The sequence below is a fragment of the Schistocerca nitens genome, chromosome 6, assembly GCF_023898315.1.
Source record: "Schistocerca nitens isolate TAMUIC-IGC-003100 chromosome 6, iqSchNite1.1, whole genome shotgun sequence".
In the NCBI taxonomy this organism is placed as follows: domain Eukaryota; kingdom Metazoa; phylum Arthropoda; class Insecta; order Orthoptera; family Acrididae; genus Schistocerca; species Schistocerca nitens.
Window position 1 is genome coordinate 342,233,269 of NC_064619.1, and position 144,179 is coordinate 342,377,447.

The following is a 144,179-nucleotide window of genomic DNA, read 5'->3' on the forward strand; positions in this document are numbered from 1 at the left end:
GCTGCCGACATTTAATGTGGAGATATTAGATGGCATTACTAACTGTTTGCTAATGTGAAGTTTGTTTCTTGTTCTTCGGAAGAAGACTGGGTTAAATCCGTAGAAACCATGGTTAAGGTTGAAAACCAACATTCATTGCAAGTGATTGGCTATCTTATTCACCTTCCGTGCTTCTAAACTTATTAATAGTTTACCTTGTGCATGTTCTAAGGGAATGCTATTCTGTTTCCAATCCTCCATTATGTATGTTGCTTGAGTTCTGACTCTCTCAGTTTTTATGTTCTGGTGCCACATCTAATTTCTTTTACATAATGAAGAAACTCCTATTTTGAGTAAGTGGGTGCATTCACTAAAACACACTGCAGCGTTTCAGGTAAATGGCTTGTAAGACTTTTAATCACTGTTAGAACACCTAATGGTTGATCTAAATGGGATAGCTTTTTCAGCTGACTTTCCGGAAATCCGTCATGGTTATTACTGTTTTCTCTACACCGAGATGCTTTCAAGAACTCATTTTGAATTCTTGCTTGTTTAACCTCAGACCTGAAGTTTCCGAGAAAACACTTTGCAAGTTCAGCATAAGTAATTTCCTTAAACCTACTTTGATTCCCCCATGTAACAGCTTCCCCATGTAGAAGTCTTACAGAACCAGATTTTCTGATCATCTGAAACAACAGGTGCAAAGTTATGTCTGCAGTGCTGAATAAAATCTGCTGGATGGTGTTTTCACTCTTCTGGGAAACACTTCATAGGTGAGAACTTTATAAAGATAATTGCGTACAACCATCAGGTATTTGAAGTAAATCATCTTCAGCCTTCAACTTACTTGACTTATTATAAGCATCATCACTGGAGGACTAGAAATAAAAAATAAAAAAATGGCATACACAGTTTAATAAAAATGTAAGTATTGTATGTATGAAAAGAGAATCACGCACAGTACTTACAAAGCTGCACAGTGAAAAATAAAAACATTAACATCAGTTAGGGCCTGATAATACAGGGTGATTCAAAAAGAATACCACAACTTTAGGAATTTACAACTCTGCAACGACAAAAGGCAGAGCTAAGCACTATCTGTCGGCGAATTAAGGGAGCTATAAAGTTTCATTTAGTTGTACATTTGTTCGCTTGAGGCGCTGTTGACTAGGCGTCAGCGTCAGTTGATGCTAAGATGGCGACCGCTCAACAGCAAGCTTTTTGTGTTATTGAGTACGGCAGAAGTGAATCGACGACAGTTGTTCAGCGTGCATTTCGAACGAAGTATGGTGTTAAACCTCCTGATAGGTGGTGTATTAAACGTTGGTATAAACAGTTTACAGAGAATGGGTGTTTGTGCAAAGGGAAAAGTTCTGGACGGCCGAGAATGAGTGATGAAAATGTAGCACGCATCCAGCAAGCATTTGTTCGCAGCCCAGGAAAATCGACTCGCAGAGCTAGCAGAGAGCTGCAAATTCCACAATCAACTGTATGGAGAGTCCTACGAAAAAGGTTAGTTATGAAACCTTATCGTCTGAAATTGGTTCAAGCACTGTCTGCAGCTGATAAGATTAAAAGAATCGATTTCTGTGATTTTATCCTTGCTCAAATGGAAACAGATGAATCTTTCGTTTCAAAGATTGTGTTTGGTGATGAAGCAACTTTCCACACTAACGGGAAAGTCAACCGTCACAATGTCTGTATATGGGGCACTGAGAATCCGCGGGAAACAACTCAGTATGAACGTGACTCGCCTAAGGTGAACGTTTTCTGTGACATTTCAGCCAATAAAGTTTTTGGTCCCTTTTTCTTCGAAGGTGCTACTGTAACTGGACTACAGTATCTGGAGATGTTAGAGAATTGGCTGTTCCCTCATCTCGAACAAGAAGCACAACAATTCATATTTCAGCAGGACGGAGCGCCACCACATTGGCACTTATCTGTCCGTAACTACCTGAACGTCAACTACCCGAGGTGATGGATCGGCCGCCAGGCAGCCCGTGACAGAGCACTTCATCACTGGCCTCCAAGAAGCCCTGATCTTACCCCCTGCGATTTTTTCTTATGGGGGTATGTTAAGGATATGGTGTTTCGGCCACCTCTCCCAGCCACCATTGATGATTTGAAACGAGAAATAACAGCAGCTATCCAAACTGTTACGCCTGATATGCTACAGAGAGTGTGGAACGAGTTGGAGTATCGGGTTGATAGTGCTCGTGTGTCTGGAGGGGCCATATTGAACATCTCTGAACTTGTTTTTGAGTGAAAAAAAAACCTTTTTAAATACTCTTTGTAATGATGTATAACAGAAGGTTATATTATGTTTCTTTCATTAAATACACATTTTTAAAGTTGTGGTATTCTGTTTGAATCACCCTGTACGTTACAAATAAATAAATGTCGGGATGAAGTGCATACAAACGGTGAAACTGACTTCAGTGCGGTTCATAGAGGTAGTGTCATGAACAGATGACAACAAACAAATATATCTTATCACTATAACACCAATGATTGTTTAACAAAAGAATGTCAAAAGCAAAGGAAATCTATCATCACAGACCAATGACCCTATTATCAGGTCAAAGGTTGGCAGTAGTTATAGATAACAACAAGAATGGCGCTCAGATCATCGATGTATATTGGTGTCCAATCAGTCCTTAGCTTAATCATAATGATATCCAGTGACAAGTCCTTATTAACAAAATATGCAGTGATAATCTATAGCCGGCATTGAAAAATGTTGCACTTCTGTATGTTTGTGGTAATTTCATGAAGCCTATGTTAGTTACAGTAATTACCAATGATTGTACATACTATTTATACCTCTTACCACGCAAGTTGGTTTTAAGCTATGTATCTAATGTTTTAATATATGACTGTAGCTTAAGGTCTAGGTTAGGTTCTTCTTTCATAACCATTATTAATGTATACCTTTCTGTACCTAGGGTACATGTTCTTATATGCTATGCACACGCCTTAGACGTTTTAAGTGTCCACTCCTTAGGTTAGTGTAATATAGGTTTTGTCTGATCGTTGTGTATTTCTTAGGACTTCACAACTGCTCACTTCTGATTACGGTTACAGAAGCACTTTTATGTTACTGGCAGTGCATAATGCGTATAAAGCTGTTGTATTACTAGAGTAAAAACAAGAATGTAGTCTAATGGTTCCTTAATCAGGACCACTGTTTCACTTTATTGTGTAACGATGCTCTGCATAAAAAATTTCGACGGAAGTTATCACTTACTTATGACGTTTATTTCCTTTTTACTTACAGAATATTACTGTATATTTTGTTAAAAGGGACAAGTTATTGGATACCACTATGATTAGACTAAGGATTGTTTGGACACCAATACACAACGATGTTTTGCACACCATTTTTGTTGTTATCTACAACTGCAACTAACATTTGACTGGATAATAGGGTCGCTGGATGGATGTTCCTTTGCTTCTGATATTCTTTCCGTGTACCATCTCTGCTGTTAGATTGATAATTTATAGCTGTTTGTTATCTTCTGTTCACGACATTACCTGTACGAATTGCACCGAACTCAGTTCTACAGTTTGTATGTACTTCATCATGACATTTATTTATATGGAACGTATGATCAGCCCTATTTATTGTTAACGTCGTTTTGATTTTTCACTGCGCAGCTTTGTAAGTGCTGTAGACGATTTTCTCTTCATAAATATAGTATTTTATTTTTGTTTGGCGCTGTTTACTACATACATTTTTGGTTTTACATTAGTTCTAGTGATGCTGCTTGCAATTAGTGAAACCGGTTGAAAAATAAAGTTACACATGTACAGCTGAAGGTGGAAGATGCTTTACTTCAAACTTTACAGGTATATTTGCCCACAAATTATTATTACTATAACTATTTAAGTAATTTGAACCTGCACTTTTCTGCAGAATATTAAATTTTTTCTGAACGTCTTCAAGGTCTTCAGTGTGCAAGGTATTGCTATGAGTTAGAGCTTTGTTTAGGTTGTCTATTCTGCGAGGCACCACACCTGTGTCTCTGCACTGTTACTGAGCGATACTACTTGTGTTTGAAACACCTGATTAATATCCGCAATTTAGGTTTTTATTTCTCTTTCCATTCACGTTTTTTAACTTTTTCCCATTCTCGTCTATTTCTTTAGAAAACTATTAGCTCGCAGTATCTATTTCGATTCTCAACCCTTCTTCTAAGCCATTCATTCTTTGTGACAAGTCATTCACGTTGGTTGTTGTACTATTCACTTTCCCTCCTAAACGGTTTTTTAATGACTCAGTCATCTTGCCCACACTCTTCTGCATTCAAACCATACTTGAGTTTACTTTTAATTCACTTTCTTTCATTTGACCCACTGAATATATTAAAAGTCTAACTATATCGAAAATCTTCCCTTCATCTACTTGAGGCTCAGCTTTGAAATCTGACCCATTGCCTTGGTCTTCTTCCTGTTCATTGGCTTCGTGTTCTCTCTTCACATCTGTATCCAGCATCGTTGCACAAAGATATAAATGCCCAAGGAAAAATGAAATACCGAAAACACTTCACTGGTTAAAGTAAAAACAGAAACACTGCTCTTACCCTGTGAGCTGGTTGTACCACACAGGCATTCACTTGTGGTGAATTACTGCTGCTGCTGCCGTTTTTGACATTTAATCCAAACTCTTCCTGATCACATAACAGGACCACAAAACAGTTTTATTGCTGTTTTTTCGCACAACACAAGAAAGTCCTGGCTGAGCACCCTGTTGTGACTTACCTGTCACCAGATGTCTAAAATCAATTAAAATCTGAGCCCCATAAATTAAACGATACCAGAAATCCATTTAATCGATCCCATCGATTGCAACGATGAATTATGTTGACTGCGGTCCATTTCAGGATATTGGTCACTGGATGGACTTGTGCTGAAGGTGCAATGTTCCACGTGTTAATAAATAAGTAGAAACGTTAATTCAGAGTACGTGTTTTACTAATAAACTCACTTCACAGGAACCGCAATTCCCAAAATCCACAATAACAAACTTTAGTTGTGTTGTTTCACTGTTTCCAACCTAATTTTGACAGACAATCACAAAAAGTTCAGGAATTTTAGGTTACACGGACTACTCCAGTGTATTCTCATCCTGAATTGCCGCTGGAGTCTCTCAAAAATATATTTGTAGCCCCGCCTCTTTCCACCAGCGTAGGAGTTTGAGTTCGCAAAAACAAATGTGTTGTTCATAGTATTTGTAAGCTGCCTGGTGGCAATCAAAATTTTAATTTATAATTCTTTCAACACAAATGAGATTGTCACCCGCATATTGCATCAGTCGGAATGTACGAGTGTTATTCGGAAAGTAAGGAACGATCGGTCGTGAAATAGAAATCAAGTGAAAATCCAATGACGTTTAGCACAGGTGTGTTGGGCAGTGTCTCTGGTATGCCCGTCGATCGCGTTACGTCGTTCGTTTTAGTTCTGAGCACACACGGAGCACATAAAGATACCTAGAACAATAGTGTCTCCCGCCAATACGAGGGCCTAGTGAGAAATTTTGCCTGCAGTTATGCAGCCAACAGTACATAACTGTAGTGCGTTTTCTTCTTCAAGACAATTCTCAGCCGCATTCTGCAGGGGCAATGAAGACGCTCCTGCATCGTTTTCAATTGGAAATGTGTGATTATCCACAATACAGATCGTAAATGCCTCCCCCTGAGTTTCATCTCTGCTCACATGAACCGCTGGCTAGGAAGACAACATTTTGGCACAGACAACGAGCTGTAGGCCAGCGTAGAGAATTGGCAGAAATCTCTGGCGGCTGCCTTCTGTAACGAGGGTATTGGAAAGTTAGGACAATGCTACGACAAACGTCTAAGTCGGATCGGCGACTATGGACATAAGTAGCTGGAAGTTGCAGCTAACTGTTACAAATAAAACAGTTTTGATTTTCACAGTGGTTTCCATTTCGCGACATATCGTTCATTACTTTCCGAGTAGTCCTTATATAAAAATGTGACGCCAAAAATACTTGAGTCATCTATTCCTTCCACAAATCGTTCTGCCATCTTAACGAACGAAATAAAATAATTGTAGTTTTTACGAAATTTAATACCACTGTAAAATTTTGTGTAAACTGTGTCATCTTAAAGCATTTGATGTTCTGATTCCAAAACGTCTTAGATTTTACGTGATAGTCATATTTCCAAAGTTATGTGTGATTATTATTGAGATTAATTATTTTGTTAATTTTAATCCAGTTGTAGGTGTAAAACATTATTTTTTATCCCCCAACATTATTTGGTTGACCTATATGTTTGAAAATACCAAGTAGTTGGATTCTGATATTGCAAAGGAGATTTCTTTTTCCGTGCGCGATGCAGTTTTGTAATTATTTAAAAGAGTAGATACCCCAGGAAACATATTATCGTATCGTGATATTTAGTTGTCACAGATCCTCAATTTATGGTAGACGAATATGGGGTAATGGATGTATCTGGTTACAATGTCCGAAATATGGATTTCTTTCAGGGATCTGAGAATGCAGTTTCAAAAGTTTGTTTGGTATCTATGGAATCAGCAAGGAGTCAGCAGGGTTGTGTTGGTGTTAGAAGCATATCTTGCGTGTAACAAAATTGCAGTTTACGTAATATAAAGTTACGTTAGGTTTAAAGGGCCTGTTGGAATGTTTTGTGGCCGACTTTGCCGCAATAATCGATAATCGATTACCTAAATTATATCTGAACGTAGAAAGAAAAGCTCCAATGAGACACATTTAATAAATAATGTAAATAAATTTTTGTATATATTTTTTTATTTCCGTGCTGATTTTTCTGACATTATCTTTTCACAATCTTTCACTCGAGGTCGCTTAGGCATATTTTATTTTAGTTTATCTGCACGAAAGGTATTGGGAGAGGTTATTGCAGCATTACCTAAAACTTTGTCAGCTGCTCGGGCATCCAATTTCAGCGGCTGGCCTCTACGTCTTGCAGAGGAACGTGGCGGGTCTTGATTGCACTCGGGCAGCTGGCGGCGGCAATCGCGACTGAGGCCACCTGCGCTCACACCCTCTGCTTATCGGAGCGGTTCCGTTACCCTGGCGACCTGGCTCGCCATTCTCTTCCGGCACGTCTGCGAGGATGTCGACACTCCGGACCCAGTACCTAGGTAGAGCTACTCCAGTTCTGTAAGTCATAGTAACGGGATTGTACTGACTTCTCCGATGAAACACAATGTAATTTCGATACTTTTTGATTTTCATAACGGAAGTTTTATTCGTTCTCACGATCCAATTTTTACACTCGGTGCAGTATAAAAGGATTCCGCACCTGAGTCGGTAAAAACGCAACCCTTATAGGATCACTTTGTTGTCCTCTGTCTGTCTGTCCGATGTTAAAAACGCTATTCATGAGGAACGGTAGACGTAACATTCATAAATTTATGCCACATATTAAGGTTGGTCGTCCCTTGGTGGTGTAAAAAATTGGAGCTTATAATTCAAAGCATCAAAAGATACGGTCATTTGTGCCACATTCGTCCACGACACTCAGAGGGCCATAGACACGGGTTCCCAAGTAGGTGCCGGAGATGATAGATAAACTCCAGTGGAAGACTCTGCAAGAGAGACGCTCAGTAACTCGGTATGGGCTTTTGTTGAAGTTTCGAGAACATACCTTCTCCGAGGAGTCAAGCAGTATATTGCTCCCTCCTACGTATATCTCGCGAAGAGACCATGAGGATGAAATTAGAGAGATTAGAGCCCACACAGAGGCATACAGACAATCTTTCTTTCCACGAACAATACGAGACTGGAATAGAAGGGAGAATCGATAGAGGTACTCAAAGTACCCTCCGCCACACACGGTCAGGTGGCTTGCGGGGTATGGATGTAGATGTAGATATTTTGATACTCGCAAACTCATTCATAAATACCTATAGGGATCATGAAATTTGGCAAGAATCAAGCTTTCACAGGACAAGTAAAGGAAAAAATCTAAAAGTTGTTGATTTGTAATTATATCATACGAAATTTTTCTGTCATTTTTTTATCTGACTGTCTGGCTGTCCGTCTGTTAAAACCCCTTTTTCTCAGGACCGGGTGTAGATATTAATTTGATATTTATGTCGCATGCTAAAGATCTTAAGTCCCTTGGCGCTGTAATAATTATAAGCTTGTAAGTTAATGCAATCGAACGATACGGCAATTTATGTCACATATGTTGATACTCGCAAAGTCACTCATTAAGAAGGAGTATCTTCTGCAGCCAACATCGCTTGTTATTTTATTTTATTTCAGAATGACCTGTTTCGACAATATCTTGCTAGCAACACCGGATCTCTGGAAAACCCTCAGTAACAAGCATGAGTGGAAAGTGTTCTCACTGCAGTGGTGGGACGTATGCATGTTAATAAGAATTTTCAGCAGATCCGGTGTTGACAGCAAGAGTCTGTCGAAACCTGTTAGTGTGAAATAAAATAAAATACCAAGGGATCATGGCTGCAGAAGACTTTCCTATTCATCAACAAGAGATTGCTCCCTACAAACTGCGCAGTCACTCATTAAAATCTGAGGAGTACTTCCAGTTCACCTACAATTATGAAATTTAGAAAGAAACAAGATTTCACACTACAAGTAAAGGAAAAAACCAGAAAATTTTTAATTTGTGATTACGTCACACAAAGAGAATATTTCTTTTGTCATTTGTTATCCGATTTTAAACTTAAAGCATTTTCGAAGTCTTGGAATTTCCTGAACTGTTATCTTGCTAGGCATAACAGGCAGGACAACTTCAAGATTCGCGATTCCCAGGATGATGAACTGTCCTAATCGCGCCTGGCCAATTTTTATTTTATTTCCATGCTGATTTTTTTAACTTTATCTCTTTACAATCCTTCTTTCTATAGCTCAATAACGTGCCCCAATAATGGGAAACTTTTAAAATTCCATCTAACGCGCTATCTTCGTCCAACTGGTGAATGGTTCGGATAATGGGGGCAGAAAACCCAGCATTCCATACTTTGTGGAATGAGGTGTATAGCGACAGAAAAATTCAATCTTCGCAGTGAAACGTATTAGGATAATATTCTGGAACGTTAAAAATGCTCTGCCGACAGAGCTTACGTGCATATTCCATATACTACGTTTAGATAACAATGGATGCAAATTAGACATTTTTATTGATCCATATGCGAAACCTTTCAGTATTATCGTTATGTTGGCGTACTGTAATCTAAAGAACGTCTCAAAATATATTTAAAAAATTTTGTCACTCTTTTAAAATTATTCCACCTACGGTAAATTAACGGACATTATAGGATGCTACAATTCGCTAAAGTTCTTCGCTTCGTTATCTTGATCAGTTTATGAAATGTTAGGTATATCTATGTTACTCGTGACGCCCTGTTTACAAGAGAGATAGAGATAATAAACTTTATAGGTGGCACTGCAGCATCTTATCCAGGGTGCTTTTGTAACACACCAAAAATGGAGTTGTTCCTTTGACATAGCTCTTTTATGGCTGTATTCTTTGTCCAATGTACTTCTTTCAATGAATAGATTCTGTTCATTGCTACACAGAAATATCTACAGACCACGGACCAGTGGCTGTTATAACATTGCATGTAATAAATTAAATTTATGACTGTAGTAAATAAAGTACAAACTGTGTAATCACAAAAAATGAAAGTAAAATAAAATCTATATTTTATTGTTTGTGACAACTAATGTATACTATTTGTCTTAGTATCATGTATACTGCCACCCAGGAGACATAATCAGATGTCAATGTAGATTCGTACACGTACACAACACTGGCGGGTAAGTTACTGATTAAGGCTACAGTTACATGTGACAGGTAGAACGGCCACCAAAGCATTACTGTTCTTCATGTTTAGTGTTGTTACCAGGCCTGTTAGGGTACATATGAGGCGTGAACAGCGCCATATGTTGAATGATCACTGTGAAGGACACGCGAGCTGCCACGTACTCGTGTGAGACACTGTTACCACAGTTTGAAAGGGTCTTATTGTTGGTCTCCTTTAGGTTGGGTTGTTGAATCGTACAATATCTATATTAGTGTGGCATTCGGATATGACAGTGGCCTATTGTTGTGTTTCATGCGATTGGGACCGTGGGAGCAGGAATACTTGTCAAGATTCCGATGGATCCGGCGAGCCTACGGAGAGGTCTCATTCGTACAGTGAGATATGTAGCGCGCCTGTTGGGGCAGGTAAACAACGTTGAACACGTTTATTTAATATTTATAAACGCAAGTCTTCTTCATGGAGTTTTTAGTTAGACAAAAACGAATGGTTCTTTGAGCCCTAGCAAGGACGAAAAATAACGAGTAAAAGTTTGCGGGCCAAAATGAGTCCAGATTCACTTGAAATGTTCAGGGGTTAATAACACAGTCACTTGCGGTCTCGGCAAATGGAGGTCCTATGCACTTAGTTGGCAAAAGGCCAAAGTCTGAAGAAGGACGGTCACTGCTCTAGTCTGCGTAAGGATTGTAAGTTAAGTACAGCAGGGCGACTGTCCGTCATTAGTTCCTTAGAGAGAGCTCTGACTGATGGACCACTACTGTGATTGGCACCTGGCTCAGAGAACTCGAAGGAACAATGGTTCGATGGCTAAGGCCGAACTGCCGTTTAAGGCTTGTGCGCCAGGTAAATAATGTTCTACATCTGCATCTACATACATACTCCGCAATACACCATACGATGCGTGGCGGAGGGTATCTCGTACCACAACTAGCATCTTCTCTCCCTGTTCCACTCCCAAACAGAACGAGGGAAAAATTACTGCCTATATGCCTCTGTACGAGCCCTAATCTCTCTTATCTTATCTTTCTGGTCTTTCCGCGAAATGTAATTTGGCGGCAGTAAAATTGTACTGCAGTCAGCCTCAAATGCTGGTTCTCTAAATTTCCTCAGTAGCGATTCACGAAAAGGACGCCTCCTTTCCTCTAGAGACTCCCACCCGAGTTCCTGAAGCATTTCCGTAACACTCGCTTGATGATCAAATCTACCAGTAACAAATCTAGCAGCCCGCCTCTGATTGCTTCTATGTCCTCCCTCAATCCGACCTGATACGGATCCCAAACGCTCGAGCAGTACTCAAGAATAGGTCGTATTAGTGTTTTATAAGCGGTCTCCTTTACAGATGAACCACATGTTCCCAAAATTCTACCAATGAACCGAAGACGACTATCCGCCTTCCCCACAACTGCCATTACATGCTTGTCCCATTTCATAATGCTCTGCAATGTTACGCCCAAATATTTAATCGACGTGACTGTGTCAAGCGCTACACTACTAATGGAGTGTTCAGACATTAGGGGATTCTTTTTCCTATTATCTGCATTAATTTACATTTACCTATATTTAGAGTTAGCTGCCATTCTTTACACCAGTCACAAATCCTGTCCAAGTCATCTTATATCCTCCTACAGTCACTCAACAACGACACCTTCCCGTACACCACAGCATCATCAACAAACAGACGCACATTGCTATCCACCCTATCCAAACGATCATGTATGTAGATAGAAAACAACAGCGGACCTACCACACTTCCCTGGGGCACTCCAGATGATACCGTCACGTCCGATGAACACTCACCGTCGAGGATAACGTACTGGGTTCTATTACTTAAGAAGTCTTCGAGCCACTCACATACTTGGGAACCAATCCCATATGCTCGTACCTTCGTTAGGAGTCTGCAGTGGGGCACCGAGTCAAACGCTTCCCGGAAGTCAAGGAATATGGCATCCGTCTGATACCCTTCATCCATGGTTCGCAAGATATCACGTGAAAAAAGGGCGAGTTGCGTTTCGCAGGAGCGATGCTTTCTAAAGCCGTGCTGATGCATGGACAGTAACTTCTCTGTCTCAAGGAAATTCATTATATTCGAACTGAGAATATGTTCGATAATCCTGCAACAAACCGATGTTAAGGATATTGGTCTGTAATTTTGAGGATCCGTCCTTCTACCCTTCTTATATACAGGCGTCACCTGCGCTTTTTTCCAGTCGCTCGGGACTTTACGTTGGGCAAGAGATTCGCGATAAATGCATGCTAAGTAAGGAGCCAATGCAGTAGAGTACTCTCTATAAAACCGAATTGGAATCCCATCAGGACCTGAAGATTTATTTATTTTCAACCCATTCAGCTGCTTCACAACCCCAGGGATGTCTATCACTATGTCCTCCACACGGGAATCTGTACGAGATTCAAACGGCGGTATGTTTGTACGATCCTCCTGCGTGAAAGATTTCTCAGATCCTAAATTTAAAATTTCAGCTTTCGTTTTCCTGTCTTCCGTTGCCAGACCAGACTGATCAGTGAGTGACTGGATGGAAGCCTTCGACCCGCTTACCGATTTTACGTAAGACCAGAATTTCCTTGGGTTTTCAGCAAGATCTTTTGTTAAGGTACGACGGTGGTAGTGGTTGAATGCTTCGCGCATCGCTCTTTCTGCAGCAGCTCGATTCTCTATTAACTTTTGCCTGTCCTCTTTCTCCCGATCTTTCTTGTACCGCGAGTGCAATTGCCTTTGCTTCCTGAGCATTCTCCGAATTGCGCTGTTAAACCGCGGTGGGTCTTTTCCGTCCGTAACTCACTTTTTCGGCACATACTTGTCCAATGCGTGATTTACAATGTGTTTAAAATTTGCCCATAATTCTTCCACGTCCATCGTACCGGAAGTAAATGAAGTCGATTCGTTTACTAAGTGGGATGCTAACAATTGCTTATCTGCTCTTTCTAGTAAGAATACTCTCCTAGCCTCCTTGGCCGACTTTTTAATTTTCGTAACCATTGTCGTAATGACAACATCATGATCACTAATCCCTGTCCCAACACTGACACCGTCGATGAGGTCTGGTCTGTTCGTGGCTACCAGATCTAAAATATTTCATTACGCGTTGGCTGTCGATTTAGCTGCTCAAGACAGTTTTCGGATAATGTGTTCAAAAGTAATTCACACGACGACTTGTCGGTACCACCTATAATGAATCCATAGACATCCCAGTCTATACTAGGTAGGTTGAAGTCGCCTCCGACTAATAAAGCATGATCCGGCTACTTCTGCGATACAGAATGTAGACTCCCTCTGATGATTCTAGAACTGTCACGGTGGAACCTGGTGGCCGGTAATAACACCCCACAATTAACTTTATTTCCCCTAGCCCTGTTAAACGTGTCCAGATAACTTCACAATCACACTCTACTTCTACCTCAGTAGACACAATATTTTTGTCAATTGCAATGAAGACACCACCTTCTACGGTGTTTAATCTGTCTTTCCAACCCTCACTAAATATTTCAGAACTTCCTATCTCAGGGTTCAGCCAGGTCTCGGTCCCGAGAATAATTTGCGCGCCACACGCTTCCTGGAGGGCAGTAAATTCAGGACCTTTATTCCGAAACTTTGAAAATTGACTGCTAATATCTTGATAGCTGAAGTGTCTTTACACTGAGCGCGTCCTGATTTCCCTCCCTGCACGTCGACTGGTGAGTGTTCATCAGGACACCTCGCACTCCTGCCTAGCCTAAAAAAGCCCCATGTGCACGCCACAAGTACTCTGCTACCCGAGTAGCCGCTTCCTTTGTGTAGTGCATCCCTGACCTATCTAGGGGCGTCCTACAATTCCCCACCCAATACCGCAAGTCTAGAAATCTGCAGCCAAGACCGTCAGAGTCGACGAAGCCTCTGGTTGAGACCCTCCACTCGGCTCCAAACCAAAGGTCCCCGATCCACTCTGGGAACGATGCTGTAAATAGAGAGCTCTGCTTGCATCCCACGTGCGAGGCCAGCGGTCTTCACCAAACCCGCCAGCCGCCTGTGCGAACTGAGGATCGCCTCAGAACCTAAGCGACAGGCATCATTGGTGCCGACGTGAGCAACTACTTGCAGACGACTGCAGCCCGTACGCTCGATAGCCGCAGGCAAGGCCGCCTCCACATCTTGGATGAGGCCCCCCGGCAGACAAACCGAATGCACGTTGGATTTCTTTCCAGCTCTATACGCTATTTCCCTAAGGGGCTCCATCACCAGCCTAACGTTGGAGCTCCCAATAACCAGAAAGCCTTTGCCCCCGTGTGCCTTCTCGGGCCTTGTTGAAGGAGCGGCCACTTGCCCACTGACAGGATGAACGGGCGAGGCCAGCTGCCAGCCTCCACATTGACCCTCCGCCTCGAGCGACGCAAACGCGTTGCAGTCCGCCACTCACCCTGAGGTGAGGGCGGCCCCAACGCGCCGGGTACACTAGAAGATGCTTCGGCGGCCGAGTCAGCGGACGCAGCAAGCGACACCTGGGGTGTCTCAAGCGACGCGCCAGACCCTCCGCCGTCGCTGCACCTCGAGGCAGCAGCCTGAAGGCGGCTAGATTAGATTAGATTAGATTAGTTTTTCGTTCCATATATCCGTGCTGAGGAGATCCTCGTGGATGTGGAACATGTCAATTTTTTTTTAAGCTGAAATAACAATACTAATAGTATGAATATAGATCATTTGTTTCTATTAAAAGATTCGTCAATGGAGTAGAAGGAGATGGCCACTAGTAAGTCTTTCAGGCTCCTTTCAAACTGATCTTTATTTGTAACTAAATTTTTTATGTTTACTGGCAAATTATTGAAGATGAGTGTTCCTGAGTAGTGGACCCCTTTTTGAACTAAAGTAAGTGCTTTTAAGTCCTTGTGCAGATCATTTTTGTTCCTGGTATTGTATGTATGAACTGACCTGTTTGTTGGAAAAAGAGATATATTATTTAGGACAAATTTCATTAATGAGTAAATATACTGAGAGGCAGTAGTTAGTATACCCAGTTCTTTGAAGAGGTTTCTATAGGACGTCCGTGAATTTACTCCACAAATAATACGTATTACACGCTTTTGGACTCTGAAAACTTTTGTTTGACTTGAAGAGTTACTCCAAAATATTATACCATATGACATTATGGAATGAAAGTAGGCAAAGTATGCAAGCTTTTTCATTTTTATGTCGCCTATGTCTGCTAACACTCGAATTGCAAATACAGATTTGTTAAGGCGTTTCTGCAGTTCTGTGGTGTGCTCTTCCCAACTGAATTTATTATCAAGTTGTAATCCCAGGAATTTAAGACTGTCAATCTCTTCTATCTGCTCTTCTTCGTATTTTATACATATGCTGGGTGGAAACCTCTTACAGGTTCTGAATTGCATATAGTGAGTCTTTTCGAAGTTTAATGTCAGTGAGTTGGCTTTAAACCATTTATTAATATCCATGAAAATATCATTAGCAGATCTTTCTAGAACTACACTTGACACACTATTTATTGCAATACTTGTGTCATCTGCAAAGAAAACGAACTCTGCTTCTGGCAGTGTAACTGATGAGAGATCATTAATGTACACAAGAAAAAGCAATGGCCCTAAGATGGATCCTTGTGGGACACCATGACCGTGGCCAACAGCACGCTCAGCTGCTCGCGAACGGCGGCCAGTTCCTCCTGCGCCCGCACACACACTATCCATCCTACTGCTAATATATAACGACTCAGCGAATTTATACTCTACGGCTATCAATAAGCAATATTACTCCTCTCAAATACGAGAATACGTAAGGATTTTATGTAATTAAATGTGCAGGCGCACAAACACTCGGAAAGAAATTAAGAATCAAACTACAAAACAAATATGAAAGCTAAATATGCGACTCGCTACTACACTGCTGCTGCACTGATACTTCACCAGCGGCTGCTCAAGGCTCACTCAATGTTGCACATATAGGGTACGACTGTTAGCGGTGTGTAGGAAAACAGTGCCCGCGATCACAGCGCCGTGGTAATGGAAGTGTGTTGTGCTTGCAGCGGAACTGTCGCCTCTCGAGGCGGCTGCCAGAGACTCCGTAGACAACAAGTCGGCTTGTTGCTGTTGTCCAGAACGTTTACCAACAAATGAGACGAGTGCTAGTCGGTGTTTGGCTTGCAGGTGCTTGTGCCTACTGCGGCAGACGATGCCTGAAATCTGGCCACCTGTCGAACGCGAATGTGTTGTAGGTTGTTGTCTTGTAGGAGAGACGTACCACATTGTTTTGGAGAGGCAGAGCAGTGTGGGGAACTATAGAGGATGACTTCAGTCGCGGCTGGTAGTGACTGAAGAAATTCTGACGGCACAACCGTACATCACGGGCATCCTGCGTCCTCATGTGTTATCTCAGGTATGGCAGTATCATGGCGCCACTTTGCAGCAGCACAGTGGTCCTTGACACACGACTTGTGTCTCTATGCGTGATGTCGACGTACTCCCTTGGCCAGCATGTCTGTCTGTCCCTGAGAGTGACTCGGATGTCAAGTCCTTTCCAGCGCCAGTATCCAGCATATGATGGACCAGCTACAACAGCTCAGGAGAGGATACAGCGGATTTATGACACCTTTAACAATAGAATAAGTGCTTGCATTCAGAACAGAGTGGGTGCAGCCTCATACTGATAATGGGGCTCATACTGCCAAGTATGAGACAATATACATTCCACAGCAGGCTGGATTCAGACAGGCAAAGAGCTGCACATCTAAAGTGTTGAAACTAACACAGCACATCGAAGATGGTTTTGAAAGGGAAGAGATCACAGGACTGTATATGTAGATCTAACAGCAGCTTATGACACAGTTAATCATAGAAGACTTCTCATGAAGCTGTACAATGCCACAAGAGAGTACCAGTTAACCTGTTTCATAAGGAATCTCCTTGAAAACAGAAGATTTTTTGTTGAATTCCAGAGCAAGAGAAGCAGATGGAGATCATAAAAAAACGGATTACCCCAGGGATGTGTGCTTGCACCAGCTTTGTTTAACATCCACAGAAATGATCAACCACTACCTGGAGGAACACAGAGCTTCTTCTATGTAGATGATTGTGTTATCATCGCCCAATCCTGCGTCTTTGAAACTGTTGAAGAGAATCTGTCCGAGGGATTGAGAGAACTGTCAGCTTACTACAGAGAAAAGCAGTTGAGACCAAATCCTGGGAAAACACAGACTTCCGCTTTCCATCTTAAAAACCGGCAGGCAGCTAGAGTCTTCAAAATCACCTGGGAAGAAGCATCACTAGAACACTGTACGTATCCCAAATACCTAGGGGCCACACTTGACCGTGCATTATCATATAAGAGGCACTGCCTAAATACCTAGCAAAAAGTGGCAGCCAGGAACAATATCATCATAAACCTAGCAGGCACAACTTGGGGAGCACACGCCAACACTGTGAGAACCTCCTCCCTTGCAGTGTGTTACTATGCCGAAGAATACACAAGCCCAGTGTGGTTCAATTTTGGCCATGCCAGAACAGTAGATGTCGCTCTTAATAATACTTGTCGTATCATCTCCGGGTGCCTGAAGCCTACTCCTCTGGATAAACTGTACAGCCTCGTGGGAATTACACCCCCCGACATCCGCTGAGAGGTAGCAGCAAAAAGTGAGAAGAGAAAATCAGAAACTTCTAAAGCTCACCCTCTATATGGCTATCAATCACCAAACCCACGACTAAAATCCAGAAAGAGCTTCCTCAGATCTACCGAGGCTCTAGTTGGGGCACCACAGCAATGCCGAATCGAACTATGGCGTGCTAGGCTTACCAGTACTGTGGGATGGATTACACCAAGCGAAAGACTACCACCCGGCTACACAGAGAATTGGAGTACATGGAGATCCCTCAACAGACTACGCTCGGGTGTTCAAAAATGGCTCTGAGCACTATGGGACTTAACTTCTAAGGTCATCAGTCCCCTAGAACTTAGAACTACTTAAACCTAGCTAACCTAAGGACATCACACACATCCATGCCCGAGGCAGGATTCGAACCTGCGACCGTAGCGGTCTCGCGGTTCTAGACTGTAGCGCCCAGAACCGCTCGGCCACCCCGGCCGGCCGCTCGGTTGTCAAGAAATGTAAGAGCAATTTGACTAAATGGGGTTACCTAGAGGAGCCGCCACTGTGTGAGTGCGGAGCAACGCAGACGACCTTCCACCTGCTCCAGTATATCCAACGTCCAGCAACATGCACAACAGAAGACCTGCTACATGCAACGCCAAATGCAAAAGAGGTCGCTAACTTCTGGGCGGCAAAAGTGTAAATAATTGTCTTGTAAATATATATACACACGACATGGAAAAATTGTACATTATTTTATACATCGTAAATGCTTGTGACACGAATAAGTAAACTGCGAAGTACTTCGCAAATTTGACTCGACTTCGTAATCACTGAAATAACGTCACACACCATCTCATCCTGTGAAATTTCGTTTCGTTTGCGCCTCTCCATCTTGGTGCTTCATTTCTTTCGTCAGGCAGTGAATTAAAAAAAAACTGATTTTATTTGACACGCCAAAAAATTATTAATATTGCATGAATTATTGAATAGAAGCAAAAGACTACAATTAAGAGTTGAGAAAAATTCCATTCTGGGAATTGTGTTTCTATTATAAAATTTTAGTCTATATTTCCTTGCTTTGAGTGAAGCAAACGCTTTGGTTACGTAATTGAAGTCAAGCTTTGCAGCCGGCCACGGTGGCCGAGCGGTTCTAGGCGCTTCAGTCCGGAACCGCGCGACTGCTACGGTCACAGGTTCGAATCCTGCCTCGGGCATGTATGTGTGCGATGTCCTCAGGTTAGTTAGGTTTAAGTAGTTCTAAGTTCTAGGGGACTGATGACCTCAGATGTTAAGTCCTATAGAGCTCAGAGCCATTCGAACCGAGTTTTGCATGTGTGTCGTAATCTATCGATGAGGTAGCTAAATTGGACGCTCTGTTTTCACCCTTACTGTCCCTTACGTTGTTTTTGTTGAGACAGCATTCACAAGATGCTGAAGCCTCTGACATTGCCATAAATATGTTTTATCGATAATGGATACAGGTGAACTCCGTGACTGTTCCTTTATAGACTGGTAACGGTTATTATTCTACCCTAGGTTGTGACTGATAGCCGTTATTGTCCTACACCCTCCCTGATGTTATAAATATCTTCAAATTCATTCCGATGTTGGGATAACCGTCTCTTCATCACTACCTTGAAAAACAAAAAAATCTTCAAACCATCCAATGCTTCTTATCACTCTCATTCACTTGGAACTTGGAAGCATGCATTTCGTTAACTAGTCCCGTTTTATAAATCACTCAGCTATATCTGGCACGAAAATAAGATGCACAGTTTTTAAGATAAGACGTTTCGTATCAGGAAATTAAAATTATACGAAGTAGTGCGTTACATGTGAGAACTACGCACAATTTTACTTATAATTCCATCAGATACTTTGAAGCACTGTATCTCGCTCGTACTTAGTCGGCAGAATTCGACATAAATCGTAATCTTTTAGTCGAATAGCATACCTACTACAGGATGTGAACCAAATGCACTGTTGCCAAATAAACCATGTTACATATTCGGTATTAGTCGTTTGTTTATGATGAAAACTGGACGAAATAACGCAGTAGAAATGACATTGTGAGAACAGCGTGCCTCCATTCTAGCTGATTGAGGGTGGGCTTATTTTCTGTTTTCTACGTTGCTTTTTTCAGGTCAGCTTTCCCACTTCATCTGTGATTGCGGCCTTGTGTGAGGGTTTGCTTACCACCCACTCGGTATGGCCCTGAGCACGGGTCAAGTTCAGTGAACTGCGTGGGTGTTCCAATAATTCATACATATGTTTATTTTTCTTACTTCCAGGGCACCTTTGTGAACAACTGATACGAACTTAGGAAAAGAAGACATTTATTTTTGGAAACTGTGGCTCTTGACGCATACATTTTCCACCATTTAATGTAAAAGTTTGCGTATTGTTAGTCTCTTATTGTATTAGGAAAGAAGGTCGAGGTTTAGTATCCCGCAGACGACGAGTGCTTTGGAACGCAAGCTAGGATCAGGTTACTCCCTCTGAAAGGTGAAGTGTTGGCAGAAGAGCCAACACCGTGTTGCTAGAGGAGGCCGAAATACAGGCGTTTAAGCTCACGCAGACTGGCGTGAGGTCTGGAACAATTAAAGGAGTTGAGTCTAATAAATAAAGAACGTAGTGGCTTGAATACTTAACTTTGATCCATAATTGTAGAACATCGGTCTGACGGTACAGTAATAAGAAGCTCAATATAAATTGGTAATGGCGCCTTGCTAGGTCGTAGCAAATGACGTAGCTGAAGGCTATGCTAACTATCGTCTCGGCAAATGAGAGCGTAATTTGTCAGTGAACCACTGCAATGAATGTCGGCTGTATTACTGGGGCGAGTGCTAGTAAGTCTCTCTAGACCTGCCGTGTGGTGGCGCTCGGTCTGCAATCACTGACAGTGGCGACACGCGGGTCCGACGTATACTAATGGACCGCGGCCGATTTAAAGGCTACCACCTAGCAAGTGTGGTGTCTGGCGGTGACACCACAAAAGGAACCATCCTGACATCCCTCACCAATGTCGGAAAATCATGGACAACCTAAAACTGGATAGCCATATTGGGGTTTGAAACGTCATTCACCAGAATTAGAGTAGTTTTATCATCTTATCCGAGTTAATCTATAAGAAGAATGTTTTTTCATTCCTAAAATCGTGATGTAAGATATGCTTCCGATGCGTGAAATCTTCCACTGCTTTCAACTTGGTGGCCAACTGGCTTTTACCCTGTGATATAATTATAGTTTCGTTTCTGACGACAACTGGTGCATCCACGCCTCATCCGCAGTGAGAATTCTGTTTTTGCTTCTGATGAAAATAATTACGAAACTACAAATGCAGTTTTGCTAACCAACTGGTTCATAACCAGTTGAGCAGTGACGCTTAATGCTGGTTGAGGATGGTGCTAGAGTTCTCGTCCGATGATGTCCCATATGTGCCCGATGTTAGGCAGACCTGGTGATTGGTCAGGCCAAGGCAATATGTCGACACTCTATAGAGCATGTAGCGGTACATGGGCGATTGTTATCGTGTTCGAAAAAAACCCTGGGACGCTGTTCATGAAAGACAGCCCAACAAATCGAATCAGCAGACAGACATTCAAGTTTGCAGTGAGGATGCGTGGGACAACCAAGAGACTGCTCCTGTAGTCATATGAAATCGCACCCCAGATCACAACTGTACGTGTAGGTCCAGTTTGCCTACCATGCGCCTCAATTGGCCTCCTCCTAACAAAAAAACACGGCCATCACTGGCACCTAGACAGAACCAGCTTTCATCAGAAGGCACAACAACCCTTCACCCTGCCCCTCAGTGAGCTCTCATTTGACACAACTGAAGTCGCAAATGGCGGTGATTTCGGTGATTTTTGTGTCAGTGAAATACACGCTGCAGGACATCTGTCTCGGAGCTGTCCTTGAGGTAACTGATTTGTAACAGTTAGTTGTGTCACCATGGTGCCAGCTGCTGCTCAGGTTGCTGCTGCAGATGCAGTATGATACGAGAGAGCCACAGGCAGAACACGGTGGTCTTTCCATAGTGCCACACGGCCGTCCGGAAACCGCCTTCTTGTGGCCGCAAATTCTAGTGACCACCGCTGCCAGTAATCATGTACAGTGACTACATTCCCGCCAAGTCCTTCTGCAGTATCACAGAAGGGACAAGCAGCTTTCTGTAGCCCTATTACACGTTCAAACCCATCGAAGCGCTGACAATGGTGTCTTTGTCCGTTTAAAGGCGCTCTAGACTAACATCAACTCACGCCGTCCAATCTCAAAGGCAACTAGCTCTCACGACCGTTACGGCTTACATTTGAAGCAAACCTGATCTGTATCTTCATAGAGGTGCTACTAACGCCCCTCTTATGTGACTGGCGCGAAATTTGAATAATCATCTTTCAGATGTAGAAACACACCTACCAACTATCGTTAATGTTGCTGACTCCTTCTTGGTGTTGCGACTTTTTTTCCGTCAGTATATATGTATATATCAGATTGTGTGTAGTTATGTACATATGAGACTATATATGTTCCGAAGCTCTTCCCAGACTCCCAGATCGAGTTAAACCAAATGGGCAGCACTTTTGGGGTTAGCATCTTCTAATTTTTCTGAGAGCAGAGATAAGTAAAGGATTTTTCCTGCCCTGTCACGTAGATTGTCATGCATGACAGGCATGGGGGAAGATGATATTTTGTGAGAGAGGGGGAGGATGATGTGCACAGAGAGAGGGGGAGGTGAGATGCACAGAGAGGTAGGAGTAGGGGGAGGGGATGGACAAAGAGAGAGGGTGAGACGGGCAAAGAGAGTTGGAAGGAGGAGATGGACAGAGAGGGTAGCAGGAGATGGAAGGTGGATTGTGAAGGAGGAGAAAATGGACATAGAGAGGGGGCAGAGGGGATGGGCAGAGAGAGGGGCAAGGGGGGGATGGACTGAGAGAGGGGAAGGAGGTGACGTACAGAGAGAGGAGGAAGGAGCAGTTGGTCACAAAGTGGAAGAGGACAAGATAGATAAGCAGAGGAGAGATGAGGGGTAAGTGGAAGCTAAAGAGAAATAGTGGACAGGTAGGAAAGGAAGAGGAGAAGCAGGAGGAGGAGATGGATAGACAAAAGTGGGAGGATCAGCTGGAAAGAGAGAAGGGGGAGGAAGAGGTAGACAGACAGTGGGGAGAGAAAAAAATGTGTGCAATATATGTGTCGAACGTATATGTGGGTAAAGCCTTGGAGAAACAGCTAGTTGGGAATATTAGCAAGGGGATTTCAGAAAACCTGATTCGAAATGGGGAATGAGAGCTATGACTGAATTCTGGGACACTATGTCCAAGATAAAAAACTGAAGGCCTAGTGTATATTAAAATCTATTTGATTATTTGTGTATAGTTTATGATGGATGACATGTTCGACATGTGCAGTGTACCCACGTCACTACTGGGAGCAGACAACGTGAGCAGCTGATTTTTGTTTACAATCGGAAAAATTTCACTCGCAAGTTGCTTCAGTTTGCTGATTTCTCAGTCATGTCTGCTTTTCCAATGTAAATTTAGTCCTGCGCAACGATCCTTCATATTGATTTCTGATTTTGTTAACAAACCATTAGTTTAACAACCGTGTAATTATGTCCTATCATAGCGTGTTTGAGTATTGACACCACGGTAACAAAACGAGAGTGGAAAGTGGACATTCCGCACAGGGCGTGGCGTCTGGACGCCAGGTGGCGCGCAAGGCGCGTGGCCACGACTTACGGAGCAGCGCGCATGCGCGGACTGCCGGGCGCTCGGCAGTTATTTATCACGGCGGGGATGCCCCCTACTGCTTCCGCAGATGTTATCGCGCCGCGCCGCTGCCTAAAGGATTGCTGCAGAAGGCCGCGTACGCGCGCGCGCGCTCGCCGGCTCCCCGCCGCGGGCGAGCAAGAGAAAAACGACCGGGAACAATCGGTAAGCCGCACCTGTTGGCCCAGAGTCCGTTGACACTGAGATCGGGAGGAGCGCCGCATCAAATTGACTTGACTGTATTACGCGTGGATTAAATCGGTCTTCAGCCACTTCCTCCGCCACTGAGATCATATTCTGGGATTAATCCGCAGTAATCGTATTTCGGAAGCTTTATGGACCGGTATAAAGTTCTGATAGCAAGGTGACACGCTCGGAGCCCGTACTCCTTCATAGCCACATTCGATACTGAAGACAAGCTAGGCGTTTGGAATGTATCTTTCTCAGCTGTTATCTAACAGAATAGAAATGATTAGAGAAATACCTTGTGAAGGTAACGTCTTAGACCTCATAACAACAAACGGACACGAACTTCTCTAATCAGTTACTGTAGGACAAGATATCAGTGGTCATCAGGCTCTGATAGCATCTATATCTATGGGTGTTACAAGAAAACCGGCCGTGGTGGCAAAGCGGATCTAGGCGCTTCAGTCTGGAACCGCGCGATCGCTACGGTCGCAGGTTCGAATCCTGCCTCGGGCATGGATGTGTGTGATGTCCTTAGGTTAGTTAGGTTTAAGTAGTTCTAAGTTCTAGGGGACTGATGACCTCAGAAGTTAAGTCCCATAGTGCTCAGGGCCATTTGAACCATTTTAATTTTTTTGTTACAAGAAATGTGTAAAAATGTAGGAAAATATTTTTGAGTAGGAAGAGTGACAGGATGAAAATTGCGGAGTATCTGAGTAGTCAGCATCAAGTATTTAGTAATGGGGAAAAAGATGTGGAACACAAATGGAAAAAGTTCAAAAGCATCGTTCAGCATGTCTTAGGCAAAAAATGTCTTGAGCAGGGCATTAAGGGGCGGGAAAGACCCAGAGTGGTTTATTAACGATATTAGAAAACTGCTACGTAAACAAAGAGTTTCATCGCAGATTCAAGAGAAGTCAAAAACTAGCTGTCAAACAAAAGGTGATGAAAGCAAAATTGAGTATAAGGAAAGCAATGAGAGAAGCGTTGTCTTTGAAAGTAAAATTTTGTCATACTATGTGATTATAAACCCCAAGAGATTTAGGTCTTGCGTAAGCCCAGTAAGCGGTTCAAAATCATCCACTCAGTCAGTGAGTGGCCATAATGACACCGAAACGCAGAATGACAGAAAGAAGGCCGAAATGCTGAATTCAGACTTCCGAACTTGTTTCACCGCACGAGATCGTAGTATCCTTTCAATCAACACACGCATTTTAGGTATCGAGATAACTGATCGCGAAATAGGGAAAAAAACATACAGTCCCTTCTTAATGGAGAGGAGTTAGGACCAGACGAGATACCTGTAAGATTCTACAGAGATTATGCGAAATAACTTGTTCTCTTTCTAGCAACAATTTATCATAGGTCGCTGGAGCAATGAAGGGTATCTAGTGACTGGAAAAAAAGGCACAGGTCATTGCCGTTTTAAAGAAGTTTCGTAGGAGAGATGGACAGAATTATAGCTCTGTAGCGTTGACGTCAATGTATTGTAGGATTAGGAAACATGTTTTACATTCAACAATTATGACGTTTTTGGAGAACGAAAATCTCTTCTACAAAATATCTACGCGGATTCCGCAAACAGAGACCTTAGGAAACAGAGAGCTGTAAACATCGGCTCTCAGGTTGATGCCGTGTTCCTCGATTTCTGTTAGGGAAATGACACTGTCCCAGACTACCGTTTAGTAAAAAGCATAGGAGCTTACCGAGTACCAGACTAGATTTGCGATTAGATCCAAAACTTACTTGCAGACGTAACTGAAGACATCGCTCTTACGGGAACAAAATCGACGTATGTAAAGGTAATTTCGGGCATACTTCAAGGAATTGTGATAGGAAATTGTGAAGATCGTTACTGTTTACAATGTTGGGTAGGATGGTGCTTTCCGAATCATCGGGGTATGCAGATAGAAATAAAGTATTGTACTGCCCCACCCCGTGTGCGCAGCTATGCCACCATTATGTTACACGACCGTTGCTAGGCAAATCGCGACCAACCAGCAAGACGTTTTTCCCAATATATTTAATCGAGACATCAGTCATCCAGAAAGCAATATAAGAGGTAATACAATATTGTTTATAATAACCCTCCATGCAATTTGAAGTCTGTGATAAGATCTGTTGTAAAAACGCATGAATGCTAGTTATAAATATTTCCATTACGAGTTGTATAGGATCCACCAATTCGGTCAACAGAACAACTAGCGACACCTGTTATAAATTAGAGCAACTGCTTACATTTAAAAAATAATAAGGGCATGGTACTATGTGAGTCAGACTTGGTAGAGATTCCTGAATCGAAATATAATATGTACTATTTCTTTTTTATTAAAATATTTATGCAGCCTAATTATTATAGCTTACAACGATATTTCATTAATGTTTTGATTTATAATAATCAGCAGTAGATACCAATCTGATAATCATGAAAATAACTGATGATTTTTCTCTGTTTTGTCGAAACGTAACTGTGGTGTCACCGCCAGACACCACACTTGCTAGGTGGTAGCCTTGAAGTCGGCCGCGGTCCGTTAGTATACGTCGGACCCGCGTGTCGCCACTATCAGTGATTGCAGACCGAGCGCCGCCACACGGCAGGTCTAGTCTAGATGACTCCGAAGCACTCGCCCCAGTTGTACAGCCGACTTTGCTAGCGATGGTTCTCTGTATACATACGCTCTCATTTGCAGAGACAACAGTTTAGCATAGTCTTCAGCTGCGTCATTTGCTACGACCTAGCAAGGCGCCATATTCAGTTACTATTCTAAACAGATAATATTGTGAATCATGTACTGTCAAGAGCGATGTTCATAATTAATGGATTAAAATTAAGTATCAAAGTAATTACGTCCGCTTTCTGAATTATAATTCCGTGTCATGTTCCAGACCTCGCGTCAGTATAGTCCTTCCCTCCTCACGCCAGCCTGCGTGAGATAAAACGCGTGCATTTCGGCCTCCTCTAGTAACACGGTGTTGGCTCTTCAGCCAACACAACAGTAACAACGTTTAACAAAGCTACTGCTGAAACTTCCAGGAAGATTAAAACTCTGCGCCGAATCGAATGTCGGACTTGGGACCTTTGTAGGCTACCCAAGCACAACTCACACCGTGTCCTCACAGCTGTACTTCCGCCAGTACCTCGTCTTCCACCTTCCTAACTTCACAGACATTCTCCTGCGAACGTTGCAAGACTAGCACTCCTAGAAAAAAGGATTTGCGGAGACGTGGCTTAGCTGCACCCTGGGGGATCTTTCCAGAATGAAATTTTCGCTTGTAGCGGCGTGTGAGCTGGTATGAAACTTCCTGGCACATTAAAACTGTGTGCCGGAGCAAGACTAGAACTCGGGACCTTTACTTTCCGCTGCAGAGTGAAAATTTCATTCTGTAAACATTCGAAAGGCTGTGGCTAAGCCATGTCTCCACATATCCTTTCTTATAGGAGTACCAGTCTTGCAAGGTTCGCAGGATAACTTATGTGAAGTTAGAAACGTAGTATACGAGGTACTGTTGGAAGTAAAGCTGTGAGGATGGGGCCTCGTTCATGCTTGGGTAGCTCACGTGGTTAGCCCCCACGGTAGCTCAGCGTGTTCGCTCAGAGGGTTAGCCGGCCTCTGTAATAATAATAATAATAATAATAATAATAAACTGAGTTAATGGATCAATGATGAACTTGGACAAGCGTCATGGGACGTCCGCCCCGAACAAACAGAACGAATAATAACGAACAAAATGAGATAAAAAGTCAGTAGAGCACTTGCCCACGAAATCAAAGGTCCCGAGTTCGGCTCTGCGTCTGGAACACAGTTTTAATCTTCCAGGATGTTTCACAGCAGCGCACGCTCCACTTCAGAGCGGAAGTTTCAATCTTAAAGCCATTCACGTTTACAAAGGTCAGAAGGTTCCATGGAAAGCGCTACATCCAATGTTTTGCAAGGGCATGTAAGGATGCACGCTGCAGCTGGACTTTGCAATGTGCCATTTACAGAAGGGTTCAAGAAACTCCTTTCCATCAAGGAATGGAAAAGAATCAAAGCCATCAAGTGATCACTCAGAGCAGAAGAAAAATAGGCCATCCATATGTGTAATCTGCTGAACAAGAAGATAATTTGGTCGAGAGATTAAAGAGTTTATCCAGCGGTGGTCTTGGGCATACCTCACTCACTATTAGAAGAACGGTACACCAGTATGCCTAAATCCTTGGCATTGTGTTTCCATGGAGAAAAGTAACGAAAATAGCTGGTAAAGAGTGGTTTCTTTTTTTCACTATACGACACAGAGGACACGTTTAATTAAGGATGACCATTTTCTAAAGCTCGAGCAATGGAATTAAATGAGGAATCAATTTAAAAAAATTATAATGTTTTTAAATCTGTCTTACAATAATTTGATTTACAATATAAATCACAATGATTATATAATGTGGATGACAGCGGGTTTCCTATGAACAATAGGCCTGAAAAAGTTGTGGGTGAAGAAGGGAAAAGAGAAGCTGTTGCAGTGTCAAGTTTTGAGACAGGGAAAATGTAACAGCTGGAGGCAAAGGAATGTGTGAAGAATACAGTCAGGGCACTTATCTAGATAATCAAGAGCCTATGTCAGATTCGGGCTGCATAAAAGAAGATTTGTTTCTGAGTTGGAGTAGGTAATCAGTGGGCATTTAAGCCCAGGTAACGGTCTTGTCTCAATGTCCCTGGTAAGATACAGGGGTTATCAGTTATCAGGTTACACATCTGGTGTCACGTTACACATTGGGCTGATGTATATTCAAGGCCAACCCCCATTATCCTGCTCCCCTGCTTCCCCCCCCCCCCCCCCCCGCCCCCCGCCCGTCCCAGGGAACCACTGGCAATTGATTAAGGTCGCTGAGGATTACACATCTGGTGTCAGGTTACACATTCGGGTGATGTATATTCAAGGCCATCCCCCATTATCCTGCTTCCCCCCCCCCCCTCCCGCCCCCTGCCCGTCCCAGGGAACCACTGGCATTTGATTAAGGTCGCTGAGGATCTCCCCACACATTTTAGGCAATGATGTGAGTTATATTGAAGGTCACAGTGTCGTTTTATACCAATGATATGGTTCTACCCACACACCTTAGGCAAGCAAGTTCTGACATAACTTGATACTGGTCTCGTGATATAAAATTGACTGGAAACCCTACACTAATGGGAGAATGTTGAAAGGTGGGAAACTCAATAGACCAACAAGATTCAGGCTCCCCCACCTCTCTATTATCATCCTTTACAACTAACTCAACTGTGTGTACCTCTTCATTCAAGGTCTGTGCAGCAAAGTGGGCAGGTTCAGGTTTGTTATAAACAATAGAAAATTAAATTTTTGATTATCAACTGAATTTTCTGTTTCTATAAATCAACCGCATGAGCTTAGTCAAATGCACTTTGTGTTGAAAGGCTCAGATTCTTCTGTAAACAATAACACTGATATAAAAAAATAACTTATGGTTATTAGCAATATTTTTTCTTTTTCTTAAGAATTTTTTAGATTGTTAGCAATAATATTTTATTAATTATGGTTTATGTGCAAAATATATACATAGCTATTTTACAAAACATTATTTTTCCAGTAATTTAAAAAAAAATTGGCTATACATACATGTACACATTTTTCTTTAAAACAACCAGGGACATACACTCCTGGAAATGGAAAAAAGAACACATTGACACCGGTGTGTCAGACCCACCATACTTGCTCCGGACACTGCGAGAGCGCTGTACAAGCAATGATCACACGCACGGCACAGCGGACACACCAGGAACCGCGGTGTTGGCCGTCGAATGGCGCTAGCTGCGCAGCGTTTGTGCACCGCCGCCGTCAGTGTCAGCCAGTTTGCCGTGGCATACGGAGCTCCATCGCAGTCTTTAACACTGGTAGCATGCCGCGACAGCGTGGACGTGAACCGTATGTGCAGTTGACGGACTTTGAGCGAGGGCGTATAGTGGGCATGCGGGAGGCCGGGTGGACGTACCGCCGAATTGCTCAACACGTGGGGCGTGAGGTCTCCACAGTACATCGATGTTGTCGCCAGTGGTCGGCGGAAGGTGCACGTGCCCGTCGACCTGGGACCGGACCGCAGCGACGCACGGATGCACGCCAAGACCGTAGGATCCTACGCAGTGCCGTAGGGGACCGCACCGCCACTTCCCAGCAAATTAGGGACACTGTTGCTCCTGGGGTATCGGCGAGGACCATTCGCAACCGTCTCCATGAAGCTGGGCTACGGTCCCGCACACCGTTAGGCCGTCTTCCGCTCACGCCCCAACATCGTGCAGCCCGCCTCCAGTGGTGTCGCGACAGGCGTGAATGGAGGGACGAATGGAGACGTGTCGTCTTCAGCGATGAGAGTCGCTTCTGCCTTGGTGCCAATGATGGTCGTATGCGTGTTTGGCGCCGTGCAGGTGAGCGCCACAATCAGGACTGCATACGACCGAGGCACACAGGGCCAACACCCGGCATCATGGTGTGGGGAGCGATCTCCTACACTGGCCGTACACCACTGGTGATCGTCGAGGGGACACTGAATAGTGCACGGTACATCCAAACCGTCATCGAACCCATCGTTCTACCATTCCTAGACCGGCAAGGGAACTTGCTGTTCCAACAGGACAATGCACATCCGCATGTATCCCTTGCCACCCAACGTGCTCTAGAAGGTGTAAGTCAACTACCCTGGCCAGCAAGATCTCCGGATCTGTCCCCCATTGAGCATGTTTGGGACTGGATGAAGCGTCGTCTCACGCGGTCTGCACGTCCAGCACGAACGCTGGTCCAACTGAGGCGCCAGGTGGAAATGGCATGGCAAGCCGTTCCACAGGACTACATCCAGCATCTCTACGATCGTCTCCATGGGAGAATGGCAGCCTGCATTGCTGCGAAAGGTGGATATACACTGTACTAGTGCCGACATTGTGCATGCTCTGTTGCCTGTGTCTATGTGCCTGTGGTTCTGTCAGTGTGATCATGTGATGTATCTGACCCCAGGAATGTGTCAATAAAGTTTCCCCTTCCTGGGACAATGAATTCACGGTGTTCTTATTTCAATTTCCAGGAGTGTATATACCAAGATACTATTTGCCCTAAAACTAGTAAAAATGAAGGAAACCCAATACACTAAATTTCCCATATAAACATTACTTTCTGATCTGTTTTATCAGCATTTAATATATATGGAATTTACGTTTCTATCTATCTATCTATCTATCTCTCTCTCTCTCTCTCTCTCTCTCTATATATATATATATATATATATATATATATATATATATATATATATATATATATATATAAGAGATAGCTAGAACTGATCAGAAATGCAAATTCTGTGTACATTGATAGAAACGTAAATTCCATATATATATTAAATGATGATAAAACAGATCAGAAAGTAATGCTTATATGGGATATATCTTTGATCTAAGGCCCACAAACTTCACATAGTGCGACCCATTTGCGTAGTCTTTGATCAGATAAATAACCTTCTTGTTTTGAGGTTTTATTTGAAAAGGATTATCTACTACATATCCAAACATGTCGAGTGGTAGACTTTGTTGCATGGTGTACCGTAGAGGTTGTTTTTATCCAGGTAAAGAATGTCACTTAAATCGGCCGATGGCCTGTTTTCCTCTCTCTTACGTAGGTTATTCACCCTGGAGTACTGGCAAAATCCTCCACAAGTCTTACGTTTGGCGAAGAGCTTCGTGCCAACATTGGTCAACAGCTCTACACTGACATGTGTCTTCCTTAGTATTGCGTCCTGTGAAATCCCTAGTGCGGTGAGCTAAAAGGCAGGGTTCAGGTAGTATGCGATCAGGTAGACACTTCAAAACTTCTCAAAGATGTCCATGAGCAGGTGTACATCCTTATTCATATGCATTGACCGAAAAAAATCGCGGCACCAAAAAATAATTGATGTAAAGTAACGAAATTTGGGGAATACATTTGTCTAGGTAACATACTTAACTGATTAACATCGCAAGAGCACAGGTTAATGTAAGCACGAGATAAGCCATTGTAGACGTGAAATGCAGGTACATTAATAACAGGTGTAACAGCCAGAATGTTGAATGCAAACATGCAAACGTGCATGCATTGTGTTGTGCAGGTGCTGGATATCAGTTTGCGGGATGGAGTCCCATGAATGTTGCATTTGATCAGCTAATACAGAGACGATTAATGCCGATTGTAGACGATGGTGGAGTTGTCGCCTGATGATGTCCCATATGTGGCTAATTGGAGACAGATCTGGTGATGGAGCAGGCCAAGGCAACATGTCGGCATTCTGTAGAGCATGTTGGGTTACGACAGCGGTATGTAAGCAAATGTTATCCTGCTGGAAAACACCCCGTGGAATGCTTGTTATGAATGACAGCACAGCAGGTAAATCACCTGCCTGACGTACATATTTGGAGTCAGGATGCATGGGATAACAACGAGAGTGCCCTTGCATAACTCTACATGTAGGTCCAGTGTTAAGGTGCAGATAGGTTGCTTGCAGACCCTCAACTGGGTCCTTCTAACCAACACTGACATTGGGGAAGAACCAGCTTTCGTCAGGAATCACAACAGACCTCCACTCTGCTCTCCAATGAGCTCTCGCTTGTCACCACTGAAGCCACTAATGACGGTGGTTTGGGGTCAGTAGAACGCACGCTCCGGCTCGGAGCTTCCCTGGTAGTAATCAATTTGTAAAAGTTCATCGTGTCACTGTGGTGTCAGCTGTCGCTCAAATTGCTGCTGCATATGCGTTGTGATGTGCGAGAGTCATACGTCAAACAGGATGGCCTTCCCTCTTGGTAGCGCCACGGGACCGCCTGGAACCCGGTCTCCTTGTGGCCGTACATTCTCGTGATCACCACAGCCAGCAATCATGAACAGTGGCTACGCTCCTGCTAAATCTTCCTGCAGTATCTAAGAAGGAACGTCCCTCTGCCTGCAGCCCTATTACACGACCTCGTGCAAACTTAGTGAGTTGCTGGTAATGGCGTCTTTGTTGCCTTAGAGGAATTCTTCATTGATATCAAGTCACCGCGTCCAATCTCAAAGGTAACTGACGCTCACGATCATTACAGAGTGTATTTAAAGCAAACCTGATTTGCACCCTCATAGTGGCGCAACTCTTATGCGACTCGTGCGAAATTTGAACAGACACCATCTTTCAGGTGTAGAAACACGCCTACCAACCTTCGTTTATGTCGTGCAACTCCTTCTTGGTGTTGCTATTTTCTTTCGCCAGTGCATAATGTAGCATATTTTTTAATTAGGTGAGTCTCTCCATTGAATCCAGGTGTTCATATGGAAAGACCTCCATCTTCGTCACAGCTGCAACTCTACATTATTAGGATATGTGGCTCTGGTGATATGCGTGTCTTCCTTACGCATCATCTTAGCATGTTTCTCAAGAGTTGCATGCATGAAACAAACGAATTCAGAAAGTGGAGCATTATTCATGGCGTGAGTCTCTTGGAAAATAAAACGTACTTCTCACTGGTGACAGGAATTACACTGTCCTTAACATTCCTCGACCTAAAATCACGCATGTGCTGAAGGAGAAAGTGGGTATAATATCTGCTCAAATTGTGGAAAAATATAGATATTTGCCGTGGCTGTTGGTACTTCAAGCTGCATGAATTGTGAGCTGAGCGTGGAACTTTCTCATTACATGTTAACGGTATCTACGTGGAGTTTCCATCTCTCTGTGCAATGGCAGCGCACATATATGACAACCAACTGCCTGCTCATAGAAGGTATCATTCTCCTCTGCGTAGGTGGTGGGCTGTTGCTGCGGTAAATCGTGTTAACTTCCCACACAAGTTTTTCGAGCTCAGTGAGAAGGCACCTTGGAGGATTATCCCCGAAGTAAGATTCGAATTTGTTGTGCAATCATCTAGCAGGAATATCCCCGACGTAAGATTAAAATTTGTTCTGACTAGAATCATATGAGGATACAACTTTATACAGTGCCATATACTGAATGATACTTGCCGTTCCGTGAAGATACATCTACCTGCATCTACATCTGCATGGCTGCTCTGCAATTCACACTTAAGTGCCTGGCAGAGGGTTCATGGAACCATTTTCATACTACTTCTCTACCATTCCATTCTCGAATGGCGCATGGGAAAAAGGAACACCTAAATCTTTCCGTTCGAGCTCTGATTTCTCTTATTTTATTATGATGATAATTTCTCCCTACGTAGGTGGGTGTCAATAAAATATTTTCGCATTCGGAAGAGAAAGTTGGTGACTGAAATTTCGTAAATAGATCTCGCCGCAAAGAAAGCCGCCTTTGTTTCAGTGACTGCCACCCCAACTCGCCTATCATATCAGTGACACTCTCACCCCTATTGCGCAAGGTAATATGGGAGGCGGAAAGGTCACCTTCACAACGCACTAAAGGAGCTAAGAGGCACTAAAAGTCGGCGTAAACGAGGAAGGGACATCGCTTCTGGTGGTGGGCGTTCTTAAACTACAAGAACCTTTTATACTTGCTAGGCATTTCCAGACGTACCGGTTCTTGGCTGCAGAAATCAATGTGATGCCTTTGTATATACCTATATGTGGTAAAAGCGCTGAGAAATCCGTGGCAAAAATACCAAGCGCCGTGATGTTTGGACATTTGGGTGGAAGGTAAGCATGACATGTTCTTGATCCACACATAATGTTGCTGTGCAAGGGGAGATAGGGTTGTCTCTTCTGAACGTATTCTAATTGCTCTTGTTAGCAGACATAAATTATTTAAATACCCTCCAAAATAATGATTTAGGAATTCAATGGCTTATAAATGAAACAAGAATGACAATTAATTCTATAAAAATGACTTAACTTCCCTTGGGATCATCTCACTGCTATGGCTCGATCTGACCATATCAATATGTGGAGGCTGAAGCGGCTGCGTTATCAGTCATTGGCAGTGCACCAAAGACCCCCACCTGCGGCTGCATTTGAGTCAAGCCGAAATTCTTCCAAGTCCCTCAGCTCATCTTCCCATGGTGGACTCTGGCGACGCATCAGGCCAGTGGAGGAGAAGGCTGATGATGAAGGCTCCAGGAGATGGAGAAGTCGAAGAGTCCAATGCTGAAAATCGAATGAATTTGTGCCGGCTAATTCTTTAAAGGAAAATTCGTATTTCTGCGTTTTCCATTGTGTACCATGTTCATATTGGATTGGCTATGGATTTACCGAGCGCCAACCATTAAAAAATTCCTTAAAAAGATGCAGGTCGGCTTCCCTCAGTTTTCCTCCAGGTGACTAACCAGTAACGTACTTCCTACCATTTAGTGCCGTAAAAGGCATCTGACTCTATCTCTTTCTGTGGCCAATGAAATGGGACCTCAGCAACATATTCGAGTTTCTGTCTCTAACTTCCTGTTTATTTACATTATACAATCCTGACAGTTCTAATGTTATGTAAATATTTTGTTTTTGTGGACCCAACTTTCAGCGGCATTTTCTAGACATTGTCTGTGGCGTCCAGTCCATTCTAAAGAAACGCAGCTTTGTGTGTTTTGTTCACAATTGTGTGTTTCCCGAACCTTCCTAAAAGCAGCATTTCGCCTCGTTGCACCTCAGAGTCATAAAAAAAGTCACTTCTGGAGGCCTTATGCCACAGGATATTGTATCTTTGTTTCTTACTTACTGGATGCCCAGCGTCTGTTTGTGACAAATCAAAAGGAAAGTCTGTTAAAGCGAGTGGCATTGACCTGCGGCCTTTCTGGTACACCCTTCTGAGAATTCATCCGGGGGTGGTCCCTCTATCCAGCTATAGAGCTTGCTGCTTGCCCGAGGGCTGGCAGCTCTTCCCTGTGTACTTCAAATGCCTTTAATCTGTACTCTCTTCCTCAACAGTTACAATTATTCAGTTCATTGCTGGCTAACGCCTATGTCCTATGCGGACTATCTATGGGACCAGATCACACATATGACTCTTGGCAAACATTGTGCTTCGAAACAGATGATAGCTTATAAAACCACCTGCAAGACTTTTCTGCCACTTCATCCGTAGGCGTAATTGCAAAGGATACAGCTCGAGATGGCATCCTAAAACAATGGATACATATTTTACAGGGAGTACTGATGTTGACATCAGACGATGACCACGACTGCCAGATGATCATCCTGCTGCCACTATGCCAAATGCCATAATCCTCCTACACACTGCCCACTGGGGGACGACACGTGTGAAGGCACTCACAAGGTGGCACACCTACTGGCCCGACATCACACAGGACATCAAGAGAACAGCCCACTCCTGTGACACCTGTACGTCAATGCAGTCAGTGCTCCTGCAATGACTGCAGATCTGGTCAATACCACACTGTCTGGGGGAGCACATCCATGTGGGCTTTGATGTCCACTTTTTCAGAAAGATGTGGCTCATCATCACAGACTCATTTTCCAAGTTTCCTGATGTAGTATGACTGTCAAATATAACAGCAAGGAGACCAATAAGCACCTTACAAAAAATATTTCCCATTGAATGGTCCCCAAAAACAATGTCCATCTAGTATGTTTCAGGATTTATGTTCTTATGAACCTTACAGTGGCACCATTCCATACGGAATTCAATGGTGTAGCAGAGCGGTTCCTCCACTCCTTCAAAATGCAGGTCCAGAAGATGCTGTTAATCACTCCCAAGGCCAATATCTTGACGCAGTTTCTGGGCTCCCATAAGATCACACCAATACAGGGACACACTCCAGCAGAACTGCTGCATGTCCGCCGACGTCCCACCATCTGGGATCTCCTGAGGTTCAAAACGCGGTCTCACCGGCCCAACCATCACCGCCACTACGCCCTAATTTCAGAGGTTTTGGGTCACATCTTTGGGACGGTCCTATGATGGATACTGGGCGTCATCAGAGCTTCAAAAAATGCTTCAAATGGCTCTGAGCACTATCGGACTTAACATCTATGTCATCAGTCCCCTAGAACTTAGAACTACTTAAACCTAACTAACCTAAGGACATCACACAACACCCAGTCATCACGAGGCAGAGAAAATCCCTGACCCCGCCGGTAATCGAACCCGGGAACCCGGGCGTGGGAAGCGAGAACGCTACCGCACGACCACGAGATGCGGACATCACAGCTTCCAGGCGACGACAAATGCTACAGTGGTTGCCAGACGTTGACATGACACACCAACCAACTGTGCTCACTCTCAGCGGCTTCCACCATCAGACAACCAATAGTGCCACCCCCCCCCCCCCCTCCCCCATTCCTGCACCCTAAGCAATATCAAAACAATTTTAGACACCTGGGCGACCTGTGTCCTCTGATTCGGCACCGTTGGGGCTTTTCAGCTTCTAGCAACACTGACCACTGACTTCCAGCATGGTCTCAGAGACCAGGCCATTAGCTCCAGTCAACTCCAGCAGCATTACCATACACCTGCTGCAAGCAGAGGACTCGGTGACTCCAAATGTTGAGATGGACAACGAATCTTTAGCTGGTCACTCACATCTCTGTCCTATTGGTATAATGATCATGATAACGAAAGGGATGCTTCTAGCTGTTTGCACTGATTAAGGAGGGGGGGGGGGGGGGATGGATGGTATATCTCTGCTGTGCGACAGTAATGGCTCTGTCTGCTGTCATAGACTTCTCTGGTGGCTGGTGGGAGGGGCCATAGAGATACCAGTGGGCTGACACATGGTCGTAACTGCTGACTTATGGCTGGAGATAAGACCTGACCATCGGCTGGCTGCAATAGAGTTCGGATTGCGTTGTACTGGCGCCTTGGCTGCAACAGACTTCGGGTTTTGTTGAGCTTGCACGTCAACCCTACCCCAACCTCACTGGAGAGGGAAGACATAATTTATTATAATGGAAAGAACATTTTATTTTATTCATTTCTTCCTACAGGGATGCAGTAAACAGTTTGGATGGTGGCTAACCAACACGATCGCTCATCTTCAGCGTGGGATACTGACTTGCAAGAATGTCCACAGTGAAGGGTGCTGAACAAGAGACGCCTTCAGTGGATTTAGTTCAACGTCCTCGGCCGATGGGGCAGCATGAGAGGAATCACGCGTTGTCTCGCGTGCAGCCACACGAGGAACTGGGAACTGTGCGGAGGCACAGCTCTCTCTTGCCCACCACAGCTTTGCACATAACACACTCTTCTGCCACTCTCCTACGCCATAACTCAGATTTTAGAGAGTGGGCGTAAGGCTCCGTTGGTTGCCACTCCCATTCTCCAGGCACCGATGTGTGTCCAGATTTTGCAGTGAACCTCTTAAGGGGTCAAGTTTTAACAGTCATTCTTTGTTCATGATTTCGATCACCTAAAATCCGGATGTCCACTAGTTCTCCGCTCGTGCTGTGTTAAAGGCTTTACCTCACTTACACCGTACTTCCATGAATTGGCTGTTCAAGTGGACTACGGTTTGGATTACCGTGCTTCAGATGATTGACGGATTTGCTTGATTCTGGACGATCTGGATTATTCACTTGGTGCATTCTGTGAATAACAACGACCCAGCGCGGACTGGAATTTGAGCTACGAAGTGATTACAGAGTCCATGATCTATAGCAGATGTGATACTTTTTATAAAAGGATTCGAGAGCCTATACGGTAGCACAATGTAAAAAAGTTGTGCGTCTTTGTTTGCCAATGATATTCATTTTCTTCGGAAGTGAGGTTATCACGGGGAGTGCCTAAGGTAACGGCATAAGCATCGTTTCCTTCGAACTTTGCGCCAACGACAGAATTGTCTAGGAAAAACGATATCAGTGGATAGCAGTAGCGATTGAAAAAAGCAGTTAGACAAATAACTCACTTGGCCTACTTGCCATATGCACATAACTGCAGGATAATGTGCATGAGCAAAGAAAAAACTTGTAGCTTACTAATACATCATTAGAAGCTACATAGCTAGGCTCGACAACATGGATCTATACCCTATCGGAAAGAAATCAGGTTTAGCTGAGTAGATATTTGTTATGATGACGACGGACGAATCGTCGTCAATGTTGACTGGTGGCCAATGCTAAATGGAAACATATAAATCACAGCAGGTTTGTCTGTAACGTCGATAAGGTACTGGCCGCTTGGTTTGCATCTGCAACGACTAAATTATTTAGAAGTCGCTGGTAAAAAATAAAATATATTGTACTTAACTGATTATACAGGATTATTCTTGGCTGCATACATATAATTATAAACAGATAGCTATTGAGGCCTCACGACCCGACAAAGAGTGGACGAGAGTTCGCTAGAAACCTGATACAAGCCGCGGAGCGGCGCTAGCGGGGCTGGTCGCGACTCGCGGGTCCAACGACACTAATTCGGACTACGGTCGATAACAGCAACCCCTAACAAGTGTGGTATCGAACGTTGATACCACAATATTAAAATTCAGTGGCTTGTAGAACAGATGGACGACTTCAGTCCCTGGTGTAGTTAACAAGGAGACCACTATTATTGGGCGACTATTCTAGAGTGCATGCACTGGTGTTCTTGAGATCCTCACCCAATTTTACGAAAGGGGAGTATGAGTAACTCAGCGGGGTACTGCTAGGTTTTGTATAGTGCTGGCTATTAAAATTACAACACCATTAGGATAGCGTGCAACGAAATTCAGACTGGCATGAGATAAATTACACACTTGGGTGGGCAAATGATTAGCATTTCGGTGCAACCGCACAAAGGAAGTAGAATTAACACTGTACAGTTGCTGTATATATCGAAAGATTACGCAGTGGCTTTTTCATTCAGAAATTTTTATCTTGTTTGTTTGTAAGAAGATTGTGTTACGACTCGTAAGACGTCCATCAGCACAGGGCCTCCGCGAGCACGCAGAAGTACCGCAACACGAGGTGGCATGGACACGACTAATGTCTGAACTGGAGGGAACTGACACCATGAATCCTGCAGGGCTGTCTATAAATCCGTAAGAGAACGAGGGCGTGGAGCTCTCTTCTTAACAGCGCGTTGCAAGGCATCCCAGATATGCTCACTAATGTTCAAGTCTGGGGAGTTTGGCGGGCAGGGGAAGTGTTTAAACTCAGAAGAGTGTTCCTGGAGCCACTCTGTAGCAATTCTCGACGTGTGGGGTGTCGCGTTCTCCTGCTGGAATTACTTAAGTCCGTCGAAGTGTACAATGGACTTGAATGGATGGAGGTGATCAGACACGATGTTTACGTACGTGTCATCTGTCAGTGTCGTATCTAGACGTACCAAGGGTCCCATTTCACTCCAAATGCACAGGCCCTCACCATTACAGAGCCCACCAGCTTGAACAGTCCCCTGCTGACATGCAGGTTCCATGGATTCATTCGCTTGCCTCCACACCCGTACACGTCCATTCGCTAGATACAACTTGAAACGAGACTCGTCCGACCAGGCAGCATGTTTCCAGTCATCTACAGCCCAATGTCAGTGTTGACGGGCCCAGACGAGCCGTAAAGCTTTGTGTCGTGCAGTCATCGAGGCTACACGAGTGGGCCTTTGGCTCCGAAAGCCCATATCGATGATGTTTCGTTGAATGGTCCTTACGCTGACACGTGTTGATGGCCCAGCACTGAAACCTACAGCAATTTTCGGAAGGGTTCAACGGTTCTGTTCAGTCGTTGTTGGTCTCGTTCTTGCAGGATCTTTTTCCAGCCGCAGCGATATCGACGATTTGATGTTTTAACGGATGCCTGATAATCACGGTACACTCTTGAAATTGCCGTACGGGAAAATCTGCACTTCATCGCTACCCCGGAGATGCTGTGTCCCATCGCTCGAATACCCACAATAACACCAAATTCAAACTAACTCAAATCTTGATAACCTGCCATTGTGGCAGCAGTAACTGATTATAAAGACTGCACCAGACATTTGACTTGTCTTACATGGGCGTCGCATAACGCAGCGCCGTATTCTGCCTGTATTTGAATACGCATACCTATACCAGTTTCTTTGGCGCTTCAGCGTATTTTATATCAAGAGAGATCTAAGGTTAGGAGAGTTGTCACTTTATCAACGGAAGGGGTTGATACTGGCTGTCTTCTCTGAAACACAATAAAACTTCAAGCGCTGGAAAAAGTTAAGTTTTTCGCAGGCCGTACCAACGAAGAGGCAGGGGGCATTACTAATGTCGGTGAGCTGTGTAGGCTCTGAGGAGGCTGGCCTTAAGAGCCGCCCCAGTGAAGCCGGACAAGGGCGACGTTACAGTTGTAGTTCAGTGATCGTGTCGCCGCTGGCCGTTTCGCGCCAAAGTGGGGCTTTGAAACGATACCAATGGTCGGAGGTTTAAGCATGCATTTACTTCAATGTTTCGAGAAACTTCTCGAAGGTTCTAGAAGCGGTGTGTTGTGTGGCGAGCGGTTTCACATCCTTCAAGGTTGGGAAGAAATCATTTCGAATGAAGAGCCGTACTTGGCTGTGTCCAAAACGGACATTGGAGTAACGGAGGTTTGGCAGCTTGGAGCCCAGTCTAGGGAGAGGTGGCGAGCAGGACAGTCACAGAGCAACCTTGCTGTGAGGCGTTGCTGGCAACGTGTGCAGTAACTAGTCTCTGTCTTACTTAGCACAGTGCCTATTGTACAAATTGAAGTAGGAGCAATTTGCTACTCTATAGAGAGAAGAACGGGTTGGAACTTCATTGTGGCACTGCTAGTATTGAGAAGTGCTCATTTACGCTCGTGCACTAGAGACACAATTCTGCTCCTGGCCATTGTAGACAAGCAGAGTGCAGAGTCTCGTAAACGGTTGCGATAACTAAATATCGGCTACCATAGGAGGTTTCAGTCGCAATGATACGTCCATTGGTAGCCGTGTTTATTTTCTGGTCGCCATGCCGCATCTCAACGGCGCCGCCAGTCTTCACGGCGCGGAAAACCCATACTTTGCTGATGACATGGGTGATATTTGATCATCGAGCTAATATAGGGAACAGTAAAGTTAAACACGTACAGTTCCACTAGTTCGTTTCTCTGAGTTTTTCGTTCTCTACGCCAGCTTATGGGGTGGTTAGAACTAACAAAAGGGTCAACAATATCAATCTTTGCAGTGTTCTTAACGAACGTAACAGGGAATGTGTTTGGACAGCTAGGAGTTGTGTTAGTGTTGGATGGGGTAAATAGTAGGATTTATAATTGTTTATTTGTTAGGATTCCATGTTGTGTTTTTTGCAATTTACTTTTTACTTTATAATTAAACACTAATAGTTATATCCTCATTTTATTATTTAACTAGGATTAGTCCCTACACTCATTCTTGGTACATTAGATAAGAAATAGATTTATAGGGAAGGATCAGTTAAGGGGACGCCCTATCCCGACAATGTTAAATTTAGTGACTTGGCTTCCCTGTATTTCAGGAACCACTTTAGGAATTGACATGAAACTTTTACAGGACATTAAACTATATTTTCTGAGACAACTGAAGTACAATAACTGCATTTCAGACACTGCTTTCGGAAATACAATTTTTAAATTACACAGTTAAAATTTTGTCTGCTTTTTTGCACTTTATCCTAAACAATTTTAATTGTACATGACACTATGTTCTTCTTTTAGTTCAGTTGACTCAGGATATGTATGTTATTACTCCCTGAAAATTTTAATACTCTACTCGAACTAGTTTCTGAGATTTATGGAAAAATGCAACAGAAAATGTAAATTTTCAGGAACAGCTTCTAAAGTTTCAAAAGACTGTAACTCACTTAACATATGCTTAATTTTTTTATTTTTAGTTACTCAGAAGCACCCTGCACCATACTGCATATCATCCTCTTGATCTTTTTCCAAGTTTTTTCTTCTTTTCTTCTTTCTGCACTCCTTAGTGGCCAACTGTGCTGCATACTCTGCTTTATCAGTGCGAACCTTCTCCATCCGTTCAAGCTCTGATGCAGTTAGCTCCAGGATTAATTCACATATGCTGTACCAAAGCAATAACAGCATGACTGACACCCCACTTCAGTGTCTTCATGCCAACAAAAATATTTTTTGGTGAGCGAGACCACATAAGATCATTGAACGACTCATTGGGATTTTGAGTCTGACAGTACAGACAGGATTTGCCAGGTCTCTTTAAATAGGCTTAATGATATCCATGACTGCTGCTGGGATGGAATGTTTATGGCTGTTTGAGTACTGGGCAGTGCGGTAATTACACCATGAATCAGGTCCAGGAGGGCAAATATGGTGTACTGGTTTTTCACCAACTGACAGTCTGTGGAAGAAGGTAGCCCATACTGCCTGCTTCATTTCCAACAAATCCTCAGTATTATTTCTAATGGCCATCCCATAATACTTCTGTAGTTCATAAATCATTTTGTCTGGCAGCCTGCCTCTTATGGTTTTACCATCAGAAAGTGTCTTGTCTCTCAAACTTTGTTTCAACTTCCTCAACCAGGTGCTCATCTTCAACTGGACATGACTTTTATAACACAGCAATCCACAGCCTTCTATATAAAAAATTACCGATTTTATTAGATCTTGAAGTAATGCACATAAAAATTTTAACATTTTCAACCGGTGTAGAGTATATTTAAAAAATAAAATAAAATACTTTCCATGTGAGTTTATAAGTGATGTATATATCATTTGATTCGGAAAATTGCTAATTTTATAATGAGATAAACATCCGAAAATGTGATAAAAATCCGTTCTAACTCCCCTTAAATTAATTTTTCATGCCAAGAATACCTCGGTGTTGTCGCGAAAACCAGAGCCAGAGTCAGATAGCGATAAATGGCTCTGAGGACTATGGGACTTAACTTCTGAGGTCATCAGTCCCCTAGAACTTAGAACTACTTAAACGTAACTAACCTAAGGACATCACACACACCCAAGCCCGAGGCAGGATTCGAACCCGCGACCGTAGTGATCGCTCGGTTCCAGACTGCAGCGCCTAGAACCGCTCGGCCACCCTGGCCGTCTCAGATAGCGATAAATCAACTACTAACACCTCCGACGCAATCTTGGCCTATCAATAGAATATGAAACTTACGAATTCAGAAGCACCATACTTCACGTCTTGTAGGACCTCGACGGCCCTACATGACTAGCGCCCAAGAAGTCAGACATATTGTTCACTCGGCTGTACAGAATCGAGCCACAACACGTACTCTGAGCCAGGAAAAGGGTTGTTTACAGCAACTGTAGCATCCATACAGACAGCGCTATGTCGTCCGGAGCACCACGGACTATCAGGACGACGACCTTCGTGGCGACCTGGATACAGAGGTTCCCCGAATGTTGCCCCAGCCAGCATGTTCTCCAGATCTCTACCCACTGACAACATAAGGTAATGGATTGCCGAGAGGCTGGCCCACTGCCACTCGCCATCCGCTCTGGTTGACGACCTCTGGGACAGAGTTGAAACAGCCTGAAATAATGTATCAGTATCTGTCATTCAAGGTCAATTCGACGAAATTTGTTTAGTTGCCTGCTCTCGTATTTTTATTAAGATATTCTTCTGCACTGCATTTTCAGAATAAGGGTGACGTGCTCTATAAAATTCTGCGTTTGGTTTATTATCCACATACAGTGACGTAACTACGCGACTGGAGCGCGCGTTCTGGGTGGTAACTTCTGTGGGGACTCAGTTACGTGATTGGGAGAAATAATGGGGAAAACCAAAAGTAAAGGGGAAGGGTGAGGGGAAAGTAACAGGGGGAAAGACACTGAGGTGACAAAATTCATGGGCTATCGACATGCACATATACAGACGGCGGTGGTATCGAGTACGTAAGGTATAAAAGGGCAGTGCATTGGCGGGGCAGAAACTGGGACCCGAAAAAGTTTCCGACGTGATTATGACCCCAGTTAACAGGCTCTGAAAGCGGAATGGTAGTCGTAGCTAGGCACATCGGACACTCCATTTGGGAATTCCATTAGAGAATTCAATATTCCTGGATCCACAATACCAAGGGTGTCCAGAGAGTCCTATATTTCAGGCATTACCTCTCGGACAACGCAGTCGCCGACGACCTTCACTTAACGACCGGAAGCAGTGGCGTTTCTGTAGTGTTGTCAGTGCTAACAGAAAAGCAACACTGCTTGAAATAACAGCAGAATTCAAAGTGAGACGTGCTCCTAACGTATCCGTTAGGACATTGGAGTGGAATATGAAGTTAACGGGCTATGGCAGCAGACGACCGACGCGAGTGCCTATGCTAGCAGGACGACATCGTCTGCGCCGCCTCTCCTGGGCTCGTGACCGGATCGATTGGACCCTAGACGACTGGAAAACCGTGGCCTGGTCAGTTGAGCCCCCGATTTCAGTTGTTAAGAGCTGATGGCAGGATATGAGTGTGGCGCAGACCCCACGAAACAATCACCCAAGTTGTCAACAAGGCACGCCTCAAGCTGTTGGTGGCTCCATAATGGTGTAGGCTGGATCCTGGTTATCTTCTACATCTACATCTACATCTACATTTATATTCCGCAAGCCACCCAACGGTGTGTGGCGGAGGGCACTTTACGTGCCACTGTCATTACCTCCCTTTCCTGTTCCAGTCGCGTATGGTTCGCGGGAAGAACGACTGTCTGAAAGCCAGGTCTTGTACGCGATGATGTCTCTGTCGACGAAACTTTCCAGTCCTGACACGTTTGGAACACCTGTTCCACCTCGTACAATGGCCACTGTCAGCCATCCATTGCCATGGGTAAATGTATCATTAATGTCGATGCTGAAGTTCAGTCTACATCCACAGAAGACTGCGGGTCCATCTAGAAGAGAGTGTGCAGCGACAGACTTAATTGTATTCTTCTTCTTGTCTGCTGCTGATGTTGTCATTTCGACATCTTCAATGGTTTTATATATTGTCTGTCTTGCACGACGTCGCTGTCTTCTGTAGCGCATCTTGGCAGGGTCAAAGGTCAAGCGCTCAGAGAGCTGACGTAACATGCTGTTGCAAACTCTATGCCGACAGATTCTAGATGTACCCTTGTCCGGTTCTCAGCTACGCTACAGATCAATTTATTTATGAAAATACAGTGTACAATCACCAACAAATTTAACATATTCACAAACACCTTTTCCCTTACACCACACAAATACAGTTTCATTTACAGATATCTTACGTCTATTACGTGTAGAGAGGAAGAAGGGTGAGGGTGACATATATGTTGATTTTCCAAAGTCTTTATTTGCATTTTCAATAACATGAAATGTCTTGTACGCGATGATGTCTCTGTCGACGGAACTTTCCAGTCCTGACACGTTTGGAACACCTGTTCCACCTCGTACAATGGCCACTGTCAGCCATCCATTGCCATGGGGCCGGCCGCTGGTGGCCGAGCGGTTCTGGCGCTACAGTCTGGAACCGCGCGACCGCTACGATCGCAGGTTCGAATCCTGCCTCGGGCATGGATGTGTGTGTTGTCCTTAGGTTAGTTAGGTTTAAGTAGTTCTAAGTTCTAGGGGACTTATGACCTCAGCAGTTGAGTCCCATAGTGCTCAGAGCCATTTGAACCATTTGAACCATTGCCATGGGTAAATGTATCATTAATGCGCGCGTCTATAAAAGCGAGCGATGCCCGCGCATAGCGGGTCAGTCGCGCTGCTGCTGTCGCACAGGCAACTGCATTGAACGCTGCCAAGATGCGCTACAGAAGACAGCGACGTCGTGCAAGACAGACAATATATAAAACCACTGAATATGTCGAAATGACAACATCAGCAGCAGACAAGAAGAAGAATACAATTAAGTCTGTCGCTGCACACTCTCTTCTAGATGGACCCGCAGTCTTCTGTGGATGTAGACTGAACTTCAGCATCGACATTAATGATACATTTACCCGTGGCAAATGATGGCTGACAGTGGCCATTGTACGAGGTGGAACAGGTGTTCCAAACGTGTCAGGACTGGAAAGTTTCGTCGACAGAGACATCGCGTGCATTTCATGTTCTTCGGCTACCTGGAGACCATTTGCAGCAATTCGTGGACTGCATGTTCCCAAACAGCGATGGAACGATGGAATTTTTATGGATAACAATGCGTGAAATCACCGGGCAACAGCTGTTACGATTGGTTTGAAGAACATTCTGGACCATTCGAGCGAATTATTTGCCCATCCCTCCCCCCTTGCCTGACATGAATCCTATCGAAAACCTACGGGACACGATCGAGAGATCAGTTCGTGAACAAAATCTTGCATTGGCAACACTTTTGTAATTATGGACGGCTGTAGAAGCAGCATGGCTTATTATTTCTGGAGGGGACTTCCAACGACTTGTTGAGTCCATGCCACGTCGAGGTGGTACATTATGCCGGGCAAAAGGAATCAGACACGATATTAAGAGGTATTTCATGACTTTTGTCATCTCAAGTAAGGAAGTAGCAGTGGAAGAAGAAAGGAATGAACTGGAGAACATTAAAATGGGAAGGGAGTGAGATGTATGAAAGAGAATTTTGAGAGGATTCGGACTGTGGCAATGTTCCACAAGGCCTCCCTCTTCACAGCTACATTAACGTGGCTACTCAGTAATTCACAGTTAAGTGCTTTCAGAGTGTTCATCGAAGCACTTCCAGGCTATTCGTCACTGTTCCATTCTCAAATTGCACTTGGGAAAAACGAACACCGAAATATATCCGCGAGAGCTATGATTTCTCTTGTTTTATTACGATTGTCGTTTCTCCACATGTAGATGCCAGTCAACAAAATATTTCTTCATCCGTAATGGAACATTGGTGACTAAAATTTCGTGACAAGATCTCACCGCAAAGGAAAACGAATTTGTTTTAATAATGCCCCCACCCCCTATCCCAATTCACGTATCTTATCCGCAGCACTGTCTCGCCTCATTCACGATAATACAAAACTTTTTTGATGTTTTACGTGAAACCTAAGGGGTAAGGATCCCACACCGCGCAGTAATGCTCCAGAAGAGGGCGGGCAAGCGTAGTGCAGACAGCCTCCTTTGTAGATTTGTGACGTCTTCGACGTGTTCTACCAGTAAAAGATCCGCCTTCGCCAGAAGGTCTTTTACGTGATGGTTCCAGTTTAAGTTGTTCGTAATTGTAATCCACGTACTGGCAATAATGGCTGGAGGCACTGGTGACATGCTGATCTCATGCCTCATTGTCAGAGATCGCAACTCATACTGCCTTTTAAGTAGCTATCGGCCAGTGAAGGCCTAATCAGTAAGTGGTGTTATGATTATGTAATTATAATCCCCAGGCGTTTACGTAAATCTGCAACCTTTAAGTTTCTGTGATTTAGTGTGTTACCGAAAATTAGCGAATTCTTTTCGGAACGCATGTGGAGGAAATAAAACTTTTTATAGTCTAGAATCAGTTGTCACCTTTCGCACCATACAAATACACTCCTGGAAATTGAAATAAGAACACCGTGAATTCATTGTCCCAGGAAGGGGAAACTTTATTGACACATTCCTGGGGTCAGATACATCACATGATCACACTGACAGAACCACAGGCACATAGACACAGGCAACAGAGCATGCACAATGTCGGCACTAGTACAGTGTATATCCACCTTTCGCAGCAATGCAGGCTGCTATTCTCCCATGGAGACGATCGTAGAGATGCTGGATGTAGTCCTGTGGAACGGCTTGCCATGCCATTTCCACCTGGCGCCTCAGTTGGACCAGCGTTCGTGCTGGACGTGCAGACCGCGTGAGACGACGCTTCATCCAGTCCCAAACATGCTCAATGGGGGACAGATCCGGAGATCTTGCTGGCCAGGGTAGTTGACTTACACCTTCTAGAGCACGTTGGGTGGCACGGGATACATGCGGATGTGCATTGTCCTGTTGGAACAGCAAGTTCCCTTGCCGGTCTAGGAATGGTAGAACGATGGGTTCGATGACGGTTTGGATGTACCGTGCACTATTCAGTGTCCCCTCGACGATCACCAGTGGTGTACGGCCAGTGTAGGAGATCGCTCCCCACACCATGATGCCGGGTGTTGGCCCTGTGTGCCTCGGTCGTATGCAGTCCTGATTGTGGCGCTCACCTGCACGGCGCCAAACACGCATACGACCATCATTGGCACCAAGGCAGAAGCGACTCTCATCGCTGAAGACGACACGTCTCCATTCGTCCCTCCATTCACGCCTGTCGCGACACCACTGGAGGCGGGCTGCACGATGTTGGGGCGTGAGCGGAAGACGGCCTAACGGTGTGCGGGACCGTAGCCCAGCTTCATGGAGACGGTTGCGAATGGTCCTCGCCGATACCCCGGGAGCAACAGTGTCCCTAATTTGCTGGGAAGTGGCGGTGCGGTCCCCTACGGCACCGCGTAGGATCCTACGGTCTTGGAGTGCATCCGTGCGTCGCTGCGGTCCGGTCCCAGGTCGACGGGCACGTGCACCTTCCGCCGACCACTGGCGACAACATCGATGTACTGTGGAGACCTCATGCCCCACGTGTTGAGCAATTCGGCGGTACGTCCACCCGGCCTCCCGCATGCCCACTATACGCCCTCGCTCAAAGTCCGTCAACTGCGCATACGGTTCACGTCCTCGCTGTCGCGGCATGCTAGCAGTGTTAAAGACTGCGATGGAGCTCCGTATGCCACGGCAAACTGGCTGACACTGACGGCGGCGGTGCACAAATGCTGCGCAGCTAGCGCCATTCGACGGCCAACACCGCGGTTCCTGGTGTGTCCGCTGTGCCGTGCGTGTGATCATTGCTTGTACAGCCCTCTCGCAGTGTCCGGAGCAAGTATGGTGGGTCTGACACACCGGTGTCAATGTGTTCTTTTTTCCATTTCCAGGAGTGTATATTGTGTGCATCATTTCGGAATTGCCTTTGATCTTCTGATGACTTTACTACCTGAGACGTTTGTTTCTTGTTTTCGGCTACTAGACGGAGCCACTCTCGTTATGCCTACTGAACCATTGTAACGAAAGAGTAAAGAGTATATTTTGCATTTGTTGTTTTATTTATTACTGGTCGGAAATGAAATAATGATAAATGAATCGCGTTATTATAGCAAGCAGTGTAACTTTCGATTGTTTGTTGAAAAGAGGAATAGTGATTATGTTGAAAAGAGGACTAGTGATTAACGTCCCTCCGACATCGAGGGGATCAGAGACGGAGCGCAAGCTCGGATTAGGGAAGGGTGGAGAAGGAAAGAGACCGTGTTCTTTCGAGGAAACCATCCCAGCATTTGCCTTAAGCGATTCAGGGAAATCACGGAAAACGTAAAGCAGGATGGCTGGACGCGAGTTTGAACCATCGTCCTCCCGAATGCGAGTCCAGTGTGCTAGCCACTGCGCTACCCCTCTCGTCGACTGTGTGTCGTTCAGTGTTTTGAACTGCAGCAAAATAGAAACACTGGAATGTTCAATTTATACTTCTTCTTGATCATAATAATAAAGGTGAGCTGCGGTGAGAACTGCATAAAAAATGGAGAGATGTCAGTTTGGGGCGGGATGGTGGTGGTGGTGGGGAGGGGGAGGGGGGTTAGGGGAGGTCACGAAACCAAAGATTGCCTTTGCCATAGGTTACTCTAGTTACATCACTGTCTATGTTCGTCACATTCCCAAACACTCAGCTGCAGTATTAAACACACGTACAATTAATGAAAAGCGCTGATCAAGGTTGTTATAAAATATGCATGATATTCCTATCAAGTCCGAAGAAAGGCTGATTATGGTTTAACACTTTGACTTTCAACCACGGAAACCATGCCGTTACTTAGAGTGCCTGCCATTGATATGGCTGTGTTAGAAATCGCAAGTCCCTCACAACAAGTCTATGAGATCGACCACGTCTTTCGCGTCCATTTATCTGATGTGATTGGCATTCAAAGAGACCAACTGCGACCGTGCCCTTTCAAAGGATCCATCCTGACATTTGTGTTTAGCGATTTAGGGAAATCACGCAAAACACGACTCTAGATGACCGGACGGGGATTTGAACCGCCGCCCAGCTGAATGCGACTCCGGTGGTTTACCACTGGAGCATCGCACCCGGTTTTACCGAGGATATGAAACTATGCAAACACGCTGGCTCACATCATCCATTTTCGACAAAACACGCGTGCGCGAATTGCGCGCCTTCCTTACGGTTGTGGAAAGCGGCAAGCGCCTGCGCAGTGTAGGACCGAAAACGGCGCCTTGTGGACGCACCTTTTACCACACTCTATTACTGTGTGTGAACGTCAGAGGCAGTCGCAGTGAGAGAGGCGGCAGTTGCGGGCTCGTAACGTAACTCATTTCCTCGGCTGACGCCGGTGTCCCCCCGTGGCGGCTAGGCGCACGCACACACGCGGGCGCGAGACAATGCGGCGGCCATCAGCTGTTGCGGCGCGTGCGCCGTGCTGCGGCTGTTTTGTTGCTCTGCGGCCGCGGCTGCTGCTGGCTGGCGGGAGGCGGAGGCGCATAAATATCTGTGGAGGCAGTGCGCACCTGCCGGCGCCGCTCCCAGCATGCCCCGCGCGTGCCGCTGATGGATGGCGGCCCGGCTAGCGCCTTCCCTCCCCTCTCACCTCCGGATTATTCTGATGACCTCTTTCAGCATATTGCCCCTCTCCTCCGCAAGTCCTTCTTGCAATATGTTGTCGGTACAAATACACTCACACTCGCTGAGGTCTATTTATGTCTATTATCTATCTTATATTTTCAGCCCCTATTCAGTAGTCTCCCAAATCCCGTAGCTATACGGGGTGTCTACACCGAAATGCCTTGTTTTCAATTTACTACGAACACAAAACTAAATGAAATACACTACTGGAAATTAAAATTGCTACACCACGAAGATGACGTGCTACAGACGCGAAATTTAACCGACAGGAAGAAGATACTGTGATATGCAAATGATTAGCTTTTCAGAGCATTCACACAAGGTTGGCGCCGGTGGCGACACCTGCAACGTGCTGACATGAGGAAAGTTTCCAACCGATTTCTCATACAAAAACAGCAGTTGACCGACGTTGCCTGGTGAAACGTTGTTGTGATGCCTCGTGTAAGGAGGAGAAATGCGTATCACCACGTTTCTGACTTTTGTAAAGGTCGGATTGTAGCCTATCGCGATTACGGTTTATCGTATCGCGACATTGCTGCTCGCGTTGGTCGAGATCCAATGACTGTTAGCAGAGTATGGAATCGGTGGGTTCAGGAGCGTAATACGGAACGCCGTACTGGATCCCAACGGCCTCGTATCACTAGCAGTCGAGATGACAGGCATCTTATCCGCATGGCTGTAACGGATCGTGCAGCCACGTCTCGATCCCTGAGTCAACAGATGGGGACGTTTGCAAGACAACAACCATATGCACGAACAGCTGTTCGATGACGTTTGCAGCAGCATGGACAATCAGCTCGGAGACCATGGCTGCGGGTACACTTGACGCTGCATCACAGATAGGAGCGCCTGTGATGGTGTACTCAACGACGAACCTGGGTGCACGAATGGCAAAACGTCATTTTTTCGGATGAATCCAGGTTCTGTTTACAGCATCATGATGGTCGCATTCGTGTCTGGCGACATCGTGGTAGACGCACATTGGAAGCGTGTATTCGTCATCGCCATACTGGCGTATCACCCGGCGTGATGGTATGGTGTGCCATTGGTTACACGTCTCGGTCACCTCTTGTTCGCATTGACGGCACTTTCAACAGTGGACGTTACATTTCAGATGTGTTACGACCCGTGGCTCTACCCTTCATTCGATCCTTTCCAAACCCTACATTTCAGCAGGATAATGCACGACCGCATGTTGCAGGTCCTGTACGGGCCTTTCTGGATACAGAAAATGTTCGAGTGCTGCCCTGACAAGCACATTCTCCAGATCTCTCACCAGTTGAAAACGTCTGCTCAATGGTGGGAGCAACTGGCTCGTCACAATACGCCAGTCACTACTCTTGATGAACTGTGGTATCGTGTTGAAGCTGCATGGGCAGCTGTACCTGTACACCCCATCCAACCTCTGTTTGACTCAATGCCCAGGCGTATCAAAGCCGCTATTACGGCCAGAGGTGGTTGTTCTGGGTACTGATTTCTCAGGATCCATGCACCCAAATTGCGTGAAATGTAATCACATATCAATTCTAGTATAATATATTTGTCAAATGAATACCCGTCTATCATCTGCTTTTCTTGTTGGTGTAGCAATTTTAATGGCCAGTAGTGTAAATTTATTTCCTTCCCAAAAGTAGACTGCCCAAAAGAATTAAAGAAACACTTTTTCGAAACCCCGTAATTGCAACGCATAAGATTCAAATTTGGTGCATAGTTGCCAACAACCTTCTTCTGTAGTGGTAAAAGAGCGCGGCTCTCTACGACGTCACGCTTGGACTCGACGATGATTCATACAGCAAGGTGTCGACACGTACGAAAAAACGTACAGAGCTCAGATGGTCGTGCGACGTGTAAAGTGGGTTAATGATGTCACATTTGCACCCAATTTCAACACAATTCTGCCCAACGTCACCGTTGACGTGTCACATTATGAGAATGTCGTGATGGCCCCTCTTAACCACGTTTCACGCCTTCTTTTGACATGTCTATGATAGAGGTCAGAACTGCGGCGCCATTTATTGAAATCACGCTTTTTTCCTATGTGTGGCCGAGGAAAACATCTCCGACACAACCCTGCTAAGAATCGACATTAAAAGGCCTCAGAGGGTGGCGCAAAGGGCGTCAGTGAAACCACCCCTTTTCTTGAGATGTTGATTCCCGCACATTTCGCTGTCGAAAACTACAGTTTGCGTTGAGATCGGGACCAGAAAGACGTTGCTGACGATCTTTGATAGTGCACACATCTCTCTAACACTTCAACACCTTATGTAAGACATTAACCCTTTGAAAGTGATTTACCCCTTAGGAGTGCTCTCATGTACATGGTGGAACCACTAGAAGCCGTTCACAACGATTTGACGAAACTTGAATATAATCTGATGCAACAAAGTGACCTTAAGCTCCTCCAGTGCTACTTTTTCACGCCCTCGTGTGGCGTGATTGGAGGTGTGCGACATTGACACATGCATGAATACAATGGCAAAGGGTCCCTCTAAGACACTCCATTTCAGCAAACCCTCTGTGGCACCTACCCACATTTATTGAGACTTTTAAGAATGTGCTTTTACATAGCAAACCTGTGAAGTCTCTCTAGGTGCCTCCAGATAGGCAATCACTCGATACACCTCCGACACCAGTTGCTTGCCTGCAGGCGCCTAGCAATACTTTGCAGCTTTTCTCTATAAAAGTTGTTGTTGTTGTGGTCTTCAGTCCTGGGACTGGTTTGATCCAGCTCTCCATTCTACCCTATCCTGTGCAAGCTTCTTCATCTCCCAGTACCTACCGCAACTTACATCCTTCTGAATCTGCTTAGTGTATTCACCTCTTGGTCTCCCTCTACGATTTTTATCCTCCACGCTGCCCTACAGTACTAAATTGGTGCTCCCTTGACGCCTCAGAACATGTCCTACCACCAGATCCCTCCTTCTACTTAAAGTGTGCCACAAATTTCTCTTCGCCCTACTTCTATGCAGTACCTCCTGTAATGTGATCTACCCATCTAATCTTCAGCATTATTCTGTAGCACCACATTTCGAAAGCTTCTATTCGCTTCTTGTCCAAACTAGTTATCGTCTACGTTTCACTTCCATACATGGCCACACTCCATACAAACACTTTCAGAAACGACTTCCTGACTCTTGAATCTATACTCGATGTTAACAAATTTCTCTTCTTCACAAACGCTTTCCTTGCCATTGCCAGTCTACATTTTATATCCTCTCTACTTCGACCATCATCAGTTTTTGCTCCCCAAATAGCAAAACTCCTTTACTACTTTAAGCGTCTCATTTTCTAATCTAACACCCTCAGCATCACCGGATTTAAATAGACTACATTCCATTATCCTCGTTTTGCTTTCGTTGATGTTCATCTTATATCCTCCTTTCAAGACACTGTCCATTCCGTTCATCTGGTCTCCCAGGTCCTTTGCTGTCTCTGACAGAATTACAATGTCATCGGCGAACCTCAAAGTTTTTATTTCTTCTCCATGTATTTTAATTCCTACTCCGAATTTTTCTTTTGTATCCTTTGCTGCTTGCTCAATATACAGACTGAATAACATCGGGGATAGGCTACAACCCTGTCTCACTCCCATTCCAACCACTGCTTCCCTTTCATGCCCCTCGACTCTTATAACTGCCATCTGGTTTCTGTACAAATTATAAATAGCCTTTGCTCCCTGTATTTTACCCCTGCCACCTTCAGAATTTGAAAGAGAATATTCCAGTCAACATTGTCAAGAGCTTTCTCTAAGTCTACAAATGCTAGAAACGTAGGTTTGCCTTTTCTTAATCTATTTTCTAAGATAATTCGTAGGGTCAGTATTGCCTCACGTGTTCCTACATTTCCACGGAATCCAAACTGATCTTCCCCGAGGTCCGCTTCTACCAGTTTTTCCATTCGTCTGTAAAGAATTCGCGTTAGTATTTTGCTTCTGGGCTTATTAAACTGAGAGTTCGGTAATTTTCACATCTGTCAACACCTGCTTTCGTTGGGATTGGAATTATTATATTCTTCTTGAAGTATAAGGGTATTTCGCCTGTCTCATACATCTTGCTCACCAGATGGTAGAGTTTTGTCAGGGCTGGCTCTCCCAAGGCTATCAGTAATTCTAATGGAATGTTGTCTGCTCCCGGGGCCTTGTTTCGGTTTAGGTCTTTCAGTGCTCTGTCAAACTCTTCACACAGTATCATATCCCCCATTTCATCTTCATCTACATCCTCTTCCATTTCTATAATATTGTCCTCAAGTACATCACCCTTGTACAGTCCCTCTATAAAAGCACATTTCTAAAATTCTCCTAATTGCGGGCGGTTGGCACCGAAGATATTGCCAAACTAGGAGGCCTTAGAAGGATCAGTTGCCGTTGTATTCACGTACGTGTCAATGTCGCCCACCTCCGTCATCACACCAAATGAGGGTGTGAAATGGAGCACTGGAAAATCATAAGGACCCTTCGCTGCTTCAGATCACGTTCGAATTTCGTTGAATGAATTTGAAGGGTCCTCAGTGGTTCCACCTTGTACATTACATCAAAAATTGCTCTCGCACTGCACTCCAGAGGAGTAAGATCAAGTTCAAGGGGGTACAATGCCCTTAGAGAAGGGTAGAAGCATCAAGGAGATGTCTACAGTGTCAAAGATTGTCAAGAACGTCTTTCTGTTGTTCACAGCACTGCAAACTGTCATTTTCGACCGCAAAATGTTTGGACATCCACGTCTGAAGGAAAGGGGTAGTTTCATTGACGCCTTTTATGTCACCCCTTGACGTCTTTTCGTGTCAATTCTGAACGGCGGTGAGTATGAAGCGTATTTCTCGGCAACTCATTAGAAAACCGTAATTTCAGTGCTGGGCGTCGCGGTTCTTATCTCTGTCGCGCAGGCGTCAAAAGAGGGGTGAAAAGTGGTTAAGAGGGCTTATGACGACGTTCCCGTCTTGTACGCGTTCACAGTGGCGACGTTCAGAACTGTGGCGAAATTTGGTGCCCGTGTGACTTCTTTAATCCACCGTACACCTCGCATGAACTTCCGAGCTCTCGCTTTTCTTCGCATGTGTAGACACCTTAGTACTTGAAGTATCGTCGAACCCGAGGTTGAGGTTGGAGAGCGCCACACCTTAGCACCATTACAGACGAAGGTTGTAGGCACCTTTGAATCAAATTTAAAACAGATGGGTCGCAATGGGACATAGTTACGTGGTTTCGGAAAAGTGAGCCTTGAATTATGTTTTGCAATGTAATTTGTGTCATGGTACGTTTAAAAGAAAAAAAGCCTTCCACGTCTAGTCTGTATTTATTTCCCATCCAGATCCGCTGCAAAATATTGGAGCAATGGTACCGATGACTTCCGCAGTCCGAATACGGAGGTCTTGAAGGTACCGCAAATCTAGTGGCGAACACCCTGTCGTTCACGTAGCCTTGAGATGTCAGCTAAACATAGAGGCCAATTCACGGGTCCAGCTCGTCCAATCCAGCGTCCTGGAGACGTTAGGTTCACAGTTTTCCGAACATCCGATGACCAGTGAAGTGGAACACCGTCTTACTGAAACCAAATGTTTGGTTGGAGGTATTCAGCCTGGGGAACTACAAACATCTCCAAGGCGTCTAGGTATGTCCTTCCTGTGACAGTCTCCTCAGCAATGAAGAACAATCTTCTTGCATACAAGGCCACACTAAACTTTTACTTTCGGGCTATCTCGTACGTTTTACGTAACCTCCAGATGCGAACGTAATACTTATTCACATTTCCAAAGACATGGAATGTGGCCTCGTGAGAAAACATTACACGCGAAAGCATAATCACGGTCGCTTTAGTTAAGCATTTCACATTCTACTGCTTACCATCGGTCTTCATGTTTTGCCGAATCTGCAACTTGTATGAAAGCAGACAGATGCAACAGTTTTTTGAGGACCTTATGGATAGCTGACCGTGGCATCTGATGTCCCTGTGGAGCCCAACAATCTGATTGACGTGGATTTCGTTGGAACACTTGGTGGACATTCTTAACTTGTTCTACCTCGTGTATGCCGCTTCCGAATGCTGTTAGTGGTCAGAAATTGCCTGTGCCGTGCTTTTATCCTCTTGGCGTCTGGTGCTACTTTCTTGTAAATGCTGCGAAAGAGCCTTTGCATCATAACAGTGGATTCAACTGTGAATACCAAAGTACAGTTTGTGCCTTCTCCTCAACTGACAACCATTTTCGCTTCGACGGACAACAATGAAACGATGAAAACGCGCCAAACGTTGACAAAAAATTAGGCACCAATGTTAGGTCCTTCTGTTCCCAACGGAAAACTCAGACGTAACGATATATTTATTAGTTTGAAACCATCTAAAAATTGGGAGTTTCTGTGTAGACACCCTGTCAAGGTGGATACCAAACGTTACAGAACCGTTCCGAAACATTGCCTTCGATCTGTCGCTTCCTCGTTCAGCCCTTACTGAGCTGCAGAAAAGATCCGGAATGGCACCCTGGCGCATGTATTCCGTCGCCGCTTCCCGATACGAACATAGCTGTAGTGTATTTGCCAATCATCCGTCCCTGTTCGCAACAAGGACGCCTCTCCCCTTGTTGTATGACGAAATCATAACAGTATTTTACCATTTGTCTGTGGAAAAAGAGAAACTGGTGATGGCTTGCAGATTCAACATTCTGGTTTACACGACAGAATCTCCCTTTTGGGAGGACGATCGTTCAAACCTGCATCCGGCCATCCAGATTTAGCTTTTCAGTGATTTCCCTAAATCTCTCCAGGCAAAGCCGATTTGGTCTTTTAGAAGGGCACAGCCAGTTTCCTCCTCCACCCATGACAAAATCCGAGCTTGTGCTGTGACTCTAAGACCTAGGACTGTTGATATTTTTAAAAATATCATGTATCCAATGTATCGAATATAAAAAAGTATCATTATAGGTCCGAGAAAATGTATCGATGTATCGAAGTACCGGCCTATAAAATTATCAGCTGCACATTGTAAATGTACTGCCGGTTTCAGAGCTGAATAAATGGTTCAAATGGCTCTGAGCACTATGGGACTCAACTGCTGAGGTCATTAGTCCCCTAGAACTTAGAACTAGTTAAACCTAACTAACCTAAAGACATCACAAACATCCATGCCCGAGGCAGGATTCGAACCTGCGACCGTAGCGGTCTTGCGGTTCCAGACTGCAGCGCCTTTAACCGCACGGCCACTTCGGCCGGCTTCAGAGCTGAATATTTAAGTATTGATTTATTGTTGGAGATTCTGTACATCAAGAAGCTAGCAGCCTGCTTATCTCCCTTACAGCAAGAACCGAAAGGAAAACCTTGCACGTTCGCGCTTGGCGATAACCACATTGCTAACAATGGTAACTGCATGTAAGTGGCACAATGAAAGGTGTTCGATGGGTCCGTCGTTCGGTTTCGCCACATACCGGATTTGATCGAAACCCTCCATGTCGACTTCCCTGTTTTTTTTTTCATTTCTGCAAACGCTAGCGACCTAGCAGTTGTAGTTTCAAGACTGCGTGGTAAAGTTAAACGTTCCAGTTTGGTAGTAGCGCCGAGTGCCGAGTGCCGATTACGTCAGCATTCCCCCTCACACTCCAACCACCGCAAAGACGAATCTTGTCATTTAGATTATTGTTAATCATTCTCAGCAACTGCTTTTCATGAATGCCGATGTGAAGAAGTAGCACACTAGTTGCGTTTAAAATTGTTTTTTAACGACCGGTGTGCTATTCCTTCACATCGGAAATCTTGTTATTCCATTCACAATTCACACAGCCACCACTTCCCCCCTCCCCCCCCCTCCGTCCCCCTGTGTAATCGGACATTTTGTTTGTGCCACCTATAGATGTTTCACATAGTGAAAGAGAAAAGGACGTGATGCAAGCTCCAAAAGTGGTAAGAGTAAAAGTATGTTTTACTACAATTTCAAAAGAACAATTTCAAACATGTACCGAAAATTGCAAAGGAATATAATATAAAATAAATATATCGACACTCGATATTGCCATTTCGCTATCGATACATCGATGTGTCGGAAAAATAATACTTATATAAATAAATAAATATATGTCAGTATTTTTGGGAAAATATCGATGTACCAATATTTTATCAGTATTCCTATCAAGACCGCAATGTCGACGGGACGTCAATCTTTCTTCCTTCCCTCTGCGACATAACTGTTGTTGTGCACTCGGAAGAACACAGCCATACAATATCGTAAGTGTATGCATCTATACTTAATCCGAAACATATTAGTCAAAAAAAATGAAAGAACACTACGTTCTGCTCTAGAAGAGAGCGGAAAAAGTGTTCTCCTGGACTGGGACCTTCTCAAAGTCTGTGAGTGCAACACAGTGCCACACACAATCACAGCAACAAGAATTCTGCGTTCCAGTTGGCATCCTGCACAATAATGCGACAAACTGGAGAGGCGAGGAATACCTTGGTGCAGTCCAGACTTTTAAATGTTGATTCTCTCCGACCATTCGAGAATGATTTCGCGAGGTTTGCCATATACACCTCATCGTATACTGATGACCTGCTACAAGTTACCTAACTAACCCAAAAAATACAGCTTTCACATTTTGCTCAACTTCGGTTATGTCAGTCAACATTGAAAAATAGAAACCATGAAAGCAGTGCAAATAGATCACTTGCATTCTTCAGTACCTTCAGTACTCATGTCTTATTTTATTTTATTGTGGTAATTAATTTAAATTGTTATGTAGGCTATTAGGTTGTTTTACCATATGAACATCCTCTCTTCTGAAATAGTTCGCTAATAACACACACACACACACACACACACACACACACACACACACACACGCACGCACTGTTTTTTCGAAGCTTAGCGTTAACGTTTTTCTGATTTGTTCCCTTTATATTCGTTTGCTGCTTAACTTTAATATGTTCAATTACGTAACCGTTGCTCTGTCGAAGGTGACATTTACTCTACGTTTGCACCTACTCTCGACGTGTAACATCTTTTTCAGTGCTGTTGTACCTTCTTCGACAACGATAGACAGGTGAAGCCTGATGATAGACTTGTAATCCAAAAACCGATTAACAAGAGACACTGTAGAACTTCCACAATTTTCTGCTTTTCATTTATAATTACGAAGTTTTCCTGCGAAGAAGCGATGGAACAATCAGTTAGCACCATCGAAATAGAATTCGTTGTTCCTTGTAGACTATAACGTATGTTTGCATGCAAATCATATTTATAATATATGGCTGGAACAGGTCTGACGCAGGGTAAAAGAGATAAAAACACATAAGTACGAAAATAGCTACGAAAATTCCAAAATGAAAATGTGGTTGATATGCGTAACAAAGGATTGTATTTGAGTTATATATTACAAATTGAATTTTGTCAAGACAGAGTATCTCGTAAACTATCATTGCATTTCACTGATCTTTTAAATGATTAATTGTAATTAAAACATCGCAAAATAAGATTACTCATGTTTCATAAAGGCTAATTGACTGAAGTATCGCTTTTTATGTGAAACAGATTACCTGTATCGACGTACTTCGACCTCGATGACTGATTGTGATATCTCAATTGCTTCATAATGCTTTTCAATGAAAAATAAGTAGAGCAGAGCTTTCGCACAAGGCTTCGTAGGAGTAGCTGATTAGCTTGTTGCGTCACTGCAAGGAGCGGGTTGTCACTTCCAATAAATGTTAGTAAAGTCGAGGATAATTTTTTAAACAGAAATTAAATGCAGAAACCTGAATTATTAAATCATAGCTGATAAAGCAAGTAAAAATGGAAGGACTGAAATGAAATGAAAAAGAGGCAGGTTATTTCAGTAATTTTACTTTGTAACCGAAAAATCTGTTATTTTATATCAGAACCAGCTTGCATTACGTGAAACTTTAGGTTATTCCGAACACAGAATCTAAGTCTGAAACAACTGACTAGATTTGGTGCGAGTGTTTGCAGTCGGTCTTATACTGACAAAGCGAGAAGAATTTAGCGCCAAGATGGTTACTGAATTAATAGAAGTACCATGTACTGTTCTCGATAACTTTCGACTATATACTCGCCAAGGTTGTTAGAAATGTACTACAGTTTTGCCAATCATACCCAGTTGTAAAAGAACAGATTTCAGTTATTTAGTAATTTTATTATTTTTCGAACAATGAAATATATATTTATTAATTTATTTACTGTTTTGGCATTCTATAGGTCACTTGTACACTACTGCCATACATTTTTCGAGCCATTATTGTGGAACTATGTAAATATGTAGTGACTACTTCCTTAAACCCTATTTTGCATTCCCGGGTTCGATTCCCGGCGGGGTCAGGGATTTTCTCTGCCTCGTGATGACTGGGTGTTGTGTGCTGTCCTTAGGTTAGTTAGGTTTAAGTAGTTCTAAGTTCTAGGGGCCTGATGACCATAGATGTTAAGTCCCATAGTGCTCAGAGCCATTTTGAGCCTATTTTACATAGTGATGGATTATATTGAGCTCCACATGACGTCGTTAGTTAATGCTTATGATATTCATTCTATAGAAAACAATCATTGCACTTGAGGCCAGCATTTGCTATCATACTCAGCCATAACATTATGACCACCTGCCTAATAGCCGGTATGTCCACCTTTGGCACGGATTACAGCGGCGACGCGTCTGGCATAGAAGCAGTGAGGCCTTGGTAGATCTCTGGTGGGAGTTGCGACCACATCTGCACACACGAGTCACCTAACTCCCGTTAATTCCGGAGAGGGGGGACATGAGCTCTGATGCCACCTTCAATCACATCCCAGATGTGTTCGGTTGGACTAAGGTCTGGTGAGTTTGGGGGGTCAGCACATCAATTGGAAGCCGCCACTGCGTTCCCCAAACCACTGCGTAACACTCCTAATCTTGTGACATGCTGCATTAATGCCACTGCCATGATCGTGATGAAGAGGTGTACGTGGTCTGCAACCAGTATACGATACTCCTTGGACGTCATAGTGCCTTGGACGAGCTCCACTGGGCCAATGGATGCCAACATGAATGCTCTCCAGAGCATAATGGAGCCAACGCGAGCTTGTCTCCGTCCTCCAATAGAGGTGTCTAGGAACTGTTGCCCTGGAAGACGACGGATTCACGCCCTCCCATTGGCGTGATGAAGAAGGTATCGGGATTCATCGGGATATGCAAAGCTTTGCCACTGCACCAACATCCAGTGCCGACGGTCACGTGCCAATTTCACACGTAGTTGCTGATGTCACGGTGTTAACATTGGCACATGCATGGGTCGTCGGCTGCGGAGGTCCATCGTTGTGAACGTTCGGTCCACTCTGTGTTCAGGCACACTTGTGCTCTGCCCAGCATTAAAATCTGACGTTAGTTTCGCCACACTACGTCGCCAGTCCTGTTTTACCAGTCTGCCAAGCCTACGATGTTCGACGTCTGTAACGAGGGGTGGCCGCCCAATCTCGCCATGTATTGAATGCTCACCACAGCACTCCTCGAACACCCAACAGGTCGTGTTGTTTCCCAAATGCTTGTGCCGTGCATCTGTGCCATCACAATCTGCCCTCGGTCAGACCCAGAGAGATCGCGCGCCTTCCCCATTCTACACACGGACAGCACTCTCACTGATACTACATGCACCATACGCGTGTCTAACAGTTATTCTTCTGCTATCGCCTGGACGGGTTTATATCGATAGTGGGTCGGTGATCATAATCTTCTGGCTGATCAGTGTGTATACGATTAATAAGACATAAAAGGATTGGGCGCTTCAGCTACAGGCATCTAAAAAGAGAACATTACAATATTTTTATTTTCACAAAATATATCTGTTTTCTTCTTCGTCCCCACTCCGACCCTTTGTCGCCGTTGTTATACGGACTGTGTACTCAGCGATCGCACTTGAAGATGGCGGCCAGATGGATTTCGAAATATCGTGTAGTGAAGAGCATCATATCCGGCAGCATACCCGTGAAGAGCATAAAAATATAAACGCCGCGAAAATCTACGGAATCAGACAGTGTTAGTGCCAGTTTGCGGTCAGATACCATCCCTGGCCCAACCAACCCCCCCCCCCCCCCCCCCCCCCCGGGTAGGAATCCTCGTACCCCATCTGCCTGCGTGTAATACAGAACTCATGTTCAAGTGTGATAGCGTTTCTAAATTTCTGCGTCACTTGTAACTGAAGCGGTACGTGGGTACCAGCATGGTATTTGCCTAGATGGATATGGGAAACCACCTAAAAGCCACATCCATGCTGCTCAGCACACCAGCCTTCGTCGTTAAACCGCGAGGTGATTTCGATCTATGGCAAACTCGCTTCTCCATAACCCATAAGCGGCGTTTTAAGGCGCTCGGTTGTCGGAGCGGGTTTCCGTCACACGACAGTTGAAACAAACAAAATAATTGTTATAATGAAAATCTCTGGGCCACTTGACCTGGATTTTACTCTAGAAAGACCGCACCAGTCATTTTGACGGGTATTCTCCTTCTGTAGACTTATTTCTCCTCAATGGATTCTTCTACTGGTCCCATTTTCTATGACTTTTTATAAATATTTGTTAGGTAGACGTCTGCAAAGAATTTACCTAACAGGACCATTCTGAAAAGTGTCCCAAACAAGTGCTACTACAAGGACCGAAATCCATCATTTTGACGGGTACCAAAATGTGAACGATAGCTTTCGGATATGTCCAGAGCTATTGTTGTTTACCACCCTAATTTGGTTATTATCTTCTGCAGAGCCATTGTCGATGAGCAATGAAGCTTTGTTGCGCAAGTGGCGCAGTTTGTGTTGCCCACATTTCAGTTGTTTCGTAATGGTGGTTCAATGACGCAGTTTGTCTGATGAAGAAACTTTAAAATATTTGATGTCAATGTCAGGTGGTGAATCCGAATGAGAAGATCCTTGTCATTTTTGTGAAGCTGATGAATTACGAGAAGATGACGCTGCAAGCGCTACTGATCATGAGTAATACGTATAATCCCTCCCATCAATGAAATCAGTGAGTCTTTAGACAGCGATGTTGCAACTACTGGTCAAGACCAAGCCTAGAAGTTAGAAACCAATGTTGCTTTATCTATAGCAGGTACGTTTGTATAGCCATTGTATCATTATTTTGTATTTTATCGCGACTGATATTTCAGCAAGCATTATAAATTTTTTTCTGTTTTGCTGTACTATAATTTGAGATTCAATGTTTTTGTTGTAACTGAATTATTCTATTATATACTGTATATTCATTATATTAAAATTCATGGAGAAGAAGTAAAAACTTTGAGGTTCGCCTATGACATTGTAATTCTGTCAGAGACAGCAAAGGACTTGGAAGAGCAGTTGAACGGAATGAACAGTGTCTTGAAAGGAGGATATAAGATGAACATCAACAAAAGCAAAACGAGAATAATGGAATGTAGTCAAAGTAAATCGGGTGATGCTGAGGGGATTAGATTAGGAAATGAGACACTTAAAGTAGTAAAGGAGTTTTGCTATTTAGGGAGTAAAATAACTGATGATGGTCGAAGTAGAGAGGATATAAAATGTAGACTGGCAATGGCAAGGAAATCGTTTCTCAAGAAGAGAAATTTGTTAACATCGAGTATAGATTTAAGTGTCAGGAAGTCGTTTATGAAAGTATTTGTATGGAGTGTAGCCATGTATGGAAGTGAAACATGGACGATAACCAGTTTGGACAAGAAGAGAATAGAAGCTTTCGAAATGTGGTGCTACAGAAGAATGCTGAAGATAAGGTGGGTAAATCACATAACTAATGAGGAGGTATTGAGTAGGATTGGGGAGAAGAGGAGTTTGTGGCACAACTTGACTAGAAGAAGGGATCGGTTGGTAGGACATGTTTTGAGGCATCGAGGGATCACAAATTTAGCATTGGAGGGCAGCGTGGAGGGTAAAAATCGTAGAGGGAGACCAAGAGATGAATACACTAAGCAGATTCAGAAGGATGTAGGTTGCAGTGGGTACTGGGAGATGAAGAAGCTTGCACAGGATAGAGTAGCATGGAGAGCTGCATCAAACCAGTCTCAGGACTGAAGACCACAACAACAACAACAATACTGTATATTCAGGTACGTCAAACAACAGTATGCACTCACCTCCAGTTAACAGCACTAAAGGCGTTCGTGGAAGAGTGAAAGGAGAAATTCAGATGGAAGGAAATCTTTCCATTGTGAGTAGTGAGACAGCTAATGACGGAACAACATGAACTGTTACACCTACGAAAGCTGTTCCTGGAAGACGTCCACAGCAGAACATCCTGAACGTAGCACCGGGACCTACAGGCTATACGAGGAAGTTTGCCAGGAAACGTATATATTCTAGTGAATGGAGGTTGCTAATTGACGCAGCATGCTTCAAAATATAAAGGACTGTACAGAAAATAGAGCACGCCAAGAGCTACATGGTGGTGATTTGGCCATTAGTGTCGATGCAGTAGAAGCCGCAATATCACATGTGTATTCACGAGGCGTATATGGAACAAAAAACTTTCCGTTGAAGCTGTTAAGGTCGAATACATGGTGACCAGCATTTTTTCGGAATACAATGAGCAGAAGTAAGTTCACCGAAATTTTGCGGTTTATGCGATTTGACGGAAAGAGCACAGGTTCGCATAAACTAAAGACAGATCGTTTTGCAACTGCTACCCCTTTGTGGAATCCTGTCATCGCCAATTCCTTGCTGTGTTATATTCCAGGTGAAAGTTCTACTGTGGACGAGCAACTGTTTCCATTCAGGGCTGGAGGCTCTTTCATTCAATACATGAGCAACAAACCAGACAAATTTGGAATAAAGTTTTGGCTTGCAATTGATACGAATTCTAAGTATCTGGTGAATGGGTTTCTTTACCTAGGCAACGATGAGCAGCGTCCCACAGGTGTTCCCCTTGCAGAGCAAGTTGAAAGTATCTTATGCAGCCCTTTCTTTCCGCAAAAAGCAACATAACCCGCGACAATTTTTTCACAACGAAATGCCTTGTAGAAAATTTGAAACTTAAGAGTACAAGCATTTTAGGCACAGTGAAGTAATCCAGAAGGGAAATACCTCGATCAGCAAAATATGCTGTTGCACCTTTGCACACAACTACTCTTTATAAGCCAGGTGACATAACTCTAACATGCTATCAGGGGAAAACGAAAAAATGTGCTTATTATGAGTTTAGTGCATGACACAGTAACTATCGATGAACGACATCCTAAAAAGCTACCAGAGTCAGTGGCCTACTACAATAACACCAAATATGGCGTTGATCTAATCGATCAAATGGCTCGGCATTACTTTGTGAAGTGTGGATGTTGCAGATGGCCCATGCACGTTTTTTTTTCCAATAGCTTGGACTTAGCAGCTATAAATGCTTTGGTACTCTGTAAGGAAGTAACAGGAGAAAAATTAAGCAGAGGTCAGTTTATATACGAGGGGTATTTGGAAAGTAAGTTACCATCGGTCAAGAAATGGAAACAACTGTGAAAATGTAATAAAGCTTTGCACATATGTGTTCGACAGTGTCTGTAGTATCTTTGTCGGTTGCATCACTTCCCTCTTTTCAGTTCTAAGCGCATGGAAAGCATAAAGAAAATACGTAGAAAATAGTGTCTTCCGCCAAGTATGAGTTCCTGGTGAGAGATCTCGCCTGATGTTATGCAGCCCACTTTACAGAACTGTCATACGGTTCCTACTTCGTGACAATTCTCGGTCGCAATATGCAGGGGCAATGAAAATGTTCCTGCAGCGTTTTCGATGGGAAGTGTTTGATCACCCGCACTACAGCCTGTAATTGGCTCCCCCTGTGTTTCATCTCTGCTCACATTGACTACTGGCTATGAAGACATTTTCGCACAGACAACGAGCTATAGATGAGCGTAGAGAATTGGCGGGAACCACAGGCGGTTGCCTTCTACGACGAGGGCATTGGAAAGTTGGTATAACGGTGCGACAAATGTCCTAGCTGGAGCGGCGACTATGTTGAGAAGTAGCTGGAAGGTAGAGACAACTCTCGCAAGTAAAACATTTCTGATTTTCAATGTAGTTTCCATTTCGCCACTGATCGGAACTTACTTTCTGGACAAGCCTTGTACAAATTGGCAGAAGAGTTGGCTTCAGCATTTAAGGCCACAAGGGTGCAAAATACTCTTCCTAATACAGTATCACAACATTGCAACATTCGGAAGACTTTTCAAATTGGAGTGTGTAGAGGCACGAATGGAAGCAAGCATTTACGTATAAAGTGTGGCAAGTATGTTTGCGGACCATGTTTAGGCAATGCTGAATACACCTGTGTGATGTGTCACGACGCAGCTAGTTGTTTTGAATGATTAGACGCAGCGTTATAAATATTTTCTCTATAATACATTGTGCTTTTCTGACATTTGTGTTACAACACATGGTTTTCTTTTGTACGGAAATTTATCAATTCCACATTTTGTTACATAATGTTTTGGTTAATTTTTAAGTATAAAATGTTCATTTTACCATGTGATTCTACAAAGAAAGTAGAACTGTATCCTGGTAAACTGTATAACTTGTCTGAAATAAACTGACGTATGTTAAAATGTGTTTAGTTTTTTAAAACGGCAAATGAAACTGTACCCTTCAAAATGACGGGTTGGTCCTTCTAGGTAGATCGAAATCCTCGGTCCTTCTAGTGTTAAGTTATTGTTTTGAGACAAATAGAACAATAGCAGATGGTATTTTTTTCAGAACTGCTGTTATGTGTTACATTTACACCAGCTCATGCATGTGGTGGAGAGGACTTGGGGCATACTACACAAGGGATGGCAGCATTTCCTAAACCATGGGAATGCCTCAGCAAGAAGTTAACATTTTGTGTTATGGCTGCGTCGTATGCGGGGTCGTATGAAAAGTTTAATTTATGAAACCCCTGTAGTGACAGAGGAAGATCAGTTCTAGCCGCTGTATTATAAACTAAAGAGACACCAGATGGGATGAAGAGTGTGTACCAGAACATGCTTCGCAGGTGCAATGTCTGTAACAACGTTGTTGTCACGACACCGAGCTGTTGTAATGCACCAGTAGTGTTCTGTAGTACAGTATGCTGTTTCTTTTCTTTTCTTTTTTTTTGTTTGGGAATAATGTAAACACGTAATGCGTAAATGTTAATACAAACAAATGTGCTTAAGTGATAAATAGATGTTCTTTATGCTACCTTTCGGATTTTTGTACTACGTCACGCCTAATTCAATTCCTCAAGCAGAAGTGGGTGGGTTAAGCATCTGAATTGAACCCCTCTTGTACGGAAACAGTACGTTTCGGGCATACGTTCCATTTCACAATATTATGTACTCGCTCCCTTCGACAAGTCCAAGAAGTTTCTAATGATAATTTCCGAACATCCTGTATAGTGGCGGAAGAGGCTGTTCCTGAACTCCGATAGGCTGTTGAGGATAAGGAGAAAGGGGTTAGACTCCTTTTTGGGGTTTTCGTTTTTTCTTTTTATTGGTGGAAATACACGTTCTCGATTGGTGGTACAAAGAGTACTGGCACCCCTCAATAGGCATTAGGCAGCAAGTAAACAGCGCTATGTCACGACTGCCGCCCGTTCCCATTCGCCTCAGTGGCAAGCAAATAAGCAAACACCAATCAAGAACGTCTACTTCCAGCACTGTAAAGAAGTAATGGAAACACCAATAAACCACATCTAATATCCCTCCTGCTCATCCTAAATAGCCTATCAGACTTCAGTAGTAGCCTCTTCCTCAAGTATATAAGAACTAAACTTTTCTCATTCAGAAGTTAGAAGAAGAAGAAGAAAAAGAAGAGAAGAAGAAAAAACTGATGAAAACGTACAATAGTGGCCGCAGCGTCGCTAGTTTTTCACATTGACAATGCGGTCACAGACCCAGAAAAATTTTATTGACTATAACAGGAGTAGTGATAAATTAATTGCAATGACAATTGAGTATTAAATACCAGTTGGATGAAATAAGATTATGTAATTAATTTTTCGTTTGTTGTACGTATATATTTGCAGAGCTGGTATTGTAACACGTCATTAGAGGAGCCAAAAGGGAAAGGTGCAGCCCACTGATAATGTCGAGTGAATGCAGTGATTCCTCTTCTGCGTTTGAATGAAACAACGAAACAACAACCTAAGCTGAGTTTATGTAAGGGCATGGCAGCAACGTGACACCATATGACGCAGAAAGTACATAGTGAAGTCACTTCCAGTGTGGTGAAACAAGTGTGACTGGGTCAGAACGAAGTGACAGCTCATCTCTCTGAACAGCGCAAGAGTAGCGGAGGGCTGGTGCTCGGAGACAGCCGTATCACAATCGCGGCGATAGTGGTCGTCTGTGAAAGTCGCTCGTGGATCTGTTTTCAACACTTCTCACGACATCTTTATCATGAGAGAGATCACTGCTCACACCCACTCAAAAACACGCCAAACGGAGTGACCAGCGGGAATGTTTTTGCAGCTGTGCCATGCCAATCCATAGGACTTATTTAACACCTGATCTCCATGGGGTAGTGCTTGGTGTTTTAGCATGACTGAAACTAAAGCAGTGGAGACATATAGATTCACCACTACTAGTACCAAACAATGGCACAAAAAGATTATGCTAATGTGGAGTATATTGCCGAAATCTCCTGAAGAGGTTTGGGGAGGTTGTAAAGTTGAAGTATAACAGGAAGTTGATCAAGGGGGTGTTCTTGGTCCATGAGAATGGAGAAGCTCATTATGCACAGGACACCACAATAAGACACTTGCTGCTTCTTTGGGCTGTCAAATTTAGCATCACCCCTCATATTTTCCTTACATGCCATCCATTGGCGTCTTCCTCTTTTCTCAGATGAGGAAACAATAGCGTGGCAGACGACGAGGTGACTTTCACGTTGGAACGTTTCCCGAACAGTGAAAATGCGGATTTAAACGCCAAGGTCGTCATTGAATCATTTATTGTTGGAAAAAAGTGCCGCATTGAATGGAGAATTTGTAGAGAAGGACTGACACCTTTGCCATGTTTCATGAACGCAGATTGTCCGCCCCCCGCCCCCCAAGTTATAGTTAAAATTAAAACTTAACGACTATTTCTATTACATATCTCCGTGAAAAAAAAGAGTTATTGCGTGCCATACCTTCCGACACATTTCAAATTCCCTCTTAGTGCACAACCAATGTGCTGCTGTTGCCGTGTTGTGGCGTCTTCTGGTGTCGCTGAGACAACTCAGCAACCACTATGGTACAGTATTCGGGGACAGTGCAGCGAGCATCCACCAGAAGCAAGGAGAGTAGCACCACCCAGAGGGCGACGGTTGAGCAAGAAGCAAACGTTCGTATTATTGAACTTGTGGATTATGAAGTTCCGCAAAGTAATAGTCTTGGCAACAGAGAAGAAATTTTAGAAGTATTCCCCTGGCAACACAAGAAACGACTAAAGCGGGTCAGTATGCAGAATGCCAACAACGAAGGACTGCTAATGTTACATGTAGGACGGCCACAAGAAGGAATTAAGTACTACACACTGTAAAAACTGGGTGTTCAAAGCACCAAACCAGCAGAAAGACATCAAAGAGAAAGGAGGATACCGTCATTGTGTTGCCTATGCAGAGTGGAGTAAGAACGCATAAGTTGGATGTACGAGCGGTTATTCAGAGCACCGACACTGCAGAATACGTCCACCGCTGCTTCTGAAAGAAGATTTTGAGACAGCTTTCAGCTACAATCAGAGCATCTAGAAATCTGACCGATAAAGGAAAGCAGACCAATTGAAGTCACCGTCGCCTTGCAGTAGCAGCATATGCAAGACAGTTCCTGTATAAATATTATTGCCGTCCAATGGTTTCATTTACTTGCACTCAGTTTGCAGCCATTCCACGTGGAGGTTGAATCCATATTGCCCTATCCTCCACTCATCAAGACGGTATTCAGTCTCTAATGGAACAGCAAGTCCTGCCTGGAGGACACTGCCACTGCCAGCCGGAATCCTGCCATTTAGAACAAGACTGGTGGGGAGCTGTGGGTGACATGGGCCAGCAAGCCTTCTGGAGGTCTAACAGCTGGTCCAGGAAGCGGTCAACAATCGTCATGGGGGACCCATGACCACGCTGTTTGGCCCCTCTTCCAAACCAATCAACGTGGTGGGTGGCATGCCGTGACCAAAGTCTGCGGTCCATTAGGATACATGAGCTTCAGTGCTGTGGGCCTTACTTCTATTGGAGGACGCAGCATGGCTCAGCCCGACATAGTACAGTCCATGCTGAGCCAGCAGGTACTTCCTTGGGCGCTGTCTGCGATGTCAACGAGAGTGTTCTGGTTATCCCCTTCCTCGATTTGTTAGGCAGTATGGACAACAACGGCCAAGCCGAAGCCAGCGACCTCTAATGTTGATGGACATTGGTCTGTGCCTCCATCTTTGCAGCGACTGAGAGGGTGCATCACAAGTGAGTGTCAGCACATTCCAGCATTCCAATTATGCCCATCGTTGCTGCTGGCAACCATGAATGAAGACAAACGTGTATTTTGGAAAAATAAGTGTTTGTTTGTTAATGATGTTTCATTAGCGTCTGTGGGTGCTCCAACCGAGCCACTTCTCGCTCATGTTAAAGGAGTGACAATCTATCCAGATGCTGACAACGACGACCTAACGCCATCAGCCAATTCAGTGTTTGGTACAATGGGAGTTACAGCTATGAGTCGAGCCAGTATGTATATATACCTCTCCGGTGGTCACGCAGTAGGCTTTCTTAAGCAAAGCTGTAATCTGCTTCTGTATTGTAAATTTGATTGCAGTGGCCTTTTTAGTGGGAAAGTGGAAGTTTAAACAATACAGTACTGCCTTGCTCGCTGACTTTGCCACATGGATGTTTCTCTGATTACAACTTGCATATTACTGCCCCTTACGACAGTGTACTGTAGTCCCACCTTCGTAAGCAGCGGCCCGCACCAGTAATATTGTTTTTATTAACAGAGTCTTCAGTACTTTCGTGTGTTTGAGACAGATGTAAGACATAAATCATGGCCTGAATGCTTTTCGTCGTAATCTAATTTGTTCAGACTTGTAAACTGAGGCTTGTTTGTTATGTTATCCAAATTATTTGTCTAAATTTTTTTATTATAATTTTATAAATAATCTGGATTCAAAAGCAAAATTTATTTTTCTCGTTAATAACGATGCTTATGCTATGTTTACGTTTGAAAGGTGAGTAAATTATTAAAAGCGACGCTCGCTATATGTGTTTACCTCAGTCAACCACGTCCTTGTTCCCTGAAAATAAAAGTACTTACTTTTGAATTGGCTGGTGCCAGTTATATTAGAATCCGCGTTGTTGATGTACGCAAAGACTTTCATTCATCATTGCCATACTAGGGGAAAAGCATTTGGTTCTCTGCTATTTAAGACAAGCATCACACTCCTGGTCTTCGTTTTTACTAACAAAGTAAAGGCGTCTTAATTATGAACGTTGATTTTAACACGATGGTGATTTGGTAGAAATGGTCCTGTTGTCTGCGATATGGCCTTACCTGTTTCCGAACCTGCCTAGAACCGACTTACCCAGTGTAGTACGGAACTCGTACCACGTTGCAACTAGCATATTTCACATTAACAGATCGTTACCAAAGGTGAAAGAAGTCTAATGCTTACACAACCATCTAATCACATCGTCTGCCTCTTTGTAAATATAATACAAGGTGATTGACTGTTAGAGTTATGTCAGGGAGAGTTGAACGACTGAGTGAGATGGAGCAGTGGCGTATTTCACAAATACTCAGTTGGAGAGCTGCTCTAGCTATTTGCGAGAAGTTCTTTTGTGAACAAACGAGGTGCAGAAATATTATTATCATTTTCGTGTTGTTTCTGGGTTTCCGTTTCATAACTGACTACTCCTACGCCAACACAGACAAAACTTTTGGAAGAAATATCAGCCGCGTGGTAGCCAGCCGCGCGGTCTGAGGCGCCTTGTCACGGCCCGCGCGGCTCCCCCCGTCGGAGGTTCGAGTCCTCCCTCGGGCATGTGTGTGTGTGTGTGTGTGTGTGTGTGTGTGTGTGTGTGTGTGTTGTCGTTAGCGTAAGTTAGTTTAAGTTATATTAAGTAGTGAGTAAGCTCAGGGACCGATGACCTCAGCAGTTTGGTCCCATAAGACCTTGCTACAAATTTCCAAGAAATATCACCTGTTCCTTCTATTAATAAAAACATGAATTTTTAGAGGAAGGAGCAACTGTATGCAAAGGACTAATGTCTGCTGAAAATACCGAAACTGCAAAGAAAAATAGTGATAAGAAAAGGAAGGAAACAAAAAAGACAAAAATAATCACCATAGAGAAAAACAGACTGAAGAAGGTCAATAAGAAAAATACTGTAAATAGCTCACCGTGTTCATCAGATGCAGACATTGTAGAAGATTACGCAAAAAACTTTGATGAATGAGTTGAGGATGAATATGTTGACAGTGCTGAAGTCTATTACGAAACTAGTAAAACTGACGATTGGATTGAGTGGTTTGCCCGTTCATTGTGGTTACCATTTGGTAATAAGTGTGTTCTGAGGTAAGTCATGGAGAAGGGAGCCCCCCCCCCCCCCCCGGTTAGCCGTGCGGTCTATCGCACTGCTTTTTGGGCGGGAAGGCGTGCCGGCCTCCTGCACGTATCCGCCCGGCGGATTAGTGTCGAGGTCCGGTGTGTCGGTCACTCTGTGGATGGTTTTTAAGGCGGTTTTCTATCTGCCTCGGCGAATGCGAGCTGGTTCCCCTTATTCCCCCTCAGTTACACTATGTTGGCGATTGCTGCGCAAACACTTTTTCCACGTACACGTACACCATAATTATTGTGCCACGCAAACATTGGGGTTACACTCGTCTGGTGTGAGACGTTCCCGGGGGGTTCCACTGGGGGCCGGACCGCACAATAACCCTAGGTTCGGTGTGGGGCGGCGGTGGGCTGGGTGGACTGCTGTATCATGTTGTGGGGTTGTGTCTTGTGTACCGTTGCGGCCTACGGCGAGGACGAAGCCTCTCCGTCGTTTCTAGGTTCCCAGTTCCATACAACAGAATATCCAGAAGGGACGTTACGTACATATTCCTTTCTGATGTTTGTTCGCCTTCACCGTGGCTAAACTGCGGGTTAATTTTGTGAGGTTTAGCGTACATTTCGATTTCGTGAATCCATTATCTCTAATCTTTTTGCTGGAACTACCCATTATACCACATATATTTGTCTCTCCACTTTTATATTTAAGCTTGGTTTCATGGGAAATGTGTTTCTTATATTTACATTGGATTTGCTCAGGGTTTATATTGCAGACACGAGATCCAGTGGTATTTATTTTTTTGTAAGAAATTTTCGGCAGTCCAGCTATGATAAAGCTAATGCAGTTCTCAGAGGTATCCTGCGGTTGAGACGACCGAATTGCAACTGACCGCTTTCACCATGCAAGCTCATTGTTTTCAGGCTATTAGGAAATGTTGGTGACAGACAACAGAAACATACGTCCCTGGGTGTACCGTACTTGGTTTGCAGCTCATGCAAATGTTCAGTATTCAACTGCGTTACTTCTGACAAGGGAACCTCCCCATCGCACCCCACTCAGATTTAGTTATAAGTTGGCACAGTGGATAGGCCTTGAAAGACTGAACACAGATCAATTGAGAAAACAGGAAGAAGTTGTGTGGAACTGTGAAAAAATAAGCAAAATATACAAACTGAGTAGTTCATGGGAAGATAGGCAACATCAAGGACACCTAAAACGCAGGAGCGCCGTGGTCTCGTGGTAACGTGAGCAGCTGCGGAGCGAAAGGTCCTTGATTCAAATCTTCCATCGAGTGAAAAGTTTAATTTTTTATTTTCAGTTTACGTGACAAACTCTTATGTTTTCATCACTTTTTTTGGAGTGATTATCACATCCACAAGAAAACCTAAATCGGGCAAGGTAGAAGAATCTTTTTACCCATTCGCCAAGTGTACAAGTTAGGTGGGTCGACAACATATTCCTGTCATGTGACGCACATGCCGTCACCAGTGTCGTATAGAATATATCATGTGTTTTCCTATGGAGGAATCGTTTGACCTATGACCTTGCGATCAAATGTTTTCGGTTCCCATTGGAGAGGCACGTCCTTTCGTCTACTAATCGCACGGTTTTGCGATGCGGTCGCAAAACACAGACACTAAACTTATTACAGTGAACAGAGACGTCAATGAACGAACGGACAGATAATAACTATGCAAAAATAAAGAAAGTAAAATTTTCACTCGAGGGAAGACTTGAACCATGGAGTTCTCCTTCTGCAGCTGCTCACGCTACCACGGGACAACGGCGCTCGTGAACTGACGGTCTCTATAATATTGCCTATGTCGCCCATGGACTACTCAGTTTGTATATTTTGCTTATTTTTTCACAGTTCCACACAACTTCTTCCTGTTTTCTCAATTGATCTGTGTTCAATTTATCAAGGCCTATCCACTGTGCCAACTTATAACTAAATCTGAGGGGGGTGCGATGGGGAGGTTCCCTTGTGAGTTACTTCTTTTCGTTGCGCTTTGTGTAATATTTGCCATCGACTTTTGTTATTCTGACGTCAGATCGCGTTATCAGTGGGTCATATTCATTTTTTGGGCTATATTTCATGTGGTAAACTGTGTTAATAATCTTGTATGAAATCCCGCGTGTGGTTTCCTATGGAAAAGGCGGCTTACAACATTTGTCGTTTATTTACCAGTAATAAGGTGTCCAGAATGATGATATGAATGGGAAGTGTCTGTTCTTTCGGACACAACGGTTTCACATAATCAACACTGTTGCAAAATTGGCGTGACTGTTCAAAAATGGTTCAAATGGCTCTGAACACTATGGGACTTAACATCTGTGGTCACCAGTCCCCTAGAACTTAGAACTACCTAAACCCAACTAACCTAAGGACATCACACATCCATGCCCGAGGCAGGATTCGAACCTGCGACCGTAGCGGTCACGCGGTTCCGAACTGAAGCGCCTAGAACCGCACATGTGCCGTATCATGGAAATTACAGGATTCCGGACATACGTGTTTATTAGGACTATTTGCTATTTTCATTTTCATTTATTCGACGCTTCCGTATCACCTGTTCTGCAAGCTCAACCCAACGATGTGGGTCGTGTGAGATGTAACATTTACGTGTGGCCAAAATTCTCGTTACTGATTCACGGCCCAGTTTCCTGCGATATGCGGTGAGTACTGCGTTCTGGACTCTCACTGAATGATGTCAGAACTGCGCCTGACTTTGCCTCACCCACAGCCGACCGTCAGACTTTCGGTTTGTATGCTACAGAGCTATTTAAACGGATTTTCGCGAGATGTTTCACCACGTAAGTGGTGGTCCGTCTGCGTGGCGTTGGCTGAAGTCCTCCACGATAAAATAGATGCTCTTCTCTACTGCCGCCAAAACTGCACTTTTTGGTGAGCTTTCAACCTTTCTTAGAGTAGCACTTGTACATTTCTAACTATAGCAGGATTGGTCTTGTTACGCTGATTTTTCGGAGAAATACTTACGTGTTCTCTGACCACATCGACAAGACCTTTTGACTAATATACTCTCTAAGAAAGAAGTGTGACAACAGAGTATCATTTGGGAATACATATGTAATGTGAAGCACCCTCTAACTTGAGGACTTACAACCACACGTTTCACGTTTGTTACGTAAAATGAGATAGAGTGGCAGATCGTACAACGTGACTTCTGACTGGTTGGACAAGCTCTGAAAGAGTGATACCTCAGCAGAGTGCACTTGCCATTCTTGCTTAAGGTGAGGTAGGTCGCACGACTGAGGATAGACAATAAGGAGATGAGGTACTGACAGGATGGGTCGTGAGTCGTGCTTGCATAGCTCACGAGGGGAAGGCCTCAGACACGGCCAACCGATTCGGCTCAGATTTGGCAGGTCGCTTGTGTACAACCTAAAACGAAGGAATCTAAGATATTTTGGGTCAACACCCCCGCGTTTTTGAGAAAATCACCCCTAAAGGTTATGACGAGCGATCGACTCAAAATTGGCGGGATCGATAGATAGTTGTAAACAGAGCATTTTTCATCATCAGGTATGGGGTCCTAAAACGCATACTTCTCCAGAAATCGAGGTAAGAAACTTTTACAACTGTCGCTTCTGTACCCACATGGTCAACGCTTTTGGCCGACAGCACCGATAGCGCAACGGCGAAGGTAACTGGCTGTGAATCTCGAAGGAACGTAGTGGATGTTATTCTTTTGGTTTTTTTTCCATATCTCAGTTGATAGGGATAGGAGGGTTAATAAGGTAAGTAAATCAACAAGGAATGATAATAAGGTAGGCAAATAAATTTCTCAAACCTCTTGGGATAGTAAACAACTAAAATGTTACTCCAGGTCATTTTACAATGGCTCTTCCAGTCACTGTTACGTGTCCTCACTTTTCTTCGAACAATTAGATGGATGGTACTTGTCATATAAACATTCGAGACAAATATACTCACGGCACCAAGAGCATCTAATGAATGCAGTCTTTCGACAGCTACACTGTTCCTTCCCTATGATATGACGAAGAGGCAACCAGGACAAAATAACTCTCCTCGCTGTAAACAAGCGTCGCACGGTTGGCTATCTGTGATCCCTCGTGAGGAAGTCGCAGCACTTATACTCGGAGTTGTTTTCATGTGACCATGCTTAAAAGTTTAATAGTTTACTAACTCACGGCGTTTGGGAAATTAGTTGCCTACCTTATTATCATCTTTCCTTATTGATTTACTTACCTTATTAACCCTCCTATCCCTATCAACTGAGATATGGAAAAATACAAACGAAAAGAATAACATCCGCTAGTTTTCTTCGAGATTCGAACCCGTGTTCACCGATTACCAGCCAGTTACCTTGGCCGTTGCGCTATTTTTTTTTTTCTAATCTCATTTTGTTTGCTTTTGTTCGTTGCATCTGCTCGGGGCGGACGTCGAAAGACATCCATTGAAGTTCGTTGTTGATCAATTAACTCAGTTTTTTTTATCACAGAGAGCACATAACCCTCTGACCGAACACGCTGAGCTACCGTGTCGGCGATATCGGCGCTGTCGGCGACAGGCGTCGACCATGTGGGTACAGAATCGGCAGTTGTAAAAGTTTCTTACCTCGATTTCTTGATTAGTATTGTAAGTAGGCTATTTAGGTTTTCTTATTGGTAAAGCCACGTAGCGCTCTGTATGAAAATCACTGGCTGTGCTGTGTGCAGTCTGTGGCTGGTTGACATTGTTGCAATACTCGCCATTGTAGCGTTGGGCAGTTGGCTGTTAACAGCGCGTAGCGTTGCGCAGTTTGAGGTGAGCCGCCGGCGGTGGTAGATGTGGGGAAGTGCGATGGCGGATTTTTGAGAGCGGATGATCTGGACGTGTGTCCATCAGAAACAGTACATTTGTAAGAATGGATGTCATGAACTGCTATATATATTATGACTTTTGAACACTATTAAGCTGGCAGTAGTAGCGCTCGCTGTATTGCAGTAGTTCGAGTAACGAAGATTTTTGTGAGGTAAGTGATTTGTGAAACGTATAGGTTAATGTTAGTCAGGGCCATTCTTTTGTAGGGATTTTTGAAAGTCAAATTGCGTTGCGCCAAAAATATTGTGTGTCAATTTAAGCACAGTCATGTATAAGTTTTCTAAGGGGACGTTTATGTCGACCCTTAGCCGAGGATACCTCACTGGAATCTTCTGATTTTTTCTTGTAGTTTGTGTAATTGGTGTAGCTTTTGTTTATTGCTATCGCGTAATTGTAGAGAGAATCACCTTTGTAGTTGTAGTCTTTCATTGTTGTACAGTAAAGCAGTTATGGCATGCATGTAGATTTGCATCAAGTATTTCGCAGCTGCGCTTGCAATTAACTAGATATTATTTTCAGTGCTATGTTAATGTGTTTTCTTATTTTGCTCTTCAAATTGTGCTTTTCTGTGTTGTCGTGTGAAATATTGTGACAATAATGGCGTGTGAAAAACGTAATACTAGGCTCCAAAGTAAACTGAGAAATGACAGTGAAGACGAAAGCAAATGTGTTAGCGCCACCGTGTAATGAATTAACTAATGTTCAACATAGTAATTTGGTAATTGTGCATAGGGAAATGGAGCGGGCGGCAAACAATGGTGTAGATAGTGAAACAATTAGTAAACAGGGAAGCATTATCGGTCGATCGGTCGGCAACAGCCCGCCTCAGGAATCGGGAATGACAGGACACAATCTTGCAAATACTGCAGATTCAGGTTTTGGGTCCTCACCGTTTTCTCATATAAGTCAAGACACATTTTCTGCTTGTCAAAATGTGAGTGTTGCCGGTGCAACTTCACTGCCGAAAAGCACTGAGGAACATGTTTCAGACACCAGTGCATTGTTATTACAGTTAATGCAACAAATGGGACAAAGGCTACAAAAGTTAGACACAATGGAACAAAATCTTCAAAAGGTAGACACAATGGAACAAAATCTTCAAAAATTAGACACAATGGAACAACACCAGAGAGAAACACAGCAACAGTTAGACGCAATGGAACAAAATCTTCACGCCACACTTGAACAAACACGTGAAGATTTAACTACTGAGTTACATAAAATCGAATCGAAATGTCAAAAAGTAATGACGTAAAAACACAAATTTGTGACCATTTCCAACATATTTTTTCGCGGCATGAAAATACATTACAGAATCACGAAGCAGCCATAAAAGAACTGCAGACTGTTGTTCATGAAAATCATGAGACCTTGCAAGCTAAAATTGACTCAGTTGCATCTACCGATTCGGTTACGCAACTTGCAAAAACTCAGGAAAACTTAAAGAACACAGTAGATACGATTTCAACACAAATGGACACTCTGAAACTTGGTTCAGAAAAACACACTGAGGAAACAAGTACACTATCGGAGAAAGCAGCCAAACTTTCGGATCAGTTCACTAACTTATCTACAAAGGTAGATGATGATCTGAATGACACAAGACCTGTAGCCATCACTGCCACAGAAGAGTATGAACAAATTAACAAGATTCAAACAAAATCAGAATTAAATTAATACGCAACACAAAAGAGAAATCCGGGAAGTACAAGATCAGTTGGCACAAGTAATACAAAAATTACAAATTTCAGAGGACACTCGCGCTCCAACACGGAAAAGCCGCAAAATAATTACACAGGGCATTTCGGAAGTTATAAAAGAAATTGGCAATGTGCACCGAATTTTGAGATGGAACCGCCGACACGACGTAACAGTGAGCGATATGCGACTCGCCGACACGATGATTTTGACTATAAGCTGTTCTTTACTACATTCAGAACATTTAAGAATTCTGGCAACGACATTCATCCACAAGCGTGGCTCCATCAATTCTCTCATTCTTTTCCTCCCAACTGGTCATTAGAGCACAGATTAGAATTTATGTGTGGCTACTTAGAGAATGAACCAGCTGTAAGAATGCGATCGGTCATTCACGATTGCCACAGTGAAGGAGAATTTTACCATGCCTTCCTCTCAGCATATTGGTCTCAAGCCACACAAGACCGAGTAAAACGTAGCATCATAATGATGAAACATTTCGAACAATCTGAATTTTCCAGTCTTGTGAAATATTTTGAAGACATGTTGCACAAGAATCAATACCTGACAAACCCATACAGCCCCTCAGAACTCATCCGCATTTTCTTAATCAAATTACCTGAACATTTACAACATATTATTTTGGCAGGACGTTGCAAAGACGATACTGAAGCTTTTCAGGGACTCTTACAAGAATTAGAAATTGACACTGACAATCGCGGAACGCGAAAACAGGAACACAACAATTACAGGTTACGTCCGTCACAATTCCGCGATGACAGAAATAATAAATGGACACGACAAGGCTATTCTTACAACGTACATCGTAACCAAAACAAACACCACCCATATGACAACCGTTGGCAGAGTAGTAATAATTACAGAGAAAGATCGCATTTCCGTAGTAATGACTATCACAGAGACAATCACAGAAACAGACAATATGGGAACCAAAATAATTATTATCAAGGAAGACAGAATAGACGCAACGGTCCAGCGCGCAGTTACGATTCAGGGAGAAATTCTCCACCACGTGACCGACAAGAAAGAAACTATGGAATCTACCGACATGACGACAGACGATATGATCGTAACGACAGACCTGAATCGCATCAGAACTGGCGAGATTCAAACAGGGCAGGGCCCTCTCGACAAGGTGAATTTGTAGAAGTTAGGTCTCCAATTCCCAATAACTGTACGCACCAACAAAGAGACAGACAATGACTTGCACTGCAGGCAGCCACGTGCGCCGGCTGGCTCAGAGAAAAATAACATAGACGCAAACCTTGAGAAAAATTTTAGCATTCCTTACCGATGTATACCACATGATAATTGCGTTGAAGTTGAAACTCTGCGTACTAGGAAGAGTAAAGGTTTACACCACATTTCACATGTAAAACCGTTTATTGAAAGATAATCTGCAATGTTTGAAGTTAAATATCCAGTCAAGAACCAAGAGAACTTGCCTAAACAGAAATTACGAATGTATTGTTATAGTGAACAGACGACACAGTGTTGTTATTTGTACATTCTTGCTTGTTAGTTGCACGATCACGTAACGACTATAAGGCTCACATACTTAGAACATATACCGGCACTGCTAATGAGATTTTCATGCAACATTTTGGTTTACTTGAAAAGTCATTCTTTATTTGATGTACTTTCTGCGGGATTAAAGATGACTTAGCATTTGGTTTCTTTGACAGCTACACAATTATATCACGACACTACTAATGTGTGACACAATTTACATTGTTGCTTTTGTGCTGTATCTGCTTCATATCTGCACAGTTTTTCTGAATTCTTCTGGAAAGTAAAACATGTTTTAGTAGTAACTTTGTGGTACAGCTACAATAAGACAGCCTTTTTTTTGTAGCACATTAATACATTACAGTGTAGTACTTTCTTGATCACGGTACTGTACGTAATAACTACGATATCTATGTGCATAGCATTTCGCTTTTGTTTATTACGAGGTAAGTACATTGAATTCCACAGAACTTTGCTTACGGACGACGATAATTACGACACTTGGCACATTTTTTACCCTTAAGTAATGACAGAGATTATGTTACAACAAGACGCACAATTTAGCGCTACAGGACACGCATTTGAGTGATTAATTTTGTACTTAAAACATTTATGTTTAAAGATTTTTGAATTACAAAGATACAAAGGTTTTCTGTGATACATTTCATTCCATTGCTGTATTCTGTAACACCTGCGGGTATAATTACATTAATCCTCAGGGGGGTACACGCTTACTTTGTGTACCTAGTGTTTGGCAAGCACAAGGAGCCCTAGCTAATATGATATTTGCTTATACAACTTTACACATCGGTACCATATTTCTTGAACACGTAAATTACACAGCTATCTAATCATTTAACTGAGAGAGACAAACATGTTTGTTTTTTTTTTTTTTTTTTTTTTTTACTACGTCAGTGACAGATGTTTACGCAATTACACAGTTGGATAACTTCACACTTATGAAATTGTATTTTGTCTGTACTTTGTCAACTGTTCATATTTTTTTGGAACCATTGTGATACTATGAGAGCTTTGAATGATGTATTTGGTATGAGATCACGATTTTAAAGTACGTTTGAGGTAGATGACACTATTGAAATGAGCACAGAATATTTATTAGGTTTTGAAATTATTGCAGAAAGCTATGACGTTTTTGAGATTTGGCTGGGTTTTTATGATATTATTACGATGACAATGTGTATTATGCTGTTGAGGTATGTTTATGATCAATAAGCTGATGCTATATGAGGAATTTGATTATGCTACGTGTTTATTATGATGAAATATTGAAGAAGTGTCGACGAATATGTATATGTGCAATAAGGTAAGGAATAATGAGTAGTGGTCAGGGACTCTGACTTGTGAAAAAGGATGATGGAAACCAAGAATCGTACTTTAAAGAGTTATGAAATGTGTGTAAATGCGTGAATGTTTCACAATGCCGACAAAAATATTTTGGACACTATTATATTTTAAAGGATTTTGTTTCTACACATTTGTAACGCAAATTCTCGACCTGTGAAATTTTATATGAGACTGTCACTGTAGTGCAAACTGGTGTCGTAAATATTTCGGTAAGAAAGTTAAGTGACCACGTTCACGTAATGCTTCGTGGGCACCCAGCTGCGTGACAGTCGCCTGGAAAAAAGCCATTAGTGTGTGCCTTTCAGAGGCACAGGTGGAGAAAAAAGGAGGCCATTATCCTCGCTATTGACATTTCTTTGTAGAAATCATCACAAATACGACACGCTCAAACTTGATAACATATGATTACACTGGTGAGCTCATAATTTATGATATTTACTAAAATGCCTAATGAAATGATGAGAAACTTTTTATATCTATTGTCTTTGTAGTTGAGAGATTGCTCATTTTGTTTAATATCTAGTTTCTAGCTGCATTGCAGCATTGGTTAAAATAAAATTTTATAGATGTACTAATATAGATATTTCATGCCAACAGATCCAGTAAATAATAAAATTTATGATCTACTTTAAAAAAAAATACAAAGGAGCACAAAAAGACATTTCCCTTCACAGGACTTGCATACATAATTTTCTTTTCAACTATTTGGTAATTTTTTTGGTGGAATAACTTTTTGTGGTGCACCACTTTAATGACATAGATATTAAGATGTGAGTAGACATTTCCCTTATCTGCATTGTTGTCTTTAGTGTACTATTTTTTCTGCTTGAGCTTTGTCATGTTTAGATATTAGTTACGGCATTTGCTGCTGCTGTTTGCCAGGCATAGTGCTACTAAATTTCACTTAGTATTACTCTGTGAAGCCAGTTTTACTACTGATTTATTTTTCTTTTTGCTGCACATTGGCTCATATTAGTGATAATGTTGCATTTGCTCTCCAAATTTAGATTTACTGCTGCTTGCTTTGCCAATTTGCATTTTTTTGTCAATGCTGTTTGTATTAATTGTTTTGTGCTGCTGCATTGCCTCGTCCCTTAGTTTAAGCATCTGAGCTCAGTAGATTTAAGTTAGCTTAAGAGGGGGTAGACTATATAAGGAACTAACTATGATGAATTGGAAGAAATGCATTGAGAAGCTATAAGAAAATGGTTCAGCCAAAAAATTATTTTGAAAGTGGGTATGAACAAAAAAAGTAGGGTTTAGGGACAACAGGTTTAGGTAGGATTTTCTTGGAAATAAATGATAAGGTAAGATAATGGAAAATAAATAATGAGGTAAGAAATATGTGAACATATAAATACAGAAGGCATGCTTGGATAGGATTTTTTTTTGGTGGAAACAAATGTTGAAATAAGACGAAAGATCTATGGAATGAAGTTTTGGGTTGGACTGCAGTACCAAATGTTACACTGAAAACAAACCCTGCCCTTTCCTCTTGTGTTATTTTGCTATGTGTTTGTGTACTCTTATGTATTTGTGTTTTTCCTGTCTTTATGTGTTTAGCTGATGAGAGTTATGTTGTAGAATTTTTCTAATACTATGTTATTTTCTAAAGATGTTTAACATTATTTATTCTGTTTTGTTTTAATGCTCACGTGTGAAGTTGATGTCTCAAAAGTTATTCTGATCTTTTATGTATGTACTTATGTCGTAATTCCTGTAACACTGATGTATATGTTATTTCGATTCTTTTGTAAAGCTTGTATTACTACAAATGTTATCTGTATTGTTATGTTCTTTAATGATGTATTTTGTACCTTTGTAATTGTATTCTTATGCTGTAAATTTATAATTGTATAGACACCATTTCTTCAAATTAAGTTTCATTTCAGTGCACACGTTTCTGTTAGTCATAATATATGCACAATATGTGAAAAAAAGAGGACTGTTAGTGCTTGCATGTGTGTTGATAATTCAGCAAGGGACTGGTTAACAGCATTGCTGGTTCTAAGGACATACCAAACAGTATGTGAGTGCACAAGTGGTGGTTTATGGACTTGCTATATTCTCCGCAAGACTCTTCGATGGTGATTGTGCACCTGCACAGTCACAGCAGATGGCTGCTGGCCGTCTCTACAAGGACTACAGTGGGTCTGCATCTTTGATGACCCACCAATACCATTATTTCTACAAGGACTACAGTGGATCTACACCTTTGATGACTCACCAGTACCTTTATTTCTACAAGGACTGGAGTGGGTCTGCTCCTCTGGTGGCCCACCAATAACATAATCTCTACCAGGACTACAGTCGATCTGCTATGTGATGACCTACCTACCAATATTCTTCAAAACTTCGACTGACTCTGCTGTGGGTTTGCTCTGTTGTGGCCCACTACCTATCTGCATGTCAAGAGTCAGCACTCTCTTTCCGTTGGAAGGACAACACTACTTCCTCAAGACTGCATGGAATTCCAATACTTCCGTGTGCATTCTCTTTTACTGCCCAGACTTTGAGAAAAACACTGCTATTTTACTGTGATGAACGATCAGGACTGTCTTTATGGACTGTGAGAAAATTTTAGCTTTTGACCAACATTGTATCAATAAGTGCGTTCATTTGATTTCTTTGTTATTGTAATTATGAAAAATTTTAACAAATCATTATTGGCCACTGCCCACAATAATTTGTAAAATTTTTTGTGGGTAGCATGGGGGCTATGTAAGTAGGCTATTTAGGTTTTCTTATTGGTAACGGCACGTAGCGCTCTGTATGAAAATCACTGGCTGTGCTGTGTGCAGTCTGTGGCTGGTTGGCATTGTTGTAATACTCGCCATTGTAGTGGTGGGCAATTGGCTGTTAACAGCGCGTAGCGTTGCGCAGTTGGAGGTGAGCCGCCAGCAGTGGTGGATGTGGGGAAGTGAGATGGTGGATTTTTGAGAGCGGATGATCTGGACGTGTGTCCATCAGAAACAGTACATTTGTAAGAATGGATGTCATGAACTGCTATATATATTATGACTTTTGAACACTATTAAGCGGGCAGTAGTAGCGCTCGCTGTATTGCAGTAGTTCGAGTAACGAAGATTTTTGTGAGGTAAGTGATTTGTGAAACGTATAGGTTAATGTTAGTTAGGGCCACTCTTTTGTAGGGATTTTTGAAAGTCAGATTGCGTTGCGCTAAACATATTGTGTGTCAGTTTAAGCACAGTCATGTATAATTGTTCAAAGGGGACGTTTCAGTATGCGTTTTAGGACCCCATACCTGATGATAAAAAATGGTCTATTTAGAATTATCTATCGATCCCTCCAATTTTGAGTCGATCGCTCGTCATAACCTTTAGGGGTGATTTTCTCAAAAACGTGGGTGTGTTGACCCAAAACATCTTAGATTCCTTCGTTTTAGGTTGTACACAAGCGACCTGTCAAATCTGAGCCGAACCAGTTGGCCGTGTCTGAGGCCTTCCCCTTGTCAGTCGGGCATTCGGCTTTCAGCCATGACATGGTGCACACAGACTGGGTGCGCCGAGCAGCGCTCCACAGGCGTACTTGTTGACCAAAATTTATCAGCTAGCGCTTGGTGCTGCATTGTTGTTTTGACATATAGTAACGACCCGCCATGGCGTTATATAGTTCAATTCTTATATCTTGGCGGCTCGCGCATGCCCGCCCAGACGCGGGAGATTGCTGCGTTGCCAGTTGCACACGACTCACGCGCCAAGAGAAGCAGCACCATAGTATAGCATAGTTCGCAAGCTTACGTTTAGGGCGTAGCACGCAGTTCATGAAGTAAAGCCACCACGGCCGCATTAACCCTTTCGCTGCTACAGAGACGTGCTCCCCGCATTCCGCGCTGTGCGCGATTTTGTCACTGCACTGCCCGCCTGTGCTGACACATGGTGTTCCGACTGCTTTGACACTCGTGTCATTCGATTCCACAAAAACTATTTGGCCCAAAAATTAGATTTTTACACATCTTCTTGACTGATACCTTCCCCCAATAAATGACTTAATTTTGTTTCGATGTTCAACGCAGTTATTATGCAGCATTAAATATAGTAAACCATTGCACGAAATTTTGAAGAGTTTGCAGAGGTAAAAGTCCATAGAGTATACTTTCGGTATGGTCGATTTTAGTTGCCACAATGTTGAGAATGAAATGTGGACAAGATACCTAAATTTCATATAAAGTTTACTGTATAACAATACCTCATTTAAGTACCACATAGGGGTCTTATGTAATATTGAGAAATATTCCGTCTTTCGCGACTGTAACCAAATTTTTATTTACACCAGGCACGTTTGGCTTTATTTTAAAGCACTTCAATCAACCAAGAGGAAGTAGACAAAACACATTAAACAAAGCTGTGGACTTACAAAAACATTAGGACTTGAATATACCGTCTATCAGTGGAGTGCTCTGAGCTATTTCAAATATAATTTTTGTGTGTGGCACACACAAACAGCATTTATTTGCTAGAACGCTGATCAGCCGACACAAACGTTGATTATTGTGTTTTCGCAGCACAAAACTACGAAAGGTGACTTGCCAATGGAGGAGACAAAATACTGTCCACTGAAGATGCTTCAAAAGAGAGAAATGTGTCTGGTCTAAATACGTCGCTTATTACAGTTGCAGAAGAGGAATATATTTCAATACCATTGGTAAAACTGCGACTGTGGATCAAAAACAAGAAAGAGAACATGAGTACCATTGTGTGTGTGCCATACCTTTCATTGATTGAAGTGCTTTAAAATAAAGCCAAACGCGCCCGGTGTAAATAAAGCTTTTATTACGGTCGCGAAAGACGGAATATTTCTCAATATTACATACGACACCTATGTGGTGCTTAAATTAATTGAGATATTGTTATACAGTAAATTTTATATGAAATTTAGGTATCTTGTCCACATTTCATTCTCAACATTGTGGCAACTAAAATCGACCATACGGAAAGAATACGCTATGGACTTTTACCTCTGCAAACTCTTCAAAATTTCGTGCAATGGTTTACTATATTTAATGCTGCACAATAACTGGGTTGAACATCGAAACAAAATTAAGTCATTTATGGGGGGAAGGTATCATCAAGAAGATGTGTAAAAATCTAATTTTTGGGCCAAATAGTTTTTGTGAAATCGAATGATAAGTGTGTCAAAGCAGTGGGAACACCATGTGTCTGCACAGGCGAGCAGTGCAGTGACGACAAAATCACGCACAGCGCGGAATGCGGGGAGCACGTGTCTGCAGCAGCGAAATGGTTAATGAAGAGACAAAGCATTAGAAATTTCAAAAAAATTGTATTCAAACGAATAAAATTCGTGAAGTAAGACACTTCGATATTGTCTCTAAGTAAAGAAAATAATAAGCATCGCACAAGGTTTGACCTCTACACCTTCCGCTTACTAACCCAACGCCTTAACCGTTACGCTACCACAACTCGTCCTACAATATAACACCACGAGGCATCTAACAGGTCAAGCAAAATACTGACAAACACTGTTGGTATGATTATGAATTACTCACACTTCGTCGAAGTACAATAGGAAATAAACAATTACCGCTGTTCTTTATTGCGAAAAAGCGGTTCGTGAGATTGATACAAACACCTTTCCTTGCTATCGCCTGAATTAGGAGTCTTATTGCTTGTTTGGTTTAATTAATTAATAGAATATGAAGCAATTGGTATAAAGAATGTTTTTTCCAAACTTTCTATAAAAGAATCTGCTATCAAGACATTGCTTTTGTTCTATTACTTTATTTATGACTGAACGTTTCTAAAACTGAAGACACTCGTCTGTGCTCTGCTCTGCAGTCGAGATCTGGCAACGTCGTTCTCTGTTCACTGGCTGACTGTGTTTTGTGACGTCAGATGCGCAGAACGAACCTAAACTCGGCCGCCAACATATATGACACGCACTTTAGCATCGATACGCTACAATCAAACTAATGTTAAACGCATCCACACAAGACCCATGAAGTAGAATGTTTTCTTCAAGACGTGTTGCACATAGAATCTTAAGCACTGATAGGCATCCATACGTCGATTCTACCCAGCACAGTACACCTAAAACTCACTAACAAAGTGGCCTGTGACAGACACCTTTAACAACGTACCAACAGCTTGCGCTTCTGCCACGCTGACGGTAATGTATGGTAGCGGTTGACCACGCTAGTCTTGGCGTGCATACCATACGTATCTTTGAACTCACATTCGAAGTTCCCGCCAATCTCGTCGTTGATGTACAGTTTTGAGCTACACTGAAGAGAAATGGAGTACCTTTGAAACGAACTCCATACTTAACAGGGTACGCAAGTATGCATAGAGCTTGAGAAGCACGTTCCATCATATGTGTTCATGGGTGACTGCTGTGCAGTTATTATTTATGATGGACAACCGAAGAGCTGCTCGGATTGGGACCAGCAGGGTCACATTCAATCTGTCCACAGGAATGCTTCCCCCCAGTTGCCCCCTGCAGACCTTCCCCAGTAGGCCATAATGTCCTTCCTCCTGCTAACATGTTTGGAGGTGGCGCAATATGTGATGGATGATCGAGACCTGATACCATCTCAAGCCTCTGTGAGACTGTTGGAGAACCAGCAACAACAGCAACGCTGACACTCCCACCATCACATGGTGCAGATGTCCTGGCAGCCTCTGTACGTCATGGCTCAGGGGGCACCCAGCCACCATCACTGTCAGGATCGAAAGCAGGGATACCTGATGACTGTGCTGTACTCTGCCCTCTGGCAGATGCTGAGCCACAGACCCACTAGCAAAAGTCACCCAAGTGGCACAAGAAGAGACGACTGTGAGCTGAAGAAGATCAACAGCTGGGGATGTGATGTTGGAGGAAGAGGCCAATACCACCTCAGTATCTTCAGCTGCAATGGCTTCCAGTTTCCTCATACAACAACAGCCACCAGATGATTTGGAACACTACTTCCTCCTGGCAGTCCTGAAAACAAGGTGCATTTGGCCAAACCCCAGAATGTGGGCTCCTGTGAAAGTGGCCAGCCACCATTGATCTGCCAGTTCTCTCTCAGCAGTTGGGCAGACGACTTGTAGGTGGATGACATGCAGTGCACATTGTTAACTCCTCTGATGGTTATGGTTGACACTGAGTCTTGAGTATCCTTTCCATCAGGAGACAGTACTGCACAGCAGTGCATGTCACACAACCAGATGGATCGTTTTGTCAGACCATCCTATGAGCTTGCGCCTGTGTATTACCCCCACTACTTGGGATGTCTCAATCCTACTGCATGGGAATGGTCAATGTCAATGATATTCACTTCACCGTCAAGACCTGTATTCTAAACAACATGTTAAGAGTTGCAGACTTGGACATTGTCCTTCCCCAGGAGGTTCAACCAGAGCTGCGGTTAGACCTTTATGGCTACACTACCTACAGCATACCATCCGGCAACAGTGCATGTACAACTGCTATCCTTCTGTGTGAAGTGATGAATATGATGTGCCCGCCAAAGGCACTTGGCATAGCACTCGCAGCTGATGTGATCTACCTCATTAACATATATGCACCTTCTGGTACTTCATGCAGCTGTGACAGACACATCTTCTATTTGGAATCCTGAGGAACAGATACTACATCACATCTCATGTCTGGCACTGCATGCACTAGTATGTGACCTGGCGCTCCACAGCACATGGCTCTTACACTGTGAGAACCAGCATAGGTATACACACCTCACCAGCCACTCTGCCAGGCGACTGGATTGCATATATATCTTGTGCAGTCTCCAAATAGCAACCAGTTATGCAGAAATCTGGCCGACAGCCTTCACAGATCATCTGACTTATACCTCCACTGTCATCCTACCCTGTTAACTGACCCGACACAGCTGAGGTCTATAGATGCTAAACATCACCCTCCTTCATGAGGAAGTATATTGGTGAGTGGTTGCTGAAATGTGGTACCGTTGTCTTAGGTGCCTGCCCATGTATGCTTTCACATTGCAGTTGTGGCTGGCTGTGTCAGACCTGCAATCTAAAAGACCCTGAAGGCATATGGACGTGACACATGAGCTGACAAAGGTTGACTATGGAATTGTACTATATAGTGTTATGCGAGCTCGCGACACAACTGCCGTGATCCAAACGTCAGTTCACCATGGAATATATCAGAGCCCATCAATTCCACATCATGGCAGAGCATATAGAAGACGTCCACATCTGGGCAAGATCCAATACGATATCCCCGCCAAAATGGTATCATCCTCTCGCATTGTGTGGGAGGGGCACCACCACAAACATGAGCTCATCATGGCAATCAACACAGAGTTGGGCAGGCACACTGTGTCACAAATGGACATAGCACACACATTCACTGGGTAGTGTCGGAGCTTTTATGTAGAAGATCAGCAGAACATTAGTAATTACGAACAGATGCTACGTGATTTGCCTGCCCATAGAGACATGGCATCCGATGTTATCCTATTGGTGCCCATCACATTCGATGAGCTGACATCAGCTTTGGCATGAGAAGCACTGAATAAACCACCAAGGAAGAACAGTTTATCCCAGGAGCTCTAGCCGGCCGGTGTGGCTGTGCGGTTCTGGGCGCGTCAGTCTGGAACCGCGAGATCGCTACGGTTGCAAGTTCGAATCCTGCCTCAGGCATGGATGTGTGTGATGTCCTTAGGTTAGTTAGGTTTAAGTAGTTCTAAGTTCTAGGGGACTGATGACCTCAGATGTTAAGTCCCATAGTGCTCAGAGCCATTTGAACCATTTTGAACCAGGAGCTCTACCACAGTTTTTATGACCATATGGGCGACAAGTGACTCCAGACATTTCAAGAAACGATCCGCCCTGATTTCACTGTCATCACTGAATTCATGGATGGCATCCTGATCCTAGTACCCAAATCGAATGGTGGTTTCAGGTGACAGGACGTTCACCACTCACGTTCCTCAACACTGCACCCTCCGTGTGCTTCTCCACGCAGCTGTCAGGAAAGTAATCCACCTGATCAGACATGCTTACATGGTGTCAACAACATTTGTTTAGCGATAGAACTGTACTACGACGTAATAGTATTGATGACGGTCTGCAAAATACGGGACGCCCTTGTCACCACTGATTTCGACTACACTTTCGATTGGGTGACCACAGATTACTACCTGCAGTTTTGGACGACATGGGCCTCTCTCCAATGTCTGCAGGTTTGGACCTTCTACTGATCAAAGGGGCTCATTCCCTCATGATGTTACTAGTATGGTTATATAGTTGTTGGATGATCGATGTGACAAGGACGCCCGTTGTCAGCCATATTATATGCGGCAGCGCTCGAACAAGTTTTACTTGGTCTGCGGCGGCGATTGGAAGGCATCTGCATACGAGACGTGACTTTGTTGCGGTGTATTTGCCGATGATGTGATGTTCCTGTCCAGACCAGGGGATGAAATACACAAGGCCCTTCAGCGACTACGCCTATATGGGATGGTCACTGGGAGCATCATCAACATGAAGAAGACAAATTACGTGAATGTCAGAGTGGGCTCCCCCCAAACAACGATGGTGTCCTTTGAAAATGTATGCTATGTTCGCTGCACGGTGGCGGCTATGTACTGCCGACTACTACACCAGACGTGTGTTGTGATACAATAAAATGTGTTGAGTGAACATGCTCCTACGAACACATTATGTCGACTCTTATCGTCTCAGTACTGAACTATTTCGTGCGCATCCTTCCCTTGACGGTTACGATGGCCAACGGATTTCAAGCAGCATGTGGACATTTCGTGAACGCTGATCTCGTTTTTAAAGTCTAGGCCACCTTGACACTACCACAGCGGGCGGGCAGTATCAATCTAATTCATGTCTACAACCCCGTGCGAGCGCTCTATCTCAGCACCGTGCGTCGTGCTTAGACTTCTGCTCACTCCAATCTGACGGGCACTCTGATAGCTAAAGAGGTTCCACGCTCTCGACAAGCACCGGTTTCCGCGGGATAGATTTCACCGGCGACTACCGGAGGATGTGTTGCGCTCCGGCAGAGTATGTTTCCCAACAGCCAGGACGAATGCCGTTACTTTCTAAAAGGCGTGGCCCTTTACTAAATATTTCGTGGTGCACGCAAAATCCCACTCGACTTTTGGTCTACTGACGACGAAACCAGCGGCTTTCAGCCGCTACCCAGGGTACAGGGCCCACTTCGCTTACTATGTAGGTTCTTTATTTGCGGCCCTCCCGTTCACTGGGGCGTTCCAGGTATGAGACACGGTTACTGAAGGAGAGTCCTGAAACATATTGATCATATTGGTCTCCTACATGAGCACTTTTTTATGTAAGGCTCTACGAGGATTTGTTATACTGTTTATAATTTTGTTACGTATTTTTATGTGAATGTTGTATTTCCACCAGTAATAAATTAATTTCTACGGCGTATTGGTAGTCCCTCCCTCACCCTTCCCTTTTCCCTCAATTGCTCTCTCCTCCCCCCTCCCCTCCCCCCACTCGCAACCGCCCTACTCGGTTATAGACTATTTGTTATATTAATGAAAATCTCTTGCCTTTGCTTGTTGAAAAATAAATAAAGAAAAATAAAAAAACGAAACAAAGCAAGAAATCTCTATTATTTATTAAAGGCACGCATGGCTATGCTATCCTAATTTCTATTATCTGTAGCTAATGAGTGAATGTGTACGGATTACATCGGATAACTGTTGCCACCCTGCTTTGTTAACTTACGCGGTACAGAGCACCTTAACTAGCCAGTGTCATCTTAGCATGTGTCTAAGTTACATGACTCCATGTTTCTTCCTGTTAATATTTGGTGTGTACATTTCTGTAACTTGTGAACCAGTTTGTAAAATATGTGTGTAACAACTTTTTCAGTTGTTAAACTGTTTCCACTGCGCTGTTTGATGTTTCGTTACTTTTCCGGATTATCTGATGACGATTAAATCGAAACGCGTTGTTAAACAAATCAGTTACCACAAAACTGTGACTTTTGTATGTTTTTTACAGTGTCCATATTAGCACTGTTTCATCGTTTAAAAAACTAAAAATGGGTGCGTACCTCTTTACGACTTTATGCCATAGTTAACGAAGAAAGATGACATTCTTATTCAAAGACAATAATTACACTGAAGTCACCGCGATTGTCGACGGTCCCGTGGGTATTACAGTATGCGGGGCATGGATTTTAATGTTGTTGTTGTGGTCTTCAGTCCTGAGACTGGTTTGATGCAGCTCTCCATGCTACTCTATCCTGTGCAAGCTTCTTCATCTCCCAGTACTTACTGCAACCTACATCCTTCTGAATCTGCTTAGTGTATTCATTTCTTGGTCTCCTTCTACGACTTTTACCCTCCACGCTGCCCTCCAATACTAACTTGGTGATCCCTTGATGCCTCAGAACATGTCCTAGCAACCGATCTCTTCTTCTAGTCAAGTTGTGCCACAAATTCCTCTTCTCCCCCATCCTGTTCAGTACCTCCTGACTAGTTATGCGATCTACTCATCTAATCTTCAGCATTCTTCTGTAGCACCACATTTCGAAAGCTTCTATTCTCTTCTTGTCCAAACTATTTATCGTCCTTGTTTCACTTCCATACATGGCTACACTCCATACAAATACTTTCAGAAACGACTTCCTGACACTTAAATTGACACTCGATGTTAACAAATTTCTCTTCTTCAGAAACGCTTTCCTTGCCATTGCCAGTCTACATTTTATATCTTCTCTACTTCGACCATCATCACTTATTTTGCTCCCCAAATAGCAAAACTCCTTTACTACTTTAAGTGTCTCATTTAATAGGAAGTGTGATTATGGAAATGCATGCTCTCCAACGTACTCTCACGCTGACCACAAGGCTGGTAAGGATTCCATGTGGTACGGCCTCCCATTTCTCTACCAGCGCTGTTGTCGAGTGCTGGACAGTCACTGACGCATCTGCAGTACGTCTCCCCAACGGATGCACATGAGCTCGGGGGGTTTAAGACTGGGGAACAAGCAGGCCAGTCCATTTGAGGAATATACTCTCGTTCCAAGAGCTCCTTCACCTACGCAGTTCGAAGTGGTCGCGTATTGTCATCCATAACAATGGAGTGAGGGCAGGAGGTACCACTGAAAAGATGCTCACGGAGAAGCAGCAGAGTCACAATAGGTTAATGTACCGTGTTCAGATATTTGTAGGGCAGTAAGGCCACGAAAAATAGTGCCTACCCTTAACATAATATCTGGACCACCTAAAATATCATGTTCGACAATGTTGCTAGGTGCATTGAGTGTTCTCAAATGTTCAAATGTTCAAATGTGTGTGAAATCCCAAGGGGCTTAACTGCTAAGGTTATCAGTCCCTAAGGTTACACACTGTTTAACCTAAATTATCCTAAGGACAAACACACACACCCATGCCCGAGGGAGGACTCGAACCTCCGCCGGGACCAGCCGCACAGTCCACGACTGCAGCGCCTAAGACCGCTCGGCTAATCCCGCGCGGCTGCGTGTTCTCATCTCTCCCCATATGAGGGTGCACCTTTCATTGTTGAAGATGATAGGCGGTCAAGGTGTTACGGTGTGGGAAGCATAATGCTGCGTGGACGTACTGGCCTCCAACTCTTTGAACACTGTACCCTCAGCGGTCAAGGTTATTGTGACCTCGTACTCCTTCACCATGTGCTTGGAGGAGCTCTTAGAACGATAGGATATTCGGCGTTGGGAAGACGTATTGCAGCATGTCCATATGCACCATCGACCATCCATCAGTTGTCAAACGGGCCGATGGAGGAATGGAACGCCGTACCACTCCTTACCAACCCTGTGACCAGCATGGCAGCACGTTGTAGAAAATGGTTCAAATGGCTCTGAGCATTATGGGACTTAACTTCTGAGGTCATCAGTCCCCTAGAACTTAGAACTACTTAAACCTAACTAACCTAACGACATCACACACATCCATGCCCGAGGCAGGATTCGAACCTGCGACCGTAGCAGCCCCGCGGTTCCGCACCTAGAACCGCACGACCAAACGGCCGGCCACGTTGTAGAGCGTGCATTGGTGTCCATAGTGATCACACACCCTATTAACAACTACACCGTCCAGTCACCATAATTTCACCGCCGCCCATGTTCGACATCAACGTACAATAACCATCACAAAAGCCAGGTGACGGCACTAGCAGTGTGTAGCGATAAATTAAAATCTTTAGAACAGGCTCTCACTTTTGATTAAGGAAGGACTAGGCCCAAGTTTGCACATATAATAAATTTTATTATAGTGTAGTTCCTCAGTACATTTTCACATTCCTTGGTACTCAAAAAAATATACTGTTCAATTTACATTCATTACACTCTTTATCCTTTAGCAAACAAATTTTGAAATACATATATCGCTATCAAATTCTCTTTAAACCATTTCAGTAACACCAAAAATTTAAGCAACGGCTTTCGAAGTGAAACCAGAAAGAAACTCGTCTGACAACCAGGTTAAAGTTTACCTTTCCCTTAAATAAAATATACTGAAAAAACTCAACGTTAAAAAGAAACAAGCATAATTGCATTTAAAAAAATATTTAACCAATTACTAAAATTATTGAACGTTCAACATTATCTTAGCAAATCTTGAACAAAGCAAAATTTCTGCCAGCTTAATTACCACACATTTAAGATAAGCTACTCAGACAATTATAGCTCAATAAGAGTGCTAAATTACAGGAAGAAAATACAATTTAGAATTTTACAGTCCTGCTCTGGACACATGCCCTTCTTGCTCTCCGAACGGACCCACACGACCCGCGTACTCCTCCGGGCCAAGGTACATAAACATTGAAACCAGAACAAGAAAGCCTTCTAGAACACACAGAAATCTGCTATTAGAAACATTTCTACCCCCGGCCTTATACATACGTTGCAGTCTTTACAATAGTGGCCATACAATTAAGAAAACAACCCCGCAACTTAATTACGAGTAAAAAAACCTTAACAATTACACATATCTCTTTAACTAATGAAAAGAACATTCACTGATATACACATACGAAAACCAAAATGCCTCTTTCGCAACCAATTAGCATGTCCCGGCTTAGTCGAATATTAATTAATGACAAGTAATGAGCAGCACCAGTATCATAATCTGAATCTGAACTGAGAAAGTTTTTATACGACGAACGAACCTCTGCGACTCTTTAATTTTTGCGATAACCACAGTTGTCGTTGTAATGATGCTCACTTGAAAGATTATCGGTAAGACTGTAACTCCAGCAGATGGCAACGGAGCCCCATAACCAACGTCTGAGGGCCGGAGAGCAGATCAACGTCCGGTGTCAACACCAAGGCAGCCGGCCGTCACTCGCCTCTCCCGCACACTGCGCTGCAGCCGCAGCGCACGGCAGTTGCGCCTCCTGGACGCTCAGTTCCGTCCGCCTCGCTGCTTGCCTCGGACATGCGCTATATACCCAGCCAGCGCGAGACGAAATCGATACTGGCTAGCTTACATAGTCTTTGAACCAGAGGAGATAGATTCTATTACCTCGATGTGCACACATCACAGTGGATAGTATATAAAGCGTGTCGGAGGATATGCGGGAAAGAGTGTAGTTGTCATAATGCGCAAGCGAAGCGATTTATGTGACGTCCAAAACGGCGTGATCATTGACTTTCGGGTCAAGTGTTGAAGCATTTCCAAAACGGCTAAAGTTACAACTGTTCACGTGCTGCCGTGGTTAAACTATGCCACACATGCCAAAACAGCGCTTTCCAAAACTGGCGCCGAGGCAAATGTAGTGCACCATGAACCATAAATGAAAGGGGTGAACGACGGCTGCGAAGATATGTACGGGTGAATTGCGCGCAACTGTTGAGCAGCTGACCGTTCACAAGAACCATGGGACTAACAACAGTGTCTCCTCAACAACCGATCAGCGAAAGTTTCTGTGTGAGGGCCTGTGCCTGGTTAATGCACCCATGCTCATTGATGTTCATCAGCGACGAAGGTTGGAACTTGCCCGTCAGTATCGCAACTGGACGTCCCTGAGTGGTGTCAAAAATCATTTTTCGATGAATCATGTTTTATACTCCATCGTACAGATTCTCGTTTTCTTGTACAGACCTGCAACAATCGTCGGAAGGTCCGTACGGGAGGAGAGGACGTTATGGTCTGGGGGATATTTTCGTGCGTTCTCTGGGTGACCTCGTCACCCAGGAAAGCAAAGTGGGTCAACACAAGTATGCGAGGGTCACTCCAAAAGAAATGCACAATATTTTTGTAAAAATACAGTTTTCATTCTGCATGTGTGGAAGTTTTACAGTATATAGATACATCCTTCCCGCTTGTTTTCAAACTGTTCCCGTGAGCAGCGCCGTCACAGCATGTCTTCAAGATGGCTGCTACACTTGACGTTCGTCAGAAGCAACGTACTGTCATACAATTCCTGTGCTGTGAAAACGAGACAGTGGGAAACATCCACAAGACGTTGAAAAAGTATGGAGATGCTGCTGTCGATCGCAGTACAGTTAGTCGGTGGGCAAGCAGGTTACGTGTGAAAGCGGGCACGGCAATACTGATGATTGTCTATGCAGCGGAAGGCCTCGTACTGCACACACTCCAGACAATGTGCAGAGAGTTAACGAATTGGTGACTGCTGACAGACACATCACAGTTAACGAATTGTCACGCTACGTTGGGATAGGGGAAGGAAGTGTTTGCAGAATACTGAAAGTGTTGGCGTTAAAAAAGGTTTGTGCCTGGTGGGTTCCCAGGATGTTGACTATGGCTCACAACCAAACAATAAAAACCATATGCAGCGACCTTTTGGAACAGTACGAGAATGGTGGAGATGAATTTCTTGGAAGAATTGTGACAGGTGATGAAACATGGCTCCATAATTTTTCACCAGAGACGACGAGGCAATCAGTGGAGTGGCATCATGCAAATTCGCCCAAGAAAAAAAATTCAAAACCACACCTTCTGCTGGAAAAGTTATGGCTACGGTGTCTTTCGATTCTGAAGGACTCTTGCTTGTGGACATAATGCCAAGTGGAACCATCATAAATTCTGATGCATATGTGACGACACTGAAGGAACTTCAAGCTCGACTGAGTCGTGATAGACCACATCGGCAAAAGCAGGATGTTTTGCTGTTGCACGACAATGCACGGCCACATGTCAGTCAAATAACCACGGAAGCGATCACAAAACTCGGATGGACAACACTGAAACACCCGCCTTACAGTCCTGACCTGGCTCCATGTGACTATCATATCTTTGGGAAACTGAAAGACTCTCTTCGTGGAACAAGGTTTGAAGATGATAACTCCCTTGTGCACGCTGCCAAACAGTGGTTCCAACAGGTTGGTCCAGAATTTTACCGTGCAGGTATACAGGCGCTGGTTGCAAGATGGCGTAAGGTAGTTGAGAGAGATGGAAATTATGTGGAGAAATGAAAATATTTTCCCTAAAGGATGTATCTACACACTGTAAAAATTTCAAACATTTATATTAAAAGATGGATTTTTAAAAAAGTAGTGTGCATTCCTTTTTGAGTGACGCTCGTATGTCTCTATATTTGAGGACCATGTCCACTCTACATACAATTACTCTTTCCTTGGCACAATGACGTCTACCAGTGCGACAATTGGCGTGTGAGACAGGTCGCAATATAAGTGTGTGGTTCGAAGAGCACCAGTATGGGTTTCCTGTACTTCTTCGCCACCAAATTCCATGGGTTTAAACACAATCGAGAATCTGTGGGAACACCTCGATCTAGCTGTTAGCGCCAAGGACCCTCAACCGAGAAACGTAGTGCGACTGGCGACGGCACTGCAGTCTGCACGGCTCCAGATGTCTGTCAGTACTTTCCAGAACCTCACTGGCCCTCTTCCTGCACGTCCGCGCTGCAAAAGTTGCTTACTCAGGCTTTTGGCAGGTGTTCACATTAAAGTGACTGGACCGTGTAAGTCTCACCCTATTATAATATCCAGGGGACCGTCATGAATCGCGGTGAATAGTATGTAATTATTGTCTCGAATAAAGGTGTCATTTATGTTTATATCATTACGTATTTCTTTCAGTTAGCTTATGTACTATACTGTAGCAATTCTCTGCATGTATGGCCCGAATTTCATCGAGCTATTTTCTGTGCAGTGACACGTCACACGAAACTTGCTTTCGCCCGGAAGTCTTGCACACCAGTCTTGCTGTGCAGCTTGCCCGTCGGTGGTATGAAGTAACGGGAACCGAAACGTATATGCAGAGACCTACGTTGTAGGAGGAATTGTCAAACACCTTCATTAGGACTTCCTCTAATTTCAAGGTGAACTCTGAAGTGTAATTGCTCGGTAACTGTATATTAAGGTCGGGCATGTGGGGGACGCGGACAATTAGCGCTGGCGCACGATCCGCGGATGGTCCGGCGATGCGTAAGAGGCGCGCCGGGGCACGCGGGCGGCCGGCAGGTGCCGCGCTCTTTGCAACTGGCGCGCAGGTCCCGCCAGGGTCATTGTACGGCCCGACACGCGACTCCTGCGCCGCTTCCGCTGCGGAAGTCCGCGCCGCATGCACGTAAATTGCCGGCCGAGGTGACGACCTAGCGACGTCTCCTCCCCCGCACATCTGCGCTCGCCGGACCCCGGGTCAGCCTACTTTCTACTGTGGAGACGGCTAGCTGCTCGGGCGGCTCGCACTAATCACCGGGCGACTGCTGGCGCTCTCTTCCTAAATGCCGTTCTCGTTGTCGGGTTCCGTTTGAAGACCGGTTTGATGCGGCTACTCAAGCCAAGTCTACCCTATGATAGTTCCTTCATCTTTGCGAAACTATTGCAGATTACCTGAACCTGCCTGCTACATTCATCTTTCTCTCCAATTTTTCCTTCCCACACCTCCCTCCGGTACAAAATTGACTATTTATCGATAGCTCACGGTGTATCCTATCAACCGATGTACTCTTTTAACCGAGTTGTGCGACAAATTTCATATTCCCCGATTTAATTCAGTACCTCTTCATTAGTTAGCCGATCTACGCATCTAGTCTTCAACATTCTTCTGTACAATCATATTTCGAACTCCTATGATCTGCCTGTCTGAACTGCTTGCGTTCACGCTTCACTCCCGGCAAGGCTACATTATACATAAGCACACACTACGAAAAAAGAGAAAAGACGTATCACGAAGGAATTACCTGAATAGGATGGAAATCGTTAAATTCTGACGTAGCACTCTGTCGTCAGGCCACAAGTAGCCTATTGGGACCATCCGACCGCCGTGTCATCCTCAATGACGATGCAGATAGGAGAGGTGTGTGGTCAGCACATCGCTCTCCTAGTCGTTATGATGGTTTTCTGTGACCAGAGCCGCTACTGTTCGGTCGAGTAGTTCCTCAATTGGCATCACGGGGCTGAGTGAACCCCGAAAAATAGCAACAGCGCATGGCGGGCCGGACGGTCAACCATCCAAGTGCCGGCCGCACCCAACAGCGCTTAACTTCGGTGAACTGACGGGAACCGGTGTATCCACTGCGGCAAGACCGTTGCAAATGTGATGTACATGTACACATAAACAAACGATTGCAATTTCAGAAAAACTAGATGATTTATTCAACGGAAAGAGCTTCACAAATTCAGCAAGTCAGTAACGCGATGGTTCACCTCTGGCTCTTTTGTTGTTGTTGTTGTGGTCTTCAGTCCTGAGACTGGTTTGATGCAGCTCTCCATGCTACTCTATCCTGTGCAAGCTTCTTCATCTCCCAGTATCTACTGCAACCTACATCCTTCTGAATCTGCTTAGTGTATTGATCTCTTGGTCTCCCTCTACGATTTTTACCCTCCACGCTGCCATCCAATGCTAAATTTGTGATCCCTTGATGCCTCAAAACATGTCCTACCAACCGATCCCTTCTTCTAGTCAAGTTGTGCCACAAACTTCTCTTCTCCCCAATCCTATTCAATACCTCCTCATTAGTTACGTGATCTACCCACCTTATCTTCAGCATTCTTCTGTAGCACCACATTTCGAAAGCTTCTATTCTCTTCTTGCCCAAACTAGTTATCGTCCATGTTTCACTTCCATACATGGCTACACTCCATATAAATACTTTCAGAAACGACTTCCTGACACTTAAATCTATACTCGATGTTAACAAATTTCTCTTCTTCAGAAACGATTTCCTTGCCATTGCCAGTCTACATTTTATATCCTCTTTACTTCGACCATCATCAGTTATTTTACTCCCTAAATAGCAAAACTCCTTTACTACTTTAAGTGTCTCATTTCCTAATCTAATCCCCTCAGCATCACCCGATTTAATTTGACTACATTCCATTATCCTCGTTTTGCTTTTGTTGATGTTCATCTTATATCCTCCTTTCAAGACACTGTCCATTCCGTTCAACTGCTCTTCCAAGTCCTTTGCTGTCTCTGACAGAATTACAATGTCATCGGCGAACCTCAAAGTTTTTACTTCTTCTCCATGAATTTTAATACTTACTCCGATTTTTTCTTTTGTTTCCTTTACTGCTTGCTCAATATACAGATTGAATAACATCGGGGAGAGGCTACAACCCTGTCTCACTCCTTTCCCAACCACTGCTTTCCTTTCATGCCCCTCGACTCTTATAACTGCCATCTGGTTTCTGTACAAATTGTAAATAGCCTTTCGCTCCTTGTATTTTACCCCTGCCACCTTCAGAATTTGAAAGAGAGTATTCCAGTTAACGTTGTCAAAAGCTTTCTCTAAGTCTACAAATGCTAGAAACGTAGGTTTGCCTTTTCTTAATCTTTCTTCTTAGATAAGTCGTAAGGTTAGTATTGCCTCACGTGTTCCAACATTTCTACGGAATCCAAACTGATCTTCCCCGAGGTATTTTTCTACCAGTTTTTCCATTCGTCTGTAAAGAATTCGCGTTAGTATTTTGCAGCTGTGACTTATTAAACTAATAGTTCGGTAATTTTCACATCTGTCAACACCTGCTTTCTTTGGGATTGGAATTATTATATTCTTTTTGAAGTCTGTGGGTATTTCGCCTGTCTCATACATCTTGCTCACCAGATGGTAGAGTTTTGTCATGACTGGCTCTCCCAAGGCCATCAGTAGTTCTAATGGAATGTTGTCTACTCCCGGGGCCTTGTTTCGACTCAGGTCTTTCAGTGCTCTGTCAAACTCTTCACGCAGTATTATATCTACCATTTCATCTTCATCTACATCCTCTTCCATTTCCATAATATTGTCCTCAAGTACATCGCCCTTGTATAAACCCTCTATATACTCCTTCCACCTTTCTGCCTTCCCTTCTTTTCTTAGAACTGGGTTGCCATCTGAGCTCTTGATATTCATACAAGTGGTTCTCTTCTCTCCATAGGTCTCTTTAATTTTCCTGTAGGCAGTATCTATCTTACCCCTAGTGAGACAAGCCTCTACATCCTTACATTTGTCCTCTAGCCATCCCTGCTTAGCCATTTTGCACTTCCTGTCAATCTCATTTTTGAGACGTTTGTATTCCTTTTTGCCTGCTTCATTTACTGCATTTTTATATTTTCTCCTTTCATCAATTAAATTCAATTTTTCTTCTGTTACCCAAGGATTTCTAGTAGCCCTCGCCTTCTTACCTACTTGATCCTCTGCTGCCTTCACTACTTCATCCCTCAGAGCTACCCATTCTTCTTCTACTGTATTTCTTTCCCCCATTCCTGTCAATTGTTCCCTTATGCTCTCCCTGAAACTCTCCACAACCTCTGGTTCTTTCAGTTTATCCAGGTCCCATCTCCTTAAATTCCCACCTTTTTGCAGTTTCTTCAGTTTCAATCTGCAGTTCATAACCAATAGATTGTGGTCAGAATCCACATCTGCCCCTGGAAATGTCTTACAATTTAAAACCTGGTTCCTAAATCTCTGTCTTACCATTATATAATCTATCTGATACCTTTTAGTATCTCCAGGATTCTTCCAGGTATACAACCTTCTTTTATGATTCTTGAACCAAGTGTTAGCTATGATTAAGTTATGCTCTGTGCAAAATTCTACAAGGCGGCTTCCTCTTTCATTTCTTCCCCCAATTCATATTCACCTACTATGTTTCCTTCTCTCCCTTTTCCTACTATCGATTTCCAGTCACCCATGACTATTAAATTTTCGTCTCCCTTCACTACCTGAATAATTTCTTTTATCTCGTCATACATTTCATCAATTTCTTCATCATCTGCAGAGCTAGTTGGCATATAAACTTGCACTACTGTAGTAGGCATGGGCTTTGTGTGTATCTTGGCCACAATAATGCGTTCACTATGCTGTTTGTAGTAGCTAACCCGCACTCCTATTTTTTTATTCATTATTAAACCTACTCCTGCATTACCCCTATTTTATTTTGAATTTATAACCCTGTAATCACCTGACCAAAAGTCTTGTTCCTCCTGCCACCGAACTTCACTAATTCCCACTATATCTAACTTTAACCTATCCATTTCCCTTTTTAAATTTTCTAACCTACCTGCCCGATTAAGGGATCTGACATTCCACGCTCCGTTCCGTAGAATGCCAGTTTTCTTTCTCCTGATAACGACGTCCTCTTGAGTAGTCCCCGCCCGGAGATCCGAATGGGGGACTATTTTACCTCCGGAATATTTTACCCAAGAGGACGCCATCATCATTTAATCATACAGTAAAGCTGCATGCCCTCGGGAAAAATTACGGCTGTAGTTTCCCCTTGCTTTCAGCCGTTCGCAGTACCAGCACAACAAGGCCGTTTTGGTTAATGTTACAAGGCCAGATCAGTCAATCATCCAGACTGTTGCCCCTGCAACTACGGAAAAGGCTGCTGCCCCTCTTCAGGAACCACATGTTTGTCTGGCCTCTCAACAGATACCCCTCCGTTGTGGTTGCACCTACGGTACGGCCATCTGTATCGCTGAGGCACGCAAGCCTCCCCACCAACGGCAAGGTCCATGGTTCATGGGGCTTATGGCTCTTATATAAGCAGATATCCGGCTCGACGTTGGCTGACAGAGCTGTTGGATGTCCTAGTGATGGATAGCGTGCCAAATTCTATCAAGCTGGCCCTGCCCATAATGCTCCACACGTTCTCGGTTGGAGAGAGATCAGGCGACCTTGCTGGCGAAGATCGGCAATCGCGAAGACAGAGAGCGTAGACTGTCGCCTTGTGCCGGTAGGTATTATTTTGCTGAAAAGTAAGCCCAGGATAAATGGCCGTGAAGGGCGTAGAATATCTTCCAAATACCGCTGTGCTGTAAGGGTGCCGCTGATGACAACCGAAGTGTTCCTGCCGTGAAAAGAGGTGGCACCTCAGACCATCACTCCCGATTGTGGGGCCGTCTGGCGAACGACTGTCAGATTGGTATCCGACCACAGTGTGGGGCGTCGCCGGACTCGTTTCGCTGGTCATCGGGGCTCAGTTCGATGCAGGACTCATCACTGACGACAGTTCCACGCAGTCAATAAGATTCCGAGCCGAAGACATGCCTGGAGAAACCCCTGAGAGCGGCGGGATATACCAGTCTGACTGCCGCCCACCATATAGCTCGACAGCCATTTCTTTTCGTGGCAGGACTCCTTTCGTTTTCATATGCGGCATCCTTGCAGCACAGCGATACGTCGACGATATTCCCCCCCCCCCCCCCCCCCCTGCCATTCTGTTGCCCTTCGTGGCTTCCTAGTCTTACATTTCAGCAAAATAATGCCAGCCTGTACACAGCCAGAGTTTCTACTGTTTGTCTTCGTGCTTTTCATCCCTATCTTGACCAGCAAGGTTGCAAAATTTCTCCCCAAATGAGAATGTTTGGAGCATTATGGGCAGGGTCTTCCCACTATCTCAGGATTTGACGATCTCTAGCGCAGAAGTGGACAGAATTTGGCACGATATTCCTGAGGAAGACATCCAACATTTTGTCCTCAAGGTCTCTTCGCGAGATATACGTAGGAGGCAGCAATATACTGATTGACTCCTTATGTTCTCGAGACTTCAACAAAAGCCCGTACCGAGCTACTGAGCGTCTCTCCTGCAGAGTCTTCCACTGGAGTTTATCTATCATCTCCGTAACGCTTTCGCGATTACTAAATGATCCTGTAACGAAGCTCGCTGCTCTCCGTTGGATCTTCTCTATCTCTTCTATCAACCCTATCTGGTACGGATCCCACACTGCTGAGCAGTATTCAAGCAGTGGGCGAACAAGTGTACTGTAACCTACTTCCTTTGTTTTCGGATTGCATTTCCTTAGGATTCTTCCAATGAATCTCAGTCTGTCATCTGCTTTACCGACGATCAACTTTATATGATCATTCCATTTTAAATCACTCCTAATGCGTACTCCCAGATAATTTATGGAATTAACTGCTTCCAGTTGCTGACCTGCTATATTGTAGCTATTGACTTTTTCAACTTGTGAAGCACTTTCTCTTTAATAGATCATCCAGTTTTTTTACGAAAGTGTAATCACTTCTTTGTCTGTATATGTACATCACATCTACGGCGTTCCGCCTCATTCGGACAGTTTCTTCGTGGCGAATTTTTTTGTTCCAATGAGTTCTTCGAAAGCTCCTATTCTCTTGCTGTCTGACCCGCTTATCGTCCACGTTTCACTTGCGGACTAGTCGCACTCCAATAATGACTTGCTAACATTTAGTGTCTCGTTTCCTGAAACGCTTTTCTTGCTATTGTCAATCTGGATTTTATACGTAGCGATATCAGGAAGTATGTTACACAGTCATGTCGTCCCACGCTAAGAGCATTGCGCAACAAGGATGATGCAGTGTCAGAGAAAGAGTACGTGTTCCGTGCTTCCTGCAGACAAAGTTCTGGTGCGTTACGGATAACAGGTGCATCACAGTGTGCAGTTGATTGCCATAGAAACTGAAAACGTACTCCAAATTAGAAGTACGAGGGACAGCATGATTCTTCTGGGGACAACGTCTAAACTGCAGACGAATTCACCGTCAAAATCTGGTGGTATGTGGACCGAATGCAGTGTCCAGTCATAGTGAAACGATGACAACAACTTGATCGAGGCCGCACAGACATGGGTGACGCTGATCGGGAAGTCCAGGCCTAGCATTACGGTGTCGCTTTGACTCTAATTAGGTGCGAGTTAGTCTGCGATGTATCTGTCTTTAATGATTAGCGGTGAACTCAGTTACTGTTTTCCAGCAGTCTTTCAATATACTAAATTTCATATAGCGAGCTTACCTGTCGCTATACTGCGGACTCGAGTAACTTTTAACCACTTACTGAAATCTCTGTTGATTCATCGCGGACGCGGGACAATGGCCGGTCAGATATTTACCAAAGAAAAATTACCAAAAAGCCGTGTGTTTACAGAAGTTGTTATTTTATTTGGCGACTTGACAAGTCTTCGAAGTGCGCGCTCCATAAAAAATTCACGGAATCAAGGTGTTGACAGTTTCAATTATGCACACGTCGACGTAACTGATTATCTGTACATGTAATGCATATGGGCTTGAAGATGGCATTGATGAGAAGCCGAAACTGGTCGTCTAAATAACAACTTCTGAAAACATACGGCTGTTTGGTTATTTTTCTTTGGCCAATAAAAAAGATACTGAAATAATTTGTTTCATCAGTCTTTGAGCTTATGTGGACATTTAAAGACAATGAACTTTTATTAGTGAAAACTGAAACATAGTAGTTGTGGGTTATCAATTCACGTAATTTGCACCTGGATACTACCTAGAGGTTAATTGTCTTACTGGTTAATGGCATCAGGAGCAATTTTGTTTCAGTATTTAAATTACTAATGCACGCGGGAAAGAGAAGCTGAACTTATCATCCACGGTGAAGGCAACGAGAGCCATCGGATTTAATTTTCAGCCCAGCAACATATTTTTTCCCCACACTGTTGCAATACCCTGAAGTATTCCTGTAAGCACATAATAACAGCCCGATACGTATCTGACCTCTGGCAATGTGCCCTGCCAGGCTTATTCATCGAACTTTTTTTTCTCTGCACGAAATTCGTCTGTTTCATCAGGTCGTACAGTTCTTTGTTGTTTCTAGGTCTCAAGATGTTCTCTTTGCGGATTAGTCGAAAGATCTTTCTCGTGATTTTCTGTTCAAAGATGAATATCTTATCTTCATTTGAGAGGTGGCATGAGCCCCCTCTCATATTTCTATCTTACGATTCTCCTCTCTAAATGCATGCGGTGGAAAGTTGCTATTCCTTCACACGCGGACTTCCCACGCAGCGTCTCTCGTCACCCACGTGGTCCGGTGACAGGCGGGCTCCGCTGATCTCGAGAGGGTTAAGCCGACGGGTGTGAGGGAGTCGAGTGAATGCTTTCCAGACGCCGACATTGTCAAGATACACGCCCGCAGGGGCCTGAAGTAGCGGCTGGGCTAGAGGTTCCGTTACTTCGCAGAAACTTAGCGAAAACACTTTCTGGCGGGTTACCAGCGAGGCGTGGGAATGACTTGTGTACCCAGGCAGTTGTGGCGGGAAAATTCCCGCGCTTTCTGCAAAATAGTAACTGTGATTGGCTTGCTCAGGGCATAGCTCCGTGACTTAGCAAAATCAGCGCAGAAATTGGCGCCAAGAATCTCCATTGGTAGAATGATAGTGCTCTGGCAATAGAGTGGAATTTTCCGCCGGTTTTCGAGTTGCTGATTGGAACGTTTAACCACGGCCACTGTCGTGGGGGCGGGAATGTTGTGTGTTCGGCCTGTACAGGTGCTCTGGGTAGTCGGCTCTCGCCTTTCGGTCGAAGTAGGTTACGAGACTGAGCTCTCGCTGCTCTGGACAGCCTGCTTTCCGTTGGCTGTCTAATATACTTTTATTTAATTGTAACTGTTTGACGAAGTTGCTGAAGTTTCGACTTCAACATAACTTTCCGAGTACAGTTGGCAACTGAGCGTTCTGCGTACAAGCGGCCTATGTTGTCTGTCTTGAGCAGTTTTGGCTAAAGTTGACTGTATCGGAGTTACAGTGTGACTTCGCTTGTTAAAATCAATCACTGTACCGTCAGTGATTGTGTGGCGAGCCTTCTTCGTCTCCCTCAGAGGCGCATTTGTATTGCTAGGAAGTCTTTAGTCTGGAACAACCAAACCAAGATAATTCGTTTCGGGCTATACTCGCGACATTATCATCACCACGACAGGACGTCGAAGCAACCAGCCATCGCCTCCGGTACGCCAGACCGTGTTCTGGCAGTTAAGAAGACAGTTTGGTATGTATGTCCGCAGCACCGGCAGATAGGATTTTCCTAGGTGATAATCAGAGCTCAGCAGAGCGCGCCGGTTCGTCTTTTTCTAACTTTGTTCTGTCTTGGGTAGCAGCAATTAATGTTGGGTTAGCTGTGTGTCTCTCTTAAGATTTGAGTGGCAAGGAATTGGCTCCACATACCACTTCGTCATAAACCTCACAATCTAGTTTAGGGACAACTTCACCTTCACAGCGTTTGTTGGAGTATCCAATTTGAGCCAATTGATGTGTTATAAATGTTTCATGTGTTTTTGTTTATTATTTTGTGTTTAGTCTTAATAAATCATATTGTTATTTTGGACAGAACTTTCATTCTGTTAATCGGTAGAGCAACCCTATCATTTCTCACTACGTTAATGAAACCTTCCTTTATTTAACTTATTAATCAAATTAAATTATTGCAGGTGCCAAACTCTTTTCTACTCCACTTGCAGGGTTGATTACAGTCAGTTCGCGTATATTTTTTTAATCCATGTGCAACAGCAAAAGTCGGAGTTAGAATAGGGGGGGGGGGGGGGCTTAGAGCATCATTTACATATGTAGATTCTAGAAGAATTTAGTGTTAAATACACTGCTAGCCCCAGCACCTCGCACATTTTCTCTTTCTTCCTTCCTCTCTATTTTTAGTGTATAGGGTTTGTGTCCCACGTAAGAACAGTAGTACTGCCACTGAATTATAGCCTTTATCTCTGGTCCTAACTGATAAATTTTTCGATGACATTATATGCTTCAGAGTGAAATAAGTCTTACACCCATTAAAAATACGTTGATTAATTTCTTGTTTTACGTTACCACGCCTGTTGAATCAGATGCCAACAAGTTAAAAATTTTCGACTCTGGTGAGGTGAGCAAACGTAAATTTAAGAGGAATACACCTCTACTTCCCTACTTAAATGAATTCACAGTTCATAATAGCCATTCAGTAAGTTCGGCAGTAAGTTCTGCATTTCTTCGTAATAACGAAATAAGTGTATTTTGGCTAACTTAAGATAGTAAGTATAAAATACGTTGCTAATAGTACTTGAAAGTGTGCAAAAGTCACCAAATGAACCACTGAGATGTATGGTGCGATGTAACTCTGTTTAGCCATTATGTGTGTCCAGGTAGCACACAAGTTTCCATTGAGCATTAAAGAAAAAAAAATGCGATCTCTTTGTTTAGATGGACACATTTTCGTAACGCAAAACTATTCCTTATCAACGTTAGGGTGAAAATATTGTTATAAATTGAGATATAAAAAAATATTATCCTCTTTCCGTAAGATTCAGATCAGTTAAATATTTATTTTATTTCTTTTTTTTACGGAAATGAATTATTGTTGGAATGTTCTGTTCCTCATATATCTGATAACATTAAAATACAACACGTTATTTTCTGTGAGACAGAACTGTCAGCTGAAGAGTAGCGACGGTGTGAATATTTATCTCAACCAATTAAGATAAAGGCGTATTGACTAGGCGCTTTACTGGAGAGCGAGCGCTATGCGATGATTAATTTGTGTACCCGCAGCCGTTATTATTTATAACCTTCTGCTCTCGACATTCCTTTTCAGACATAATTAATTGTATAGATTTTGTTTGAAGTCTGGTTTGAAATATCACGTGCCGCCAGTTTCTCAACAGCGAGACATTTTATGTCGATAATGACGTTCTAGCCAGCCATCCGTCATTATTAATAGCGCTGTCTGTCGGGCGATTCCTTGCACAGAATAATTAATGCTCGAAAATTACCTATTCACTCTACGCTGCTGGAAGTTTCGTAGCCTGCTTTACACATTCTCGTGGAGCGCATGCATGCAGTAGCCCAAATATGAAAGATTGTTGATTTCAGTCCCCAGTAATCGGACTGCATTCTCTCGCCGCAAGTGTGCTCTTTTGGTGGGAGGAGCTTTGTTACCGCAGCGTTAGGCGAATTTTCACGGAAATGTTTCCGACAAATGCACTCAGTTTCAGAACATCATCTGCTTGAAGCATTTACATTCAAACCTGTTTCAAACTGTCAGATCCATTCATTGTTGGTTTTTGTTTCCGACCTTTGACGTATCCGCTTTGCGAAAGCCCCAATAACAGAAGAAGCCAATTTCCAGTTCATGCTTTCTTCTACATTTTTCCTTACTAGTAAGGACCCCATATTCCAACACCATACATGCCTAGTGATACACCTGTAGTCTAACTTTAAAATTGTTTCCTTCCTCATCTTAAAGTACTACTTATTGTACTAAATATTATGCTAAATTTAACACAGCCAACACAATCGCTCTTATGAAACACAACTAGCTCTTTATTCTCATGAACTAATGAATGCTGTTGACAGGGGATGTCAAACTGATTCCATATTTTTACATTTCCAGAAGTGTTTTGACCCCATGAATTGATGACACGTCAGGCTGGTAACAAGGTTTCTACGAACTTTTACGTTTACTCTTCAATTGGTTTTGCTAGGATGGGTAGGATGTCTGCCTGCTGAGTGCTGACGCAGTTCGCGAACAGTTGAATATGGTTTTTGCTTTTTGCTGCGATCAGTCGCTTTCAGGCACCGCCTTGGGGTGTAGCGGTGGCGAAGATTCTGGAATGTCGCATGAGACACCTCAGGCGTCTCTTGTTTCGTCCAGGGGCTCTACTGCCGAGGCATCTTCTAGTGTACCCGACGCAGTAGACCCGCAGGGTTGAGTAGTGGGTAGTAACGCGTTTGCGTCGCTTGCGGCGGAGAGCCAATGTGGAGGCTGGCCGTATGGTCTCTATTGTTCACCCTGTGAGTGAGCAGGTGGCCGTTCCTTCAGCACGGTCCGAGCAGAAACACGCGGGTAACAGTTCGGTAGTTTTTGGGAGCTCCAATGTTAGACGCGTTATGGAGCCTATTAGGAAGATAGCGTCCAGGACTGGAAAGGAAATCAATGTGCAGTCAGTATGTCTGCCTCCGAGATGTGGAGACGGCCTGGCCTGTGGCTATCGAGCGTACAGGGTGCAGTCGTCTGCAAGTTCCGCCTCAAGTAGGCACAAACGACGCCTGTCGCATAGGTTCTGAGGCCATCCTCAGTTCTTACACTCGGCTGTCGGAGGTGGAGAAGACTGTTGGCCTTGCACACGGGGTGCAAGCAGAGCTCGCAATTTGCAACATCGTTCCCAACGTTGATCAAGATCCTTTGGTTTGGAGCTGAGTGGAGAGTCTCAGCCAAAAGCTTCGTCGTCTCTGCGATGGTCTTTGCTGCATATTTCTGGACCTGCATTATCGGGTGGGGATTTGTAGCACTCCCCTTGATATGTCAGGGTGCACTACATAAAGGAGCAGCTACTCGGGTACCAGAGTACTTGTGGAGTGCGCATGGGGGTCTTCTACGCTAGGCGGTACTCTGAGGTGCTCTCATGAACACTGCCAGTCGATACGCATGTAGGGAAATCAGGCCGCGTTCAGAGTAAAGACAGTTAGACTGTAAAGTTTTTATCAGTAAGCTGTCGAAGTGTTCGTTTCCCTAATTTACCGCCCTCCAGGAAAGTTCTCAACCTTAAATTATTCTTGAGACTGAGAGCTGGCTAAAACGCGAAGCAAAAGGCTCTGAGATATTTAGCGAGTCGTGGAATGTTCATCGAAAGACAGGTTAGACGCTGTAGGAGGGAGACTGTTCATTGATGTCGACAAAATATTGTCTCGATTGAGGTTGAAATTGATTGTCATAGTGAACCTATATCTAGTCGGGCGTAACAGGTCCACGTGAAACCAAAATAACTGTTAGATGTTTCCACTGACCACCCGACTCCACAGTGACAGATCTAGAGTCATTCAAAGAAAGTCTATGGTCAGTTACGCGTGAATAAACAAATCATGCAATACTAATTGGTGGTGACTTCAACCTATCGTGTATAGACTGGAACGTGTATGAATGCATTGGAGGGAGTACAGGCAGACAGCCTTATGAAGCACTTTTGAACACATTTTCCGAAAACTGCCTTGAGCAGCAAGTTCTGCAGTCCACACGTAGCGGAAGTATCTTGGACCTTCGAGCTACAAGCAGGCCGGGCCTTATCGATGGTGTCAGTATAGAGACAGGGATTAGTGATCATGATATCATCGTAGCGACTGTGGTTACGAAAGTTAATAAATCAGTCAAGAATGCTAGGATAGTTTTTCTGCTACAAAGAGCAGATAAATAATTGTTAGTATCTCATTTAGACAATGAACTGCAATCATTTAGTCCCGGAGTAATGGACTTAGGAGAATTATGGGCAAAGTTTAAACAGACTGTTAATCGTTCTCTGGACAAGTATGTGCGTAGCAAGTGGACTAAGGACGTTAAAAGACCCGCCGTGGTTTAATGAAGAAATTCGGAAGATGCTGAGGAAAAAGACGCCGTTGCACTTTCGGTTCAAAAGAGGACGCGCAAATGACGACAGGCAAAGTCTAGTAGAGATTCGCGGGTCTGAGAAAAGATCTATGCGCAAAGCGTACAAAAACTACTACCGTCATACCTTGGCTAAAGATCTGGGGGAGAACCCGAAAAAATTCTGGTTCTATATAAAATCGCTAAGCGGGTCTACTGCTTCCATCCATTGGTTTGCATTCATCGCGAATCTCTCGAACAGCGTAAAGTGCCAAGCGACTGGAAAAAAGCGCAGGTGATTCCAGTATATAAGAAGGGTAAAAGAATGGACCCAGAAAATTACAGACCAATATCATATTCTAAGTTCGATTATAATAACTCTCCTAGAGACCTGAATGGTAATGTACACGTATCAGCACGGCCCTAGAAAGCATCGCTCGTGTTAAAGACAACTTGCTCTTTTCTCACATGACATACTGCGAACTATGGATGAAAGGTAACAGGAAGATTCCATATTTCTAGGTTTGCAAAAAGCATTCCACATGGTATCCCACTACAGACCGTTAATGAACATACGTGCGTGAGGAATAGGCTCCCAGAGATGTAACTGGCTCGAAGACTTAAGTAACAGAACCCAGTATGTTGCCCTTGACGGCGAGTGTTCATCGGAGACAGGGATAAGATCAGTAGTGCCCCAGGACCGTTGCTATTTTCTATATACATAAATGATCTGGCAGAGAGGGTGGACAGCAATCTGCGATTGTTCGCTGATTATGCTGTAGTGTACTGGAAGGTGTCGAAAATAAGTGACTGTACGGTGATAGAAGATGACCTAACAAAATTTCTAGTTGTGCGATGAATGTCAGCTGGCTCATTCTGTATAAGAATGTAAGTTAATGCGGATGAGTAGGGAAAACAAACCCGTAATGTTCGGATGCAGCATTAGTAGTGTTCTGCATGACAGTCAGGCTGTAGAGGTACCTGGTGGTAACGTTGTGAAATGATATTAAATCGAACGAGCATTTGAGGATTGTGGTAGGGAAGGCGAATTGTCGACTTCGGTTTACCGGGAGAATTTTATGAAAGTGTAGTTCATCTGTGAAGGAGACCGAATATAGGACGCTACTGCGACCTGTTCTTGACTACTGCTCGTGTGTTTGGGATCCGCACCAGGACGGACTGAAACAAGACACCGAAGCAATTCCGACCGAACTGCTAGATTTGTTACCGGTAGGTTCGATTAGCACGCAAGTGTTGCGGATATGCTTCCGGAGTTCAAGTGGGAATCTGTGGACGGAAGAAGAGATTCATTGCGAAGAACTCTACTGACAAAGTTTAGAGAACCGGCATTTGAAGCTGACTGCAGAACGATCCTACAGCCGCCAACATAAATTTCGCGTAGGGACCATGGAAATAAGATAAGAGAAATTAAGGCTAATACGGAGACACATAGACAGTCGTTTTTCCCTTACTGTATCCGCAGAGTGGAAGAGGAAAGAAAACGGCTAGCTGTATAGGGTACCTCCGCTTGCGGAGAATGTACAGTATGTAGACGTAGATGCACATCACAAGCGACTTCTAATCAAATTGCATGCCTGTGGATTATCGTCTCAGCTGTGGGACTGGATTCGTGATTTCCTGTTAGGAAGGTCACAGTTCATAGTAATTGACAGAAAGTCGTCGAGAAAACAGAAGTAGTATCTGACACCCCCCAAGGAAGTGTTATAAGCCCTCTGCTCTTCCTGATCTGATTGTACGCAGAAGCTGCTGTCATTTATCGCCTTATAAAGTCATTAGACAATCAAAACAAATTGCTAAACGATTTGCATATGATGCGAAAAATGACAGTTGACTCTAAGTAACGAAAAGTGTGAAGTCATCACATGGGTAGCTAAAGGAATCCACTAAATTTCGGTTACACGATAAATCACACAAATCTAAAGGCTGTAAATTCAACTAAATACTTATGAATTGTAGATACGAATAACTTAGGTTGGAACGATGACATAGATAATGTTGTGGGTAAATACAAACCAAAGATTGCGATCTACTGGTAGGACACTTACAAGATGCAACAGGTCTACTAAAGAGACTGCTTATGCTACGCTTGTATTTCCTCTTCTGGAGTATGCTGTGCGGTGTGGGATCCGCATCAGACAGGATCGACGGAGGACATCGAAAAAAAGTTCAAAAAAGGGGAGCTGGTTTTGTGCTATCGTAAAATAGGGGAGGAAACACCACGGATATGAAACCTGAATTGGGGTGACAATCACTATAACAAAGATGTTGTTCTTTGCCGCAGGATCTTCTCATAAAATTTCAATCACCGGCTTCCTCCTCAGAGTGTAAAAATACTTTGCTGGCGCCCACCTACATAGGGAGGAGTGATCATCATAATAAAAGAAGATAAATTAGAGCTCTCACAGAGAATTAAGTTCGTTTTTCCCGCGTCCTGTTCGAATTTTAGATACATATGTAGATGTAGGTTTTGTATTAAATACCAATTTCTTCACAATTCGCTTCCATAGCTGAGTGGTAGCCAGCACGGTAGCTCAGCGTGTTCGGTCAGAGAGCTGGATGGTCTCTGTAATAAAAAAAAAAAACTGAGTGAAAGGCTCAACAACGAATTCAACGGATGTCATATGACGTCCGTACAACCACATTTAGCGAACAAAAACGAACAAAATGAAAAAAAGAAGAAAAAAATGGTCATTTCGGCTGACTGCCGTGCGAGGGATCCAGGTTCAATTCCTGATAACGCCAGAGATTTTTTTTTTTTTTTTTGTGGGAGGACTGGTACGGGGTACACTCAGCCTCGTGAGGCCAACAAAGGAGCTACTCGCCCGATTGGTAGCGGTTCCAAGGTCAAAGAACTCGACGACGGCCAGGAGAATGGTGTGGTGACAGCACGCCCCTCCACACAGCATCCAATGACGTCTTGCTGCTGAGAGCTATTCAAGTTCAGTGATCCTGCCGATAGCCACACTACCATCTAGCCCTTTACAGTGAAAGTAATACGTGAATGTATACAGTTAGAACAACAAATTTGCTACAGTGAAAGTTTTTCCATCACGGATGTAATATTCATTTTCGACAGTTGATAAAAAACAAAGGGAATTTAACCAAGAAACACATTTAGATTTCACAGACTTTCCTAAATCGTTTTGACGATGATATTACAACACAGATAAAAAGTATATTGAAACGTAGGCGATGCCTCTTACATGACAGATTAGCAGCTAAACGAATCTGTGAAAACAAGACAACAGATGTTGATGGGAAGTTAGCAGATGCAGTGTCAATAAATAAAGATGTGCCGTAAGGATGCAGTTTATCTCCTACATAAAATATTTACACTGAGGTGGCAAAGGTCGTGAGATACCTCCTAATATCGTGTCTGACCTGCTTTTGCCCGGCGTAGTGCAGCAACTCGACTTGGTGTGGACTCAACGGGACGTTGGAAGTCTCCTGCAGAAGTATTGAGCCATGATGCCTCTATAACCGACCACAATTGCGAAAATATAGGCGGTGCTTGATTTTGTGCTCCATAAATATTCAATGGGATTCATGTGGGGCGAGCTGGATGGCCAAATCCTTCGCTCGAATTGTCCAGAATATTTTTCAAACCAATCGCGACTGGTGACACGGCTCATCGTTGTTTGGGAAAATGAAGTCCATGAACTGCTGAAAATGGTCTCCAGGCAACGGATCATAATAATTTCCACTGAATGGTGGTCCATTTGGACCAGAGGACAAAGTCAGTTCTACGGAAACACAGCCCACATCATTGCGGAGCTACCATAAGCCTGCACAATGTCTTGTTGACAACTTGGGTCCATGACTTCGTAGGATCTGCACCACATTCGAGTCCTACCATCAGCTTAAATCTGGATCACCTGACCACGCCACGGTTTTCCAGTTATCTGTGGTCCAACTGATGTGGTCACGAGCACAGATGAGGCCCTCCAGGCGACGTCGTGCCATTAGCAAAGGCACTCGCGTCAGTCGTCTGCTGCCACAGCCCATTAACGCCAAATTTCTGCGCACTGACCTAACACATACGTTCGTCGTACGTGCCACACTGATTTCTGCCGTTACTTAACACAATGTTTGCTTGTCCGCTAGTACTGACAACGCTACACAAACGCTGCTGCTCGTTGACGTTAAGTGAAAGCCGTCGGCCACTGCGCTGTCCATTGTGAGAGGTAATGCCTGAAATTTTGTATTCTCGGCAAACTCCTGATACTGTGGATCTCGGAACACTGATTTCCGTAACGATTTCTGAAATGGAATGTCCCATGCTTCTTGCTCCAACTACCATTGCGCGATCAAAGTCTGCTAGCTCCGGCCGGCCGGTGTGGCCGAGCGGTTCTAGGCGCTTCAGTCTGGAACCGCAGGACCGCTACGGTCGCAGGTTCGAATCCTGCCTCGGGCATGGATGTGTGTGACGTCCTTAGGTTAGTTAGGTTTAAGTAGTTCTAAGTTCTAGGGGACTGATGACCCCAGATGTTAAGTCCCATAGTGCTCAGAGCCATTTGAACCATTTTTCTGCTAGCTCCCGTCGTGCGGCCATAATCACATCCGATACTTTTTCACATGAATCACCTGAGTACATATGACACCCCTGCCAATGCACCGCCCTTTCATACCTCGTGTACGCTATAGTGCCACCATCTGTATATGTGCATATCTCTACCCATGACTTTTTCGTCTCATTGTATACTAACGATATTGTACACAGATAGGGTTTCTTTATGTTTTGCTTTATGACGATCGCTTAAATGACTTTTGAAAAATGATTAGGGGATGACACGGCTGTCGGTCTGGCGCGTTAAAGGCCTGCATAGTGAATGAGAATGAAATGTGTGTCTTTCGTCCATTTCATCCTCATTCACTATGCAGGCCTTTCACGTGATTGGCCCGTCTAGGGCCAGAATGCGGGACTTTACTTTCTTTACAAACTTCTGGAGAGGGTAACAGTATATCAGCAAAGAGGATAAATTTGTGAATTTGTCTAAGATTTTTGTCACTAACAACCAACTTTAAGTGGACTTGAGCTGGCCAGCAAGAAGACAGATACTCTTGTTTTACTCAGCGGATTTTAAATTTACGCCATTTGTTTGGTTTATATAGAGTGTCATAACTGAGAGCGAAAACTGATACGGGTGAACGCGTACGACAGTAGAAGCAAAAAGGCTCCAGTACACGTCCGTTCGTAAATGAGCCGTCTGCGAGATAACTGCGAATGAGTGATTACTAATAACAAGAAATGTTGCCCTATTGAGTACAGGTGTATTTGAAACGTGAAGTCATGTAAGGATGTAAGACTTTTTACTGTGGTGTCACCGCCAGACACCACACTTGCTAGGTGGAAGCCCTTAAATCGGCCGCGGTCCGGTAGTATACGTCGGACCCGCGTGTCGCCACTGTCAGTGATCGCAGACCGAGCGCCGCCACACGGCAGGTCTAGAGAGACGTCCTTGCACTCGCCCCGATTGTACAGCCGACGTTCATAGGAATGGTTCACTGACAATCACGCTCTCATTTGCCGAGACAATAGTTAGCATAGCCTTCAGCTACGTCATTTGCTACGACCCAGCAAGGCGCCGTATTCAATTGATATTTATCTAATGAAGCATGTACAGTCAAGAGAGATGTTCACCAATTGTGGATTAAAGTTAAGTATTACATCAACTACGTACTTTATTTGCTACTATAATTTCCCTTAACTGTTCCAGACCTCACGCCAGTCTGCGTGTAATTAAACGCGTGCATTTCGGCCTCCTCTAGCAACACGGTGTTTGCTCTTCTGCCAACACTTCATTTACAATTATATTTTCACAGTCATATGAACAGTGATAATTTCAATCTCATGTTCTTGTTTTTATATGGTCAAGTAATAGTTTGAAGATTTGGTGAGCTGTAATTGAATTATATGAGATATATAAATAAAATGGAATTATTGACTTAGAAAGCTTTGGCCACGTTTCAGTATTTTCAGACAAGGAACAGAGTTCTCGTACACAGAAATTTATGTGTTATCAAAAAATTTCTTCTGGCCTCTTCTTGACACTTACGATTCGGGACTATCGTATTTCTGTACAATATCTCTATGAGGTGCTTGAGGACTCCTATTTTACGTATGACCTCCCAGAGCCTGATCATCAGTGCCCTACCAAAGCTTCCACATAAAACACAATGTAAGTGCTGTGATTCTGATCTCTCCTTTCCTCAACGCAATGACATGATACTTTATGAAAGCGTCACCAGAGCAGAAATACCATAAGAGAACGTAGGATGTGTCCGATGATTGGTTGCAGGTGAAGAATAAAGATCTCGGTGTACAGTTAGTGTCCAGTGTTTGGAAGGCTGTTTTCTACGTACTTTTTGAAGCAGTGAGTAGAAAGAAACCTATTTTCATTACTGCCACAGGTATCTGACAACAAAAGCCTAAACTCTGAACACATGAAGTATTTGTACGGCAACAAATGGTTACCTCCAACAAAAATGGCACGATCAAAGAGTGATATCTGTGGTCAGGCGTAGTAGGTCTTTGTTTCGCAATACGATTATTTCTTGGAAGTTGCTCTCCGGGCGCTTCAGAAACAATAACAATGGACAGAAACCATTAGAAGCCCAGACGTAAAGGTAACTAAGGTACGAAGTCTTTCGCAACAAAGTCTTTGGGTACAAAGTTCTAGGTGTACTTGTCGCGTCAAAGCCGGATAAAATATCAAGCTTTCGCTGATTGCCTCCATCAGCGTCGTCAAGGACTAAGTTGGACTGTCATGAAACTGGAGGCTCCGACTTTTATGCCCAGAGCGAGGTATCTGATTGGATGGATTACGTCACGAAGGTGGTGCATGCCGAAGTGGCGCCTTCGGTGCTCATAGATTACGTTTGCGCTCGCTGTCCAGCGCCGCTTTGAGCGCCACCACTTACAACAGGCGATAAACTATAACAAGTCTTCCTCTGAAATTACAATTAAAACAATACAATGAAATGAATACCCTTAGCTGCATACAGGCGTTGTTATACGTCAATGGGGACAGTTGAAAATGTGTGCCCCTGAAAGGGTACAGTACCGCCCGACATTGAAAATAGGTACAACATACTTCATTATTTTTGTCAGAACAACACATTTTTTTGTAAAATAACTCAATTTCAATTAATACAGCGAAGCCGGATACCAGTGTGGGAAAGAATGATAATTTATTTATTTAATTGATCACATGTGCACTCCCACAAAGTAAATCCCTACATCCAGTTTGGTGAGATCTGTGAAATGAATGAATGTATGGTCGTCTGCTAACCGCAGATAGTGAATGTGAATATATGATCATCTTTGAGACAATCCTTTGGCCACCTTTGGTGGGACCAAAGAGATGAAATTTACCTGAGCTTTGAGCGCCTGAAATGTGGCTGACCAATACGGTAGCAAGGTGCTCCCCCACTTCAGCAAAGGTGCGAGAGGACCTGGAGAACGGCCATGTTTCAGCACTCTGCCGCTGGATCTTGTGCTGTTAAGACCTGTCTTAGTTGTGCTCCGTAATGACAAAAGAGTGGAGACATGGTATGCATGTGGAATATTTAAGAGTAGTTTGAAATAATAATTTCTCTATTTCAGGAACTTTTGTGGGGAGAAATAAGTGTCAGGCAGGTAATATTAATGGGATTGTAGTAATCTTTGGAAGTGACCAACGGTCACAATGAAACCACGTGTAGCAATAAGTTGAAATACTTCCGTGTGCTTAAGTTAAGCTGAATTACTAGCGTGTGTACAATAAGTTGAAATATTTAAGAAATAGCGTGTGTACCATAAGTTGAAATATTTAAGAAATGGCGTGTGCAGGACTTGAAATTAGAGACGAGTACTTCCACGTGGTGAGTACTGTGTGAGTCTGAAACTGTGTATGAGACAAAAGATAAAGAGAAGTACTCGTCCATGGTATCAGTTGAGGACTCGCGTGTGTGATGAATACGTTCTTAATATTACTTTGCGTGATATGATTCCGTGTGACGCTAGATTCAAACTCTGAGAGAGAAGCAAGGTGAGTCGGCCGTCTATCCAGCAATGCCACTTGGCTTACATTGCACAGGAAGACGTGCATATATCTCCAGAGTTCATAGTAGGAAAGTAAAATTACGAAGTGGGGCAGTGTCGTGTGAAACTGGGATAAATATTAATTGAAGTGGGAAAGCTGAAAGTGATAGTGTTGTGACTATTTAGTGTTTTGTATTTCATATTGTAGTGTGATGTATGTCATGTAATTTGGGTATGTGTGGTTTGCATGGGAGAGTAGCGAGGTAGTTTCAAAAGATTAGTGGGTTATGCTTGTTCCTTCTGTACCGCTCGATCTGGAAAGTTTCGTGATGATGATTGTGAGAGTCGAAGTGTGAGATATAATAAAAGATCCACCATCCTATCCAGAAAGTGCACTGTAGCGTTAAATAATTACGAGATCATAATATAGAGATTCATCAATGTAAAGCCATGCCCAATGGGCGGAATTTCTCATGTGTTATTGTTGTAGGTTATAGAATTTGTGTGTTTAGGTTAGAGAATTTATCGGAATAAATAAGATAGTGAAAAGAAAAAGATTGGTGGACTTTTCCTTCGAATTGTATGTTGTCATAATGTCCCGAATTTATAATGTGTGCGCCATTCATATTCAGTGCGGTGGCCACGTGTTGACAAAAGCCGTTAAATAAAAGACAAAAAGAAAATGTGGTATTGCCAGTGCGTAGTGTACAGTCAGAGTTCTGTAAATTACTGATAGTCAAATGCGTGTTTCCGTTGCGTATTAATCATATAGGAGGATAACTTGTAACTTAAGTGTGAGTACTAGAGTTCATGTTACTCGATAAATAAGAATGAATCCACTCGCTTGGCAGACCACTCATCTTGCAGGCCTGACTGCTTGATGCCACAGTATGAGCAAGGCATGTGGGTGCCTCTCACCCTAAACGGGACTGGAACCCGGGATCTCCTACTTACATGGCAGACGCTCTATCCATCTGAGCCACCGAGGACACAGAGGATATTGTGACTGCAGGGACCTATCTCTGGTACGCCTCCCGTGAGACCCACATTCCCAACTTATTGTCCCGCACTATATTCGTTATGTCCCTGCCCATTACTCATTACTAGCGGCTTTATCGATTCCCGTAACAGTTCTGGCAATGTGTGTGCATCTGCACAGAAGATGGTCAAATGGCCGGTGAGCCTTAACTATATGTATGAAGATGGTATCCGTTCTTTCGGACATCGGACATGTCCGAAAGAACAGATACCATCTTCATATATAAAGTCTTCCTCTGTACTCTCCCATTCTCAACAGCACGGCTCTATGCTACGCCATGTGCATAGCCTGTGCATCTATTCAAGTTATTATCACATAGTCTAACCTTCACTGCCTCCCTAATCACAGAGTTTCATCAGTTCGAAGCGGTGAGCCAGAGTTCTAGTATTCAAAAAAATAATCTTGTGTTTATCTAACACGCTGTGCCCGGTCACCAATGATTTTTCAAAATCCCAGAATTTAACATGACGTTGATATTAAATACAGCGACCAGCAATAGGCCATACAGAGTGCCCTTCGTAACTGTTGCCACACTCGCAAGGAATATGATAAATCCTCTGCATTCTCAGTTAGACCTTATCTTTAGCGGGACAGAACATTTCTTTGATTTTTTCTTGGTGGTTGGAAGACTTGTCTGATTCCATGGCTTTTTAGTTCACTACCTGTCTTACAAGTTGTTGCACCGCAGATTGGAAGCTGCGCTGTGTGTTGGTACCTTCCTGGTTTGATTCCTCGACAGCAGTGATACACGGACAGAATACCCGTTCCTTCTGATCGCCATCGTCAGCTGATTAACCACGGAGCCGCGGTATAGTCCTGGTTCTGTGTATTGTAGTGTTCAGCACAGCTCTCTTCTAAGCTGGGTGATGATGAAAGCTACTCCCTTTAAGACATAGGTCCGTATGCCTCAGTTTTCGATGCACAAAATGGGCTATTCGTCCATCTGCTTTCCGCGTGATCGACACATGTAAAAATGGTAGGTTACCGTACTTCTCCATTTCTGTCGTAAATTTTATTTTCGAATGTATACGTTCATCTGTTCGATGAACTGCTGCTATCGTCATCATCTCTGAAGACGCAGAATTGGCGGAGGAGGAAATTTTTCAACGCCCGTTCTTCGAAATCTCCCAGGAAACAATTAGCTATCGCGGGTGACAATGTAGAACCAATAGCTGTTCCTTTAGTCATTTCTCAATAATTTCCACCCTACAAAAAGTGTGTCGAAAAAACTTTAAAATTGCACGGAGAAAACGAGCTGGCTCTGTGTTTAAAGTGTCTTCTATTGGTACTTTCGTGAAATGGAAGACAACGTCCAGATTGACAATAATTTCATATTGACCTCTCCTCATCTGCTCTATGATCTCTAAAAGTATATGTGAGTATCACACTATTTTATTCCATCATTCAACTCTGTTCGGGTCGAATACTGCCATGGTGTGCTGCATTTGATTGAAAAGAAACATGTTACAATGGTTCATCCGATTGTTGTTATGCACATTGAGAACAGCGTTCACTAATGCCCTGGAGGCAGTCCAGATTAGTCGCGACGTACATAAACTGGGTAAGCGTCTTGATTACTCCGCAGTCGGTGAAGACCCATAGCCATTTTCTGCACTCATATATTTGCGAATTGTTCTAATAAGTATACTACCCCAACTTTGATCCACTAGAAATGTTTGTTACATATAACTTCTTTCCACTGATTTGTACCATGTAGGTATTGGACCACACTCAGAAATCTGATCTCGCCACTGGTTCGAAAACTGTAAGGTCCTGTTTCCATTTTATATTCCAACAAACGTCTTCGTATCACAGAAAGAATTGTTTCGGGATGATACTTCAGATGAAAACAGTCAGCCAGAGATGAACGATACAGCTGATTCGCTTTTTGAGAAACTTAGCAAATTTACGTTTTCCACAAAAATATTCTGGGACCTACAGCTTAATGTAGAACTGCTGCTAAAAAATAAAACACTCCCAGTTCAAGTCAAAATAAGCCGTACGTTTCCTAAAAATGAAAATCCCCTTCTCGCCCTACTGTACGTCAAATACAACCAACTGCTCGGAAACTTCAATCCGAAAATTCTTTACCTAATGAACTTCTAGCCCTTTGACTATGTCACATTTCCCACTAGATGCACTCTCTTTCTAGGTGCTACCCCTGGTATTACTTGTTATTAGAAAAGTTCGTATTCACATCATCGAGACACTTAAGCCAGCCCAGTAACTCCAGCCTCCATTATTCTTTAACCCTGGAAAAGTGAAGGGGAGAAAATGTTACTTTTCTATTAAACCATCGTAAATCGTACTTCTCCAAATTTATTATAAGGGAAGAATAATATAATTCCAATCCCAAAGAAAGCAGGTGTTGACAGATCTGAAAATTACCGAACTATCAGTTTAATAAGTCACGGCTGCAAAATACTAACGCGAATTCTTTACAGACGAATAGAAAAACTGGTAGAAGCAGACCTTGGGGAAGATCAGTTTGGGTTCTGTAGAAATATTGGAACACGTGAGGCAATACTGACTCTACGACATATCTTAGAAGCTAGATTAAGAAAAGGCAAACCTACGTTTATAGCATTTGTAGACTTAGAGAAAGCTTTTGACAATGTTGACTGGAATACTCTCTTTCAAATTCTGAAGGTGGCAGGTGTAAAATACAGGGAGTGAAAGACTATTTACAATTTGTACAGAAACCAGATGACAGTTATAAGACTCGAGGGGCACGAAAGGGAAGCAGTGGTTGGGATAGGAGTGAGACAGGGTTGTAGCCTCTCCCCAATGTTGTTCAAGCTGTATATTGAGCAATCAATAAAGGAAACAAAAGAAAAATTCGGAGTAGGTATTAAAATCCATGGAGAAGAAATACAAACTCTGAGGTTCGCCGATGACATTGTAATTCTGTCAGAGACAGCAAAGGACTTGGAAGAGCAGCTGAACGGAATGGACAGTGTCTTGAAAGGAGGATATGCGATGAACATTAACAAAAGCAAACCGAGGATAATGGAATGTAGTCGAATTAAGTCGGGTGATGCTGAGGGAATTAGCTTAGGCAATGAGACACTTAAAGTAGCAAATGAGTTTTTCTATTTGGGGAGCAATATAACTGATGATGGTCGAAGTAGAGAGGATATAAAATGTAGACTGGCAATGGCAAGGAAATCGTTTCTGAAGAAGAGAAATTTGCTAACATCGAGTATAGGTTTAAGTGTCAGGAAGTCGTTTCTGAAATTATTTGTATGGAGTGTAGCCATGTATGGAAGTGAAACATGGACGGTAAGTAGTTTGGACAAGAAGAGAATAGAAGCTTTCGAAATGTGGTGCTACAGAAGAATGCTGAAGATTAGATGGGTAGATCACATAACTAATGAGGAGGTATTGAACAGAATTGGGGAGAAGAGGAGTTTGTGGCACAGCTTGACTACAAGAAGGGACCGGTTGGTAGGACATGTTCTGAGGCATCAAGGGATCACCAATTCAGTATTGGAGGGCAGCGTGGAGGGTAAAAATCGTAGAGGGAGACCTAGAAATGAATACGCTAAGCAGATTCCGAAGGATGTAGATTGCAGTAGGTACGGGGAGATGAAGAAGGTTGCACAGGATAGAGTAGCATGGATAGCTGCATCAAACCAGTCCCAGGACTGATGGATTTTAATACCTACTCCGAATTTTTGTTTTGTTTCCTTTATTGCTTGCTCAATATACAGATTGAATATCATCGGGGATAGGCTATAACCCTGTCTCACTCCCTTCCCAACCACTGCTTCCCTTTAATGTCCCTCGACTCTTATAACTGCCATCTGGTTTCTGTACAAATTGTAAATAGCCTTTCCTCCCTGTATTTTACCCGTGTTTCCTTCAGAATTTGAAAGAGAGTATTCCAATCAACATTGTCTCTAAGTCTACTAATGCTAGAAACGTAGGTTTGCCTTTCCTTATCTGTCTTCTAAGATAAGTCGTAGGGTCAGTATTGCCTCACGCGTTCCAACATTTCTACGGAATCCAAACTGATCTTCCCCGAGGTCGGCTTCTATCAGTTTTTCCATTCGTCTGTAAAGAATTCGCGTTAGTATTTTGCAGCCGTGACTTATTAAACTGATAGTTCGGTAATTTTCACATCTGTCAACACCTGCTTTCTTTGGGATTGGAATTATTATATTCTTCTTTAAGTCTGAGGGTATCTCGCCTGTCTCATACTTCTTGCTCACCAGATGTTAGAGTTTTGTCAGGACTGGCTCTCCCATGGCTGTCAGTAGTTCTACTGGAATGTTGTCTACTCCCGGGGCCTTGTTTCGACTTAGGTCTCTTAGTGCTCTGTCAAAATCTTCACGCAGTATAATATCTCCCATTTCATCTTCATCTACATCTTCTTCCATTTCCATAATATTGTCCTCAAATAGATCGCCCTTGTATAGACCGTCTATATACTCCTTCCACCCTTGTGCTTTCCCTTCTTTGCTTAGAACTGGGTTTCCACCAAAGCTCTTGACATTCATACAAGTGGTTCTCCTTTCTCCAAAGGTCTCTTTAATTTTCCTGTAGGCAGTCTCTATCTTACCCCTAGTGAGATAAGCCTCTACATCCTTACATTTGTCCTCTAGCCATCCCTGCTTAGCCATTTTGCACTTCCTGTCGATCTCATTTTTGAGACGTTTGTGTTTCTCTTTGCCTGCTTTATTTACTGCATTTTTATATTTTCTCTTATCATCAATTAAATTCAATATTTCTTCTGTTACCGAAGGGTTTCTACTAGCCCTCGTCTTTTTACCTATTTGATCCTCTGCTGCCTTCACTATTCCATCCCTCAAAGCTACCCATTCTTCTTTACTGTATTTCTTTCCCCAATTCCTGTCAATTGTCCCCTTATGGTCTCCCTGAAACTCTGTACAACCTCTGGTTCTTTCAGTTTATCCAGGTCCCATCTCCTTAAATTCCCACCTTTTTGCAGTTTATTGAGTTTTAATCTACAGTTCATAACCAATAGATTGTGGTGCGAGATCACATCTGCCCCTGGAAATGTCTTACAATTTAAAACCCGGTTCCTAAATCTCTGTCTTACCATTATTTCATACTCTTTTCAAAATAATGGACGGTGATGTTACAACACTGTTATGAAATGTATTGAAACACAGACAACGCCCCTTACACAACAAATTAGTAGGTAGACTAATTTGTGAAAACACGACCATAAACATGGGTAGAAAATTAACCGATACAGTAGCATCAAATAAAGACATGCGGTATGGATGCATTTTATCCCCTACACGAAATACGCTGCCACAAATGGAAAAAAGAAAAAAAAAATAGAATACGCTTTTAGAGGTTTCCAATTTACTCAGTATTGATTGCTGCAACAGTACGTATGGAGTACATGAAATGATTACATTTACAGATCAATAGCACAAGCGATTCTGAGGTGCCAGGTAGCAACCCATGCCGAATCTTCCATATTAGTACGTGGTACGTGCTAAATCCTCCACGAGCGGCAATGCATGCGGTGACTCTGATATCCAGTCGATCACACAGAAGGCGAATACTCTCCTGGGATACGTTATTTCACGCCTGCTCGACTTGTTCACGCAGAGTTGTTGGTTGACGAGTTGCAAGAGTCACTTCTCGTAGCATTATATCCCAAACGCGCCCGCTTGGAGATAAGTCCGGTGATTGTTTTGGCCAGGAAAGCTGCTGAAAGTCTTGCAGAGCACGTTGAGTTACACGGGAAGTGTGTGGGCGAGCATCATCCTGTTGGAACAAAACATCACCTTTCTGTTGCAAGAACGGAAAAAGAACGAGTCTAACAACGTTCTGCACATACAGACCGCTGTTAGCGTCCTCTACAGAGACACTAAAGGTGAACGAGAGTTGTAGCTTATCGCAAGCCAGATCATGAGGCCAGGTGTGGAGCCAGTGTGTCTTGGACGAATGTGCTGTACGAGACAGCACTCATCACGCCAACGTCGGACAGACAAACGACCACACTTGCGTGCAGAGAGAATCTGCTTTCATCGATGAAGACCACGGCGCGCCATTCCATCTTCCAAGCGCCTGTCGAGCGGTGCATGTTGATGCCGTGGTGTGAGTTGCTGTTGATATGTCTGTGCTCCCAAGCCCTCTTATCTGTGTTCTGGTAGCTGTACAGTCTGTACAGTGTGCCTATGATGCCCTTACAATACGATGATCCAGGCGAGCGTCTGTGCGTGGACGTCCAGAATCTCGTCTATGCATGTGAGAAAGTTTGCGTGACCACTGATCCCAAGATCGTTGCACAACTGATGCAGCACGTCCAACTTGTCTGGCACTTTTCTTAAAGGACCATTCCGACACACAGAAGGCCACAATTTGACCCCTTTCAAACTCGCTCAGTTGACTGTAGGAATCACGAGTGCGTTTCTGTGGCATGGTTGCCTGCTTGGTTCACACGTTTGGGTTACACTGAGCCTTCTGGGTGGAAGCATTCCTTACTAAAAGGTACACACAGATGACGCTCTGGTAGCTATGCCACTACGGTACCTGTTGGCTGACGACGTTGAAACTATTATCAGTACATCTACTACCCCACAGATCGGATAAAAATCGACGTTGTCTTTCCAGGTATACAAATTTTTTTTTCCGGCATTGTATTTATATTGATCTTGCTGTACACAGAGGAGGTTTCTCTCTTTGCTTTACGCCTGTGACCTACATGATTTTCGAAAAATATGATACCCTCGAAGGGCAATACCATATTACAGGGTAGTCCATTGAACGTGACCGGGCCAAATATCTCACGAAATAAGCGTCAAACGAAAAAACTACGAAGAACGAAACTTGTCTAGCTTGAAGGGGTAAACCAGATGGCGCTATGGTTGGCCGACTAGATGGCGTTGCCATAGGTCAAACGGATGTCAACTGCCTGTTTTTAAATAGGAACCCCCATTTTTATTACATATTCGTGTAGTACGTAAAGAAATATCAATGTTTTAAAAAGATGGGATGAGATGTTCCGACTTATGCAACACACCTTTTATGTTTTGTTTCACCCATACATGTTTCAGCACTTTTGTGCTATCGTCAATTGGTTCTATTTTTTATTTTTAACTTACATGATGTTATTGTCCATTTATTTAGGTAGCTGTTGTGCTACACAATTATTGTTACGTAGTTAGGTACTATTTTATAAGCCAAACATAGTTTATTGAACTTTATGTTGAGTATGGTTTTACGAAGTCTGATGGTTGTGTTCTGATATTTATTGAAGAGCTGCGATGGAAATACCTGGCTTGGTGTAGAAATATATCATCTTGTGGTGCAGTTCTTCTTGTTGTTTTAGTTGGTCCACTTTTTTCGCTTTATGATAGATGGCGCTGTAATAGTCACAAAACATATGGCTCACAATTTTAGACGAACAGTTGGTAACAGGTAGGTTTTTCAAATTAAAATACAGAACGTACGTACGTTTGAACATTTTATTTCGGTTGTTTCAATGTGATACATGTACCTTTGTGAACTTATAATTTCTGAGAACCCATGCTGTTACAGCGTGATTACCTGTAAATACCACCTTAATGCAATAAATGCTCAAAATGATGTCCGTCAACCTTAATGCGTTTGGCAATACGTGTAACGACATTCCTCTCAACAGCGAGTAGTTCGCCTTCCGTAATGTTCGCACATGCATTGACATTGCGCTGACGCATGTTGTCAGGCGTTGCCGGTAGATCACAATAGTAAATATCCTTCAACTTTCCCCACAGAAAGAAATCCAGGGACGTCAGATCCGGTGAACGTGCGGGCCATGGTATGGTGCTTCGACGACCAATCCACCTGTCATGAAATATGCTATTCAGTACCGCTTCAACCGCACGCGAGCTATGTGCCGACATCCATCATGTTGGAAGTACATCGCCATTCTGTCATGCAGTGAAACATCTTGTAGTAACATCGGTAGAACATTACGCAGGAAATCAGCATACATTGCACCATTTAGATTGCTAACAATAAAAGGGGGGCCTATTATCCTGCCTCCCATAATGTCGCACCATACATTAACCCGCCAAGGTCGCTTTTGCTCCACTTGTCGCAGCCATCGTGGATTTTCCGTTGCCCAATAGTGCATATTAGGCGGTTTACGTTACCGCTGTTGATGAATGGCGCTTCGTCGCTAAATAGAATGCGTGCAAAAAATCTGTCATCGTCCCGTAATTTCTCTTATGCCCGGTGTCAGAACTGTACACGATGTTCAAAGTCGTCGCCATGCAATTCCTGGTGCATAGAAATATGGTACGGGTGCAATCGATGTTGATTTAGTATTCTCAGCACCGACGTTTTTGAGATTCCCGATTCTCGCGCAATTTGTCTGCTACTGATGTTCGGATTAGCCGCGACAGCAGCAAAAACACCTACTTGGGCATCATCATTTGTTGCAGGTAGTGGTTGACGTTTCACATGTGGCTGAACACTTCCTGTTTCCTTAAATAACGTAACTATCCGGCGAACGGTCCGGACACCTGGATGATGTCGTCCAGGATGCCGAGCAGCAAGCATAGCACTCGCCCGTTGGGTATTTTGATCACTATAGCCACACATCAACACGATATCAACCTTTTCCGCAATCGGTAAACGGTCCATTTTAACACGGGTAATGTATCACGAAGCAAATACCGTCCGCACTGGCGGAATGTTACGTGATACCACGTACTTATACGTTTGTGACTATTACAGCGCCATCTATCACAAAGCGAAAAAAGTGGTCCAACTAAAACTTTCACATTTCTTTACGTACTGCACGGATATGTAATAAAAAATGGGGGTTCCTATTTAAAAAAAAAACGCTGTTGATATCCGTTTGACATTCGCGACTGGAACAGGAAAAGGAGGAAACAGCAGTGCCCTCCGCCACGCACCAGACAAGAAAGCTATTTAATACTGCATTGTCAAACAGTTCTGGGCTGTTGAAAGTTTCAAGTCTCCAGCTCATCGGGAAATTAGTTTAAAATCAATCGCAAAATTTGTTCCGAACACACAAGAAAGCAACCTAATGGAAACGTGTTAAAAAGATGTATGTGCCTATGTATGCCTATAGATGGTAAAAATTAGTGGCGAAACAATCGTTGACATTCATGGTGAAATCCTTCAGGTGTCTTTTATTTTGCACAGTGCTACTAGTTTCGGCCATAGGTCATTTTTAAGTTTTTCAAGCTTGGAAGTGGACTTTGACCTTAAATAGTAGCACTGACATCTGAAATTTTCACAATAAGCCTGCATCTACATCTATAATCTGCAATCCACAGTGAAGTGCATGGCACAGGGTACGTCCTATTGTACCAGTTTCTTCCCGTTCCATTCATGTTTGGAGCGCGGGAAGAATGATTGATTGAATGCCTCAGTGCATGCTGTAATTAATCTAATTTTGTCCCCATGATCCCTCTGTGAGCGATACCGTAGGGGGTTGTAGTATATTCCTAGAGTCATCGTTTAAAGTCGGTTCTGGAAACTTTCTTAACAGACTTTCAAAGGATAGTTTACGTCTATCCTCAAGAGTCTTCCAATTTAGTCCCTTCTGTATCTCTTCGACACTCTCCCACGCATCAGACAAACCTGTTACCATTCGTGCTGCCCTCTCTGTACACGTTCGTGCTGCCCTTCTCTGTACACGTTCAACATCCCCTGTTAATCCTATATGGTACGGGTCCCACCACTTGAGCGATATTCTAGAACCGGTCGCGCGAGCGATTTGTAAGCAAACTCCTTTGCACTTCCCCAGTATTCTACCAATAAACCGAAGTCTACCATCCGCTTTCCCCACGACTGAGCCTATGTGACCATTCCATTTCTTATCTCTACAAAGTGTTACACGGAGGTATTTGTATCAGTTGGCCGATGCCAACAGCGACCCTGTTATACTGCAGTCATAGGATACTATGTTCTTTCGTTTCGTGAAGTGCCCAGTTTTATATTTTTGAACATTTACAGATAAATGATAATTAATTGAAACCCGTCGCTGCCGACAGGTGTTGTTGATATACCTCGATGTGGACAGCTGAAAGTGTGTGCCCCGACCGGGACTCGAACCCGGGATCTCCTGCTTACATGGCAGATGCTCTATCCATCTGAGCCATCGAGGACACAAATGAATAGCGCGACTGCAGGGACTTATCCCTTGCAGTTACTATCTTCATATATAGTCAAAGGCTACCCGGCATTAGCCTTCGCACTGTTGGTGCGAGTAATGAATTACTAACATTATGTAGATTGTCGACAGTTGGGAATGTGGGTCTCACGGGAGGCGTACAAGGGATAAGTCCCTGCAGTCGCGCTATTTATCTGTGTCATCGGTGGCTCAGATGGATAGAACGTCTGCCAAGTAAGCAGGTGATCTTGGGTTCGAATCCCGGTCGGGACACACATTTTCAGCTGTCCCCATCGAGGTATATCAACAATATCTGTCGGCAGCTGAGGGTTTCAATTAATTATCACTTATTCTAGAGAAGCTGCACGATCGTCAATGGTATCTGTTCTTTCGGGAACAATTACTATCTTCATATATTTACAGATATTTGCCAGTCTTTGCACAACTTTCAGATCTTATCAACATGTGACTGTTTATGCAACTTCTTTGAGACAGTACTTCATCATAGATAACTGCATCATCTGAAAAGTCTGTGGTTATTGATAATACTGTCTTTTTTTCTGACTGGTTTGATGCAGCCCGCCACGAATTCCTCTCCTGTGCCAAGCTTTTCAGTTTAGAGTAGCAACTGCAACACTATCTGTCGGCAGCTGAGGGTTTCAATTAATTATCACTTATTCTAGAGAAGCTGCACGATCGTCAATGGTATCTGTTCTTTCGGGAACAGTTACTATCTTGGTGTATTCCAATCTCTGTTTTCCTCTACGGTTTTTAGCTTCTACAGCACCCACCAGTACCACGGAAGTATTCCCTGGTGTCTCAACAGATGTCCTATCACCCTGTCCCTTCTTCTTGTATTCCTTTCCTCGCCGGTTCTCCTCACTCTTTTCCTTATCAATCCACCTAATTTTCAAAATTCTTCTGTAGCACCTCATCTCAAATGCTTCGTTTCTTTTTTTTCTCATTTTCCCTTAGTTTCACCACCGTACAATGCCGGGCTCCAAACGTACAGGCCGGCCCGGTTGGCCGAGCAGTTCTAGGGGCTACAGTTTGGAACCGCGCGACCGCTACGGTCGCAGGTTCGAATCCTGCCTCAGGCATGGATGTGTGTGATGTCCTTAGGTTAGTTATGTTTAATTAGTTCTAAGTCCTAGGGAACTGATGACCTTAGAAGTTAAGTCTAATAGTGCTCAAAGCCATTTGAACAATTTTTTTTTTCCAAACGTACATTCTCAGAAATTTCTTTCTCACATTAAAGCCTACGTTTGATACTAGTAGACTTTTCTTGGCCAGATTTGCCCCTTTTGCTAGTACTAGTCTGCTTTTTATGTCCTCCTTGCTCCGACCGTCATGGATTATTTTACTGCCTAGCTAGCAAAATTCCTTAACTTCATCTGCTTCTTGGTCACCAATCCTGATGTTAAGTTTCTCGCTGCTCTCATGTCTACTGCTTCTCATTACTTTCGTCTACCCTCGACGTATTCTCAGTCCATATTCATGACTGATTAGTCTGTCCATTCCATTCATCAGATCCTGCAATTCTTCTTCACTTCCATTGACGATAACGATGTCATCAGCGAACTTTATTATTGATATCCTTTCACTTTCAATTTTAATTCCACTCTTGAACCTTTCTTCTGTTTCCGTAATTACTTATTCGATGTATAGATTGAGCAGTAGGGGTGAAAGACTACATCTCTATCTTGTTGAGCCGGCCGAGGTGGCCGAGAGGTGCTGAGCGCTACAGTCTGGAACCGCGCGACCTATACGTTCGCAGGTTCGAATCCTGCCTAGGGCATGGATGTGTGTGATGTCCTTAGGTTAGTTAGGTTTAAGTATTTCTAAGTTCTAGAGGACTGATGACCTCAGAAGTTAAGTCCCATAGTGCTCAGAGCTATTTGAACCATTTTTTCTATCATGTTGTTGTTGTCTTCAGTCCTGAGAGCAGTTTGATGCAGTTCTCCATGCTACTCTATCCTGTGCAGGCTTCTTCATCTCCCAGTACCTACTTCAACCTACATCCTTCTGAATCTGTTTAGTGTATTCATCTCTTGATCTCCCTTTACGATTTTTACCCTCTATGCTGCCCTCCAATACTAAATTGTAGATCCCTTTATGCCTCGGAACATATCCTACCAACCGGTCCCTTCTTCTAGTCAAGTTGTGCCACAAACTCCTCTTCACCCCAATTCTATTCAATATCTCCTCATTAGTTATGTGATCTACCCATCTAATCTTCAGCATTCTTCTGTAGCACCACATTTCGAAATCTTCTCTTCTTGTCCAAACTATTTATCGCCCATGTTTCACTTCAATACATGGCTACACTCCATACAAATATTTTCAGAAACGACTTCCTGAAACTTAAATCTATACTCGATATTAACAAATTTCTGTTCTTCAGAAACGCTTTCCTTGCCATTGCCAGTCTACATTTTATATCCTCTCTACATCGACCATCATCAGTTATTTTGCTCCCCAAATAGCAAAACTCCTTTGCTACTTTAAGTGTCTCATTTCCTAATCTAATTCCCTCAGCATCACCCGACTTAATTCGACTACATTCCATTATCCTCGTTTTGCTTTTGTTGATGTTCATGTTATATTCTCCTTTCAAGACACTGTCCATTCCGTTCAACTGCTCTTCCAAGTCCTCAAAATGGTTCAAATGGCTCTGAGCACTATGCGACTTAACTTCTGAGGTCATCAGTCACCTAGAACTTAGAACTAATTAAACCTAACTAACCTAAGGACATCACACACATCCATGCCCGAGGCAGGATTCGAATCTGCGACCGTAGCGGTCGCTCGGTTCCAGACTGTAGCGCCTAGAACCGCACGGCCACCCCGGCCGGCTCTTCCAAGTCCTTTGCTGTCTCTGACAGAATTACAATGTCATCAGCGAATCTCAAAGTTTTTATTTCTTGTATCTCTATCTTAAACCCTTATTAGTCCGAGTTCTTCCTTCTTCGTCTCCCACTCTTATTATTCCGTCTTGATTGTTGTGCGTATTGTATATTACCTGTCCTTCCCTGTAGTTTATACTAATTTTTCTGAGACTTTCGAACGTCTTGCACCATTTTACATTATCCAACACTTCTTCCATATCGACGGATCCTATGAACGTGCCTTGATTTGTGTACAAGGGTCAAATGGTTCAAATGGTTCTGAGCACTATGGGTCTTAACATCCGAGGTCATCAGTCCCCTAGAACTTAGAACTACTTATACCTAACTAACCTAAGGACATCACACACACCCATGCCCGACGCAGGATTCGAACCTGCAACCGTAGGAGTCGCGCGGTTCCGGACTGAAGCGACTAGAACCGCTCGGCCACCGCGGCCGGCTTGTCTACAAACTCCCCAACGCACTTCCCTGGGGCACACACACACACACACACACACACACACACACACACACACTTGTTGGTTGCTGGCAATTAACAAACGGCGTTCAACTGGTAGGTGGGGAGTCGTGAGTGTGAACGAACTCGTGTTGTAGACGTGGATGCAGATGTAGACGTAAGGGCGGCACGCGCGCGCCTAAATCGGAGCAGCGGGTGGTCAGAGCGCAGAGCCGGCGGCCGGGAGGAACGACCTGTCCAGGGGGCAGGTGGCGACCTGCGCCGCTCGTTACGGCGGCACGCGCCCACACGGAAGGCCGGGGAAGGGGGAGGAAGGCGAGGCCGGCGGGGAGCCGTGCCTCGGCTCCCACATGGCGCCGGATTTAAACACTTGGCCTCTCCGCGTCCCGCTGTGTCACCCCCGCACCCTTGCCGGACCGACGCGGTCCGCTGACTCATCGCTCGTCGGACTGGTTCTCCGACTATCGACGACGACTTCTTTTAGTAGACACCAGTGTGTTTACCTGGTCCGATCTCGATAAGATTACAGACTAATCTAGGGTACACGGGCAGAATGATGTAATAATTAGCACTCTGATTTCTTTTTTAACCCTTTCGATACCACTGGGAAGTATGTGTCCCGCGATGGGTGATCAGAGAACCAGTGGGAATGTACTGCACGTAATGCTATGTACCAACGCTCCAGTGGTAAAGGGAAGCTGTAGTGGGACGCGAAATTGAAGCGTCACCCATCCGCCAGTGTCAGTCCAGTTTGCAGGTGAATATAAGTTCAATTTAGTGTTTTGTTTATATATTTTGTCATATTTGTAATGTTTGTGAATTATCTAAAGTTTTGTATTTATTTTTATGTTTCATGTACGGAGAGGGCGGCGCAACGAACGGAGACAGCATCTTCACTGCCGGGACCAGAGGGAAAATTGCTGGCCACTATACGTCGCGGGTCGACAGCCAAAGAGCAACAGAAGATTCTGAAACCGAGTTGTTGCGTCGTGCTTCTAAAAACTGAAAAAATAAGAATTTATAATGTTTCTCCAACAATGACGTCATAGATAGTTTCATCATGTTGTAAATGTTCAGTCCTATCTTGTCAAGGCTCATGTTCACGTCTATATGTAGTACATATGAAGATAATAAACTAGTGTATACTACAAAAGTTTAAATATGTAGAATTATATTAAGGAAGAAGTATTGGTTAAAATGGTTCAAATGGCTCTGAGCACTACGGGACTTAACATCTGTGGTCATCAGTTCCCTAGAACTTAGAACTACTTAAACCTAACTAACCTAAGGACATCACACACATCCATGCCCGAGGCAGGATCCGAACCTGCGACCGTAGAGGTCGCGCGGTTCCAGACTGTAGCGCCTAGAACTGCTCGGCCACCCCGGCCGGCGGAAGAAGTATTACTGATTTATTTGACAAGACTATTAATTTTTGACAACTTTCATCGCCAGTTTGAGTCTTAAAAGTTTATTCAGTGTCGTTTTAATATTTATTAATGCTGATAACTTGCATTAATATAGTTTCTGAGAAGAAACAAACGACATCTAAATTGAACAAAGTTTGCGCAAACCAATTGGACTGAGTGACGTAATTCTGCGCATACGACTCAAATGATGATATTTTAATTACAGTTTCGTCCAAGAACCATTCAGAGACAACTTTAAAAAGAATTTAAATAATTTTGAAGTGTTTTGTAACTAACGTAGGTGACGAAGTCTGCACATGGTCATATTTCAAAAGAAAATCATTTATACAAAACTTACGTCGTTACACTGCAAAGCCCGCTAATGGTTTGCAGAATTCTTATAGCTACTATACCTGTGCAAAGCTTTCGCACTTTCATAGTTTTAAATATTGACTGTATTTGAAATAAGTGTATTCGTTTGGAGAAGGGTAGTTGTGGGAATGAAGAGAAAACATATTTAAAACTGAACCTAGCGACGTGAAATAATAACCATGAATTTGTGAAGAAGAATATAATAATTCCAATCCCAAAGAAAGCAGGTGTTGACAGATGTGAAAATTACCGATCTATCAGTTTAATAAGCCACGGCTGCAAAATACTAACACGAATTCTTTACAGACGAATGGAAAAACTGGTAGAAACCGACCTCGGGGAAGATCAGTTTGAATTCCGTAGAAATGTTGGAACACGTGAGGCAATACTTACCCTGCGACTTACCTTAGAAAATAGATTAAGGAAAAGCAAACGTACGTTTCTAGCATTTGTAGACTTAGAGAAAGCTTTTGACAATGTTGACTGGAATACTCTCTTTCAAATTCTGAAGGTGTCAGGGGTAAAATACAGGGAGCGAAAGGCTATTTACAATTTGTACAGAAACCAGATGGCAGTTATAAGAGTCGAGGGAAGCAGTGGTTGGGAAGGGAGTGAGACAGGGTTGTAGCCTCTCCCCGATGCTATTCAATCTGTATATTGAGCAAGCAGTAAAGAAAACAAAAGAAAAATTTGGAGTAAGAATTAAAACCCATGGAGAAGAAATAAAAACTTTGAGGTTCGCCGATGACGTTGTAATTCTGTCAGAGACAGCAAAGGACGTGGAAGAGCAGCTCAGCGGAATGGACAGTGTCTTGAAAGGCGGATATAAGATGAACATCAACAAAAGCAAAACGAGGATAATGGAATGTAGTCGATTTAAGTTGGGTGATGCTGCGGGAATTAGATTAGGAAATGAGACGCTTAAAGTAGTAAAGGAGTTTTGCTATTTGGGGAGCAAAATGACTGATGATGGTCGAAGTAGAGAGGATATAAAATATAGATTGGCAATGGTAAGGTAAGGCAACGGCCTTGCCACAGTGGATACACCGGTTCCCGTGCGATCACCGAAGTTAAGCGCTGTCGGGCGTGGCCGGCGCTTGGATGGGTCACCGTCCCGCCGCCACGTGCTGTTGCCATTTTTCGGGGTGCACTCAGCCTCGTGATGCCAATTGAGGAGCTACTCGACCGAATAGTGGCGGCTCCGGTCAATGAAAACCGTCTTAACGACCGGGAGAGCGGTGTGCTGACCCCATGCCCCTCCTATCCGCATCCTCACCTGAGGATGATACGGCGGTCGGATGGTCCCGATGGGTCGCTTGCGGCCTGTAGACGGAGTTAGTTAGTAGTTCGTTAATGGTAAGGTAAGCGTTTCTGAAGAAGAGAAATTTGTTAACTTCAAGTATAGATTTAAGTGTCAGGAAGTCGTTTCTGGAAGTATTTGTATGGAGTTTAGCCATGTATGGAAGTGAAAAGTGGACGATAAATAGTTTAGACAAGAAGAGAATAGAAGCTTTCGAAATGTGGTGCTACAGAAGAATGCTGAAGATTAGATGGGCAGATCACATAACTAATAAGGAGGTATTGAATAGAATTGGAGAGAAGAGAAATTTGTGGCACAACTTGACTAGAAGAAGGGATCGGTTGGTAGGACATATTCTGAGGCATCAAGGGATCACCAATTTAGTGCTGGAGGGCAGCGTGGAGGGTAAAAATCGTAGAGGGAGACCAAGAGATAAATACACTAAACAGATTCAGAAGGATGTAGGTTGTAGTAGGTACTGGGAGATGAAGAAGGTTGCACAGAATAGAGTAGCATGGAGAGCGGCTTCAAACCAGTCTCTGGACTGAAGACCACACACACACACACACACACACACTCATGTTCAGAAGAAACAGAACACCTTGTACGACTAGAGAGAGGACGTTCATAATCACAGAACATGTACGTTAGTATGTTCTGCAGAAATGATTAGCATTCACTCAGCGCGGTTCAGCACGTGCCATGTTGCCTGGTAGGCACAGGGTCCACCAGCGGCCATGATAACGTGTTCCACGCGTGGCGACACCGACGCGTTTAAGGCACGAATAGAGTCCTGCTGTGTAGTCATCCATGCTGCATTCACCTGGTTCCAAAGTTCACCTGTGGAGGTTGGCTTTGTGTCACAGCACTGAACCTGTTGTTTCACCACATCATACAAATGTTCGACTGACGACAAGTCTGGTGATCTGGCGGGCCAGAACAAAATGATGACATCTTGTGACACTAAGAAGGCACGTGTTCGTGCAGCAACATCTGGTAGTGCATTGTATTGCTAAAAAATGGCGTCAGGGGTGTTGCGCAGAGAGGATACAGCTATATGTCGCAGGACATATTAGGCCACACTGGTCATAGTGCCCTGGACATGCGCTAACTGTGATTTGTGGTTGAGCCCAACAGCACACCACACCATAAGGCCTTGAGCTGGTGCTGTATGTGTTGTGCGAATGCAGTCTCTGTGATGCCGCTCCCCCTGTCAGCAGTGAACCGAAATGCGGTCACCATTTGTAAACAAATAGAACCTGTATTCGTCCTGAAGTGTTATTTGGTGCCATTCCTGCCCCAGTGACGTCGTTCCATACACCATTGTCATCTAACATGTTTCTGCACATTCGTCAAAGCTAGGTTGAGAACTGGACGGCGCGTACGTAACCCATGCCGTAATAAACGAAGACGGACTGTCACCCCTGATAGTGTATGATGTATTACACAGTTCCACTGTTGCGCCAGAGCTGAGAAGGACGCAGATCTGCCCTGAAATGTGTGTGAGGTGTCGATCTTCTCGGTGACCCATCTCGTCGTGTTCTATGGCTTTCCGTAGATGTTTACCTGTAACCCATGGGCCAAAGTGGTACAAATGTTAATCATTTCTGTAGAACATACTAATGTACATGTCCTGTGTATATGAACGTCCTATCTCTAGTCGTTCAAGGCGTTTTTTTTTGTGAATATGAGAGTATATATATTAGATCTTTTTTGTTCCTAGCATCTCATGAATCAATCCATAGAGTTTCTGCGCTCTACGGATTGATCGATGAGAGGCTACGGAACAGAAAAGATGTAATGAACTTATGAACTTACGTCCAGAAATGCATGGTTTCCATGCTAGAGACCATTTATTCAATCATACTTCATTACAGAGCCACCGGTCTAATACGTGCTGTACCATGCAGCCACAGTTAGAGTAGGCATAGTTTCCTCCTAGAGCGTGGTATTGTTCCTCATACGTCATGCCCTGGCGCCCTCTACTGCCATAGTAATTGGTAATATGGTGTCCGGTTCACTTCTCTTGCTGTCTCACCTTGTAGTGGATGGGAAACAGCATTGTATATAGTGGTTCCGTAGTCGAATCAACAACTTGCCGACATGGTGTTACTTACGGAAACTCCAACAAACGCAACGTTCAATGTTTGCAACAGAGTTTCGCCGTTTGTCTGAGACAGGGTCGTTTCAGGAAGCAGGAAATCATGAAGGACGTACCCGAAATGTTGGGTCACCAGACTTGAAGAAAAATCTGATTAACACTGTGGAAGGTGACCGCCATGTCAGTACCAGGAGTTGAGCTGCCAGTACAGGGTGAGCCAGACAACCGTCTGGAACATTCTCCATGACAATTGTTACTACCCTTATCATTTACAGCGTGTACAGGGCTTACTACCGACAGACTTTCCACAACGAGAGCAGTGACAACTGGTTTCTTCACCAGGCACCCACGATTCCGGGATTTGTGTCATTCTTCCCATTCACAGGTGAGGCCACCTTTACGTGGAGTAGTATCTTCAACTTTCATAACTGCATCTGTGGGGTAGTATGCAGAACTCCCATTGTATGGTGACAGCGAATCACCAGCATCGGTGCAGCCGGAATGTGTGGTCCGCGATAATTGGTAACAGTATTTTGGGACCAGTCTTCCTTCCCCGTCGCTTAAAAGACCGGAACTGTCGGTGTTTCTTGCAAGTGACTCTGCTTGGAAGAGTGCCATTGCTGATTCGAAGGGTTATGTGGCTGCTACATGATGGTTCGCCAGCGCATATCGCCTTTAACGTCCGGACGCATCTCAATCGTGTCTTCCCTGGTCTATGGACAGGACGAGGAGGTCCAGTTGCATGGCCTGCTGATTCACCGGTTCTTAACCCATGCGATTTTTGGTTATAGGTCCATCTGAAAAGTATCGTGTATGCAGAGACCATTCCAGATGTGGACACACTGGAGCAGCGTATTCATGCTGCCTTTGACACTGTTCGGATGCAGCCTGTTCAATCTGAGCGTGTGAAACAGACCATGCTACAGCGGGTACACGTATTCGTTGAGGCACGTAGAAACCATTTTCAGGACGTACCGTAACTGTAGCTTCATGGTACAGCGCGTATATATATGCCAAAATACTCAGACAATAGTCCCGAAAAGCCTCCTAAATTTTGTCGGTTGAGTTCTAGCGTATAGTGGTACGCCAGAGGCTTAGGAAGCTTTTCGGGACTATTGTCTGAGTATTTTGGCATTAGAGACCCGTGGCCTCTGGTCGCTCCTTACAGAGTAATGATTCAATTGTGATTCATCCAGTTTGTAAAGAAAATTACTGTTTTTGGGAAATTACCTTCAGAAAAGTGAAAAAATGTGTGACACTACGGCATAAAACACAGAGTAATACATCAACTCTCCAGCAGAGGCATGCTGTGTATCACTGTTAACGACCAACTAACTCATTTGGGAGACAAAAGATACAGAAACGAGCAATATCGAATGCTACCTTGAGGTCGAAGAGTGAAGTGGTATTTATTGTTACCATAAACAAATTTCGTGATTGAATGGAACAATCTAAACGAGATTCACAGTGCATGCCGTCGACATGTGCAGTGCTGTGCAGATATTTTCACTGCAGTACAGACACAGAGATATATGACAAACACTAATCAACAAATCAAACAGCATGACGTTACCCTTAACGAGCAACCGGAGACCATAGGTCCACTATACCGAAATACTCGGAAAATATCCCTGAACAACCTCCAGAAACTTGTCGGCGTAATTCCGATTCCTTTATACATCGATGCACATAATTTTGAACATAATTCTGTACAGAGCATTACAATAACATAAACACAAGATTTTATTTTGTTTATTTTATTTTTTTACATCCCGCCGGTTTTGAAATAGAAATTAGTCCATGTAACAGAAGCAGTTGTTCAGGAGACGTCGTGTTAGATTAAATTCAAAATTTGTCTTGTTACTTGTCAGACATTTTATGGTCTTGGACAAATGATTAAAAAATTTTTTTGCTGCATATTGATCTCCTTTCTGAGCCACTGGCTGCTTTAATAATGAGTGATAAAGATTATTTTCTTGTCTAAAGGCGTGGATATCACTATTCCGCCGACCGGGGTGGCCAAGCGGTTAAAGGCGCTACAGTCTGGAACCGCGCGACCGCTACGGTCGCAGGTTCGAATCCTGCCTCGGGCATGGATGTGTGTGATGTCCTTAGGTTAGTTAGGTTTAAGTAGTTCTAAGTTCTAGGGGACTGATGACCTTAGAAGTTAAGTCCCATAGTCTTCAGAGCCATTTGACCCATCACTATTCCTCTAAAGTTGTCGTGGATTATTTGAGACGAATTCCACTAGCGAATTTATGTATTGTGATGGTGCAGCTGAAATGCCCAGCTCCTTCAGGAGGTACCTGCATGATCACCTTGAGTAAGCAAGATGTATTCTTCTTACTGCTCGCTTTTATACAATCAATAGTTGATTTCTAGGTGATGTGTTACCCCAGAAAATTATTCCGTAAGATATTACTGAGTCGCAATACGCAGAATATCTCAGGGAAGTTGACTTGTTTGTTTCCAAGACTAACGATTACACGAAGAGCAAAAGTAGCTGAACTTAACTGTTTGAGAAGTTCAGTAATATGCTTCTTACAGTTCAAGTTTTCATTCACGTGGGTACCTAAAAATCTGAAGCATTCTGCTCTATTTACTGACACCTATAGAGGTACTACATCAATTGTTGGTATGACTCCATTTCTTCTACAGAACTGAAGTTAAGGTAAGTCCATTTTCAGAGAACCACTTAATAATTCTTTGCAAAACATTATTAACAATCTCTTCTGTTGCTTTCTCTTTCATGGGATTTGTTGTAACACTAATATAATGGTACCAAATATGCTTGTTGAATGATAAGTGGAAGGTCATTCATGTGTAAAGAAATAGGAGGAGGCATGCAGCCCATGGCATCCCAGTTTAACGTCTGCTGCCTGTTGACTTTCATGATGTGCAATCTTTACGGCCTGTCTTGTGTTTTTTGATCTGTGCCTAAAAGCTAAAATGATAGTTTAAACAGCACAATTGTTTTTCCATTTTGTTCGAGGATTATCTGAAGAAACAGCACAGATAACCAGACCGAACTTCACGATATATGCGCCTAGCTTATGAAGTTCAACGACGGCTGACAAGCTAGTCAGGTCTCAAAATCTGTCCTGAGGGGTCGTTTCAGACTGTCCTACAGTCGTCTTCTCGATGTACATACAGATACTTCCTTAAACAAGTATGTTACTGATTGTGGCCCCGTCTTTGTCCAAACAGTAATAGTGTTGGTACTAGCAACTTCTTCTCTATGTCAAAACATCGTCAAAATGA

At 43.6% G+C, this 144,179-nt stretch overlaps 1 non-coding gene across 1 annotated transcript; it reads right to left on the minus strand.

Annotated features, from left to right (window-relative positions):
* Positions 1-132,291: 132,291 nt before the first annotated feature.
* On the minus strand, positions 132,292-132,365 carry Trnat-ugu (transfer RNA threonine (anticodon UGU)). The gene has a single exon. It is a non-coding gene; the product is annotated as a tRNA-Thr (tRNA).
* Positions 132,366-144,179: the final 11,814 nt, after the last annotated feature.